Source organism: Lampetra fluviatilis, chromosome 6 (assembly GCF_964198595.1).
Source record: "Lampetra fluviatilis chromosome 6, kcLamFluv1.1, whole genome shotgun sequence".
In the NCBI taxonomy this organism is placed as follows: domain Eukaryota; kingdom Metazoa; phylum Chordata; class Hyperoartia; order Petromyzontiformes; family Petromyzontidae; genus Lampetra; species Lampetra fluviatilis.
Window position 1 is genome coordinate 496,485 of NC_136280.1, and position 139,492 is coordinate 635,976.

The 139,492-nt window shown below is 55.4% G+C and overlaps 7 protein-coding genes across 12 annotated transcripts in view; 4 read left to right on the forward strand and 3 right to left on the reverse strand.

Moving 5' to 3' along the window:
- Positions 1-1,160: 1,160 nt before the first annotated feature.
- Positions 1,161-15,398, reverse strand: LOC144932981 (annexin A2-like). The gene is made up of 13 exons (XM_078857387.1): positions 15,379-15,398; positions 11,649-11,729; positions 11,212-11,308; positions 9,696-9,790; positions 9,299-9,412; positions 4,799-4,889; positions 4,417-4,496; positions 4,228-4,284; positions 3,492-3,585; positions 3,274-3,369; positions 2,911-2,969; positions 2,390-2,509; positions 1,161-1,964 (listed from the first exon to the last, which is right to left on the reverse strand). Exons 2-13 carry the CDS (start codon positions 11,706-11,708, stop codon positions 1,902-1,904), a joined length of 1,026 nt encoding a protein of 341 aa, XP_078713513.1. The 5' UTR covers positions 11,709-11,729; positions 15,379-15,398; the 3' UTR covers positions 1,161-1,901.
- Positions 15,399-22,075: 6,677 nt separating this feature from the next.
- On the forward strand, positions 22,076-50,831 carry LOC144932982 (large neutral amino acids transporter small subunit 4-like). Of its 3 annotated transcripts, none has more exons than XM_078857388.1 (15): positions 22,076-23,557; positions 24,625-24,844; positions 29,105-29,369; positions 30,545-30,600; positions 31,365-31,441; positions 35,677-35,769; positions 36,199-36,332; positions 37,452-37,624; positions 39,636-39,794; positions 40,482-40,493; positions 43,784-43,940; positions 44,714-44,858; positions 47,285-47,358; positions 47,726-47,849; positions 48,479-50,831. In XM_078857388.1, the coding sequence occupies exons 1-15, from the start codon at positions 22,946-22,948 to the stop codon at positions 48,659-48,661; spliced, it is 2,484 nt and encodes an 827-aa protein (XP_078713514.1). In that variant the 5' UTR covers positions 22,076-22,945; the 3' UTR covers positions 48,662-50,831. The 3 variants fall into 3 exon arrangements, with proteins under 3 accessions (XP_078713514.1, XP_078713517.1, XP_078713516.1); XM_078857391.1 differs by having other exon boundaries at positions 23,515-23,557; positions 24,654-24,844; XM_078857390.1 differs by lacking the exon at positions 22,076-23,557 and having other exon boundaries at positions 24,311-24,844.
- A 1,356-nt stretch (positions 50,832-52,187) lies between these two features.
- TTC28 (tetratricopeptide repeat domain 28) lies at positions 52,188-88,766 on the forward strand. 3 transcript variants are annotated; one of them, XM_078857397.1, is made up of 24 exons: positions 52,188-52,628; positions 54,941-55,255; positions 67,986-68,133; positions 68,936-69,208; positions 69,384-69,514; positions 69,983-70,250; positions 70,443-70,682; positions 73,204-74,551; positions 75,087-75,276; positions 76,404-76,740; positions 77,121-77,230; positions 77,402-77,540; positions 77,882-78,166; positions 78,726-78,885; positions 79,486-79,587; positions 80,268-80,526; positions 80,763-80,927; positions 81,212-82,019; positions 82,493-82,617; positions 82,791-83,022; positions 83,349-83,425; positions 84,918-85,098; positions 85,558-85,665; positions 85,984-88,766. In XM_078857397.1, the coding sequence occupies exons 1-24, from the start codon at positions 52,572-52,574 to the stop codon at positions 87,786-87,788; spliced, it is 7,863 nt and encodes a 2,620-aa protein (XP_078713523.1). In that variant the 5' UTR covers positions 52,188-52,571; the 3' UTR covers positions 87,789-88,766. The 3 variants fall into 3 exon arrangements, with proteins under 3 accessions (XP_078713523.1, XP_078713525.1, XP_078713526.1); XM_078857399.1 differs by having other exon boundaries at positions 79,489-79,587; XM_078857400.1 differs by lacking the exons at positions 52,188-52,628; positions 54,941-55,255 and adding an exon at positions 62,788-63,192.
- Positions 88,767-90,844: 2,078 nt separating this feature from the next.
- Positions 90,845-99,204, forward strand: LOC144932985 (phosphatidylinositol transfer protein beta isoform-like). The gene is made up of 11 exons (XM_078857395.1): positions 90,845-90,920; positions 91,470-91,500; positions 92,607-92,755; positions 93,729-93,820; positions 94,141-94,148; positions 94,268-94,342; positions 95,440-95,523; positions 96,274-96,351; positions 96,886-96,996; positions 97,561-97,683; positions 98,037-99,204. The coding sequence occupies exons 1-11, from the start codon at positions 90,901-90,903 to the stop codon at positions 98,085-98,087; spliced, it is 822 nt and encodes a 273-aa protein (XP_078713521.1). The 5' UTR covers positions 90,845-90,900; the 3' UTR covers positions 98,088-99,204.
- A 54-nt stretch (positions 99,205-99,258) lies between these two features.
- PGAM5 (PGAM family member 5, mitochondrial serine/threonine protein phosphatase) lies at positions 99,259-105,485 on the reverse strand. Its single transcript, XM_078857392.1, has 6 exons — positions 104,967-105,485; positions 103,234-103,424; positions 102,622-102,747; positions 101,956-102,041; positions 100,659-100,789; positions 99,259-99,951 (listed from the first exon to the last, which is right to left on the reverse strand). The coding sequence occupies exons 1-6, from the start codon at positions 105,458-105,460 to the stop codon at positions 99,804-99,806; spliced, it is 1,176 nt and encodes a 391-aa protein (XP_078713518.1). The 5' UTR covers positions 105,461-105,485; the 3' UTR covers positions 99,259-99,803.
- Positions 105,486-106,530: 1,045 nt separating this feature from the next.
- On the forward strand, positions 106,531-113,201 carry TMED2 (transmembrane p24 trafficking protein 2). Of its 2 annotated transcripts, none has more exons than XM_078857394.1 (4): positions 106,531-106,782; positions 109,203-109,395; positions 110,935-111,042; positions 111,690-113,201. In XM_078857394.1, exons 1-4 carry the CDS (start codon positions 106,576-106,578, stop codon positions 111,737-111,739), a joined length of 558 nt encoding a protein of 185 aa, XP_078713520.1. In that variant the 5' UTR covers positions 106,531-106,575; the 3' UTR covers positions 111,740-113,201. The 2 variants fall into 2 exon arrangements, with proteins under 2 accessions (XP_078713520.1, XP_078713519.1); XM_078857393.1 differs by having other exon boundaries at positions 106,532-106,782; positions 111,671-113,201.
- Positions 113,202-138,520: 25,319 nt separating this feature from the next.
- LOC144932986 (uncharacterized) overlaps positions 138,521-139,492 on the reverse strand; it is a 9,881-nt gene continuing 8,909 nt past the window's right edge. The window contains exon 3 of the mRNA XM_078857396.1: positions 138,521-138,914. Coding sequence (XP_078713522.1) covers positions 138,521-138,914 — 394 coding nt within the window. The remainder of the gene's footprint in view (positions 138,915-139,492) is intronic.

Below are 139,492 nucleotides of genomic sequence, written 5' to 3' on the forward strand. Positions count from 1 at the left end.
CGAGGGACGGACTCGCGTGACCCGGTGGAGGTGCGGGAGTTGGGCTCTGGGTTAGTGGCGTCACGTGGTGGCCACGGGCCCTGCTGCGAGCCATGGAATGGGCTCCACCACCCCGACAGAGTCCGAGCGCCCCATGCACCCCTCTCTCTTCTCGTAGCCCGGGGTCGGGGCCCCTTCGCCCCATGGGACCCGGAGCAGTTGCAGCGCCCGCAACCCGATGGCTGCGCCGCTCGTCAGGGCTGCAGCTTGCGTCAGCGTGCGAGTTGTGGGGGTTTCAGGGTTCGGATAGAGGAAGGATCGTATACGATTACATTTGGGCGAAGGGTATAGTTCATATATGGCGAGGTGGAGACACGTGCCTGTCAGTGCGGATGTCGGGCTGGGGGTTAGATCTGGAGTTGGGGGTTAGGTTGAGGTTAGGGGCTAGATGCCAGTGCGGCCTGCCGCGGTGGCGAGATGTTGACTCCCTCGCCTGGTATGCAGGAGATCGTGGGTTCGATCCCGACCCGGACGCCTGCTGTATATTTGGAGTTTGCATGTTCTCCCTGTGGTTGTTACATGGATTTTTATCCGGGTCCTCCGGGTTTTCCCTCTTTTTAGAAACACGTGTTTAGAGTATTTGGCTGCTATGCATTTACACATGAACCACTTCGTTGTGCTAGCAAAAAGAGCTACATAGCTCAGTGGGCCTTCCCTGCTAAAGTAAAAAGTATTTTAAACACAGACCCCGTGGATCGGTACCGGTCCGTGGCCTGTTGGGAACCGGGCCGCACAGCAGCAGGAGGCGAGCGGTGAGTCCGCGCGTGGCCCGCCCCCATTGTTTTATTATTGACCACTTACGTCCGCGCCTTTTTCCCACACGGCGCACTCGTCTCAGTCTCAGTGTTGGTGAGCCCTCAAGCTCTAACCCCTAGTAGCCACAATGAGTACAAAACAAACGTCGACGGAGAGCTTCTTTGAAAAGGTGGAAAGACCCAATGATGACCCCCCCCCCCGTCCGTCCGTGAAAAAAATGTCTTCCACGAAACGGGTCCCTGGTGCCAACGAGGTTGGGGAGCGCTGCCCTCACCTCCTTGCTCTGTCCCCCCACCAATCCCCCTCGACTCGCCGGGCCGCTGGTCCCGTCCAGTGGAGACATCACGAGACTGGAGCGAGGAGGAGGAGGTTACAGGATTTATTGAGGCACTATCGAGTCTGCGCGACGGGGCAGTTGCCAGCGACAAGAGGTTCCGCGAAGCGGTGACGCGAGTTGCGAGTGACGACTGCTATTGTAACCGGGCGCGTCACGTGGTACGTGCTCTCCTCTGGTCCGCGGACAACGCTCCCGTCTCCGTGGAGCGGCGAGCGAGACGGCGCCGTGGCCTGGTTCGCGACGTCGCGCGGGGACGGCGTGGCGATTGTGAGCGAACCCGCGCGTCGGTCACCCGGTGGCAGTCGACCCAGAGGGTGCCAACCGGACGGTGGGCGCCCTCCAGACCCCAAGTCGCAACCTCGCGACCTCACGACCCCGGTTCGCGTCTTGGCAAAGGAAGCAGTGGAACTCTACGGTGACTCCGCGTGGCATCACCGCCCGGCCAGTCCGCGCGGTGATGCCACGCGGTGAGTCCGCGCGGTGACGAGGACGGCATCGCTGGGATAATCGGCGAAAAAAAAAAGCACCCGGCGACTTGGAGCCCCGACCCACGTGGTCTCCACGGTGCAGAGCGGCGGTGGTGATGGCAATGATGGCGATGATGATGGTGTCGATGGCGAGTCTAAGAACACAATTGAATATTGACATGGGCGCGACTCGGAGCCCCGTGTATGTATGCGTGCGGGAGGGGGGTGGGGGGAATCTTGATCCGTGCATCTCCTCTTCGAACCCCCATGGCCGCCCCCGCAGCTTGGACCCCCGTGGAGGATCACAGGTCATCCCCGCCGCACATGGCCAACAGGATCTTCTGGTAGTCGCCCTTGGTCTTCGCCTGCCCCGACACAGACACACGCTCGCCCATCAGGGGGGGGGGGTCACTCGCCCATCAGGGGGGGGGGGGGAGGGGTCACTCGCCCATCAGTCTGGAACAACTCCGTGGAGCTGTGGTGGTGCAGGACAGCATGAGGCCTCAGATTCGTCAACACTGCAGCTAACCAGTGACAATATCCGTGCACTGTGTGTGTGTAATAGGCGACATTTTACGAAAGTACCACTCACTCCACAGAGCAGATAGGAGGCGTCACTACTGCGCCAGCAGCTGCTTCACCATTGGGGGCATTGCACTGAGAGACAGTCGCTTCCTTCCCTGCTCCGGAGACTGCCCATTGCCACAATCGTGGCCCGTCAGGGCTCACCGCGAGGTCGCGTTGTAAGGTGGGGGGGGGGGGGGCTATCGGGCTACTGAGAGGGACTCACGGTGAGGAAGGAGTACAGCGACTTCCCATACTTGTCCTTGAACAGCTTGCGGATGTCCATCATGTCGACCTCGCAGCGCGACACCATCACACGCGTCAGCACCTTCTCCTTGAGTCCGCCCTGCCACGCACACACGGGGTCACGATTGTCACCTGGGGTCACTCCTGCATGGGGGGGGGGGGGGGTGGTCTCTTGCACGTCAAGAGTCACGTGGGGAGCCAACACCAGTGACGATCCTCTGAACTGGTCCTGGGCCTACCCTAGGTCGACTCAGACTCAACTGAGTACCCGGTGCAGTGTGTAAATACTACCACGAGGGAGACAAAGGCGGCCGGGTATAGTGCTGGTCACCCAGCCCCTTGTGTGCAGTGCTGGCCTCATTAGGTGCTCGCTAACAGCACTTGCCGCAAGAGTCTGTTAAGGCTACACGGGGGATCTTTGTCTTTGTGCGTGAGCGTGTCTGTGTGCCTGGCCACTGGAGGCACGCGATGACCCCCGAGACGCCCCCCGCCCTCCCTCACCTTCAAGGACTCATAGAGTTTGTCCGCGAAGAAGCCGGGCGGGCTCTGGATGTACTTCACTGCAACAACAACATCAACATCATCACGCACCGCTCGGGTCACTGGGTTAGGGTCGGTGGCAAGGCGAGTGTCGGTGTGTGGGTGGGTGAGGGTTGGCAAGGTGAGTGTGCTGCTGTGTGTGTGGGTGAGGGTGAGGGTTGGCAAGGTGAGTGTGCTGCTGTGTGTGTGGGTGAGGGTGAGGGTTGGCAAGGTGAGTGTGCTGCTGTGTGGGTGGGTGAGGGTGAGGGTTGGCAAGGTGAGTGTGCTGCTGTGTGGGTGGCTGGAGGCTCCCTTGCGTGCCTGGCTTCCACGGCGCCCACTCACCCAGCGCCTGGAACGTGTCCCTGACGTCTCCCTTCACCTCCTTGTTGATGGTGCCCTCCATGTCGATCTCGCTGAAGTTCTTGTAGACAATAAACACTGCACACGTACACACGGGGTTGGGGGTAGGGGGGAGGTGGTCAGAGGACGTATCACAAGGCGTGGGGGGGGACGGACCCAATCCACGCGCAAGGTCGCGGTGACCGCTGGCGGCCACGCACCTCTGTTGAGGTGGGGAAGGCTCCGCGAGGTGAAGATGCTGATGAACTTGGGGACGTCGGTGCCCTTCCTCTGCAGGCCGCCCGCGAACAGATCCTGCGCAGGTGGGGGGGGGGGGGGTTCCACTCAATCACTCGCGCGCCCGGCACGGCCCTCGCAGGCCTCGCGACGCCAAGCGGCCAGCAACGCACAGCACGCAACGGGTAACGCGTAACGCGTGCTCCATCCCGGGTATTGATAGCGGCAGGGGATGTCCACCTTGGTAGAGCGGCAGCATTGACCACGTGTCCGCAGTTAAAGAGGCCTTGGCAGGGAACGGCGGCCTTGGCAGGGAACGGCGAACCCGGGTGTGCTGTGGTGGTGGTGTGGGGGTGTGGTGGTGTCGTGCTGTGGTGCTGTGGCGCTGTGGCGGTGTGGCGCTGTGTGGCGGTGTGGTGCTGTGGTGCTGTGTGGCGGTGTGGCGCTGTGTGGCGCTGTGTGGCGGTGTGGTGCTGTGGTGCTGTGGCGGTGTGGTGCTGTGGTGGTGTGGCTGTGTGGTGCTGTGGTGCTGTGGCTGTGTGGTGGTGTGGTGCTGTGGTGGTGTGGCGCTGTGTGGTGCTGTGTGGTGCTGTGGCTGTGTGGCGCTGTGTGGCGCTGTGTGGCGCTGTGTGGCGCTGTGTGGCGCTGTGTGGCGCTGTGTGGCGCTGTGTGGCGCTGTGTGGCGCTGTGTGGCGCTGTGTTGCGCCGTGCGAGTCTCACCCGCGCGTCCTGCTCCACGAGCTCCTCGTCGATGTTGCTGCTCTCATCTCGGTTCCCCTGGAGAGGAGGGGGGAGGGGGTAGAAGAGCACAGATCAGGAGGGAACGATGGGGAGCAGGGGGCCTCTTGGGGGGACCCCCAGCAGCTGGAGGGTTGTTGGCGGCAGGGCTGCGTTGCCGAGGCTTCCCACCTTGGCGAGCGCCAGCAGCAGCTTCTGGAAGTCTCCGGACGTGTCCGAGCTGATGTCCTTCTCGAGCTCAACCTTGTTCACTTCGTGAGCGGACGCGGCGGGGGGACAACGAGGGAGAGCGCGAGATCAGAACCGACTCGGGGCATATTTATTTATCACGGTTATCGAGAGGCCAGAAACTCAAAGCGCCAAGCGGCCAGCAACAAAGAGCACCGACGTCGTGAGTGCAGACCGGGAAATGTTGCTCAGAGAAGCCAGGGAGCGAGATGATGCGAGGGGACTCCGAAAGGGAAACCGAATATTGGAACGGGGAGCGTGCGGAGGGTCCCAGTACGACCGCGAGTCCGCGACAAACCGGCGCAGGGCAACACTCGGCACCCACCGGCCTTGTAGACCTTGCCGATCTCGCGCAGCTGCGCATTGGAGCGGGACACGAGGATCTCGATGAGCGTCTCCTCGTCCGTGCCAAGGCCCTGGAGACAGAGGGGGGGGGGGGGTGCGGGGGATGAGGTTAACGACGTCATTCAATTACGAAGGTGAAGGGGCAGCCCTGCAATGTATCGCTGCTCTCGTCACTGCTGCGAGTGCGAGGAGGGATTGAGAGGGGAGGAGGGATTGAGGGCAGGCAGGGGAGAGGGCAGGAATGTTTCTCTACAGCTTGAGCAACGCTCCACCCCCACTCGCGTCCACCCCCACCCTCGTCCACCCCCACCCTCGTCCACCCCCACCCTCGTCCCAACCACTAAATCTGGACGGGACCGGAGTGGAATTTCACAGAGCGGGACCCCCCCGCCCATCCGACCCCCCCCCCCCCCGGGCTTCCTCCGCGAGCTGTCGGGCCGCCGCAGCTGCCCAGGCAGTGATCTCACTGCCAGGAAACGGAGCGAGGCCGCGTACAGTGGCGTCAACACAGATGTGAAACATCTACAGCAGCTACAGCAGCAGCTACAGCAGCAGCTACAGCAGCAGCTACAGCAGCAGCTACAGCAGCAGCTACAGCAGCAGCTGCAGCAGCTACAGCAGCTACAGCAGCTACAGCTACAGGCAGTACTACAGCAGCAGCTACAGCAGCTACTACAGCAGCTACAGCAGCTACAGCTACAGCAGCAGCTACAGCTACAGGCAGTACTACAGCAGCGTCTGATCTGCGTCCCTACGCAGGCGGGCATCGTGCGAGGTGCTTCGACTCTTCCCTTCCTGCCCCCCCCCCGGCCCACTCCCCCCACCTCCCCCCCCCCCGACTGGCGATTCGATTAACGGTCGACTTGTGAGCGGGGTCTGTTGCTTTTAACATTGCGGTGAATGTTTGCAACTTGGAGGAAACCATCGACAGAGCAAATCGATTCCCACCCCGCTATTTGGCACCACTTTGCGGTGAACGTTAGCCAGACGTCGGGGATGGACTTGCTCTCGGCATAGGAATGTCGAGGGTCAGCAGCGGACAGAGAGTGACCGACTTGGAGGCGGTCTCGTGTTTAGGTAGAACATGAAGCGCATCGGCCCTGCCGCGATGAGCGCTGTGAGATGGCGCGCTCGGGCAGCTTTGCTCGTGACGCGGGGAGAGAGAGGCGGGGGGGGGCTCTGTTCCGTGGCGCGGGGAGAGAGAGACGGGGTGGGGGGGGCTCTGTTCCGTGGCGCGGGGAGAGAGAGACGGGGTGGGGGGGGCTCTGTTCCGTGGCGCGGGGAGAGAGAGACGGGGTGGGGGGGGCTCTGTTCCGTGGCGCGGGGAGAGAGAGGCGGGGGGGGGCTCTGTTCCGTGACGCGGGGAGAGAGAGACGGGGTGGGGGGGGCTCTGTTCCGTGGCGCGAGGAGAGAGAGACGGGGTGGGGGGGGCTCTGTTCCGTGGCGCGAGGAGAGAGAGACGGGGTGGGGGGGGCTCTGTTCCGTGGCGCGGGGAGAGAGAGACGGGGTGGGGGGGGCTCTGTTCCGTGGCGCGGGGAGAGAGAGACGGGGTGGGGGGGGCTCTGTTCCGTGGCGCGAGGAGAGAGAGACGGGGTGGGGGGGGCTCTGTTCCGTGGCGCGGGGAGAGAGAGACGGGGTGGGGGGGGGCTCTGTTCCGTGGCGCGGGGAGAGAGAGACGGGGTGGGGGGGGCTCTGTTCCGTGGCGCGAGGAGAGAGAGACGGGGTGGGGGGGGCTCTGTTCCGTGGCGCGGGGAGAGAGAGACGGGGTGGGGGGGGCTCTGTTCCGTGGCGCGGGGAGCCCGGGCTGAGCCAGGCGCTGGACTGGGTCGGGTCCAGAATAAGCGGTGGCGGGGTTGGGGGTGTGGAAGTTGGGGCGAGGTGGTGGAGCGAGCGGTGGGGCGAGCGGTGGGGCGAGCGGGCACACCCATTCACTGTCGAAAGGTTCGTAAACCCTTTTACGCGCACGCACATCCACACGCGCGCTCTCTCTCGACTCGCACCCACAAATACAGTCAAAGGCCCTCCGTATAGCCTCCAGCAGACTGTTGGGGCAGGTGCTGTTAAGCGAGCGCCTACAAAGGCCGCACGGCACAACAACACGCCCAGCCGCCTTTGTCTCCCCAGTGCCTGTGTGTATGCATCGCACCAGGTACTCGTTGAAGACCGAGGGAGATCGAGGACCGTTTAAAATATTCGACACTGATGTTGGAATCCAACTCGGGTCGCCGGGTTCGTAGTGCAGTGCGCTAACCGCTGTGCCACGGCTCCCGTACACACACACACGGCTCCCACACACACACACGGCTCCCACACACACACGCGGAGTCGCGTTCGCAGTCTTTCGTCGAGACATCCCAGACGCGGACCCCCCCCCACACCCGCCCAACCCCTACGCGCGGCACACCCATTCACAAAGACAAACATCCCCGTGTAGCCCACACGACGCTGTTCGGGCAAGTGCGGTCACGGCCGGACCGGCACACGTGACCAGCACCGCGTACGGCCACCTTCGTCTCCCCAGTGACGACGTTCACCAGGTACTCGTTTAGGGTTCAGTCGACCCCAGGACCCGTTCAGATATTCGCAGGCGGGAGTCGAACCCAGGTCTTCTTCTTCGTCACACACACGCGCGCCACACACTCAACTAGTAAGTGGTGACGTCACCACGGCGTTTGTGCCAGGCTGGGTGCACCTTGAGGCCACGAGGCGTCGGAGGCTCGCTGGCAGGAGGTGACGGGACAGGTGTTGTGCGCCACCCACGCACACACTGAACACGGAATGTCGCAGTCTCTCTGATCTTACACAGTCTGACTGATGGTGCAGTCTGACTGATGCTGCAGTCTGATTGATGCTACAGTCTGATTGATGGCACAGTGTGATTGATGGCACAGTGTGATTGATGCTGCAATCTGATTGATGGTACAGTCTGATTGATGCTACAGTCTGATTGATGCTGCAGTCTGATTGATGGTACAGTCTGATTGATGGTACAGTCTGATTGATGCTACAGTCTGATTGATGCTACAGTCTGATTGATGGTACAGTCTGATTGATGGCACAGTGTGATTGATGCTGCAATCTGATTGATGGTACAGTCTGATTGATGCTACAGTCTGATTGATGCTGCAGTCTGATTGATGCTACAGTCTGATTGATGCTGCAGTCTGATTGATGCTACAGTCTGATTGATGGCACAGTCTGATTGATGGTACAGTCTGATTGATGCTACAGTCTGATTGATGCTGCAGTCTGATTGATGCTACAGTCTGATTGATGCTACAGTCTGATTGATGGCACAGTCTGATTGATGGTACAGTCTGATTGATGGTACAGTCTGATTGATGCTACAGTCTGATTGATGCTGCAGTCTGATTGATGCTACAGTCTGATTGATGCTACAGTCTGATTGATGCTACAGTCTGATTGATGCTACAGTCTGATTGATGCTACAGTCTGATTGATGCTGCAGTCTGATTGATGCTACAGTCTGATTGATGCTACAGTGCGATTGATGGTACAGTGTGCTCCCACGGTATTCACATCCTATGGTCTTCGCCAGTGACCGCAAGGCGCTGGCAGCGACTCGCGGGACGCGCTGCGATGGGAGAGACTGCCCGGGCCGGTTTCACAGCTCGTCCTGTAAGCGTCGACAGGCCAGCGGACGGCAGCACCGCAATGGATCGTTGCATCCATCTGTGCGGAGCACTGAGGGTCGTCGCTCTCCGCCCCTACTTCTTGTGCGTGCTGGGTTCTCTCCAGGGGTTATCGGGCTCCCTCCCACACGAAGCCAACCTCTCAACAATGGTGGAGCTCATGGCCAACATCCCAATCCTCCTGATAACGAGGCTTGTGACTCCGAGAGGCGAGTCTGGGCGAGTGAAGGGGGCACGGCGATGCCGCCGCTGCTGCTGCTGCTGCTGCCGTGAGGAGGCCTCGTGGAGGGCGCGGCTGCTGGGATCGAGGAGTCACCGCACAGGGCGACATCGCACCGACGGTCCCACGGCGCTGCCAAGCGGGCGTGACGCGATCCACCCAGAGCCGCGACTCCAGCAGAGACGACGGCTCCTGATCCACCTCCACTCTCCTCCACTCTCCTCCACTCACCTCCACTCACCTCCACGTACTCACCCTCGCCATTAACTCCTCAGCCCGTCCACTCACCCCCTCGACTCTCTCTCACTACACCTCACCCTGCTCCACCACTCAAATCCTCGCCGCCTGCACCCCCCCCACTCACCACCTTTCATCTCCTTACCCCCCCCCGCTCACCACCTCATCCGCTCACCTCCACCCAAACCCCTCGCCCTCCTCGCCCCCCCCCCAGCCACTCCCTCTACCCCTCACACCCGCACCCCACGACTCACCCCCTCCACTCACCTCTCCACTCGCCCCCTCCATCCCAATCCATCCTCCACTCACCCTTTAACATCTCACTCCCCCCCACCCTCCTCACCCTCCTCACCCTCCTCACCCTCCTCACCTTCATGGACCAGTTGAGTTCGTCAGCGTCGAACTCGGCGGGGCTCTTGAGGAGTCCGAGCACCACGGACTCGAGGCGTCCCGACAGCGCCGCCTTGAGGGCACTCGGCAGGTCCTGGGGGCGGGGCACGGGGGGACGGGGATGCGGTGGGGGAGAGGGGGGGGCCCGTGAGGGGTCAGGAACTCCCCGTGAAGAGGTGGAGGGGGCTCCTCGTCGGGCTCCGCGTCGCTCCTCGCCCGAGGCCACGGCGCCTCCACTCCCCGTCCCAGCTTGGGCCCCGTATTTGGATTTTGAAGAAGAGGATCTCACTACCCCCCCCCTTCTCACCCCCCTCCTCACCCCCCTCCTCCTCACCCCTCCTCACCCCCCCCCCCCCCTCCTCACCTCCCCCCCTCACCTTGCCGTAGAGCTGCTGGTAGGACTGCGCGATGGCGCGCCGCTGCACGTTGCTGCGGTCGGTGAGGACGTCGATGATCTTCAGCTCGTCCACTCCTGTCGGGCGCGGGGGAGGGGCGAGTGCTGGGTGAGCAGTGGCGAGTGGCGGTGTGAGTGAGTGGAGGTGAGTGAGTGGCGGTGTGAGTGAGTGAGTGGCGGTGTGAGTGAGTGGCTGTGTGAGTGAGTGGGTGGCGGTGTAAGTGAGTGGAGGTGTGAGTGAGTGGCGGTGTGGGTGAGTGGAGGTGCGAGTGAGTGGCAGTATGAGTGAGTGGCGGTGTGAGTGAGTGAGTGAGTGGCTGTGTGAGTGAGTGAGTGGCTGTGTGAGTGAGTGGTGGTGTGGGTAAGTGGCGGTGTGGGTGAGTGAGTGGCGGTGTGGGGGAGTCAGTGGCGGTGAGAGTGAGTGGCTGTGTGAGTGAGTGAGTGGCGGTGTGAGTGGCTGTGTGAGTGAGTGAGTGGTGGTGTGGGTGAGTGGCGGTGTGAGTGAGTGAGTGAGTGGCGGTGTGAGTGAGTGAGTGGCGGAGTGAGTGAGTGGCGGTGTGGGTGAGTGGCGGTGTGAGAGCGGTGTGAGTGAGTGAGTGGAGGTGAGTGAGTGGCGGTGTGAGTGAGTGAGTGGCGGTGTGAGTGAGTGGCTGTGTGAGTGAGTGGGTGGCGGTGTAAGTGAGTGGAGGTGTGAGTGAGTGGCGGTGTGGGTGAGTGGAGGTGCGAGTGAGTGGCAGTATGAGTGAGTGGCGGTGTGAGTGAGTGAGTGGCTGTGTGAGTGAGTGAGTGGCTGTGTGAGTGAGTGGCGGTGTGAGTGAGTGGTGGTGTGGGTAAGTGGCGGTGTGGGTGAGTGAGTGGCGGTGTGGGTGAGTCAGTGGCGGTGAGAGTGAGTGGCTGTGTGAGTGAGTGAGTGGCGGTGTGAGTGGCTGTGTGAGTGAGTGAGTGGTGGTGTGGGTGAGTGGCGGTGTGAGTGAGTGAGTGGCGGTGTGAGTGAGTGAGTGGCGGAGTGAGTGAGTGGCGGTGTGGGTGAGTGGCGGTGTGAGTGAGTGAGTGGCGGTGTGAGTGGCTGTGTGAGTGAGTGAGTGGCAGTGTGAGTGAGTGAGTGGCGGTGTGGGTGAGTGAGTGGCGGTGTGGGTGAGTGAGTGGTGGTGTGGGTGAGTGGCGGTGTGAGTGAGTGAGTGGCGGTGTGAGTGAGTGAGTGGCGGTGTGGGTGATTGAGTGGCGGTGTGGGTGAGTGGCGGTGTGAGTGAGTGAGTGGCGGTGTGAGTGAGTGAGTGGCGGTGTGGGTGAGTGAGTGGCGGTGTGGGTGAGTGGCGGTGTGAGTGAGTGAGTGGCGGTGTGAGTGAGTGGCGGTGTGAGTGGCTGTGTGGGTGAGTGAGTGAGTGAGTGAGTGGGTGAGTGAGTGAGTGGCGGTGTGAGTGAGTGAGTGGGGGTGTGGGTGAGTGAGTGAGTGTGTGGGTGGGGGCGAGCTGTGGCGAGCTGTGGCGAGTGGTGCGCACCCTTGGTCTTGATGGCGGCTTCGATGGCCTCGGCATCGGATTTGGCGTTGGAGTTGGGCTGGGTCTTCTCCACCCCGCGGAACGAGGTGAAGGGAATCTGCGGCGTGGCGGTGGGAGAGGGGTACACTATGAACGGGTTGCCCGCGATTAGCCCCGCACCTCCGATGGGCACGGTCGGCTACGTAGGGTGCGAAAGAAGTTCAGAGGCACAGTAGATCGGCAGTTCGCGTGTGGCCGGTGGGTTAAAGTGTGGGGGTACTTCCCACACGTCTGGCCAGCGTGGGAAGAGTAGGCCAAATACCCTCGGCAGCTCCCTCTCGCGGAGGCCACTTCCCCAGCAGTAGCGCGAGCGAGCAATTGCAGGGCTGCGCCTTTTACCCGACGAGGGAAGCAGTCCCCCCCCCCCGTCCCGGGGGGACCCCTGAGAGGGGACTCACCGGAAGCTCGGTGTCCCCCTCGCCGCGGTTCATGTGCTTCATCAGCTCGTGGACCATCATCTTGGCAGCGTGCAGTGGGACCTGAGCAGCCGCGCACAGGGACACGGCGACACGAGTCGGACACCGGTGCGGAGGAGAAGGCGCGGAGGGGGGGGGGGACAGGAGCGCCCCCCCCCCAGCCGCACCCCAAGTGTGGCAGCACTCATCCCCACTCGGCCACAGGGGTCCGGACGAGGTCTGGGACCAATCGCGCGATTATGAAACGACTCGGCGCCTGGCAGGAGGAGGAATAACACGAACGCGAATCCGCGTCTCGTCCGAGCCAAACAGCACGGGGGGCACGTGACGAGCCCCCCCCCTACCCATCCCGCCCGGGGCGCCGCGGGGCTCGCGAGGGAGGAGAAGCCAAGAGGGGGAGGGGGGGAGAGGAGGAGGGGATTGGGGTAGGGGGGGTAGGGGGAGGGGTAGGGGGGTAGGGGGAGGGGTGGGGGGTCTTCACTGAGGTCTGGGATGCAGCCAGGGGATGGGGAGAGAGAGACACACTTGGATACGTGGAGAGAGAGAGACTTAGATACGTGGAGAGAGAGAGAGAGACACACTTCGATACGTGTGGAGACCCACACTCGGATACATCGAGACACGCAGTGATACGTGTAGAGAGACACAGATCTACATATAGATGCACACGCGCTTGCACAGAGGCAGATCGATGTGTGATCACAGAGCCACAGACAGCATTTCTAATGAGCTCGCACACAAAAGACACGAAAACAGAGAAACAGCAATAGCCGAGACGCATTAACCCACGCACGCTCCGTAATACACGGATCATTCAGACGCCCGGATACATGACACCCACTCACACACACACAAACTCATAAATAAACACTGCGCTCTGACACTTAGGGATACAAAACACGGTGATATGAGACGCACACACACACGGACACATACACACACACGGACACACACACACGGACACGTCGAGAGACACAGAGACGGAGTGAGTGTCTTGTATATATCACAGAGGCATTTGGAACACTGCGTCAAAATAATAACAAAACGATGTTACCAGGTGAAGCAACACTTTACCTGGCGATCTGGCCACACATTGTAATAGGTCATCGAGTGACGTTACCTTCATTTGTGATCATTTATAGGAGCAGTCAAACAATCCGAACGCCTCTTCTCCATGTGGAGGGCAACACCGGAGGAACCCGGGACAAGAACCGACGCGTCCACCACGTGGAGAGAGAACGACGCAACGACACCGCGCACAGGCGTCGGGAGGGTCCCCGAACGAACCCATCACCTCCTGCGTCGCAGGCGAGGAAGCGAACATCTCCTCGCCATCGCAGCGTCTAAAAAGATAGACCCCCTCCCACAGACTACCCCCGCAGACTTCCCCCGCAGACTACCCCCACAGACTACCCCCACAGACTACCCCCACAGACTACCCCCACAGACTACCCCCGCGATCCCCCGGGGCTACTCGGGCCGACCCCGTTCCGCGGGATGTGGACTCGGAGCAGCTCACGCGCTCGCAGTTCCCCGTCTCCAAACCGCCCCCTCGTCCCATGTGAGCGACTAAGGGGGTCTGCGTCCCCCTTGCCCAGACCCCTGTGAGCCTCTAAGGGGGTCTCCTCCCCCTTTCCCAGACCCCTGTTTGCCGGGATATCGACTGCCCGCACCCCGAGCACGCGATGCGCCGCAGCGGTTCCAGGCGACATCGTCGCCAGCAACTGGCGACGATGTCGCTCCGTCGCCTGACGACACGTCACCGCTCTGCTGTGCAGGATCGTTGCCCGAAACGTCACCGATCATATATTTTATTTTAAGGCCACACGAGGTGTTAGTGACAAGGGACGCGTCGTTGTTTGTGCGCCACTGCCAATGCAGCAGCAGCAGCAGCAGCCACAGTTCCGTGTTGTTGTAAAATGAACTCCAATTGTCTCGAGCCCACACTTCGTGCCCTCTGGGTCAGAAGTGTTTCGGCTCGAGACGACCTCATCCAGCAGTGGATAGAGCAGTGTCTCGGCTCGAGAATAACTCTGGGGGGAGGGGGGGTTAGGCGGGACGTGCAGCTACCAGACCAGGAGGCCGTAGCTGACTCGAGTAGTCGAATGGCGACGCTGGCGAGTCGCGTTGGTAACAGTCGCAGGTGACGACTGTTACTGCTCGTGACGACTGTTACTGCTCTCATAACATCGCGCTCAACGCCCTGGGCCAGGCTACGATGAGGGAATGGAAACGGGTGGGGGTGGAGTGTGGTGGGGGGGTGGAGTGGTGGGTGGAGTGGGGGTGGTGGCGCTCTTCTGCCAGTCTCCCAGCCGCACCTGCAACACAAAACTGGTTTCCGAACCCGAACGCGCAAAACGCGGAGCGGATCCCTCCGCCGGTGAGGATGACCGAAACGCGCGCCCGGTAAGAGATCTCCTGTCGTGTGTGGTCACGCGAAGCCGGACTGCGGATGAGACACCTAATGTTGAACCAATGCTGATGCAAACTCTGCACTCCCCGCAGGCCGCGTGGCTGACGGGATGTGTGCAATCCGCTCTGCACTCTGCTCCCTTGTTCCACACACGCAGCGGCCACGCTTCGAGCATTTAAAAAAAACACGGCACGGATCGACTCCGCGGAGCCGGAGTCTCAACTCCCCCCCAATCCCCTCATCTTCCCAACTCCCATCGACCACTCCCAGCCCTCCCCAAAACTCAACCGTCATCCCTCTACCCCCCCCCCGTACTCCGCTCCCTCCCTCCATCCGCCCCACCGAGACTGAACAGAGACGCAGAATGGATTCTTGAATCGTAACCGCGACTCAAGCGTCGGCCCTCCACCCCGAGCCTTGCACCCGTACCACATGCTCGAGTACTGTGGTGAAGATGGAGTGTGTACTGTGGAGTGTGTACTGTGGTGAAGATGGAGTGTGTACTGTGGAGTGTGTACTGTTGTGAAGGTGGAGTGTGTACTGTGGAGTAGGTGGAGTGTGTACTGTGGCGTGTGTACTGTGGTGAAGATGGAGTGTGTACTGTGGAGTGTGTACTGTGGTGAAGATGGAGTGTGTACTGTGGAGTGTGTACTGTGGTGAAGGTGGAGTGTGTACTGTGGAGTGTGTACTGTGGTGAAGGTGGAGTGTGTACTGTGGCGTGTGTACTGTGGTGAAGATGGAGTGTGTACTGTGGAGTGTGTACTGTGGTGAAGATGGAGTGTGTACTGTGGAGTGTGTACTGTGGTGAAGGTGGAGTGTGTACTGTGGAGTAGGTGGAGTGTGTACTGTGGCGTGTGTACTGTGGTGAAGATGGAGTGTGTACTGTGGAGTGTGTACTGTGGTGAAGGTGGAGTGTGTACTGTAGTGTGTGTACTGTGGTGTTTGTAGTGTGTGTACTGTGGTGAAGATGGTTTCTGTTACCGGGTCTGTGCCGTGTCACGAGGCGTGTACCGACGGTTGTGAAAGCACTCCGAACGAGCGCTCACCTTTCCACGGCTCACGCAGAGTATCAACAAAGACGCAAAGCTCCCCCGAGTAGCCCACGGTTCCTGTCGGGGCAAGTTCTGTGAACGAGCCCCGCGCGCCCCTCTCCTACACCCTCCCCCCCTGCACCCCCCCCCCTGCACCTCCCCCCCTGCACCTCCCCCCCTGCACCGCGCCCCCCTCTCCACATTCCGCGCCTCTTGCTACACCACCGCGACCTCCCACGCCCGGCTGCAGCTCCACGCTTCGACTCACCCCACCGCAGCGCACACCCAGCCCGCAGTGCCACGCCCGCCGCTGCCGCTGGGCGCAGGGAGCGGTGGGGGGGGGTCTGCGTTCTGTTTGCGCGCAGCGCTCGGCACTTTAAGCGCAGCGTCGGCCCTTAGCCAGACACCTCAACTCAGTTTGCGAGCTTCTGTTATCCCTGCCCCCCGATCGCGTGGGTCCCTGTCTCCGCCTCGGGTCAGGGCGGGCGGTCTGGGAGCCGGGACCCCGAGAAACTCCCTGGAACCCCCTGGACCCGCCTCGCTCCGGGGGCGGCAGGGCGCACGCGCGACTCACCGAGCAGTGGCGCAGAAAGAGACGGCGATCACCAGAGTCAGCCTCGTCGCGCGCCTCTCCGCGCTGTTATATGAGCCCTGCCTGGCCCTGCCCAGCCGGCAGATCGACACGCCCTTGTGCCCGCTCCCACATGAGGAGGGCTTTGTCTCACTTGCCAATTTCAGCGGCTGCAAAAACCCGGAACATGGATTTCTGGAACTCTTGCATCGTGGATTCCCTGCGCCGAGTGAGCTCTGGAGACTTTACACGCGGGGCGCTGCTGCAGAGGAAACTCGGCAGGGCGCGGAGCGGGAATGTAGTGATCTGGTCCGGGTTGTGCTAACAACGTTCTGTGTTGGTGGACCTGGGAGAGGGGGAGGGATGTTTGAGTCATGAGACCCCTGGGGAGCGGGCGAGGCTCGCGGAGCCACACGAATACAGTGGAACATAAAGGAGGGGCGGCGCTGGTGGTGTTGAGACTGATGGGTGATGGTGTAGAGTTCCTGAGCAGTGGTGGATAGTTAACGTGTTAGTTGGGTAAGTTTGGGGGGTATTGTGACCACCTTCCCGCCGGCCCTGGATACGCGCAGAAGGGACTCGAGTGCGTCTCGAATGTCACGGGTCCCACCCCCAGGGTCACACGCCCAGGCTCACATCCCCAGGGTCACACCCCAGGGTCCCACCCCCGGGGTCCGCTCTCGAGCCTCTCCTCCCCTGGACTCAGGAGGCGCGATCCCACAAGGGACACCGAATCCCTGGCTGGTGAACCCCGTCCCGCTCCATCCACTGCCACACCCAAATCCCCACCCCGACGTTTATCCCCGACACTGCCTCCGTCTAACGCAGTGCGAGTGCCTCTCTCGCTGTCTCCGTCTCTCGTTGTGTCTCTCTGCGTTTCTCCGAGTTCCACTGCCTCGCCCCCACCTCTCAAGCGGCGCCATTCCCGTTCCTCCACCACCTCTCTCCCCACCGTTCCTCCTCCACCTCCTCTCTCCCCACCGTTCCTCCTGATCCCAGGGCTAGTCATAACCCTAGCGCTTACCCTAACGCCAACCCAAACCCTCTCTCCAACTCAATCCCAATCATATTCCTGACCCTTTCCCAAACGTCAATGATATCCAGAGCCAGATCTGTACGCCCATTGTCAGCGGTCATCGTCAACATCCGATGTGCCACTCACGTCGCCCCCCCCCCCCCCAGTGACTGCCCCCCCCCCACGGGAACCAGAGAGCAGCTGCACGAGTCGACTCACGGCTACGCCTACTTCGGGCCACGTAATCGGAGCGATTATAATCGATTTTTATCCGTATATCGATTAATCGTTACATGCCCCCATCCTCTGCGTCTACCGCGCCTCGCACCCTTCTCGTGCCCCCCCCCCTCGTGGGGACCCCCCCCCCCCTTCTGCCCCCTCCCCCCCTTCCCCCCACCTCATAGAAGGGCAGAGCGTACTGTTTCACTTGATGGCTCTGTTCTAAGAGATGCATGGAGATAATTTGCAATGATAATTTCACAGCTATTCATCAAATACACTGCTGGATGAGGACCTCTCCACGCCGCGTCGGTCATGCCGATTGTTTCACTTCACAGCGCTGGCCGGTGAGGGTTGGTGGTGCGGTGTGCGCCCAGAACCGGTTCATGTATCACTCGCAGCTGATGTTGCTTAGCAGTGACCTGGACGTGACCCCCGGTGATTGAGTTCAAGTTCGCAGTGCGCTAACCACTGCGCCACCACTCCACCTGTATACTTGTAGTTTGCGTGCCTCTCTCCCCGTGGTCGTGTGGATTTGTCTCCGGGTCTTCCCGTTTTTCCCTCCCCAGTTAGAATGAACATCACGCGTTTAGAGTATTTGGCTGCTGCTATACATTTCCACTTGATGGTGACGATAAGCCACTTCGTTGAGCTAGCATGTCTAGGCAGGTCGCTTCTGAAGAAGAGCTACACAGCTCAGTGGGACTTACCTGGCGAAATAAAAACTGTTTTTAGTTTAAAATACGAAGATATGAACGGACCTGCCACTGAACGATGGGGGGATTAGCAGCTGCTTCTGTGTGGCCGCGTGCACGCAATTACCTCTTGATGGGCCCCAGTGAACCGAGACGAGGATAATGAAAGGGTGGTGAAAGAGGTGGAGGGGCCGGGGTGGGGTGAGAGTGACTGCCTGGGGCTAATCTCTCACCAGATGTTCCAGGTCGACGACACGTGACTAGCAACTGTCACAACCCTTGAGGTATACAGGATGCGGTGTGCCGGATGCGGACACATGCTCTGGTCGCCGACTAAAAGAACAACAACAGCAGCAGCAGTACTGGTGGGAGGCTCGGGGCAAATCTCTGGATCTCTATGCAAGTGTGTGGGTTTTTTAGCGAGTCTATGAGTCTCTGTGCGAGTCTATGGGTTTTTGTGCGAGTCTATGGATCTCTGTGTGAGTCTATGGGTCTCTGTGCGAGTCTATGGGTTTCTGTGTGACTCTATGGGTCTGTGTCTATGGGTCTGTGTGAGTATGGGTTTCTGTGTGAGTCTGTGGGTCTGAGTCTATGAGTATCTGTGCAAGTCTATGGGTCTGTGTGCGAGTCTATGGGTTTATGTGAGTCTACGGGTTTGAGTTTATGGGTTTCTGTGAGTCTATGGGCGTGTGTGAGCCTATGGGTCTTTGTACGAGTATGTGAGGTTCTATGTGAGTCTATGGGTGTCTGTGTGAGTCTATGGGTTTTTGTGCGTGTCTATGGGTTTCTTTGCGAGTCTATGGGTCTCTGTGCGAGTCTATGGTTTTTTGTGCGAGTCTATGGGTTTATGTGCGAGTCTATGGGTCTCTGTGCGAGTCTATGGGTCTCTGTGCGAGTCTATGGTTTTTTGTGCGAGTCTATGGGTTTATGTGCGAGTCCATGGGCCTCTGTGCGAGTATATGGGTCTCTGTGCGAGTCTATGGGTTTCTGTGTGACTCTATGGGTCTGTGTCTATGGGTCTGTGTAAGTATATGGGTCTGTGCGAGTATGGGGTTCTGTGTGAGTCTGTGGGTCTGAATCTATGAGTATCTGTGCAAGTCCATGGGTCTGTGTGTGAGTCTATGGGTTTCTGTGATTCTATGGGTTTGAGTTTATGGGTTTCTGTGAGTCTATGGGCATGTGTGAGTCTATGGGTCTCTGTGCGAGTCTATGGGTCTCTGTGCGAGTATGGGTCTGAGTCTATGGGTTTCTGTATGAGTCTATGGGTCTCTGTGTCTCAGTATGTATGTTGAACCTCTTTCGCACCGTACGTAGCCAAACGTGCTAATCGGAGGTGCGAGTCATCAACAACAATCATCGTTCACGATGCGGGAGACTGCCGGGCAGCAGAGGTCGCAATCGGGTGCCCGATACCCGTACCCTACCCAATAGCCGGGTATCGGGTAGGGTACGGGTACCCGTTTGCGACCCTGGTGCCGCCGGGTACGGGTAAGGAATCAAACCCCGTTTGCGACCTCTGCCGGGCAGATTGTCGTGGTCGCTGCGCGTCTCCTACGCAGCAGCTGCGACACCTGGCGGAGGCCAGAGCGCGGTGGTAGCGAGGAGGTATGGTGTGGTGGTGGTGGTAACGAGGTTTGGTGTGGTGGTGATGGTGGTGGCGGTGGTGGTGGTAGCGAGGTGTGGTGGTGGTGTTAACGAGTTGTGGTGGTGGTAACGAGGTGTGGTGGTGGCGGTGGTGGTGGTGGTAACGAGGTGTGGTGGTGGTGGTAGCGAAGTGTGGTGGTGGTAGCGAGGAGGTGCGTTGGTGGTGGTGGAGGCATCATCGGCTGTGTCCGCGATGTCGTCTCCATGTTTAATAGCAGCAGAAGCAGCGACTCTATCATTATCATCAGCAGCAGGGGCAGCAGGGGCAGCAGGGGCAGCAGAGGCAGCAGAGGCAGCAGGGGCAGGAGGGGCAGCAGGGGCAGCAGGGGCAGCAGGGGTCGCGCGACTCCAGCTTCTGCCGTGGGCGGCATCGAGGAGTCGCGGGAGCGAGGGCCCAGCGGGGCCACGAGCTGGCCCCGCTGGGGATGTCGCCACGCAGCCTCCACCCGGATCGCGCGCGGAGTCGGGGGGCGGGGCCGGGGGGCGGAGCTTGAGCCCCACAGCCCTCCCCCACTTCAGACCCCCCTCCTCCCCCCTCCTCCTCCCCCTCCTCCTCCCCCCTACTCCTCCCCCCTACTCCTTCCCAATTTGCCTACTTTCCCAGAATGGGTCGTCTTGTTATACATCGAGACCCAGAGATTCATAGAGACCCACACACACTCGTAGACACACATAGAGACCCAGAGAGTCTCATACAGATACAGACGCAGGGATACATATAGACGCATCGAGACCCATACACAGACTTGCTAAGATACATAGAGACCCAGAGATAAATAGATACTCATAGAGATTCTCAGACCTATCCACTCACAGACTCATAGGGATACATAGAGACCCGTACAGACACGCACAGACTCGTCGAGATGCATGAAGACTTATGGAGATACATATAAACTCCTAGAGATACATAGATACGAATCGTGGTACGTAGCGACTCGTCGAGATGCATTGCGAGAAGGCACGTGCCGTGCGACTGTGGCCATGCCCGCAGCAGGAGGAGGAGGGGCGCAGCAGGACCGCGGCGAGCGGAACTCGACTGTGGCCTCGAACTCCTGAACATCATCACGCTGCTGATGATGCTGATGATGATGATGCTGCTGCTGCTGCTGCTGATGATGATGCCGCTGCTGATGATGCCGCCGCTGCTGATGCTGCCGTTGATGATGATGCGGCTGCTGCTGATGATGCGGCTGATGATGATGATGCTGCTGATGATGATGCGGCTGATGATGATGCTGCTGCCATGACGCTGGCGAGGAGAGCGGAGGCTTCTCCCCGCGTCCACCTCCTCGCCCCCCCCCCCCGGTCCGCGTGGCCCCCCGCGGCCCAGACCGCTGCCGCCCTCTGCTGGGTGGAGCGAGAAGCGCGCGGATCGACACCGGTGACGAAGACGCGGACATTGAACAAAACATAAACAGACACTCGGCGACGTTTCGGGCCATGACCCTTCTTCAGAGCACACACACGTACAGGGGCCAAAGTGATATGAAGAAGGGCCATTGCCCGAAACGTTGCCCATTGCAATGCTCTGTTTCCCTTTTCGGGTCACACACACGGCGTGATTGAGGAATGCGCTGCGTGGCTTTGTTGACTGCTTGTCCACCTCCTGCTAACGCAGCAGGGGCAGCAGCAGGGGCAGCAGCTCCGGGTTGTTTGCCCGCCCGGTGCACGGGGCCGGGAGTTCGTCTCTCTCGAGACCCATAGACTCATCGCCATAGACTCACACCCATAGACTAAACATACACACACCTCCATAGACTCACACCCATAGACTCAACATACACACACCTCCATAGACTCAACATACACACACCTCCATAGACTCACACCCATAGACTCAACATACACACACCTCCATAGACTCACACCCATAGACTCAACATACACACACCTCAATAGACTCACCCATAGACTCAACATACACACACCTCCATAGACTCACACCCATAGACTCAACATGCACACACCCCCATAGACTCACACCCATAGACTCAACATACACACACCTCCATAGACTCAACATACACACATCTCTATAGACTCGCACCCATAGACTCAACATACACACACCTCCATAGACTCAACATACACACACCTCCATAGACTCACACCCATAGACTCAACATGCACACACCCCCATAGACTCACAGCCATAGACTCAACATACACACACCTCCATAGACTCACACCCATAGACTCACACCCATAGACTCAACATACACACACCTCAATAGACTCACCCATAGACTCAACATACACACACCTCCATAGACTCACACCCATAGACTCAACATGCACACACCCCCATAGACTCAAACCCATAGACTCAACATACACACACCTCCATAGACTCACACCCATAGACTCAACATACACACACACCCCCATAGACTCACCCATAGACTCAACATACACACACCTCCATAGACTCACACCTATAGACTCAACATACACACACCTCCATAGACTCACACCATAGACTCAACATACACACACCCCCATAGACTCACACGCATAGACTCAACATACACACACCTCCATAGACTCGCACCCATAGACTCAACATACACACACCTCGATAGACTCAACATACACACACCTCCATAGACTCACACCCATAGACTCAACATGCACACACCCCCATAGACTCACAGCCATAGACTCAACATACACACACCTCCATAGACTCACACCCATTGACTCACACCCATAGACTCAACATACACACACCTCAATAGACTCACCCATAGACTCAACATACACACACCTCCATAGACTCACACCCATAGACTCAACATGCACACACCCCCATAGACTCACACCCATAGACTCAACATACACACACCTCCATAGACTCACACCCATAGACTCAACATACACACACCCCCATAGACTCACCCATAGACTCAACATACACACACCTCCATAGACTCACACACATAGACTCAACATGCACACACCCCCATAGACTCACAGCCATAGACTCAACATACACACACCTCCATAGACTCACACCCATAGACTCACACCCATAGACTCAACATACACACACCTCAATAGACTCACCCATAGACTCAACATACACACACCTCCATAGACTCACACCATAGACTCAACATACACACACCCCCATAGACTCATACGCATAGACTCAACATGCACACACCCTGGACTCTAACTCGGGCGCCGCAAAGGTGAGAGTCGTCGTTCTTACCGCTATTCGCGTCGTCAGCACCACCACCACCATCGGTCATCGGTCAGTATCTATCCACTGCTGCGTGAAGGCCTCACCAATCCTCAGCCACCTCTCACGCGGTCCTGCGATGCAACAATTCGACCCGGCACCTGCGCGATTACCAAATTCGTGGTTCCATCTCCCCACTGGACGTCGTCTCGGGCGCGTTCTGTCCTTGGGCTGCCACTCCATCGTTAGTCTCGACCAGTGGCCATCGCCCCTTCTAGTAAACATAATCTATCCACTGCTGGATGAAAATCGGTGTGGTGATGTCTCTAACCTGCGTGTGTCCCTCTCTCTGTCCCTCAGTGGAATTCCCAACGCGCGCCTCTCCGTGCGTTTTTGCGCATGTCCCCGTGTGTGTTTAGTCGTATTGGCAACGTTTATAATCAGGGTCCTCGTCTACAACAGCCGGCAATTCACCGGAATTGGTTCGAGCGAGCATGACTGCTGATGAGACACAGGTTGTCGAAACCCGTCCAAAAATGTGGCGTCTTAAGACAAGATTCGAAGGTGCCATATAGCTTTATTCAATTGTCGTGGCTGCCAACAACCGCGTACGTACGCTCTGCTCGATCGAGTTGGCCTTGTAGGGGTGACGTGCGGCCACTCCCCTCCTCCTGCACCCCTTCCCCTCCTCCCACCCAACTCCCACCTCCCACACAACCCCCACCTCCCACCCTCCCGTTCAACCTAATACGGCTCTTTGCGAGGAGCGTTGCAGTCAAAACTTCTCGGCGCGGAGTCGACGGGAGCGGAGAGTCCTCAAGAAATCCGCGACGCCGTCTCTCTCCCTCCGTCTCTACATTTGTTTCTGCCACTCGCCTGGCTGTCTCCATCTCTCGCTGTCTCTATCTCTCGCTGTCTCCATCTCTCGCTTTCTCCATCTCCCGCTGTCTCCGCCTCTCGGTGCTTCTCTCCCCGCCGCTGTCTCCCTGTCTCGTTGTCTCTCTGCGTCTTCTCTCTGTCTCTCGGAGTCTCTCGTTTTTAGTTTTTGTAGCTCGTGTCTCTGGCTGCTCCTCGCCCCACCTCGCGGTGCTGGAGAGGGGTCTTCGTGCGATCCAGGTGAGTTCCAACGAGGTCTCGTGGCCCCCCCACCCGACACCCCCCTTGCCCCCGGGGAGGATCCCGGTGGGGATCGTCCACTGAATGAACCCCCGTCCAGGGCCCCTCGCGGGCCCACGCCGCGCCTGCCTTGGCGAGACGGAGTCGCCGGGCCCCCAATTGGCACCGAGCGCGTCGCGCCGCGTGGCTCGCGATCATCAAAGCCGCGCAAGACGCCGCCTCGAGTTCACTGGCGCAGTTTTCCACGAAGAGCGCCGGCTCCGGCCAATTAGCGAGCCGCGCGCCCCACGGCCTGCCGCGTGCGCGCTAATTAAAGGGTCCACGTGGCCTGCCGCGCGCGCTAATTGTGGTACAACTGAGCACGGTCTCGCGCTAATGGTAATAATTAGGGCCGCGTCGCGCGCCGACTCAAGGATACTTGACGATTGGCTCGAACAATTGGCGCAATGAGTGCCCGTGGCTCGGCGTGGAGAGGTGGGGGTGCAGGGTAGGGGGCACACGCATCCTCCCGGTACCATCGCTGTGGTGGCACAAATGCGTGTTTTGTGTGAACTCGGGAACCGCCTCTTACCTAAGAGTTCGCGCCGTGGCGGTGAAGCGCGATCGTGCGCGCGTGCGTGCGCTTGGCGCGTGCGCGTGCGTGCGCTTGGCGCTACGCTGCGTGCCGCGCGCGTGCGCGTGCGTGCGCTTGGCGCTACGCTGCGTGCGAACCCGGCGGTCAGAATTCGATTTCCGTTCACGGTCAACACCGATTTTCTGAACCGAGTCCTGGGTCTCCCCTAAGTCGACTCAGCCTCAAATTGGTAGCTGGTACACTGTGTAATCATCGCCACCAAGGAGACAAAGGCGGCCGGGCGTAGTGCCGGCGACCCACCCCCTCGTGTGCCGTCTTGTCATTCATAAGTGATCGGTGACAGCACTTGCCCCAACAGTCTGTAAGTCTAAACGGGGGGTCTTTGTCTTTGTATATGTGCGTGCGTATCAATATCTGCGTGTATCTGTGCGCCCCCTCAATTGCGCTCCAACCCGTCTTGCGCCCACCTCCTTCCCCGACTACTCCGTGCCAGGCCGAGCACCCCCTGCTGCTCGTCGTTAGAGGGCATTCGAGAGGGCAGCTGGCAGCCATGCCCCCCAGCCTTGCCCGGGCGCACAGCAGGCGCTGGTGGATGGCCGTGAGCGCCGTGCTGGAGAATCTGCTGCTGAGCGCCGTGCTGCTGGGCTGGGGGTCCTTGCTCATCATGCTCAAGTCGGAGGGCTTCTACTCGCACCTGTGCAGCGACAGCCCAGGTGCGTGGGGGCCCAGGTGTACGGGGGTCCAGGTGTATGAGAGTCCAAGGGCGTAGGGACACAGGTGTGTGTGGGGTCCAGGGGCGTGGAGACCCGACCCTGGCTGCCGGATCCCGTCTCATCTTGTCCCAACCCGTGTCTCTTGTGTCCCCGTGTGCCTTCTTCACATATCACTGAACCACGGCCGGTGCGCTCCACACTTCAGCTCGGGCACATGTTTGCTTGTCTATCTGTGTTGTGTCTCGCCGTGTCTCGCTGTGTCTCCGCGTCTCCCTGTGTCTCCGAGTCTCGCTGTGGCCCTTCTTGTACCTCGGTGTCTTGGAAGGAAACCATCTGTGAGAGGCGAGAGGCCATTCCGGGGTGCATGGTGATGTGAGAGAGAGGGCGGCATACTTCAGCGGAATCCGCCCGCACGCGCTCACGCACACGTGCGCGCTCACACACACGTGCGCTCACACACACGTGCACTCACACACATAACCACAACGAACACACACACAATGTACCTTCCCCTAACAGTAGACACACCGACACGTGCACAAACACAGCGGACACTCACGCACAGTAGACACACACAAAGACAAAGATCCCCCCCCCCGTATAGCATTAACAGACTGTTGGGGCAAGTGCTGTTAGCGAGCACCCTTGAAGGTCGGCACAGCACACGAGGGGGTGGGTGGTCATCTCACACACACGTGTACACACACACAAGTGTACACACACAAGTGTACACACACATGTACACACACACGTGTACACGTGGCTGTACCGAGCGGCTATAGGGAGCGGGGTTTATGGGCGAGGTGGGGGCGGCGGGGGAGACCCCCCCCACCCCCTAACCTAGGGGGTGGCAACCTGCGGCTCTTTAAAGAGCCGCACGCGTTTTCAGATTTTGTTGCCGAATTCTTGACAAGAGAAAGAGCTCGTCTTATTAGTTTGTTTGTCGCCTCCTGCCCTGACTCGTCCCAGGGCCTGCGAGTGACTCAAGTTCGAGTTCACCTCCACGACCTCGACACCTCTTCGCCCCTCCCTCCCCCCACGGGAACCCCGGCAGGTTCTGCAAACACGAGGCCCTGACGCCTCCACTCGGAGACGCGAGGAGGAGGAGGGGGGGGCGGTGTTTGTTCTAGGTGGGGGGGTCTAGCGACCTTCACGGGATCCAGCGCCGCGTTCGATCTCACGACGCCCCCTCCCTCCCCCAGCCCCCCTCCCTCCCCCAGCCCCCCCTCCCTCCCCCAGCCCCCCCCCCCTACTCTAGCCCCCCCCCCAACTGGTGGCCAGAAGCCCCAGACTCATGTGCAGTGTCGTGACGTATGATGGTGAGTGACCCCAGTGAGTGACCCCAGTGATGGTGACCCCACTGATGGTGAGTGACCCCAGTGATGGTGACCCCACTGATGGTGAGTGACCTCAGTGATGGTGAGTGACCCCAGTGATGGTGACCCCACTGATGGTGAGTGACCTCAGTGATGGTGATTCCTGTGATGGTGAGTGACCTCAGGGATGGTGAGTGACCCCCGTGATGGTGACCCCACTGATGGTGAGTGACCTCAGGGATGGTGAGTGACCCCAGTGATGGTGACCCCACTGATGGTGAGTGACCTCAGTGATGGTGAGTGACCCCAGTGATGGTGACCCCACTGATGGTGAGTGACCTCAGTGATGGTGATTCCTGTGATGGTGAGTGACCTCAGGGATGGTGAGTGACCCCAGTGATGGTGACTCCACTGATGGTGAGTGACCCCAGTGAGTACAGAGAGGCGAGGGGATGAGTCCACCTGACGTGCTTGGTGTAGGAAGACTGCTCCGTACCCCCCCCCCAGGACAAAGGAGCCCCCCCCCACCGCAACTCTACGAGTCAGGATCTTGCCCCCCCCCCCCCCCCCCCACTTTCAGTGCCGCCTGCAACCTCTCCCTGTGAGCTATGAGCTAATGTCTCCCCGGTCCCCCCCATCCTCCCCTGCCCGCCCCCCACTCGCACCCCCTGTATGAACGCATCTTCCCAAGGGCCGTAACCGCAACAGCGCCCCCCATCTCCACCCCCGGCCCCCCGGCCCACTGCCAGACACAATGCCGCCCCCTCCCCAGTGCCCTCCTACCGCTCCCGCCAGGGTGCAAGAGACAATGCCGCCCCCCACTGCCCTAGCCCCCTGGGACAAGACACAAAGACACAATGCTGGGCCGCGCCCTGACAGCCCCTCCCCCTCAAGGCGGGCTACGAGTAGGAGAGGTCACCTTAAACACCCCACACTCACTACACTCACCACTCACCACACTCAACACCACGCACCACCACGCACCACTCTCACCAGCACCCCACACTCACCACACTCACCAGCACCCAACACACACCACATTCACCAGAACCCCACACTCACCACACTCACCAGCACCCCACACTGACCACACTCACCAGCACCCAACACACACCACATTCACCAGAACCCCACACTCACCACACTCACCAGGCACCCCACACTCACCACACTCACCAGCACCCAACACACACCACACTCACCAGCACCCCACACTCACCACACTCACCAGGCACCCCACACTCACCACACTCACCAGCACCCCACACTCACCACACTCACCAGCACTCCACACTCACCAGCACACACACACCACCACACACTCACACAGAGACCCATACACTCACATAGAGACACACAGACTCACACAGAGACCCATAGACTCACACAGAGACCCACAGACTCACATGGAGACCCACAGACTCACACAGAGACCCACAGACTCACATAGAGACCCATAGACTCAAACAGAGACACACAGACTCACATAGAGACCCACAAACTCACAGAGATCCACAGACTCACATAGAGACCCATAGACTCACATAGAGACCCACAGACTCACATGGAGACCCACAGACTCACACAGAGACCCATAGACTCAAATAGAGACCCACAGACTCACATGGAGACCCACAGACTCACACAGAGACCCACAGACTCACATAGAGACCCATAGACTCAAACAGAGACACACAGACTCACATAGAGACCCATAGACTCACAGAGACCCACAGACTCACATAGAGACCCATAGACTCACATAGAGACCCACAGACTCACATAGAGACTCATAGACTCACATAGAGACCCATAGACTCACATAGAGACCCACAGACTCACACAGAGACCCACAGACTCACACAGAGACACACAGACTCACACAGAGACCCACAGACTCACACAGAGACCCACAGACTCGCACAGAGACCCACAGACTCACACAGAGACCCACAGACTCACACAGAGACCCACAGACTCGCACAGAGACGCACAGACTGACACAGAGACCCACAGACACGCACAGAGACCCACAGACTCACACAGAGACCCACAGACTCACATAAAGACCCACAGACTCACACAGAGACCCACAGACTCACATAGAGACCCACAGACTCACATAGAGACCCACAGACTCACATAGAGACCCACAGACTCACACAAGAGACCCACAGACTCACATAGAGACCCACAGACTCACATAGAGACCCACAGACTCACATAGAGACCCACAGACTCACACAGAGACCCACAGACTCACACAGAGACACACAGACTCACACAGAGACCCACAGACTCACACAGAGACCCACAGACTCGCACAGAGACCCACAGACTCACACAGAGACCCACAGACTCACACAGAGACCCACAGACTCGCACAGAGACGCACAGACTGACACAGAGACCCACAGACACGCACAGAGACCCACAGACTCACACAGAGACCCACAGACTCACATAAAGACCCACAGACTCACACAGAGACCCACAGACTCACATAGAGACCCACAGACTCACATAGAGACCCACAGACTCACATAGAGACCCACAGACTCACACAAGAGACCCACAGACTCACATAGAGACCCACAGACTCACATAGAGACCCACAGACTCACATAGAGACCCACAGACTCACACAAGAGACCCGCCAACAAGTCCACGAGGCAGCTCGCAGTGCCCCCCCCCACCCACTTCCTGCGCCACCCCACGCAGGAGCTTCGCTCTTAACCCAATTAGTTTACATGCATTCATTAGTTACTTCATTTGTCGATTGATTGGGCAAAGACAGCACTTGGCGGGAGTCTCCGTGAGTCTTGAGACTGAGCGCGCCTCTCCTGGATGATGCGCGTGGGGACGGTGACCGCCGCCGCCGTGTGACTCTGCAGCCTCGGGCTCTCTTCAACTTTCGTTCGACGACTTTGTTTGCATTTCTTAGCGAACCACAGCAACGCCTCCTCCTCCTCCTCCTCGCCCTCCTCGCCGTCGTCGGCGGTGCTGGCCCTGCTGGCCGGGAACGCGAGCGCGCCTCCTCCTCCTCCCCCGCTCTCCGCGCACGCCCGGGGGTGGGCGGTGTGCCGCGATCAGGACGAGGTCCTGAACCTCGCCTTCACCGTGGGCTCCTTCCTGCTCAGCGCCGTCACGCTGCCCCTCGGCATCGTCATGGACAGATACGGCCCGCGCAAGATCCGCCTCGTGGGCAGGTGAGGGTGCGGGCTGGGGAGGGTGCGGGCTGGGGAGGGTGCGGGCTGGGGAGGGTGCGGGCTGGGCAGGGTGCGGGCTGGGGAGGGTGCGAGCTGGGGAGGGTGCGGGCTGGGGAGGGTGCGGGCTGGGCAGGGTGCGGGCTGGGGAGGGTGCGGGCTGGGGAGGGTGCGGGCTGGGGAGGGTGCGGGCTGGGCAGGGTGCGGGCTGGGGAGGGTGCGGGCTGGGGAGGGTGCGGGCTGGGCAGGGTGCGGGCTGGGGAGGGTGCGGGCTGGGGAGGGTGCGGGCTGGGGAGGGTGCGGGCTGGGGAGGGTGCGGGCTGGGCAGGGTGCGGGCTGGGGAGGGTGCGGGCTGGGGAGGGTGCGGGCTGGGGAGGGTGCGGGCTGGGCAGGGTGCGGGCTGGGGAGGGTGCGGGCTGGGGAGGGTGCGGGCTGGGGGGGGAGGGTGCGGGCTGGGGAGGGTGCGGGCTGGGCAGGGTGGGGCTGGGGAGGGTGCGGGCTGGGGAGGGTGCGGGCTGGGGAGGGTGCGGGCTGGGGAGGGTGCGGGCTGGGGAGGGTGCGGGCTGGGCAGGGTGCGGGCTGGGGAGGGTGCGGGCTGGGGAGGGTGCGGGCTGGGGAGGGTGCGGGCTGGGCAGGGTGCGGGCTGGGGAGGGTGCGGGCTGGGGAGGGTGCGGGCTGGGCAGGGTGCGGGCTGGGGAGGGTGCGGGCTAGGGAGGGTGCGGGCTGGGGAGGGTGCGGGCTGGGCAGGGTGTGGGCTGGGGAGGGTGCGGGCTGGGGAGGGTGCGGGCTGGGGAGGATGCGGGCTGGGAGGGTGCGGGCTGGGGAGCTAATACAGCTCAGTGGGCCTTACCTGGTAAATAAAAACATTGATTAGTTGATGGTTCAGTTTTGCTTTGCACCCGGGACACCAGAGCAGAATCACGGCACCCGCACCACCCCTCCGTAGACACTCGCAGTCCCCTAGCCCCGCCGTCGGGACGATGGTGAACAAACAGCCCAGGAAATGTCAAGTGCATGTTTTTTTCGTGGTCCCCTCTGGAGTTGTTTGGCTCTCGACAAAGATCTCGCGAGCCCCCGGCAGAGAGCCAGGGACGGGGTCTGTCCACACAAGCGGCTGCGTGGCTGTCGTGCCCCGCATTGGTCACTCGCACCCCCTGCCGCCCCCTCACCCCCCGCAGCTCAAGCTTCATGCTCTCGTGTCTTCTCATCGCGTATGGAGCGAGCAACCCCAAGAGTGAGTCCCCTAAGCCACCACAACCCCACGGGGATTCATACCTGACCCCTGACCCCCAGGACCCACATCCCCCCCCCCCCCCCCATCTGCCCAGACCACCGCGGTCCTGTCCTCGACCCCCAAACCCCGGAACCCATCCCCCGCTCCCCCCCTCACCCCTCACACCCCCCCCCCTCCCCGTGAGCCCCACGCAGCCCCGTACTGGACCGAGGCGGCCCTCGCTCTGATGCTGCTGCCGCTGCGTCGCGGCGGCGTGCGGGTGGATCGGGATACAGCGATCGCGTCACAGCCAGGGGCACACATACAACTATCCTTGTTAACAATTATAATTGTTATTAGTGCGTGCGCGTGTGTGCGCGCGTGTGCAATGATCCTCACCCGGATTCAACCCCAACCCGAGCTCCAAGTAGAGGCCACACCTCTAACCCAAGCACTGATTCTGACCTCTACGCCACATTCTAACTCCGACCTAGAACTAACCCCAGCCCTGACCCTGATGCTAGCCCTGACCCTGATTCTAGCCCTGACCCTGATCCCAGCCCTGACCCTGACCCCAGCCTGACCCTGACGCTAGAACTAACCCCAGCCCTGACCCCAGCCTGACCCTAGACCTGACCCCAGCCCTTACCCTGATCCCAGCCTGACCCTGACCCCAGCTCTGACCCCAGCTCTGACCCTGACCCCAGCCTGACCCTGACCCCAGCCTGACCATGACGCTAGACCTGACCCCAGCCCTGACCCCAGCCCTGACCCTGTCTCCCCAGCTCTGTCCGTGCTCATCTTCGTGGCGCTGTCGCTGAACGGATTTGGCGGCATGTGCATCGTCTTCTCCTCGCTCACGGTGCGTCGTCTCCAGCGACCCCAACTAGATCCCCGCGCACGGCCAACACCAGTGACGATTATCTGAACCGGTTTTGCGCCTCGCCTCGGTCGACTCAACCTTACATGCTTACCTTGGGTGATGTGCCAATGTCGCCCCAAGGGAGACATAGGCGGCTGGGGGTCACGCTGACCACCAAACCCCTTGTGTGTCGTGCTGGCCTTAATAGGTGCTCGCTAGCGGCACTTTAGCCCAACAGTCTGTGGTGAGTTTGCAGTGGGTGAGGTGGTGCCTGTGGTGAGTGTGCATTGGGTGAGTGTGGTGCCTATGGTGAGGGTGCAGTGGGTGAGTGTGGTGCCTGTGGTGAGTGTGCATGTGGGTGAGTGTGGTGCCTGTGGTGAGTGTGCAGTGGGTGAGGTGGTGCCTGTGGTGAGTGTGCAGTGGGTGAGTGTGGTGCCTGTGGTGAGTGTGCAGTGGGTGAGTATGGTGCCTATGGTGAGGGTGCAGTGGGTGAGTGTGGTGTCTGTGGTGAGTGTGCAGTGGGTGAGTATGGTGTCTGTGGTGAGTGTGCAGTGGGTGAGTGTGGTGTCTGTGGTGAGTGTGCAGTGGGTGAGTGTGGTGTCTGTGGTGAGTGTGCAGTGGGTGAGTGTGGTGTCTGTGGTGAGTGTGCAGTGGGTGAGGTGGTGTCTGTGGTGAGTGTGCAGTGGGTGAGTATGGTGCCTATGGTGAGGGTGCAGTGGGTGAGTGTGGTGTCTGTGGTGAGTGTGCAGTGGGTGAGGTGGTGCCTGTGGTGAGTGTGCAGTGGGTGAGTATGGTGCCTATGGTGAGGGTGCAGTGGGTGAGTGTGGTGTCTGTTGTGAGTGTGCAGTGGGTGAAGTGGTGCCTGTGGTGAGTGTGCAGTGGGTGAGTATGGTGCCTGTGGTGAGTGTGCATGTGGGTGAGTATGGTGTCTGTGGTGAGTGTGCAGTGGGTGAGTATGGTGCCTATGGTGAGGGTGCAGTGGGTGAGTGTGGTGTCTGTGGTGAGTGTGCAGTGGGTGAGTGTGGTGTCTGTGGTGAGTGTGCAGTGGGTGAGTGTGGTGTCTGTGGTGAGTGTGCAGTGGGTGAGTGTGGTGTCTGTGGTGAGTGTGCAGTGGGTGAGTGTGGTGTCTGTGGTGAGTGTGCAGTGGGTGAGTGTGGTGTCTGTGGTGAGTGTGCAGTGGGTGAGGTGGTGTCACGCGCGCAGGTGAGGCGAGGTTTGAGGCAGCGCCACATGAAGGGGTTGGGAGGGGGGCTGTGTGTGTAGGGGATGTGTGTGTGTAGGGGATGTGTGTGTGTGTAGGGGCTGTGTGTGTGTGTTGGGGCTGTGTGTTGGGGCTGTGTGTAGGGGTTGTGTGTGTAGGGGCTCTGTGTGTAGGGGCTGTGTGTGTAGGGGTTGTTGTGTGTAGGGGCTGTGTATGTGTAGGGGCTGTGTGTGTAGGGGCTGTGTGTGTAGGGGCTGTGTGTGTGTAGGGGCTGTGTGTGTAGGGGCTGTGTGTGTTGGGGCTGTGTGTGTGTGTAGGGGCTGTGTGTGTAGGGGCTGTGTGTGTTGGGGCTGAGTGTGTGTGTGTAGGGGTTGTGTGTGTTGGTGCTGTGTGTGTGTAGGGGTTGTGTGCGTACGGGCTGTGTGTGTAGGGGCTGTGTGTGTAGGGGTTGTGTGTGTAGGGGCTGTGTGTGTAGGGGCTGTGTGTGTGTGTGTAGGGATGTGTGTGTGTAGGGGCTGTGTGTGTGTGTAGGGGCTGTGTGTAGGGGCTGTGTGTGTGTGTGTAGGGATGTGTGTGTGTAGGGGCTGTGTGTGTGTGTGTGTAGGGGCTGTGTGTGTAGGGGCTGTGTGTGTAGGGGCTGTGTGTGTAGGGGCTGTGTGTGTGTGTAGGGGCTGTGTGTGTAGGGGCTGTGTGTGTGTGTAGGGTTGTGTGTGTGTAGGGGCTGTGTGTGTGGGGGCTGTGTGTGTAGGGGCTGTGTGTGTGTGTTTAGGGGTTGTGTATGTAGGGGCTGTGTGTGTGTAGGGGTTGTGTGTGTGTTGGGGCTGTGTGTGTAGGGGCTGTGTGTGTGTGTAGGGGCTGTATGTGTGTTGGGGCCGGTGTGTGTGTGTGTGTTGGGGCTGTGTGTGTGTAAGGGTTGTGTGTGTAGGGGCTGTGTGTGTGTGTGTGTTGGGGCTGTGTGTGTGTAGGGGTTGTGTGTGTAGGGGCTGTGTGTGTGTGTAGGGGCTGTGTGTGTGTTGGGGCTGTGTGTGTGTGTGTGTTGGGGCTGTGTGTGTGTGTTGGGGCTGTGTGGGCAGCACAGGGCCCCGGCTCGCATGGCCAGGTCAGAGGGGGGCGTTGCCGCGAGCCCGGCCCGCGATTGGCCCTCGACCTCGACCCCCGCCGGCTGCCCCACGCCGGGGCCCGCGCCGTGACGCGCCCAACACGACGACAAAACACAACTCACAACAAGCGAAGGCCAAGTTGGTGACCCCGCACGAACGACCCCCACTCCACCACTCCAGCCCCGCCCCCCCACCGCCCCTACCTGAGCAGGGTCACCTTCCCAGTGCCCACGAGTCCCAGGCACCCCCCCCCCCACCACCCCCACGCTGCCGCCGTGGTCACGCGTGCGCACGAACACACGCGGGGCATGCGAGAATGTAGCGTGGGATGGTGTGTGTAGGAGTGTGTGTTTTTGGAGGTGTGTCTGTGTGCCTGCGTGTGTGTAGGGGTATGTGTTTGTGTGTGTGTGTGGAGCGGTGGTGTTGAGATTAGCGCGCTGCGCTACGAACCTGGCGACCCGGGTTCGATTCCCACTCACGGCCAACACCAGTGACGATTATTTGAACCGGTCCTAGGTCGACTAGGGGAGGTCCTGGGGAGACAAAGGCGGCCGGGCGTGGTCCTGGCCACCCACCCCCTCGTGTGCCGTGCTGGCCTTCATAGGTGCTCGCGAATAGCACTTGCCCCAACAGTCTGTTCAGGCTATATGGGGGATCTTTGTCTGTCTGTGTGTCTGTCTGTGTGTCTGTCTGTGTGTCTGTCTGTGTGTCTGTCTGTGTGTCTGTCTATGGATCTGTGTTTCAGTGATGACGTGGGACAGCTGTCAAACGGTCTTTGGTCGTCTCCAAGCCGATTCGTGATCGCCCGTGACAAGGCAGCTATGAGCTGCAAAGACAAAGATCCCCCGTATAGCCTGACCAGACTGTTGGGGCAAGTGCACAGCACACGAGGGGGTGGGTGTCCAGCACCACCCCCGGTCGCCTTTGTCTCCCCAGTGGCGATGTTTAAACACCGCACCAGATACTTATTTGAGGCTGAGTCGACCTAGGGGAGGCCCAGGACCGGTTTAAAATGTTCTTCACTGTCGCCGGGTTCGTTGCGCGTCCTATGAGTCGACCCCTGAAGCGTCACCTGGTTTGAAAGGAGGAGCGGTGGGGGGGGGCAGGTAACGTGAAGCAAACTCCCTCGGAATCCGCGGTGAGAGGCCCGTGCACGAGGCGAGGTTGAACGACAACAAGTCGCGACTTGACCCGTTCAGAAGCGGCTGGTGAGGGGTGGGGTGAGGCCTTGCACAGGGAGCTGCAGCTGCGTGTCGCGCACTGCGCTACGAACCCGGCGACACGAGTTCGATTCCCGCTGACGACCAACACCAGCGACGATTAACGGTTAAGGGCCTCCGCTATGTCGACTCAGCTCCAAATCAGTACCTGGTGTAGTTTGTAATCCTCACCACTGGGGAAACAAAGGCGGCCGGGCGTGGTGTTGGCCACCCACACCCTCGTGTTCCGTGCCGGCCTTCATAGGTGCTTGCTAACAGCACTTGCCCCAACAGTCTGTTAAAGCTACACGGGGCATCTTTGTCTCTGTGTGTGTATGTTGCGCGGTGTGTGTACAAAGTTTGCACAAAATCAGCAATGTGGTGCAGCCCCTCCTGGCTCTGACAGTCCTCGTTCTCCACGCCACCGGTGGCATCAGCACGTGCTGTGAGGACGTCAACGCCAAGAGTGGGACATTAGAGTCGTGCGACCCCAACTGTGGCCCATGAAATAACACAAATAAAGACACCTCGAGACACACACACACAGATATATAGAGATGCACTAAAGACGAGCAGCAGCAGGACCTCGAGCTCTTGAACCACAGCGCTGCTGTAGCTGCTGCTGCTGTTGCTGCTGCTGCTGCTGCTGTTGCCATATTTTGGACTGTGGCTGTGTGTGTGTGTGCGTGCTGCTGTACGCGGTGTGTGATGACACGTGTCCCCTTCCCACCCCAGCTGCCCAACTTGTTTGGGAACCTGCGCTCCACATTCATCGCGCTCATGGTGGGCTCCTACGCCTCCGCCGCCGTCACCTTCCCTGCGGTCAAGGTCAGCTTGGGCAGCGAGTGGGGGCAAGGCGCCCCCACCCCCCTCCATGATGTCAACTACTCCCATAACTCTAAGAGCCATATCTAACGCTGACCACAACTCTATCAGCATCGTCAGTTCTAACCGTGATTCTAACCACACCTCTATACCTATCATTACGCCTAACGCGATCACGTTCATGAACCGCAGCACTAACCACACCTCTATCCCTATCACTAACCCTAATGCGATCACGATCATTCATCTTAGTCCTCATTATACACCCCATAGCCCTAAACCAAACACTAACACCAAACTCACCACGCTACCCATACCCCCTAATTCCAATGCAGCGGCATCCATCCTCAGCATCTCCCGGCCTTTTTTCCCTCTTGAGCGTGTCCTCACCTGCCCAGGTGACACACAGCCCCCCTCCGCCCCCCCCCCCAGGTGCTGTATGACGCGGGCGTGCCCTTCGTGTGGCTGCTGCTGGGCTGGGCACTGCTGGCGGTGCTCGTCTTCGCCAACTGCTTCATGCACTGGCCCCTGGAGCCGTTCCCCGCTCCGGAGGAGATGGACTACGCGTGCGTTACTTGGTCACCCCACGGAGAGAAAGGCCTTGCCGAGTCTCGTGGTTATCTTTCAGGAGGGTCCTGCCACGTTATCGTAGCAGCGGGGGGGGGGGGGGCTATAATGATGTTGTACGGTACTCTGCACAAACTACTCCACACAGCGACGAGCATCGCCCCCTGCTGGCACCAGACAAATGCCCCGGGGCACTCTTGCCACTGAGACTCTCACCTGGGCTCTTCAGTCCTCACCTGGTTAAACTAAACCAACTTCAGCTATCACCTGGTTAAACTAAACCAACTTGAGTCATCACCTGGTTAAACTAAACCAACTTGAGTCATCACCTGGTTAAACTAAACCAACTTGAGTCATCATCTGGTTAAACTAAACCAACTTGAGTCATCACCTGGTTAAACTAAACCAACTTGAGTCATCACCTGGTTAAACTAAACCAACTCCTCTGGATTCTAATGGCGGAAATCGTGGGAATTTGTTTTAATTTAAGCAAATTTGGACCGTCATGCCGACACACTACGTTCCGCCCCGCCCCCACTACGCCCCGCCCCCACTACGCCCTCGGTGTTATTCGGGGCGGCTGCTGGATTCGAACCGTGAACCTCTGAAAGCAAGCGAGGAGCGCGCGTCAGGGTCCACATTCGGGCTACGCATAGCGATCACCGCCCCCCACACCCAAAACCAACCCTGGGCAGGACCCTCCTGACAAAGAGCCCTGAGACCCGGCGAGGTTCTCGTGGGTGCGCTCGCGGGGTGTGAACGGCGAATCACCGTGTGACGTTCGCCGACGTCGGTGGCGCCAACGTCAGCTGCGGCCCAGGCACCGCGGCCCACGACTGCGACTCTGGTCACGAACAGTCAACGTAGGACATCTGCAAGCGTTCACTGCGTCGGCAGGAAGCCAATTATGGGTCAAGGTTCTGGTTATCGAGTTGGGGAGAGGCGGCGTTGTGTGGGAGGGCTCTGAGCCACTTCCCCACCCCGCCGCACTCAGGTGCGCTCTGCATCCACAGCCTCTCTGGATCGAGTCCCCTTGTGATTCGAGTCTACGAGTCGGCTCAATGTAAGCCGAGGTCTCCGTGCCGTGTTTGTATTCCTCCGTGGGCCCCGCGCGCCAGGCTGAGGATGAAGCTATCGTGGCTGGGCCTCGACCACAGGGTGACAGGGCCCCGCTTCTCCTCCTACCTCTCCTCTGTGGGCCAGCGCCTGAGCGCGACCCCCGGGGCCGACGCAACAACCAAGGGCCGAGCGGATGGTTACCTGGAGGTCCCTAACGCGCCCGCTGGCAACGGTACGTGGGCAGCGCTGAGGTTGGGGGACGGAGGGATGGGGAGGAGGTGGGATGGAGGGGAGGGATGGGGGGGGAGGAGGGATAGGGATGAGGTTGGATGGGAGGAGGGATGGGGGGAGCAGGGATGGGGATGAGGTGGGATGGGAGGAGGGATGGAGGGATGGAGGGGAGGAGGGATGGGGAGGGGAGGAGGGATGGAGGGGAGGAGGGATGGGGAGGAGGAGGGATGGGGAGGAGGGATGGGGAGGAGGAGGGATGGGGGGGAGGAGGGATGGAGGGGAGGAGGGATGGGGAGGAGGAGGGATGGAGGGGAGGAGGGATGGAGGGGAGGAGGGATGGGGAGGAGGGATGGGGGGGAGGAGGGATGGAGGGGAGGAGGGATGGGGAGGAGGAGGGATGGAGGGGAGGAGGGATGGAGGGGAGGAGGGATGGAGGGGAGGAGGGATGGGGAGGAGGAGGGATGGAGGGGAGGAGGGATGGGGAGGAGGAGGGATGGGAGGAGGAGGGATGGGGAGGAGGAGGGATGGAGTGGAGGAGGGATGGGGAGGAGGAGGGATGGGGGGAGAAGGGATGGAGGGGAGGAGGGATGGGGAGGAGGAGGGATGGGGAGGAGGAGGGATGGAGGGGAGGAGGGATGGGGAGGAGGAGGGATGGAGGGGAGGAGGGATGGGGAGGAGGAGGGATGGGGGGGAGGAGGGATGGAGGGGAGGAGGGATGGGGAGGAGGAGGGATGGAGGGGAGGAGGGATGGGGAAGAGGAGGGATGGGAGGAGGAGGGATGGAGGGGAGAAGGGATGGAGGGGAGGAGGGATGGGGAGGAGGAGGGATGGGAGGAGGAGGGATGGGGAGGAGGAGGGATGGAGGGGAGGAGGGATGGGGAGGAGGAGGGATGGAGGGGAGGAGGGATGGGGAGGAGGAGGGATGGAGGGGAGGAGGGATGGGGAGGAGGAGGGATGGAGGGGAGGAGGGATGGGGAGGAGGAGGGATGGGCGGGGAGGAGGGATGGGGAGGAGGAGGGATGGGAGGAGGAGGGATGGGAGGAGGAGGGATGGAGGGGAGAAGGGATGGAGTGGAGGAGGGATGGGGAGGAGGAGGGATGGGAGGAGGAGGGATGGGGAGGGATGGGGAGGAGGAGGGATGGGCGGGAGGAGGGATGGGGAGGAGGAGGGATGGGAGGAGGAGGGATGGGAGGAGGAGGGATGGAGGGGAGAAGGGATGGAGGGGAGGAGGGATGGGGAGGAGGAGGGATGGAGGGGAGGAGGGATGGGAGGAGGAGGGATGCGGTGGGGAATTCATTTCAGCGGGGTCCGTCCGGCTCGTTGAGCCGACGAATATGTCCTCACCCGACACCACCAAGTCCAGGGTACATCTCGCTGTGGCTACGAGACTCGCAGGCACGCGCCACTTCCTCCTCCCGTGTGCAAGCGCCCCGCCGGAAAACATTCGCCGAGGAATTAAAGCTGCGTTTGGAACTATCGCACGTGACCTTAGAAGCACCCGTTCCGTGGTAGGAGAGGGCAACTGAGAAAGGGCAGCGGACCGAAACGTCGGGCGTTTCTCAGCGGGACCACGTCCTTGCCGATTGCGGCGTTGCGCAACGTCGCAGCGCCGTGTGGCACAACGCGCGCGCTGATAGCGGCAGCAGCAGCAGCGGCAGCAGCAGCGGCAGCAGCGGCAGCAGCTGCGGCAGCAGCAGCAGCAACAGCAGCGGCAGCAGCAGCAGCTGCCGCCCCTTGCCAGCGGCTGTGTCAAGGTCCCGCCGGGAGGGCACCGCGGGCGACCCTGCCGCGACGTCCGTCACGGGGCTCGGTGGGGGCTCGCGGGGCGCTGTCCACCGCCGCCGTCCCCTATGCTGACCCACGACCCTCGCATTGTGCCCGTCCTCCCCTCCTGTCACGTCCCGCCCTGTGCCCACACCCCCGCCCTGACCTCGTTATCTCTCGGACCCCTCCAAACCTTGACCCCCTGACCCCCGTGTCCCCCTGTGTACCCCCGACCTCCGCGCCCCGTAGGGCCGCCGCCGCCGCCGCCGTTCACCCGCAGCGTGTGCACGCCCATCCTGCTCTGGAGCCTGGTCACCATGAGCGTCACGCAGCTGCGTCTCATCTTCTACCTGGGCGCCATGAACTCCATGCTCGAGTTCCTGGCCGAGGGCGACGATCCCGCGGCAGGTGCCGGGTGCACGCCACACTCGCCATATAGCACTAGCCATATAGTGCTAGCCATGTAGAACTAGCCATATAGTACTAGTCATATAGTACTAGCCATATAGTACTAGCCATATAGTACTAGCCATATAGTACTAGCTATACAGCACTAGCCATATAGTACTAGCCATGTAGTACTCGCCCTAGACATATAGTACTCGCCCTATATATGCAGCAGTCGCTATTCCACTACGGCAATTGTGTGCGTACCAATTGTGTGCGTACCAATTGTGTGCGCGTGTGTCCGTGTGTCCGTGTGCGCGTGTCTCTGTGTCCGTGTGTGTCTGTGCGTGTGTGTCTGTGTGCATGTGTCTGTGTGTGTGCATGCCTCTGTGTGCGCGTGTCTCTGTGTGTCTGTGTGCGTGTGTGTCTGTGTGCACGTGTCTCTGTGTGCGCGTGTCTCTGTGTGTCTGTGTGCACGTGTCTCTGTGTCCGTGTGTGTCTGTGCGTGTGTGTCTGTGTGCATGTGTCTGTGTGTGCGCATGTCTCTGTGTACGCGTGTCTCTGTGTGTCTGTGTGCGTGTGTGTCTGTGTGCGCGTGTCTCTGTGTGCGCGTGTCTCTGTGTGTCTGTGTGCGTGTGTCTCCGTGTGCGCGGGGCGCTGGTTTCCGTGCCGTCTCCTCGATGGCAACCCACACGAGCCCGCCAGCAGTGATGGACACGGGTGAGTGTGGGGGGGTGTGGGTGTGTGTGGGTGTGGGTGTGTGAACGTACAAGTGGGTGAGTGTACACATGGGTGGGCATGGGTGAGAGTGGATAACAGAGTTGGCGTCTGAGTTTGCGTGAGTAGGGGTGAGCGTGCGGTGAGGAGCGTGGTGAGTAAGTGTGGTGAGTAAGTGTGGTGAGTAAGTGCGGTGAGTAAGTGCGGTGAGTAAGTGTGGTGAGTAAGTGTGGTGAGTAAGCGTGGTGAGTAAGCGTGGTGAGTAAGCGTGGTGAGTAAGCGTGGTGAGTAAGTGTGGTGAGTAAGTGTGGTGAGTAAGTGTGGTGAGTAAGCGTGGTGAGTAAGCGTGGTGAGTAAGCGTGGTGAGTAAGCGTGGTGAGTAAGCGTGGTGAGTAAGCGTGGTGAGTAAGCGTGGTGAGTAAGCGTGGTGAGTAAGCGTGGTGAGTAAGCGTGGTGAGTAAGCGTGGTGAGTAAGTGTGGTGAGTAAGCGTGGTGAGTAAGCGGTTTCCTCTTGTCGATGTGGCGCTGCGTCGATTGTTCGATTGTTCGAAGCCGCTCGCGTAAACAGCAGACGCCTGGACGCGTCCCAGCGCCTCGCTCTCCCCACCCGCCCGCAAGCACAGACAAATATCCCCCGGGTAGCCTCCACAGCCTAGTGGGGCAAGTACTCTTAGCGGGCACCTATACATTCCGGAAATGACGCACGATGGGGGTGGGTGACAAGCACCACGCCCGAACACGCCTTTGTCTCCCCAGTGCTGATGTTTCACGCACACTGCTCCATACTGATTTAAGGCTGAGTCGAACTAGGAGGGGCCCGCAACCGCTTCAAGTAAACGCACTGTTATTGGTCGTGAGCGTGACTCGAACTCGGGTCACTGGGCTTGAAGCGCAGCGCGCTAACCACTGCGCCACCGCCCCCTCCACAAACAAAGATCCCCCGTATAGCCTTAACAGACTGTTGGGGCAAGTGCCGTTAGCGAGCACCTACACACGAGGGGGTGGGTGGCCAGCACCACGCCCGGTCGCCTTTGTTTCCCCAGTGGCGATGTTTACACACTGCTACACCAGATACTCATTTGAGGCTGAGTCGACCTAGGGGAGGCCCAGGACCGTTTCAGATAATCGTCACTGGCGTTGGCCGTGAGCGGGAATCGAACCCGGGTCGCCAGGTTTCGTAGCGCAGCGCGCTAACTGCTGCACTACCGCGTCCCACACACTGACACACAAACACTGAAACACACACACACGCACTGACGCACACTGACACACTCTCACACACGCACTGACGCTCACTGACACACTCTTACACACGCACTGACACACACTGACACACAAACACTGAAACACACACACACGCAATGACACACACTGACACACTCTCACACACGCACTGACGCTCACTGACACACTCTCACACACGCACTGACGCTCACTGACACACAAACACTGAAACACACACACGCACTGACGCACACTGACACACTCCCACACGCACGCAGGCACACGCGCCCGAGGCTCGCGTTGCACAAACACTTCAGGGCGAACAAAAAGACGCCGGGCGAACACCGCGAGCATCAAGGATCCGAAAAGAGGAGCTAGAAGCAACAAGAGAGGCCGAGTGGAGGACGAGTGGGTGGGTGAGTGGCGATGCAGATGAGAGGTCGAGAGAGAGAGAGGCGGAGATGAAGACGCAGAGAGGCAACAAGAAGCCGGCAGCAGAGGCGGAGAGTGAGACAGCAGAGGGAGGAAGAGAGGTAGCAAACAAAGGCAAAGATCCCCCGTGTAGCCTTTTACAGACTTTTGCGACAAGTGCTGTAAGCGAGTACCGACTAAGGTCGGAAAGGAACGCGAGACGGTGGTGTGGCCGACATCCACCACGGCCGGCGTGCACTTGGTCACAACACCGCTCCAGGTAACTATTTAAGGCTGAGTCTACCTATGGGAGGCCCACCACCAGTTCAGATATTAGTCGCTCATGTTGGGCGTGAGCGGGGAATTGAACTCGGGTGGCCAGATGGTGGCACAATGCTCGCTCGCCCCGAGGCTACCGCTCCCCACAGGGAGAGAAAAACCACGCGCCCAGAAACAGGCCCTCAATAAACACCCCCCCCCCCCCCCGTTACACACCGGCACGCCCGAGAACACACGCGCCAGTGTGTACACACACACACAAAGATCCCCCGCGGAGCGTTTTACCAGACTAGTGACCGGTACCACGCCCGGTCGTCTGTCGCCCCAGTGGCGATGTCTACACATCACACCAAGTGCTCGTATGAAGCTGAGCTGACCTAGGGGAAGCCCAGGACCGGTGACGTGGTTCATAGCGCAACGTTCTCACCGCTACACTACCGCTCCCCGGACTTTTGGGGCAAGTGCTGTTCGCACAACAGCGGTGGCGTTTCATTTACCACTCACGGTCACCGAAATCAGTAAGAGATGTCATCAGAACCGGTCCGGAGCCTCCCGTAGGTAGAATCAACCTTAAATGAGTACCCGGTGCACTGGGGAGACAAAGGCGGTCGGGCGTGTTATTTTTTCCGCCACACCCCCACCCTCTTTCGCGTCGTACCGGCATTCCTGCATAGGTGTTACTCACGAAGAGCACGTGCCTTCTGAAAAGTCTATACGGGGTAGCTTTGTATTTGTTACCACCACATACCAGAGAACGTGTGTGGGTGTGTGTGTGTGGGGGTGTGTGTGTGTGTGGGTGTGTGTGTGTGGGGGTGTGTGTGGGGGTGTGTGTGGGTGTGTGGGGGTGTGTGTGGGGGTGTGTGTGGGGGTGTGTGTGTTCAGCTCTCACGCGCGCGCGCATACCGGAGACTATGAATGGACGCGCGCGGTGCAGCAGTCATCCTACCACGGCCCCCCCCCCCCCCGGCTATGCATGTATAACTTCTTTCGCACCGTACGTAGCCAACCGTGCAGCCCAACTGAAGCGCTAAGCACCAGGCTGAGCCCTGCTTAGCTTCCCAAGATCTCGCCAGGTCGGACGCGTTCAGGGTAATTCGATCGAGGACGTCTTGTGATATTCGGATGATGCCGTCGCGATGACGGTGATGGCGATGATGTCTGATAACGGTGATGGCACTGATGGTGATGATGGCGATGATGTCTGATAACGGTGATGGCACTGATGGTGATGATGGCGATGATGTCTGATAACGGTGATGGCACTGATGGTGATGATGGCGATGATGTCTGATAACGGTGATGGCACTGATGGTGATGATGGCGATGATGTCTGATAACGGTGATGGCACTGATGGTGATGGTGATGGCGATGGCCGCAGTCGGCTGGTTCGCCTCCATGTTCGGGATGCTGCAGCTGCTCTGTCTGCTCACGGCGCCCATCATCGGCTACGTCATGGACTGGAAACTCGACGAGTGCCGAGGGGGGGAGCAGGAGCCCCCCGCGGCGGGGCCCCAGCACCAGCCCCTGCGGAACGGGTACGAGAGTCGGTGGGGGGGGGGGGGGAAGTGGGGGAAGTGGGGGGAGGAGGGGGGGGGGTCGCGTTTGCCCGGGACACGCTACGCTAGTCTCGGGACTACTCGGGACTGTTTCTCAAGGGGGGGGGGGGGGGGGTTCCTGGCTTAGGAGGGAGCCGCCGTGGCGTCAGGGTCGGCGCGTCGGACTTGCAATCCAGAGGTCGAGTCGATCTCCAGGCGCGGCAGATGAAGCAATAGAGCGGGGGGAGGGGGGGGGGTACATGTGTCTTTGTCGATATTCCATCTCGTGGTTGAATAAACGATTTATTTTCGCCGCGCTAACGCGGCCTAGCGGTCGCGTTTGTGGCAGACGTTCGCGATTCGGCTCCGGCAGGCCGCCCTGATTAATACTGCGGGTGGACCGGGAGTAGAAACACGGGGTCGCCGCCTGCTTCCCGGTGGACGTCAAAGATCCCGTGACGTCATTCGCAAGAGGAGGCCATTGTGTGCCGGCGTTATTGTCAACAATTTACCAAATTTGAACGCAAATTACCTGCATCCTACTTAATTGGGATTATACAGAGCAATACTCAGAGCTGGTGCTACGACAACTCGGGGAGGCTGTGTAGGGTGAACACGCGCAGTGACATCAACCTCGACTTGGCCTGGCCACGCGGGAGGGTAGCGGCACTGGCAGTGGAATTCCAACCCCGCGCCGCACGAGGAAACGGGACCCCCGTGACGCGCGCGCCCCCTTCCCCACGCCTCCCTACCCCTCTCTGTCGCCCGTCCAGGGATGTCCCCGTGACCCCCAGGAAGGGGAAGTTCAGAGACAGGACGATCCAGAAAATCGACAATGCCACGCGCGCCTTCCTCTTCTGCAATATCCTCCTGGTCGGCTTCGGCATCGTCTGCCTCATCAGCAACCTTCAGCTGCAGGTGAGCCAAGGGGATGGAGGGGGGGGGCGACCCCGCTAAGGGGACCTGACCCCGCTAAGGGGACCTGACCCCGCTAAGGGGACCTGACCCCGCTAAGGGGACCTGACCCCGCTAAGGGGACCTGACCCCCAGTGCCTTCTCCAGTCATGGCAGAGGAGTGCCGGGGTCGAGGACTGTGACCGTGGGAAGAGACGTTCCAGTACACTGTGGGTGCTGTGCGTGCTGAGTGTACTGAGTGTATTGTGTGTGGTGAGTGTACTGTGTGTAGTGAGTGTACTGTGTGTAGTGAGTGTACTGTGTGGGGTGAGTGAGTGTGCTGTGGGTGCTGTGCGTGCTGAGTGTAGTGAGTGTACTGTGTGTAGTGAGTGTACTGTGTGGGGTGAGTGTACTGTGTGTAGTGAGTGTACTGTGTGGGGTGAGTGTACTGTGTGTAGTGAGTGTACTGTGTGTAGTGAGTGTACTGTGTGTAGTGAGTGTACTGAGTGTAGTGAGTGTACTGAGTGTAGTGAGTGTACTGTGTGTAGTGAGTGTACTGTGTGGGGTGAGTGAGTGTACTGTGTGGGGTGAGTGAGTGTACTGTGGGTGCTGTGCGTGCTGTGTGGGGTGAGTGTACTGTGTGGGGTGAGTGTACTGTGTGTAGTGAGTGTACTGTGTGTAGTGAGTGTACTGTGTGGGGTGAGTGTACTGTGTGTAGTGAGTGTACTGTGTGTAGTGAGTGTACTGTGTGGGGTGAGTGAGTGTACTGTGGGTGCTGTGCGTGCTGTGTGTAGTGAGTGTACTGTGTGTAGTGAGTGTACTGTGTGGGGTGAGTGTACTGTGTGTAGTGAGTGTACTGTGTGTAGTGAGTGAGTGTACTGTGGGTGCTGTGCGTGCTGTGTGTAGTGAGTGTACTGAGTGTAGTGAGTGTACTGTGTGTAGTGAGTGTACTGTGTGGGGTGAGTGTACTGAGTGTAGTGAGTGTACTGTGTGTAGTGAGTGTACTGTCTGGGGTGAGTAAGTGTACTGTGGGTGCTGTGCGTGCTGTGTGTAGTGAGTGTACTGTGTGTAGTGAGTGTACTGTGTGGGGTGAGTGTACTGTGGGTGCTGTGTGTAGTGAGTGTACTGTGTGGGGTGAGTGTACTGTGGATGCTGTGTGTAGTGAGTGTACTGTGTGGGGTGAGTGTACTGTGTGTGGTGAGTGAGTGTACTGTGGGTGCTGTGTGTGCTGTGTGTAGTGAGTGTACTGTGTGGGGTGAGTGTACTGTGTGTGGTGAGTGAGTGTACTGTGGGTGCTGTGTGTGCTGTGTGTAGTGAGTGTACTGTGTGTAGTGAGTGTACTGTGTGGGGTGAGTGTACTGTGTGTAGTGAGTGTACTGTGTGGGGTGAGTGAGTGTACTGTGGGTGCTGTGCGTGCTGAGTGTAGTGAGTGTACTGTGTGTAGTGAGTGTACTGTGTGTGGTGAGTGAGTGTACTGTGGGTGCTGTGTGTGCTGTGTGTAGTGAGTGTACTGTGTGTAGTGAGTGTACTGTGTGTGGTGAGTGAGTGTACTGTGTGGGGTGAGTGAGTGTACTGTGGGTGCTGTGTGTGCTGTGTGTAGTGAGTGTACTGTGTGTAGTGAGTGTACTGTGTGTAGTGAGTGTACTGTGTGTAGTGAGTGTACTGTGTGTAGTGAGTGTACTGTGTGGGGTGAGTGAGTGTGCTGTGGGTGCTGTGTGTGCTGTGTGTAGTGAGTGTACTGAGTGTAGTGAGTGTACTGTGTGTAGTGAGTGTACTGTGTGGGGTGAGTGAGTGTGCTGTGGGTGCTGTGTGTGCTGTGTGTAGTGAGTGTACTGTGTGTAGTGAGTGTACTGTGTGTAGTGAGTGTACTGTGTGGGGTGAGTGAGTGTGCTGTGGGTGCTGTGCGTGCTGTGTGTAGTGAGTGTACTGTGTGGGGTGAGTGTACTGTGGGTGCTGTGTGTAGTGAGTGTACTGTGTTAGGATGATTGTACTGTGGTGCTGTGTGTAGTGAGTGTACTGTGTGGGGTGAGTGTACTGTGTGTAGTGAGTGTACTGTCTGGGGTGAGTAAGTGTACTGTGGGTGCTGTGCGTGCTGTGTGTAGTGAGTGTACTGTGTGTAGTGAGTGTACTGTGTGGGGTGAGTGTACTGTGGGTGCTGTGTGTAGTGAGTGTACTGTGTGGGGTGAGTGTACTGTGGATGCTGTGTGTAGTGAGTGTACTGTGTGGGGTGAGTGTACTGAGTGTAGTGAGTGTACTGTGTGTAGTGAGTGTACTGTGTGGGGTGAGTGAGTGTACTGTGGGTGCTGTGCGTGCTGTGTGTAGTGAGTGTACTGTGTGGGGTGAGTGAGTGTACTGTGTGTGGTGAGTGTACTGTGTGGGGTGAGTGAGTGTACTGTGTGGGGTGAGTGTACTGAGTGTACTGTGGGTGCTGTGCGTGCTGTGTGGGGCAGTACTTGACCTTCGTGCTCCACACCGTGGTTCGCGGATTCATCCACTCTGCTTGCGGGGGTCTCTACGCCGCCGTGTGAGTACCAATCCCTCACCCGCGTGAGTCCCAATCCCACACCGTGAGTGAGTGCCAATCCCTCACCAATGCTTTCCACGTGAGTACATCTGTGTGATCGTTTATATGCATGCCTCTGTGCATCTGTATGAGTACCTCTGTGAGTATTTACTTGAGAACCCGTGTGTTTACCTGTGTGATAACCTGATTGAGTATCTTTGTGGGTACCTGAGTGTGTGTCTGTACCCCACCTGTGTTGGTACCTGTGTGGGTACCTGTGTGGGTACCTGTGTGGGTACCTGTGTGAGTACCTGAGTGTGTGTGTGTGTCTATACCCTACCTGTGTGAGTACCTGTGTGGGTACCTGTGTGTGTGTGTGTGTCTGCAGGTACCCGTCGTCTCACTTCGGGAGTCTCACGGGGCTGCAGTCCCTGGCGAGCGCCGTGTTCGCGCTGCTGCAGCAGCCGCTCTTCATGGCCGTGCAGGGCCCCCTCGGCGGAGACCCCTACTGGGTCACACACTCACCACACACTCACTCACCACCACACACTCACCACTACACTCACTTAGCACACACTCACCACCACACACTCACCACACACTCACCACTACACTCACCACTACACTCACTAACCACCAAACACTCACCAATACACTCACTCACCACACACTCACTCACCCATCACTCAAACACACTCACACCATACGCACCACTGCACTCACCACTCACTCACAACACACTCACTCACTCACCACACACTCACTCACCACACACTCACTCACCCCACACTCAAACACACTCACCCCATACTCACCCCATACTCACCCCAAATATCCCCCGTATCGCCTGTAACAGACTGTAGGGGCAAGTGCTGTTAGCGAGTAGCACCTATGAAGGCCGGCACGGCACACGAGGGGGTGGATGGCCAGCACTGCACCCGGCCCGCCTTTGTCTCCCCAGTGGCGATGTTTACACACCGCACCAGGCCCTCATTTGAGGCTGAGTCGACCTAGGGGAGGCCCAGGATCGGTACAGATAATCGTCAGTCCATCATTCACCCCACACTCACTAACATGCCTCCCTCCACCTCGCCCCTTCAAGCCAGCTGACCGTCACGCTCATCCCGCTCCCCTCCTTCAGGTGAACGTGGGGTTGCTGGCGCTGTCCCTGCTGGGCTTCTGCCTCCCCGCGTACCTCTTCTCCTTCAGCCGTGGACTCAAGAAGAAGCAGAGACTCATGGCCCCGGACTCGGGGTCCCCGGTCCCCCTCACAGAGATCCCCTCATGGCATGGGACCAAAGGGGCGGATGATCCTCATGCGTGATTGCCACCACCACCACCACCATGATCAATGTCATCACGACCATCATCACCATTATAATCACTGTCATCGCCATCACCACCACCATTATCACTGCCATCATCATCACCATCTTCATCAGCCCAAACATTCCAGTGGATGATGTGCATGATATCTCATAGATGTTTCATTCACCTTCCATTCATCAATCACTCACCTCTCATTTCACATTTCATTCAATGCCATTCACATTTCAATCATCGTTCAAATTTTGAATGACGTGTCATTCACCTTTCATTCGTCAATCATTTACCTAATTTACCACATTTCATTCGCTGTCATTCATCAGTCATTCATCACCGGCCATTCATCAGTCTTTCAAGCGCCCTCCACCTGGCACCTCTGAGTGCCCCTCGCCACCAGTCTCACGGGGCGAGGAGCTGGTGCTGCGCTTGCGAGCGGTGGCGGCGTCTGGACCAGGCGGTCGCCTCCGGATCGGTGGCTCCTCAACGCTGCAGCGGCACTTATTCACATTCCCTCCGCCTAGGAATTAGAGCTCCCTCCTATACTTTCCAGTTGAGCTACACGCGCCTATATATACGCACAACGGCATTGTTAGCGTAACACGGTATATACACATGGTGTAATGCGTGCCGTGGCGTCACGCGGAACTTGCAGTTCAGATGTCGCCGCTCCGATCTCCCGGTGCGGAAGTTGAAACATTGGGACAGTGTCAAGGGGCCCAGGGCCCATGACCATCGAGACCCATGGCCCATCACCCAGAAGGGTGTGGGAGTCTTGGCTGAGGGTGTATGATGTGTGGTTTAACACGTTAGTTCACAGCCAATATTACGAATCATGGCTGATTTTCCGGCTGACGCGTCATAACGATCTCACCATATTCCCGTCGTGAACTCTCCATCACCCCACCCGGTGCGTTAAAGCGCGTGTACACGTGACAATGTCATAGCTTGGCTGTGTCGGGTGGAGGAGGGTTCACGACACAAGGTAATTGCGTGGCCCACCCTCTAAACTAGGCACGCAACCATGTTTTTCCCGATCCCACCTCACGTGTTTGCGTCTCGTGTTCGTTGACGCATAGTTTGTGTTATTTTCTATATTTCTGTCGAGGAAATGAGGCATTTGCATAGGTATCACTTTTCACGGCTGTTAAATACGTAGTCGATTCGATATTGCACCGCGAGCTTACGAATCGGTTTTAATCGATTAAGTATTAGACGCACAAACTCCTCCTCCCGAGTGTTTCAGAGAGATGATATTGTACATGAATAGGGGGAGCACAGAGGCCGATAACAGATGGGAAGAACGCAAACCAGATGCAGGTGGTGATGATATTGATAAGAGCAGTCTTTGAAACAACTTAACTGTGTACAGCAAGAGCTGACCTTGGTGGTTGCAACAACTGTAGCATCTAGTGCAAGGAAGTGAGTAATGGTGAGGTGTGGTGGCATCACCGGCATTGGCGGTGAAGCCACGTTCATCTTGCTCCAGCGAATCACAAACCAGGACGAAGCTGGTGATTGTTCTGTTGTTGGGGACAGTCGCTCGACATGTGGTGGAGGCAATGTGGAGGAGGCTGGGGTGAGTCGAGTTTATTTATGACAACGGCCATGGTCTTGGATACCCACTCTGGGACTCCATCTCAAAACTTCTCATCCGTGGTCCCATCATTGGGAGCTCGACGAGGAGGCCAGACTCCAGCAGACTCCTCCAGTCTCCAGCAGAGGGCGGTAGCGAGCCACAAAGCTGGCACGCAGGCAGGCCCCCGCCACCAGACCATCCACAGTTGATTTCCCTGCCATCACAAGGTAGATATACTCTTCTGGAGAGCTCAGGTCAACGTGTCCATCAAGGGTTGACGTATCCACCCAAGTTTTTTTTTGTTTTTTATCAACGACAGGTCCATGGCGACGGCTGTCAATAGTTGCCTCCATCACCGGCGTGACCCCGAGTAAATGTTGAGGTTGAGACCCACTTTCTCAAAGCGCTTCTCTGATGCCCCTGAGGGCTTCGGAGCATTGCTCTCGAAAGCGACGAGGACATCGAGTGGAGGGCGAGTCGACCCGAGCCCCGCGGCTTGGGAACAAAATCAAAGTGTTTGCGTGCGGTGAGTGGCGGGGTCAGGGGTTGTGACTTGACCTCCACGGGAGTGTTATTCATAAAGATGTATTTAATATGCCGCCCGTGTCCCCGTGTCGTGCTGGCCACTGTGGCAGATACCTTCACAACCAGACGAGTGCTGCACTCGAGGCAAATGGCCGGTTGCATGAGACACATTGAGTGGCATCTCCACTGCGTTCGTCACTGACATGAGTCCAGGCGAAGAGGGACGCGTCACTTGAGGAGTGTGATGGAAGAAGAGGCTTCCTCAAGCCGCACCTCCACCAGCCCTCACCTCACCCTCGCCAGACACATTCACCTCACCCTAGTAGTCAGCTCACCCTAGCATCCACCTCACCCTCGCGTCCACCTCACCCTCTCATCCACCTCCCCCTAGCGTCCACCTCACCCTCTCATCCACCTCACCCTCACATCCACCTCACCCTCTCATCCACCTCACCCTCGCGTCCACCCCACGGGGCCCTCAGGACTCCACGCGCCCCTGAAGGTGCCGATGGGAGGAGAGTAACGGACCAGGACCCCCACTTTGTTCCCCTCACGGTTTAACCCACTCGGATCGATCTGTTATCAGATTATAAGGGACGCCTGAAGGCCCTCTCGAGGTATAACAAGATCGATAAGCATACACACCGCGTCCCCTTCACATACCCGTCTCTCCACATACAAAGATAAATATCAAAGTAATTCTAACACAACCCATGATCACAAGGGCCTTCTGGGAGTGCATCATTTCAGCAATATTGATTCAGCACAAGCAAACTCCTGAACCGGTTTTGACGTTCAGTTTCTCACCAGCAGAGCCAGGCTTCGCTTGAATCAATTCTGGTGAACTTGTCGGATGTTGTTTGGCAAGAGACCTCTCCCCCCCCCCTCTCCCCTCTCTCTGTCAGATGATGGGTCCTGGGTCAATGTCACGAATACCGAACGGCGCTTCTCAGATCCCAGTGGGGTTGGAATGACGGGCCCGGCGACAGCTGCAAGTCCCGCTCTGGGTGATCGCGGTCCCACCCGCCACCCCGTGCCGGGTAACGGTCCCCTTGCTCCTCGGGCAGGGAGCACGGGGGGGTGGTGGTGGTGGGGTGGTGGTGGTTTTAAGTTTTAATTTCAAGTTTCATTTATTAGGTATAGCCCTGTGAGCCATTCGGCTCTTGAATCGGGTGCAACCGGTGGTGGTGGTGTAGTGGTGGTGTGGTGGTGGTGGTGTGGTGGTGGTGGTGTGGTGGTGGTGTGGTGGTGGTGTGGTGGTGGTGTGGTGGTGTGGTGGTGGTGGTGTGGTGGTGGTGGTGTGGTGGTGTTGTGGTGGTGTGGTGGTGTTGTGTTGGTGGTGGTGTGGTGGTGTTGTGGTGGTGGTGTGGTGGTGGTGTGGTGGTGGTGTTGTGGTGGTGTGGTGGTGTGGTGGTGCGGTGGTGGTGGTGGTGTGGTGGTGGGCCGGGCCCCGTGGCCGCGGCTCCCATTCCTCCCGGCGGGTGGCGCTCGGCTCCGGGAGCGGAGGCCGCGCGGCTGCAGCATGAACATGGCGCCACGTCTCGCACAAGTTGGCGCTCGCGGCTCGACAACACTTTTCTCGCCGCCGCCGCCGCAGCAGCAGCAGCCGCAGCAGCCGCTCGCATAAACTTTGGCCGCTTGCTGTGGCCGCGTCGAGGCTTGGGGATGAGTCCGGCGAGGTGGGGCCGAGTCGGCCCGGCCGCGAGCTGAGAGGAGGGGGAGGAGGAGAGCGGCGAGAGGAGGAGGAGGCGGAGACGGGGAGAGCGGCAGAGGGACGAGGGCACGACGCGGCGCCTTTCTCCACCCCATGGAACGCCTCAAGTTGCGAGCTCCGGCCGCCGCCGCCGCCGCTGAGGAGGAGGAGGTAGGTTTGGGTCTCGGGTACCGGGGAACCCCTCGGAAGCCCTGGGGGGGGACCCCAAGGGGCCCCCTCTCGGCCGCGCACCGGGGGTCCCTTGTCCCCCTCGTCTCGCAAGATCTACCGCGACGGGGGAACAATGGGGGCGCGGGTTGAGGGACCGTGCCTGCTCCATAACAAAGAGCCAGGGGCCAAGTGCATGGAGGTGGTGGTAGTGGGGATGATGACGACGATGGTGGTGGTGATGGGTGAGTGCTCATTGTTCGCGAACTCGTGTTGGATGGGGGTGGCGTGGGTGGGGGGGGGCGCAATCAGGAGATGGAACTCCAAGTGAGGGTGAGGGCACAAGTGTTGAGTGATTCAGTTCTCCTTGTTTTATTGTTTCATGATCACGACAGACGTGGCCTGGGCGGGGGGTGGGGGGGGGGTCGTGTGGCCTCCGTGTGACTCGAGGGGTTCCCTGTGGGCACTCCTGCACGTGTGCACGTCTTGACGTGGTGTGCCGCGCGCGATCCGCTGAGAGCGCCGCGGGGTCTCTATCCCCCAGACCCCCGGTCCCCGCTTCACCGAGTGAGAGAGAGAGAAACATTATATATAATATATACTATATATATAATTATTATATATATAATATTATATATATAATAATATATAAATACCCCTCCGGAAATCACTGGAATACAGGAACGCATTTGTTTGCGGCGCCTTCTCGTCGCCCCCGCGGGCCTCTCCGGCACGACGCCTGCGCGCGATCCTAAATATAGCGCGCCCCCCCCTCTCTCCTGCCCCCCCCTCTCTCCTGCCCCCCCTTCTCTCCTGCCCCCCCTCTCTCCTGCCCCCCCTCTTTCCTGCCCCCCCCCCCTTTCTCTACTGGCAGGGGGGCAGGGTCCCCTCGCCTGCACTGGTAGAGAACCTGGCTCCAGAGGGCCCCTCACACAGACCCCCACACACAGACCCCCTCGCATAGACCCCTCACACAGACCCCCTCACACAGACCCCCTCACACAGACCCCTCACACAGACCCCTCACACAGACCCCCTCACACAGACCCCCTCAGCTGCTGGAGCCTCACTGGAGGCAGCGGTGTGGTGTGGTTGGCACGGGCCCTGGTTCAAGTTGTTAAATGGGGACACGTCTGTCCAGTTGCCCTCCCTTCCCCTTGCTGCTTCGTGGCCCAGCACCCCTGTGGTCCATTACACTTGGCCCAGTTGCACCGTCACCTCCATTGGCGGGGCCCTGTTGTCATTTTCGTGACACATTCGAAAGTACTAATGTGTATTCCTCTTTCATTTAAAACGATGTAAATTAAATTACATATAAGGTGTGTTGTGCAACTGGACATTGGGTTTCAGAACCACTTACCAGGACCTGGGACCCAACTCTGATCCTCTGCCGGTGGGGTCCAGGGTCCCAGGGCTACTCACTGACCATGAGCCAGGCTTCATGTCACCACCATTGGCTGGGCCCCATATGAGCCAACGGTAGCCTCGTACAAGAGACCTCGGAAGTTTATAGTTCTCCGAAACCTGATGATTGGTATCGGCGATCTAGGAGGTTGATAGATGTGCACACGTCTCACACACGTAGGTGCTGGACACCTGCCAGAGGCTCGGTGCACGAGTGCATTGTTTGAAATTAATAATGAAACTTTATTCCAAGTTTAAGAAATACTGCGAGTATAATTTATGGCCTACAAATAAACATCGTGGAATGCTCTTTGGCGTGAGCGAGGCAGCTGCACTTAAAGCGCGCCCTGGTCGGGAGGCGGCAGAGTTGGGGGTCAGGGTTCCACTTGGCCCAGTTGCTCATTCTGAGTTGTGCTGTCTTTCTTGGCTACACCTGCTCACTGTGTCTGGCTGTTCCTGTACCTTGTGTCCAGCTGTGACGACAGTGTGTGTGTGAGGATTCTCAAAGGCTGTGCCCATCTGTGTCTGCAGTTTGCTTTTGGCTGTTGCTGAATGCTGTTTCTAGCTGTGGAGGTTGTGTTTGGCCCTGCTGCTTATATCTAACTGTGCCTGCAGATTGTTCACAACTGTACTTGCAAGCCGCCTGGCTCTACCTTGCAGCTTTTGCTCGGCTGTAGTTGCGCGTTGTTGTTGGTACCTGCTCGTGTTGTTGGGTTGCTGCTGAAGGCTTTGCCTGGCTGTATCTTCAGGCTGCGTCTGGTCGTGTTAGCAGCCTCTGTCTGGCCGTACGTAAAGCTTGTGCTCGGCTGTATTTGTAGGTTTTGATTGTGCATGCTCGCTGTGTTTGGCTGTATCCGCAGGCTGTGTCTGCCTGTACGTGACAAGCCGTGCCACGCTCTTTGTCGTTCCAGGACTGCGACCCCCCAGATGCTGAAAGCGGCGCCGGCGGCGATGCCGACGTTGCTGCGCCGTGCACGAGCAGCACGGGAACGACGGTGCCTGGCGGGAAGGGAGCGCTGGCGGAGCGGGTGCGAGCGGCGGGCGTCGCGTGCCAGGCCGGTGACTTTGCCGGTGCCGTGCGGCTCTACGGGGAGGCGGTGGCCATGAGCCCCCAGAACTGTGCCCTCTATTGCAACCGCGCGGCTGCGCTGGCGCGGATGGGTCAGCACCAGCGTGCGCTGCAGGACGCCGAGACGGCGCAGCGCATCAACCCGCGTTTCCCAAAGGTGAGCGACGGCGGTGGCGACGGGCAGTCATCTCGGTCAGTCAATCCATGGCACCTGGATCTGTCCCGTGACCTCTCCTGCCAGTAGGCGTTCGACACTTCACGTGGCCTTAACGTGCACATAGCCTGGCACAAGCACCGTGGTGATGTCACCGCCACTTAGTGGCGAATGGCGGTTGTTGTTGTTGTTGGTGGGACAGTGCTCATGATGTGGTTCGTGTTTCGAGAAGTGGGTGACCAATGGAGGCTCCGTGGCGACTAACCGGTCTGTCTTTGCACTTCGGCTGATCAGTGTTTGCGTTGATAGATATGAGTGTATTCACTTGTGGAATCATGTATTAAAATCTATTCTCATGCTCATGATATACACAATCAAATTGTGCGTGGGACAGTTGATATTTTCAATTTATTTCGAATGAATATTTGTGTCACAGAAGTCCCTACAGATTCTACATTCACCACAGTGGTGAAAAACTGTGATTTATTTAATCAAATTGTGACTTTTTTTGAGAATTGATTGAAATGTGAGGACGGTGAATCGTTATATGCCTGTCAAACAGTTTTAATTGCAATGGGATGTTTGCGGCAGATGCAAAGTCTCTCAATAATCATTTACAGCATTTTGCCAATAGACTGCAGGATAAAAGCCTCTCCGCGCTGTCAGTCATGGGGGTTAAAGTGGTCAATGTATGTATGTTGAACTTCTTTCGCACTGTACGTAGCCAACCGTGCTAATCAGAGGTGCGGTGCAGGATGGTGAATGGGGGGGTTGGGCCCACAAATGTGTTTGGATGTAATTCGTCACTCAAGTCAGCCATGTCTGTGAATCCAACTCAAGTCATCGGGTTTATTGCTTACCACTGCTCCGCCACTCCACCCTGCTTTCTCATGAGGAGGACCAAAAATAAAGAGTGGTTTTCCACTTAATTGAGCATCTGCAGTGCTCACTTTCTTTGTACAGCCCTGATTTATGGAGAAAATTCCACATTTTTATGACAGAAGTAAGCCACGGAAAAGGATATCCACTCTTGAATTTACACAAAGTGGTACACATTTTGTCTACCCCAGAGGGATACAGGGCTGAGTTGACCCCCAAGCGAGATTCGAACTTGGAACCTTGTGATGTCGGGATGTGTGCTCCCACCGCTGTATCACCTGGCTATTTAAAAGTGGGTCTTGGTCACCATTAACGAATCGGAATGTGGGCCTCACTGTCAAGCTCTGTACGCACAGTTCCTTCAGCCTCGCTTCTGTGTTGAACTCTGACCTTACTGGAGAGAATTGCACCGAATTGTCATGGGACGCACTCTGCCGCGTGGACATATGTGTGCAGACAGCGGCACTCTCCTGCACATGTTCACTACATTTGCTGGATATGGTGTGCCGGTTGTATAAATATTTTTTTACGGGTCGCCAACCCGGACAGACGCGGCTGAAATTAATCCCAGGCCGTAGCCAAATGTGAAGCGGGGTTCTGTCCCGTGGCCACGAGACTCGGCAAGCGGAAGCCGGCGGCGGTTAACGGTGTTCCACTCAGGGTGCCGTTGCTTTTTCTTGACAATGGCGGTTGTGGTGTTGCCTCTGTTGCGACGGTGCTCGTGGTGCCAACAGAGACCGGTACTCTGGTTGCCCATCACTCCACGTCCTGCCATTACTGGGCATTCCCATTGCGTTGCCGGGTATTCCCGGGCTGTTACTGAGGCCAGGTAACTGTGGCTGAAAATATCTCTTACAGCCTTGGCTCTCTCCCTCTGCTTGTACGCGCAGACGCTCAGGACACTTACCCGCGCTCAACGAACACACACATCCGTCTCTGTCTGTGCTCCGTGGGAATGCCCTTTTGCCAAACAATGCCCCGAGTAAGTGCGGTGATTTATTTGGTGAGCAGCGTTTATGTGGCTCGCTATTTCCGTGCACATTGTTGTTGTGGTGCCATTTTTTTACACGACGGATGGGATTGTGCTCTGTCGGAAGCGGAGTTTTCGCGAGCCAGGGAGTAGGAGAGGCAGTTGAGACCGACACTCCTCACGCATGGAACCTTCACCCAGCCCCAACTCCACCGTCAGGCTCCCTGTGCCCTCTGTGCGAAAGGCACGAGGCTACTCTAGTGTATCCTGCGCGTGTGCGAGCGTGTGGGTCGGCAGCCGAGCAGACGTGAGCAAGCAGCACGCTTGACTTGACGTTTCCATCTGTTGGTTTTTTTCTTGATAATTGTTGGGTGGTATTTTATTAACATTATTGCGATAGAGGTGAGGAGTAGTGGTGCAGTGCTAAGCATGCTGCACTTTGAACCCGGCAAGGAGTTAACACCAGTGGCAAGTGATATCTGAATCAGTCCTGCTATACCAACCTGCACCTCGCCAGACAATAGTCAAACAACCCCCACGATCGACATGGCATTGGAAGGCCTTCATTCAGCAGTGCATTGACACAGGGTCTTTAAATCATTATTACATTGTTTTTATTACTTTGTGGTGGTTGGCTTTTCACATTAAATTAAAACAGTTTATTTTCTTTTGAGGCCCATGCCAGTGCTGTGATGGGTGATTGCACCATGCGAACGGGAGACTTGGGATGAATAGAGAGACCTGCGATGAGATGGGGAGACCTGAGACAAAGATTTGGGCAAAAAACCAACAGCGTTCGGCGCGGGGTCGGTGCAGGAGGAGTGCACGTGGCGAGGGTTCAGGAGCAGTGTGCAGCGGTGGGTCTTCGGCGTGGGGGGGCGGCAGTTGGTCCGGGGCACGGGGCAGGCGTGAGCATGAGAGATCAGGGGAGAACAAGCCGTGACTTGAAAGGAATTCTGCGCTTGACCCACCCGGTAGGCAAGGTGTTCCCCGGGGAGGGAGCCGGGAGACGCGGGGCGCCAAGAGATGGGGGGGGTGCATTGCCGGCGTTGAGTGTTTAAGCAGCGCTTCACGGCTCACCTCCTCTCTCCTGGCGATGGTGGATGTGAGGCTTCTTTGGCTCACAGGCCAGCCTGCTCGCTTGCGCCGCGGCTTAAGAGGAAGCCCTGGGAACCGTCTTGGCCTTTAGCCCGGCCCTGAGCTTGCGTTCCAGCCTCCTGGGGTGCGCCGCGGGGGTTTGGCTGGGAGGAGGCCGCAGGTGCTGGTGAGCTGCGCTCGCTGTGATCCGCGGCACGAAATCAGAGAGGCGCAGCCAGGAGGAGGGAAATGGGGCGGTTAGTCATCGACCAGCGGTGCCTCCCAGCCCATGCGGGCCATGGACCACTGATCTTTCACAGTGCTGTGGGAAATGGTCTGCAAAACTGTCGCAGACACGACGATGTTTTCACAAGACACTTTATTATTATTGATTTACTCACCATTGTGCGTTTACTTAGATCGGTGATTAAAAAGCAAGTGAGACTTTTCATGCCGTTGTAATTAACGTTATACAGCACTGTTATGCACAAATAGCACCGTTTTATAAGAACGGTGCTATTTGTGCATGGTGCTCTGCGATAAATGTCGTTGAGGGCCAACATGAAACCTCTTAGGGTTTTCACGCGCATCATTGTAAATAAGTAATGAATAGTACTTGACGTGTATATGTATATTTTACTGTAGATGTGTCTAACATTACATTCATCATCCTCATCATGAGGCACGATCAATCCACTGCTGGATGAAGACCTGCTCCCCAAGCCGTCGCCATCAATCGGGGTCCTGCGATGCACCCATTCATCTGGCAGCGTGCGAGCACCGTCTGATTTTAAGCAAACTTATTTTGTAAACAATCAACGTTGGTACCCCGAGCGATCGACTTCGTCTCGTAGTGGAATCGATTTTCCCGAAAGTTTATCTGGGGGCGCTGCTGGCTCTGATTATGGGTTCCTCAGCAATTTCTAATGTACAGCTCCCTCCTCGCCTGTGCACAGAGGCGAGGACGTTTCAGCGCGAGCACGTGTTTGCATTAACGCGGCGCTTGCGTCCTTCTCCAAGAGCGAGATGCTCGTCGCTTTATGGTCGTCCTGTTTCTTTACGTGAGCTGTGGGAGCGGTGGTTCTTTCGACTCGCAAGGAATGTTGCACTTGACTTGGTGCGAGCTGCCGAGTGCGAGGAGGATGCGCGGTTTGACTGTGTGTGGGGTGGATGGGTTGGTGGTAGTGTGGGCCGATATTGCCTATTGCAAGCTGGGTGGTGTGTTGTTGGTACAGGCTGGGAGGATTGTTCGTAGTGCAGGATGTGTTGGCAAATGTAATTCAGAGTGGGTGGGGGCTGGTAGTGCAGGATGTATACGTGTGTCTTCCTGACTGGCAGCGCTGTTGGTAGTGCAGCTCGGTGTGGTGGTGGCGGTGGCTACGTGTGTGATGGACGTGAGCCGTGGCGTGGGGGCAGACGGCATCGCAGCTCCGTCTCTCGTTGTGTTTGGTTCCTGGGATCACCGTGTCACCGTGTATCCCTGGCGCTTCTCCCCTCTCCCCCGCTGCGTTTCGCCTCTGATCTCGGCTGCGCTCAAACACCTCGACTGATCCTGGGAGCCAACCGCTTTGTTTTATTCACCACGTGGGAATGGATGAACGCGCCACGGGGGAGACGCGGCCGGTTTGGTTTCGCGCGGAATCACACGTCGTGCACTGTATGTACAGTATACATACTGTATGTACAGTGCACATATTGCAGAAGGTTTTAATGAAGGGCACGGGTGGGTTTGGAGCGGTGTGGGGCACGGCCGGAGGGCATCGCGAACATTGGCAGGGATGAGGGAAGGTGGTGGAGGGGCATGCGCGCTGGGTGCACTGCCAGGCTCGGTGGTGGTGGCGGCGTGGGGGTTTCCCGTCACAAGGGGACCGCTTCCTCCGCCTGTGGTTCCAGAGGAAGGGGGCGGGGAGGGAGAGTGGAGATGTGAGAGAGTCGGGAGAGTGGGGGGGGCAACGCGGGAGAAGAAGAGCGCGAGGAATAGAGGAGGAGCAGGGGGAGAGGGTGGACGGGGGTCGGGGAGGGAGAAGGAGGAGGGGGGAGCTGGGGAGGGAGGCAGCGGGAGGAACAGAGCGGGAGGGAGGAGGGTGGGGGGGAGGAGGAGTGTGGGGGGGAGAAGTGTGGGGAGGAGGAGGAGGGTGGGGGGGAGGAGGAGGAGGGTGGGGGGGAGGAGGAGGAGGAGGGTGGGGGGGAGGAGGAGTGTGGGGGGAGAAGTGTGGGGAGGAGGAGTGTGGGGGGAGAAGTGTGGGGAGGAGGAGGAGGGTGGGGGGGAGGAGGAGGAGGGTGGGGGGGGAGGAGGAGGGTGGGGGGGAGGAGGAGGAGGAGGGTGGGGGGGAGGAGGAGGAGGGTGGGGGGGAGGAGGAGGAGGAGGGTGGGGGGGAGGAGGAGGAGGAGGGTGGGGGGGAGGAGGAGGAGGAGGGTGGGGGGGAGGAGGAGGAGGGTGGGGGGGAGGAGGAGGAGGGTGGGGGGGAGGAGGAGGAGGGTGGGGGGGAGGAGGAGGAGGGTGGGGGGGAGGAGGCGGAGGGTGTGGGGGAGGAGGAGGAGGGTGGGGGGGAGGAGGAGGAGGGTGGGGGGGGAGGAGGAGGAGGGTGGGGGGGGAGGAGGAGGAGGGTGGGGGGGAGGAGGAGGAGGGTGGGGGGAGAGGAGGAGTGTGGGGGGAGAAGTGTGGGGAGGAGGAGGAGGGTGGGGGGGAGGAGGAGGAGGGTGGGGGGGAGGAGGAGGAGGGTGGGGGGGAGGAGGAGGAGGGTGGGGGGGAGGAGGAGGAGGGTGGGGGGGAGGAGGAGGAGGGTGGGGGGGAGGAAGGGGAGGGTGGGGGGGAGGAGGAGGAGGGTGGGGGGGAGGAGGAGGAGGGTGGGGGGGAGGAGGAGGAGGGTGGGGGGGGAGGAGGAGGAGGGTGGGGGGGAGGAGGAGGAGGGTGGGGGGGAGGAGGAGGAGGGTGGGGGGGAAGGCGGAGGAGGGTGGGGGGGAAGGCGGCCCACAGATCACGGCGGATTCGTGCGACGAGGAGGCTGAATGAAGAAGAGGATGAGGAGGAGGCGAGTGGATTATTTTGGCTGCTCGGCACCCGCGAGGGGAACCGCGAGGGGACCCGCGAGGGGACCCGCGAGGGGACCCGGCTCCCGGTGAGAGTGCGTGGAGAGAGGATACGGCCAGCACAACGTAGCAGCACAACACAGAGCAGCAACACAACGTAGCAGCAGCAGCACAACGTAGCAGCAGCAGCACAACGTAGCAGCAGCAGCACAACGTAGCAGCAGCAGCACAACGTAGCAGCAGCAGCACAACGTAGCAGCAGCAGCACAACGTAGCAGCAGCAGCACAACGTAGCAGCAGCAGCAGCACAACGTAGCACGTGCTGCCCCGCACAGGGCCACACCGTGTATATATACAGTACTTGCACACAATGGGGCAGCAGTCCACAATCACAATGCTGCAGGGCAGTACAGCGAGCACACAGCCTCACACACAGCACACACAGCACACAGCCTCACACACAGCACACAGCCTCACACACAGCACACAGCCTCACACACAGCACACACAAGGCACAGCATCGCCTAGGGCAAGAGCAGCTGTCCAAGGCACAGCGGCGGTACACGCAGCACAATAACAAAAGCGCACATCTCGGACTGCAATAGCGCACGCAGTGCAGCAATAGCACGCGCACTATATATCACACAGCATCGTGCCAATGGCACACACACTGCATAGCAATATCCCCACCTACGATTGGCACGGTCGGCTACGTGCTGTGCGAAGGAAGTTCTACAAACATAGATATCACACGCAGCACAGTACCAACAGCGCATAGCAGAGCAGTAACGTCACGCTACGCGCACACGCCCGGAGTGAGTGTTAAGTGAACCTCGCAGGGTCGCGGTGCGGGGGGGGGTGCGGGGGGGGTGCGGGGGGGGCCCTGCGCCCGCTAATGGTGACGGTGATCGCACGGGAAGGGACGCGCCCTGCCCCCTTCCGTGCGGGGGGGGCGGGGGGGGGGTAGGGGCGGGGGGGTAGGGGGGGGTGTAGGGGCGGGGGGTAGGGGGGGTGTAGGGGCGTGGGGGTGTAGGGGCGGGGGGGGTCCCTTCGGGGGGGGGGGGGGGCGCGTCACGCGTCACGCATCGTGGGCGTCATTGTCCAGATGGGTTCCGAGCACGCGGTGATGAGTTTAGCAGCGGCACAAGAAGGAACGAGACGTGTGCATATCATCATCAGCAGCAGCAGTCGGAGCGTTAGAAAATAATGAAAGAGAAATGATCATCGTCAGCTGTAGCGTCAGAAGGAAGCTGAGCATCATCAGGAGCAGACGAGAGTCATCGGCAGCAGCAGCAGCAGCAATAACAGCAGCAGCAGCAGCCGAACATTGTAAGCAGCGTTACCATCGGCAACAACAAAAGAACACATTTGAGCAGCAACATCGGCAGCGAAAGACATCATCAGTAGCGGTGGCAACAGAAGACCATCATCAGCAGCATCATCAGCAGGCAGCAGGGGAGAGGCAGGCAGCTGAAGACGGGGGGACACGGGGACGCATCGAGACGCAAGGATCGTAGAGCAGGAGGGGGAGGAGGGGGCACGGCGGGCGGGCGGGTGGGAGGCGCGCAGTCGCCCGCTCTCCTCCGCGGCTCCCCGACTCTGCTCCCGCGTCCCGTCCCACCCTGGGCCCTTCTTGGTGGCTTCGTGGGAGTCGCGGGGAGATGTGGAAGAGGTAGTCTAGGAGGAGGAGGGAGAAGGAAGAGGAGGAAGAGGCGCGGATCGCGAACAAAGAGCGGCGGGGATGTGACTCGGCGCAGCTCCATTGATGCGGGGAGAGGTCGGCTCTGGGGCCCCGGGGACCCCGGCAGCACAGACCCCGTGAACCCCTCTTCGCACCCCTGACGACCCCCTCCCCGCGGTGACGAGGGGAAGGACGAGGAGGAGGAGGGGGGGGCCAGCGAGGAGGTGCGGCGAGTGGCACCGCCCGTGCGCGCTCAGCCGTCACTCCTCACTCACCATGATGAAATGGCAGCCGAGGAAGAAGGTGAGCGAGGGGTGAGCGGACACGGGTGAGCGTGGGGTGAGCGAGGGGGTGAGCGAGCGGTGAGGCCGAGTGACGCGGGCACGAGTTAGGGGTGAGACGGGATGGCACGTGGGCGAGTAAGCGGATTGTAGAACACGGACGAGCGAGGGGGAGTGCGGTGGGGGTAGTTGGAGGGTCATTTCGGGTTGAGTGGGTGAGCGAACACGGTGGTGAGCAGACGGGAAGCGAGCGTGGGGTTAAAGGGTTGGTCTGAGGGTGGCAGGGGTCCGGGTGCAGGTGTGGTGGTGAGCCGAGGTGGGACAAACGTGAGATGCGTGTGTGTGTGTCGGGGTGATACAACCTGGGCGAGTCTGTGTGTGTACTACAGGGGTCCTCTGCGGGGTTTCTGTAGACCCCCTCCCGACGGGGGTCCCGTTGTAAGCCGATGTAATCACGGCCAGGCCTTTGTTCCATTGTTGTTGTTGTGGCTGTGATGATCGCGGCGCCACGTGGGGTATCCCCCCCCCGCCCCCTGCTTCCCCGCGCCAGCACGCGTCTGTGCTGCCCACCACGTGCAGCACACGTGCCGTGATGGCCACAGCACAGCACGCGTGCAGCACACGTGCTGTGCTGCCCACAGCACGGCACGGGTGCAGCACACGTGGGCCTCTGCGAACAGTTGGCGGTGATGCAGAGGAGTAAGGGTCTGCCGTGTACTGCCCTGGAAGGTTATGAAGGACACGTGGTATCTTTTACAGATACGACTGGGGTGGGAGACGGGACAGACTTTAAACGCAATGCCCCCCCCTCCCATAAACTAGAATGGAGAAATCAGAATGGAATGAATGCTGCTATAGACTGACACTGTAGACACCTCCTTGGACATATCCTGTTTACCATTATAATCTAGGGGCATTCGGTTTTTTGCCCTGTAATTCGTTTTAGTCTTCGCTGGGGAGGCGGCTGGACTAGTGTATGAGGCGATCACTTGGTCCTCCACTGTGCTGGAACAATGGCTGTACTGTAGTCGTGTACTGTTGGTAGATAACAAGGGTTATGTATTGTGCTTCGAGATCAATTGGGTGTCTGTCCCGTATTGAGTGATGTGCTGTGCTGGACATTTATGGAGTCCTCTTCTGCATTGGTAGATGCCTGGAGCCATGTCGCGTGTTGAGTAGTGAATGGTGTTGTGTATGCGCAGCATTAAGCGATCATTGGGTCTCCTTCTGCTGTGGTAGAATATGACTGGAAGCCATGTGCTGTGTTAAAATAGGTCTGGGATCATGGGTTGTGGTAGATTCGTGGGGCAGTGTATCGTGTTGGAATGTGAATGTAGTCGTGGACTTCTGGGTAGATAACAGGGGCTGTGTCCTGTGTTGTGATAACTTGGGTCCCTGTATCGTGTTGGGATCTGACTGGAGTGTCGTGTACTGTGTTGAGAGAACATTTGGGCTGTGAAATGTACCGTGTTGGTGTTGCGAGATTCAGTTTAGTGATGCCTTTTTGTTCTCTAGTGTGTTAGAAATTGACTTGAGTTCCACACTGCATTTTCGAGGAAGTGTATTAGCGGGTGGGCCCAGCACGGGGGTGCAGGGTGGGCCGTGCGGGTGGGCCCCGCACGGGGGTGCAGGGTGGGCCATGCGGGTGGGGCCCGCACGGGCGTGCAGGGTGGGCCGTGCGGGTGGGCCCCCGTACTGCAGGAGCCGTCGCTGCGTGAACACTCGTTGAATGGGCTGCGCCGTCTCGGCCGTCTCCGAGTAGCCCGGATTAGCCTGCAAATATTTGCCACCGTCGCACGGGTCAATAAACGCGCAGCCTCATTCACTCCGCTCCGCACACTCCGCTCAGCCTCCGCGTCGCCGGGGAGTGGGAAGCGAGGGAGGTGCAGAACGGGAGAGAGCCACGTTCACGTCCAAATGTTGATTTTAATTTTAATTGGGCCTGGCCACACAGTGAGTGCTTTCTCTGCTGATTCCTTATTAGCTGCACAAACAAAGGTGGTGTCTTGTACTGCCTGTGGGTGATGCTCACCGGGAGCCGATGCAGTGCCGTAGGTACCGAGCGTGCAGGCTGCGCGATGGCACCGGGGACCATGAACAATCGTGGAAGTTTGATTCTTAGTACCAGGGCATTGAATTTCTTGTACCAGGGCCCACGCTGTCCACACCACACCTTTGTGTAGAAGTGCCCGTGGGTGAATGGGACCGGGAGCGATGTGATGAGGTGTGGACGTGAGCTGGACGTGGCCACTCGTGATTAACACCTTCTATGGGCTCAACCTTTCTGCCTACCTTTCATCTCACTCAGCTCCCTTCCACGTGCTCTCATACCTCCTCTCGTCTCACTCAACTCTCACACACTCTCAGCTCCAGCCCGCAATCAATCTTCGCTAAGTGGATGGTCATTCAGTCTCCTCTGCTGCCCTCTTGGTCTGCAACTCCCTTGTCTCATTTATCCGTGCTGTAGACTCCCTGCCTCCGAAGACCTTTCTCTTCTCCTCTGCCTGTTTCGCCCTGTAAGATAAACATGCCCGCTGTTTCTGCACAGGGTCTTGAGATGCCATCACATTCAGACGTTTGTGTAAATGCTCATGATGTCGGGCCTGCGACGATTGCTCTTCCGAGGCGGAGAAGCTGCGTGTGGCCGCTACGGGGGTCACACAAAGGAGCCACCGCTCGCTAGGCGCCACGAGCAGCAGCTGGGGCCCGGCCTCCGCTTGTCCCCAGAGGGGCAGCAGGGTGCGGGCCGAACCAGGCCCGTCCCGTGTCCCGGTTGGCGTCGAGCCGTGTGGGTAACGGGCGCTTGAAGCCACTAATCCTGATTGTGCAGGACGGCTCTCGGTGACAGACACAGGAGGCCGGGCCAAGCCTCGCCACCTGATCCCCTAAGCCTCTACCTCCTCCCCCAATACCACTTCACACCATCCCCCCCCCACCGCCACAACCACCCTGTCAAAGGGTGCGTGACTTTCAGCCCATCTGCAGTGAGAAGAGGCGGGAGGGCGAGTGAGGGTGTGAGGATTGGAGAAGGGGGGAGGGTGTGAGAGCAGTTTGGTGGCAGTGGTCCCGAGCACGCATTAATCACCATCGTCCTCCCGTGCCTCCCCGCGGATCAACCTTTTTGTCTTAACGCCGCCACCGCTGTGTTTACACACAACTCCTGCCAGCGCGGGCTGGGCAGCAGTGGGAACAACTGCCATGGCGTCCAGTCACCTACGTGGACAGGGAGTGAGAGAGAGCAAGAGGTGGAGGGAGGGAGGTGGTGCAGGGATGAGCAGGCTGAGCGGAGGAAAGAAGAGATAACGATGGAGTGAGGGAGGAGGCGGAGGAGGCAGACACCCTCAGCGTTCTGGTGCCAGCAGCCCCCACGTCTTAATTCCGTCTCGGTTTAATTACGCCTGTCAGAGGGATTTTTACGCTAGCAATTGTGTCTGGAGTTAAGATCTGCAGCTCATTTAGATAAACGTGTGCTCGGCGTCTCCTCCAAATGCCCGCGAGCCGGAAGTAGGCGTGCGGAGCGGGGACGGAGCACCCCGTGGTGCGAGACGATGATGGGCGCCTTGTCGCGCGCTAATTACAGCGTTGGGCAGAGATGCGCGCCTCCCCGCACCGACTGCACGGGCGTCACCGGCCGCACCTGCGTTCGGCCACACGAGCCTCGTGCAGCGGCGAGCGGCCTTCGAGCGTGCAGGTGGTGCAATTGCGCCAGGGACCCAGGGACCGCAGCGGCCCGGCCCAGGCGCCGGGCTACGAAGAGGGGGGATTGACCTGGGGGCCCCGTTTCATATCCTTGCACCAGCAGGAGCCATGCTAAGCATGCTGCACGCCTGGGACCGGTTCAGACATCATTCGCCACTGGTCTCTGGTGCTAACTGCTGTGCCACCACTCCACCCCAACTAAATGCAAATTATATGCAAATTTTCTATTTGGGCTAAATCAAATCGCGACCCTGAATCGTGCCGAATGATCAAATAGCCTGCGGGGGCTGGTGGACGGTTCCTCGTCCAACAAACCCGGCTCGGTCGCCTGCTCCGCATGGCGCCGTTTCTCAGCTGTGTGCGGCGCACACACACCGTGGCGCCGTTCCACCGCCAGTCTCCTCGTGACGGCTTTATTCGGCGCACGCCACGCTCCGCCAGGACGGCGCGTTCCGCCCGCACGCGCGGCAGGGCGTCGCACCTCTGCCGGGGTGCTCCGTGCGCACGCGGTGTGAAATCCGGCGCCGTGGAGCGTTGCTTAGCACCGACTGCATCGCTGTGCCTCGCCGGAGCGAGTCGGCGTGCCGCAAGGCGCGATGGTGGCGCCAGTTGCGGTGATGGGGTCTGTGATGTCAGTCCAAATGTACGTACGTTGTATGTATGTTGAACTTCTTTTGCACTGTACATAGCCAACCGTGCTAATCGGAGGTGTGGGAAAAGGACAAAAAACTCAACGTAAAAAGCAGTTCCTCTTAAAATCTTGCTCGTCCCTTTTAGGGCGATGTTGGAGAGTGGTGATGGTGAGAGATAATCGAGAGGAGGAGGAGGTTGTAATGCACACCTCATGGTTGTACTGCACACATCACCGATGTGTTTCAGCACGTACCGTGTGCTATCCGGTGTGAGGTCCAACATTTTTTTGCACGTGCTGGGAGCTTCTTTAGGACCGACTCTAACTCTTCAGTTCTTGCAGTAGCTCCCGGCATGTGTCGGACATCGCTCCCTTCGATGCTCGATACAACGCAGAAGACACGTCGGGGAGCTATTTCTTGTGTTGCGCCGCCTGATGGGACGTTTAATTTGACACGAGGGCAACGGTAACTGTGCGGCGTGCAGGCCTACTTCCGGCAGGGCCTGGCGCTGCAGTACCTGGGCCGGCACGCCGACGCCCTGGCCGCTTTCGCATCCGGCCTGGCCCAGGATGCCAAGAGCCTGCAGCTGCTCGTCGGGATGGTGGAGGCCGCCATGAAGTCGCCGCTCAGAGGTGCGTACCCGCACGGCGGCTCCACTTGGGCCCCAGCTGACCTCACCACGTGACCCGCATGGTGGCCTCAGGGGGCCGCCACAGCACGCCTTAATTTGACCTGCGCACAGGCAGGTGCAGGCCTCTCGCTGAGGCTAAAGTAACACGGGTGAATTGCTGGTTCCTGATAGGTACACGAGGCCAAATGTAGCAAGCAAGCTAGCTGGCACGCCATGCTGGCTAGCTGGCACTCCACGTTCCGTGAGTAGTCTTGTCAGCGTTTGATAAATGCAGTGGCATTTAGCTCCTGATTCCCATCTTGACAAAATCACGAAATCGCATTGCCCTTGGCGTTTTGGATCGGATGTCTCCCGCTATCGGTGGTGGGAGACATCGGTGCAGTTTGGGTTGAAAAGGACATTTTCTTGTGCGTGCAGATTCCCATAATCGTGGTCGTGTGTGTGTGTGTGTTTTTATGGAAATCTGTACTCAGTGGGTCCAATTCATGGATGCTAACATCAGTAGCTGTGTGTAAACGTCAGCACTAAGGAATGCACCGTGCATACCTTGCCGTAGTTGATGTTGCGTGACCAGGTGAGAAGTTCAGAGTCCCATGAGCCAGGGTGACCAGGGTCACCACAATGACAAAAATGAATCAAAACAACCCAGCAAGGAAATTATGCAAATAGGTGCTTACTAACAGCGCTTGCCCCAACAGTCTGTTAATGCTACACGGGATAACTTTTTTTTGTGTGTGCGTGCATGCGTGTGTGCGTGCATGCGTGTGTGCGTCGTGTCTGTACCGCTCGCCCGCGCGTCTCAGGCTCACTGGGCCCGACGTACGAGCGGCTGCAGAAGATGCGTCTGGACAAGAGCCCCTTCGTGGTGGTGTCGGTGATCGGCCAGGAGCTGCTGGCGAGCGGCGAGCACCGCGCCTCTGTCGTGGTGCTCGAGGCGGCGCTCAGCATCGGCTCGTGCAGCCTCAAGCTGCGCGGCTCCGTCTTCTCGGCGCTGAGCTCGGCCTACTGGGCGCTGGGGCAGCCGCACAAGGCCATCGCCTACATGCAGCAGGACCTACAGGTTGCCAAGGCCCTCGGTGAGACTCCGGCCGTCGCTGCTGCTGCTGCTGCCTCCGCTGACATGTTTTTCCGATGTTTGTTTGTGTGTATCGCGTCTTTGTGTAGCATCACTGCTTTACTCGACGCTGTATTGCACGCGTACCATATGCTGCACCGTGTGCTGTGTACCGTGTGCTGTGTCCCGTCTGGCAGGTGACCCTGCGGGTGAGTGCCGGGCGCTGGCCAACCTCGGGGCTGCCCACTTCTCCCAGGGGAACTACAAGGAGGCCCTCAACAGCCACCGCCTGCAGCTGGTGGTCGCCATGAAGCAGAAGAACCGAGAGGTGAGGCCACAGGCCTGGCCCCCGCCTGCCGTCGGAGGCTCTTGATCCCCTGAGGATGCCCTGGCCATCGGCAGCTCTGTCTCTGTTGCCCCGGCAGCAGAGACAGAGCTGCCGTCCTTTATGTTGGTGCTGGGCCCCAGCCGCTCCCTCCCTCCCTCCACCTCTACCACAGTTTAGTTTTTGTTTTCGATTTTTGTAAAGCGTCTTGAGATGCGACTGTACGGTCGGCGCGACGTGTGTGAGTCACTTAACACACTGTACAGCCTTGCAGACGAGATGTTCCATCTCAAGGGATTATCTAGGAAGAGCATTGTATTCAATACAATATAAAATATATTAATATAAATTGATGTTGTTGGTGTAGCGGGCCGACGTGTCGTATCCCTGCGGGACTGCGCACATAGCTGCACGTAGCCACTCGTAGCTCAGTATGCGGCTCTCTCGCTCTTTCCTACCGTGCTCCGGCAGGGAGCCGCGGGGGCGCTGGCGAGCCTGGGCCACGTATACGCGGCGCTGGGCGACCACCCCAACTCGCTGGCGAGCCACAAGCAGTGCGCGCTGCTGGCGCAGCAAGCGGGCGACCGCCTGGGCGAGGCGCGGCAGCTGGGCAGCATGGGCGCCGTCTACCTGGCCATGGGCGACTCGGACAGCGCCCTCGAGTGCCACGCGCGCCACTTGCGGCTGGCGCAGGAGCTGGAGCACCCGCACGAGGAGGCGCGCGCGCACAGCAACCTCGGTGCGTGCTGCTAGACCCGACTCTGTGCTTAACTCCGCATCGCGCTTTAGCTCGTGTCGTGCTCGCTGCGCCTGGCTTTCCCTTTTCACGTGCATGCGTGTGTGCATGTGTGCGTGCGTTTGTGCTGGCACAAGCGTCGTGGTGACGTCACCGCCACTTAGTTGTTGTGCGTGCGTTTTCCCGTCGCGGCAGGCGGCACGTGCCACGTGCGCCGAGACTTCTCGCGGGCACTGGAGCACCACGCCCGCGTGCTGGAGCTGGCGCAGGAGCTCGGCGACCGCGCCGGCGAGGCCCGGGCCTACGCGGGGCTGGGCCACGCCTGCCGCTGCCTGGGCGACCTGCCGCGCGCCAAGCAGCACCACCAGCGCCAGCTGGACGTCGCCATCGGCCTGCGGCACAAGGCCATGGAGGGTCGCGCCTGCTCCAACCTCGGTAGTTTGCCCGCGCGGTGCCGGCCCGCGCCCGGAGCTGCTCGCGTTCGATCGCGCGCGGAAATGCGCCGTCGATTTGGACGGCGCTACGCCACCATCTCTGCGCCATTCGGCCTGGCGGTTGGGCCACGCGTTAAGCCGGCGGTGCGGCAAGAGGCCCCGTGCGGCCGGATGCTCGCGCCAGGCAGTGCCTCGTCCGGGAAGCGCCGGTCTTATCGCCAGGAAGGAATTTCAAGTTCTTTAACAGAGGGCGTAACGCTTTATTCGGTGTCTGTGAAAATAGACCTGGTGTGTGTGCGTGTGTGGGCGTGTATGTGTTTGTCTTCGGTGTGTGTTTTGGTCTTTGTGGGAAGCGCTAGTTTCTTGTTTAGCAGACTACGCTGCGAACCCTGTGACCCGCGTTCGATTGCTGCTGATGGTCAACATTAGTCACGAATATCTGAACCGGTTCTGGGCCTCCCCTAGATCGACTTGGCCTCAGATGAGTACCTTGTGTAGTGTTTAATCATCAGCACTGGGGACACAAAGGTGACGAGGTGTGATACGACCAACACCACCCCCTTGTGTGCCTTGCTGGCCTTCATAGGTGTACGCTAACAGCAGTTGCCCCAAAAGGGTTATATGAGAGGTCTTTGTACAATATACGTGCGAGTGTTTGTGCGCACGCCAGCCCCCGGTGACACCTCTCTCTCCCTCCCTCCCCGCTCGGGAGACAATAGCGGCGCACATCACCACCCCTCAGAACCCCGGCGTCGCGGGCGTGGGGGTCGCGACCCTGGCTCGCGTCGCCAGCGCGGCACGTCCGCTGGCCGCCGTGCGGACTTTCGCTCGCTCCTCGGTTTACCAAGCGGCCTACGTGATTATGCAGTGTCTTGAGTAATTCGTACCCCGAAGCCAGCGTTTTAGCGTTACAATATTGGATTAAGGATTAGGATAAAAGTAGGCCCAGGAGTGAGCCTGCTCCTAGAGTGCTATTGGATTAGCGACTCGGGATTAAGGATTAGAACGGGGCTTGGAAATTCGCTGTTAGCATTTTCTTGCCACGCACGGCGGACGTTGAATAATTTTGCGATTTGTGGTGCAGGCGCCCTAAGCCGCCGCCCCCCGCGCAGCAAGCGTCCCCATTGGCTGCTGTAGCCGTGTGTATTTTATTATTTCATCCAGCAGAGGCACAGAGGAGCCCTGGGCCACGACTATCTGCACTGCAGCTCACGATTGCAACCGTGCTCCTCCGTGCGCACGTGTACACAGATAGCTCGTTGTGTTGATCCGCTGCTGGATGAGGGCTTCCCCATGACACGTGGGCCGTCAGGGTTATTTGACCGTACTTCACGACGGTGAGAAGGTCGCGGGAGTGCAGGACGACGATTTTGCTGCACTGCCCTCTGCTGCCGACGATGCCTACTGCACTGGTTTTGTGCACCGTGATCTCGCCCATCCAATAACTTTCCAGGTTGAATTCTGCTTAGCTTCCGAGATCTGATGAAATCGGCACATTCCGGTTGAGCCTGGTTCGTGCGTCGCGCTGACGTGTCGCCCCCCCCACCCACCCTCCACTCCGGCCGTGGATCCCGCGCAAATGTGTGGCCAGTGCTAGTTTACAGATGAAGCCTGTCCAGTGAATGTCATGATATTTAGTGAATAATTATAATCATGGGAAATCGAGTGTTGATCAATGAGCACAGGGCCAATCGCCAATCCACTGTAGTTCGAGAATGGGTGAATAGAAGCCCTGGAGCTTGAGGCTTAGGGCCGTAGTTAAGGGTGGGGGCTGGGGGAAAGGGGGGGGGGGTGTAGGGGTGGAGCCGTGACCCCTCCACGCCCTCGCCGGGCGCCGCGTTTCCTCCGCGCGGGACAATAGAGCCCCCCCCCCACTACCCCCACCCAGCAAGAGGGAAATCCTCCGCTTGGCTCCACACAGGAGCACGAACATACGGCCACAGGCAGACACGCAGACACACGGACACACATGCTAACAAACACGCAGGCACATACTGAATACATCCCCCTGAAATGTCTGTACACGCACATTTTGAAGCAAACATATCGATAAAGCAATCAGTGTCATCCGATGAGAAGATTAATATTTTCGAAACCCATCCAGGGCAGTGCAACCATGATCACAGTGCTACCTGTGAGATCCTTTCAATTAATATTTGACCCGTGTTCCACAGAGTCGGGGGGGGCAGCACCTTTCCACCCACCCCACTACAGAGAGCAGTGATCATCGAACGACAATGAAACCAATATATATATATTTTCGATTTTTGTGCAGTCATTGGTGAAAGGGCTGAGAACATCAACTCAATGCACCTGAGTACCCGGTTTAATGATAGGCGGCCGAAACCGAGATTTGAACCCAGGATCTCAGTGGTTCGAACTCGGCCCTGTGACCTCTGAGCCACTGGATCACGAGTCGAGTGGTTCCACAGCGACGGGTCTGACCACTCCGATCTCCGGTACCCCGTCTGTGCCGCCACCCTCTCACTTCCCACCGTTCCCCCGGCTTCCCCGCCCTCCAGGGATAATCCACCAAATGATGGGCGACTACCAGACGGCGCTGAAGCTGCACAAGGCGCACCTGCTGATCGCCAAGCGCGTGGGCGACTACGCAGGGCAGGGCCGCGCCTACGGCAACATGGGCAATGCGTTCAGCGCGCTGGGGCTGCACGAGCGCGCCGTGGCCTACCATCAGCTGGAGCTGCGCATCTCCACAGAGGTGGGCGAGCGCGCGTCGCAGGCCTCCACGCACGGGAACCTGGCGGTGGTGTACCAGGCGCTGGGCGCGCACGACAAGGCGCTGGCGCACTACTCGCGCCACCTGTGCCTGGCGCGCGAGCTGGGCGACGGGGCGGCGCAAGCACGCGCCCTCAGCAACCTCGCCAACTTCCACGCGTCGCGCGGCGACTTCGCTCGCGCCGTGCCCTACTACGAGCAGTACCTGCGCGTGGCGGCGGGAGAGCTGCAGGACCTGGAGGGCGAGGCGCGCGCCAGCCACAACCTCGGCTACGCGCACTACCGCCTCGGCGAGCACCGGCAAGCGGCGCGTTGCTACCGCCAGCACCTGGGCCTGGCCGCCGACCTGCGCGACAAGCCGGGCCGGGCGCGCGCGCTGTGCAATCTGGGGTTGGCGCACGCCGCGCTGGGCGAGGTGGCGCAGGCCGAGGACTGCCAGCGCCGCTTCCTGGAGCTGGCGACGGAGCTGGGGGACGAGCGGGCGCGGTTCCGCGCGCTGGGGAACCTGGCCGACGTGCTGCTGTGCCGCGGAGACGCGGACGGCGCCGCCGAGCTCTACCAGAAGCAGCTGGAGGCGGCGCGGGCGGCGCGCGACCGCGGCCTGGAGGCGGCGGCGCATGCGGGGCTGGGCGCGGCGCACGGATCGGTGCGGCGCTACGACAAGTCGTTGGCGTGCCACACGCAGGAGCTGGAGGCGTGCCAGGAGATGGGGGACGTGGCCGGGGAGTGCCGCGCGCAGGGGCACCTGGGCGCCGTCTACACGGCGCTGGGGCGCTACACCGTCGCCTTCAAGTGCTTCGACGAGCAGCTGGAGCTGGCGCAGCGCCTGAAGGACGCCGGCGTGGAGGCGCGGGCCTACGGCAACCTGGGCATCACCAAGATGAACATGGGGCTGTTTGAAGACGCCGTCGGATACTTTGAGCAGCAGCTGGGCTCCCTGCAGCAGCTGCCCGAGGGCTCGGAGGCGCTGGCGGAGCGCGGGCGCGCGTACGGGAACCTCGGCGACTGCTACGAGGCGCTCGGGGACTTCGAGGAGGCGGCTAAGTACCAGGAGCAGGCGCTGGGGGCGGCGTGCGGCGCCGGCCGCACCCAGGAGCAGGCGAGGGCCTACCGGGGCCTGGCCAATGCGCACAGGTGATGCCCGCACTTCACTACGATAATAACAATAATCTATGTTCATAGTTAAATTTATTTCGCACCATACATAGCCAATCGTGCTAATTGCGAGGATCGGAAAACAATCGACGGCTTGTGGGCGAGCAGGGCTTCATCCAGCAATGGGTTGATGAAGGATGGTGTAGTGTCTGTGATGATATGCTCGGCTAAGGGTTATAGGGGTTATGGCGAGGTTATACAAAGGGTTAGGACAACACAGCTATGACTACATTTTCATCGCAGATGTCGCCGTCCACTGGAGAATAGTTCACCGTCACAAAATAAATTCCCTTCAGGAGCTAAAACCCTCTCTGCACCTGACCAGGGTGCAGGAAAAAAAGTGAGGTTGACGGGTAGCGGGCTCGGCAAGTGAGGTGGCGGGCGCGGGCACCTAGTTCCGTGGAACAAACGGGAATTTCTACGGCGTACGGTTGATTTTTCTCCAGTGGACAGCGAAATCGACCGGCAACGTGGTTCAGAACCTGATAAGAGCCGTGGGCTCGCTCTCTCGCAGGGCGATGGGGAACCTGCAGCAAGCGCTCGTGTGTCTGGAGAAGCGGCTGGTGGCGGCGCACGAGGCTGGCGACGCGGGAGGCTGTGCCCAGGCCTACGGGGAGCTGGGCGCGCTGCACGCCACGCTGGCGCGCTGGGACGCGGCGCTGTCCTGCCTGCAGCGCCAGCTCAGCGCAGCGCGACAAGCGCAGGCAGGAACCCCGCCGCCGGCCACCGCGCCGCCCGCACAGAGAACCAACCACACCCGCACCCACATCACCACCACCGCTACTACCGGCACCATCGCCTTCACTGCCACCACCACAACCGTCGCCACTACTACACACTAAATCAAAGTACTCTCTCGACCAGACTGCCTCATCCAAACTGTGTTTAACCGCCACATTGCAGGTCACAGCAGCATTCACCCACTCATCCACTCACCCACTCGCTCACACTTACACTCACTCATCCACTCACCCACCCATCCACACTTACACTCACTCATCTACTCACCCACCCATCCACACTTACACTCACTCATCCACTCACTCATTCACTTACCTACCCGCTCACACTTACACTCACCCATCCACTCACCCACCCATCCACACTTACACTCACTCATCCACTCACTCATTCACTTACCTACCCGCTCACACTTACACTCACCCATCCACTCACCCACTCGCTCACACTTACACTCATTCATCCACTCACCCATCCACTCACTCATCCACTCACTCATCCACTCACACTTACTCACTCATCCACTCACTCATTCACTTACCTACCCACTTACACTCGCTCATCCACTCACCCACCCACTCACACTTACTCACTCACCACACTGCAAGTCACAATGCTTCTTCTGCTTCTCCCCTCCCACTGCTCGACTGCTCAATACAAGAAGAGTAGAAACTCTTTACTACTCCTTTAATGGTGCTCTTTGTTGCTGCCCATTTCAAACACGCGTTTGTCCTCGGAGGAATTGAATTGGCGACAAAATAACGATGTCACGCTTAGTGACACCATCAATAGCAGAGGCACGTACATGCTGTGTGATGTCATCACATTGACTGAGAAGGCTTACCCATTGTCGCTGGGTTTTATCGGAAAGTTTCTGAAAACCCTTTCACCAATGTGGCTGGTTTTCTTTCGGGCAAGTCCCTAACACCAACACAACTCTACACTAAAATTAAAGTTATTTGGGTTCATCTTTATGAGAGGTATCGTGAACCCGTTGTTACGGACAGAGGGCCACAGTGAACGCATCGAGGGCTTCGGCTGGAGATGTGGTCTTCACCGGCCCCCCCCCCCCCCTCCTCGTTTGCGTTAGGACGCGGCCATGGAGCTGGAGGCGAGCTCGGCGCTGGGCTCGGTGTGCCGCCGCATGGGCGACCACACGGCCTCCCTGTCGCACCACGAGCGCGAGCTGGCGCTGGCGGAGCGCGCCGGCGACCCGCGGGCGCGGGCTCGGGCGCACGGCAACCTGGGCCTGACGTGCGAGGCGCTGGGCGACGCGCGGAGGGCCGTGGGCCACCACGAGCGCCAGCTGAGCACGGCGGCGCAGGCGCACGACGGGGGCGCCGACAGGGCGCAGGCCTACCTGGGGCTGGGCCGCACGCACCACGCTCTGCGGCAACACGCGCAGGCCGTCAGCTACCTGAAGGAAGGTGAGCGCCGCCAGACGTCACGACGCGCTCGCGGTTGTCGTGCCGGCGTGCCTCCGCTGCGTCTCGCCGCTTCCCGCGTCTACGCGCGGCGATGCTGTGAAGCTGTGAATAGACGAGGGGCAGGTGTGGGTGTGTCTGGGTGTGTGTAGTTAGGGGGGTGTACTTATGGATTTGTGTGTGTATGTAGTGGAGATGTGTGTGGGTAGGAAGGGGTGCATGTTGGCACGGGTAAAATTTTAAGTGGATGTACAGTTGGGAAGGTGTGTGTTTTGTGTGCAGTTGAGAATATGAACGTGTGTGTAGATGGGAGAGTGTGTGGTCGTGCGTGCGTGTGCAAGTGACTGAGCGGAGAATGTGAAACCAACGGGGATTTCGCACAGGACTGAAGCTGGTGGAGCAGCTGTCGCGGCGCGAGGAGGAGGCCCGGATCCGGCACTGCCTGGGGCTGGCGCTGTGGGCCGGGGGAAACCTGGAGGAGGCACAACACCAGGTGAGTGTCACACTCACCACACGTACTCATCACAGCCGCAACCACAAACCGCAACTACAAACCGCATGCACCATTCCATCCCATTGACCCAAATACCGTACCTGCATACCCCTCCACCCACCGCGCCCTCGCCACCGCACCTACCGCCCGCACGGCACGTGCCCCCCACAGCTGTACGCGGCGTGCACGCTGCTCGAGGAGCTGTGCCGGGGCGCATCGTTTCCGAGCGGCGGCGGCGACACGCAGCTCTCGCTGTCCCAGCTGCATGCGTCCAGCTGCCAGGCGCTGCAGCGCGTGCTCGTCACACTCGGTGAGGACCACGTGGACCCCCCCCCCCTCCCCAACCTACCTCGTTCAAGAGGCTCCGAGAATTCTCTCGCAGGCGCTGTCCATTTTGTGAGCCGAGCCACGTTCCGTGCCGAGCCCCGCGTCTGCGGTTCTGCGCCTCGGATTCAAGAATGTTGTGTGCCGCGCGTTCAACATCGCACGTGATGCACGCGGCGTGACAAGTCGTGTTTTTGTGCCGTGGGTGTTGCGCTCTACCACCGTGCGCAGTCGAGTGCAGTGTGCGCCGTTGCGTTGCGCCGTGCGTTTTTCTGCCGTGCGCGTTGTGCCGAATCTCACGGCCGCTCTGCGTCGTGCGTCGCCCAGGCCGTCCCGGGGAGGCGCTGGTGGCGGCCGAGCGAGCGCGGTCGCTCGCAGAGCGCCAGGGACAGGGGTCGGGGGGACCCCGCTCGGCAGCCCCCTCGTCCGCTTCCCCCGGGACCCCTAGGTCCCCCGGGACCCCCGAGCGGGGCGAGCGGCCCGGGTCGCCGGTGCCACCGCCGCCCTCCCTGGAGCGGCTGCTGGAGGCCGTGGGGACGCAGCGCGGCCTCGTGCTCTACTTCTCCATCGCCGCCGGCTTCCTCTACAGCTGGCTGCTCGCACCCAACGAAGGTGAGGAGCCTCGCTGCTGCTGCTGCTGCTGCAGCTTATCAGTGCTCACCAGTCCTCACCATACCTCATCGGTCTTCACCAGTCCTCACCACTAGACCTCGGGTCAATTACAGCAGCAAAATTGCATTTCATACCAATTGTAATTGACCCCGGGACTATTGACCATTCCTCACCGCACATTACCGTGACTTAACCGGCCAGTCTGTCACGTTCGACACGGTGCCGCTGCGAATTCCCTCCGAGGGGAAAGCGCGGCACCGAAGCGTGATGCTGGCGTTTGTAATCGAGCCGTGCGGCGCGTGGAGCGCGAAGCGTTGGCGGTGTCTCGTTAGGGAGCGGTGCTCGGCTCCGGGTGCTCTGCCCCGCACCCTCCCTCCTCAAACCCTCGCTCCCCCACCCTCCCAAATCTCTAGCAGCTGTGGGAGCGATTACACGTTTGTCTTCTAGACTTTAGCCGCGGAGGCCTGCGCAGGTGCCGAAGCGAAACACGCACGTCGCTGGCTTTGGGTGTATAACGGCGCCCGCCGCCGCCACCTCCCCGTCTGTTTGCGTTTCGCAGGCGTGCGGAGGTTCCACGCCAGCCGGCTCGTGAAGGAGGCGGAGGGGGAGGCCCTGGGTCCGGCCGATGCCGGCGGCCTCCAGAGCCAGTGCGGCGTCGCACTGGAGGGTCACGTGACTGCCGCGCGAGTCGCGCTCGGAGCGGAGGCGGGGGCGGCCAGGTGCGGGGAGAGCACGCGTGGAGAACGCCACGCACGGCACACGCACGCCGCACACGCGCGCGCACACAGACACCGCACACACCACATACAAGCTGAACACACTCGTAGGAGGAGCTCCGTGGTTTCTCGCATTCGGGGTGGGGGTGGCGGGAGATGCCGGCAGGACGGTTGTGCGCAGGTGTTTGGCGTTAGCCGTGAAGCGTTCCGCTCGCTGCGGGGGCCACGACGCCACCCGAGCCTCCCTGTATGATGGGCGTGCGCGTGTGCGAGAGTGCGAGAGCGTTTGCGTGTGTTTGTGAGAGCGTCCTTGTGTCTTTATGGGGTGTGTGTGTGTGTGTATGATTGTTTGTGTTTGTTATGTGTGCATCTTTATATGCTTCTGCACGTGTGCGCTGGTGGCGAGTGGTGGTACAGCGGTTAGCGACCCGGGCTCAATTACCCACCCACGGCTAATGATATGCATCTGAAATGGTCCTGGGCCTCCCCAAGATCGACACTGGAGAGACAAAGGTAGCTTTGTTTTGCTTAACAGTACTTGCCACAACGCTCTGCAAAAGGCTACACGGGGCATCTGTGTCCGTGTGTGTGTGCGTGGCGAAGCAGGTCTGGGGGTGACAGCGAGAGTGCAAGCGAGGTCGGGGACACCCCAGACGAGGAGTCGGGCCCCCCACGGTCTCTCGCGCAGGACTCCACCCTCAGCAGGTGGTTGTCACCCCCCCCCCCTCCCCCCCCGGTGCGGTGTTTTTAACACGCAGGCTCGCGTGGTGACAGCGTGTCCTCCAGGTCATCGCCACTGATGCCACCACCCATCGCCATTGCTTCCGTCCTTCACCACCACCACGTGGCTCTCCGTCTTAACCTTGTTAAGGACCCCCCTTCCAGTCTCATCACCACCTTCGCCTGCCTGAAGGTCTTCCCCTTGGTCAGGGACCTCTGAGGGCCATTTCATTGGGGTGCCGTGGTGGCGAGATGTGAACTCCCTCGCCTGGTATGCAGGAGCTCATGGGTTTTATCCTGACCTTAACGCCTATATATTGTAGTTTGCGTGTTCTCCCCGTGGTTGCGTGGATTTTTCTCGGTCTTCTGCTTTTTCCCTCCACATTTAGAATCAACAAGCATTTAGAGTATTTGTCTGCTATAAATTTACAGGCGATAAGCCACTTCGTTGCCCGGGCAGCCTCTTCTCCTCCATCCCCCATATGCGCCCCACCCCTCACCAACCGGCCGTGATGTCCTCCCATGAGTCCGAACCAACCAGCGTCCGCACGCGACTCTACAGCCGCCACCCGCATGCGCGCGAGACCTGCCGCTTGCGCGCACGGTCGCCGAGACCGTCGGCAACGTTCGCCCTGACCTTCGCCCCGACCCCCGACCCTTCGCAGGCGGGGCCGGGTCGGCACGAGGGCGAGCGCTGCAAGCAGGAGCCTGAGCCCCCGAACTTCGGCCACGCCGCCCTCCAGTCCCCCCGGGCCGCCCTCGCCCCCCGACGCTTCCGCCGGCCCCAGCAGCCCCGCGCTGAGCCCCCCGAGCGGCACGAGGAGCCGCTCGGTCGGGCGGGCGGCAACGGCGGCAGGGAGCAAGCGTGGCGACAAGGACCCGCTGGGGTTCCTCTACGACCTTCTCGTCGCCCCCATGGAAGGGGTGAGCAGGGGGGCGGCCGCGCCAATCTCGATAACGAACCTCAAAATTGTACCGATCACTCGACCGATCACATGACGCGAAAATAGTTGTAATAAAACAAGCACCTCCGTTTCCACATGTGTGCCGGTGGACGGGAGGTGACGGGCGGCGCTTGCCGCGTCCCGTGCGCGGCCTGCGCCCACGTGATTGCGGGTCGCCCTGGCTAAGGTGGCCCTCCCCGACCCCGCGTGCGTCAGATGCTGGGCACGGAGGAGCCCCGGGAGCTCGTGCTGGTGCTGGACGCGGAGCTGTTCCTGGTGCCGTTTGCGCTCCTCCGTTCGGACGCGTGCGCCGAGTTCCTGTGCGAGCGCTTCAGCCTGCGCGCCGTGCCCTCGCTCGGAGCCCTCACCCACCGCCCCCAGGTGCGCCACCACCGCCACCACCACGCTAGTGGCAGCGCTATCCCTGCGTGACCCTATCCCTTATTGCATCCAGCAGCAGTAACTGTAACGCAGTCCGAACCCTAACCGTTATCCTTATCCTCGACTTAAACAAAACAGATGTGACCCTGCGTTAGCAGCGGTGCACTGGGTATAAAGAAGAGCCCTTAGCCCGAGCATCGTCTGCCACGTCGTTTCCCTTTGAGGGCAGCGCGATTGACGAGTTGAGTTTCTCTAACCGTCTGCGTTTTCCGCTACGTGACCAGGGCTCCGCCGCAGCGTCGGTCTCGGCGCTGGTCGTTGGCGACCCGTGGCTGCCGAGCTCGGCGCGCGCTCGCTGGCGCTGGCCGCCGCTGCCGTCGGCGCGGGACCAGGCCTCGGTCGTAGCGCACGCGGCCGGGTGCCGGCCCCTCGTGGGCCACGCCGCCACCAAGTCCGCCGTGCTGGACGCGGCGTGCGCCGCGGAGTGCCTGCACTTCTGCACGCACGTCTCCTGGAAGCTCTCCGCGCTGGTGCTCGGCCCCCGGGCATGCCAAGAGTCCGGTGCCACCGCCGTCGCCGGTCCCGACGGAGGCCAGAGGAGCGGCGCCCGCGCGGCCGGCGCCGGGAACGCGTCGGGAGCCGCGGCAGGAGCCAGCGGACCGGACTCGGCCGAGGGAGAAGCGGGCAACGTTGACGGTGCTCACGAGGCCCCCGTGCCGGGCACCGTCTACGGGGGGGGGTCCCTGGATGAGCTGGCGCCGGACGCCCTCCCCGCCGGGGAGTTCCTCCTCACTGCCAGCGAGGTGGCGTCGCTGCGTTTGCCGGCGCGGCTCGTGGTGCTCGGCTGGCCGCGCGAGTGCTGCGCTCCGCTGGTTCCCGGCGGCTTCGTGGGCCTGGCCAAGGCTTTCCTGGCGGCCGGGTGCCGGTGTGTGCTGGCCAGCCTGTGGCCCACGCCGGCCGCGGCTGCCCGAGTCCTGATGCAGGCCTTCTACTCTGCGCTCATGGAGGGCGTGCGGGCGAGCGTGGCGCTGAAGGACGCCATGCGGGCCGTGCAGGCACACGCGCAGTTCTCGCACCCGTCCAACTGGGCCGGTGAGCTCCCTCCTCTGCCTGCTCCACCCGCCGCGAGTCACGCTAGCGCCGCGTGGGGTTCAGGGATGGACGTGCTGGTGACTCGCGACCAGAACGTCGGTCACATGGGGGCCCCAATGGCAGTTCCGGTCATGTGTCAGCTGGTGGATGCAAACTCTGGTCATCCTCAGAGCAGCGGCTTTTAGCTAACCGTCGAACAAAGACGGTCAGTGCATCGCGCGCTTTCAGATGCGCTTCTGCGGCCGTCTGGAATGCTCTTCCTTCCTTTCTTACAAACTCCTGTTTGTGTTTAGTTTGGTTTCCTTCCCCCGCACCTCTGATTAGCATGGTCAACTATGTGCGGTGCGAAAGACGTTTAACTTACATGTACAAGGAGGTGTGTTGGTTGTGGTGGTGAAAATTTATTTGGTTTTATCGTATTTACCGTTGCGTCACCTCCTCCATCCCTCCCTGTGCCCCATCCCACGGAGCAGGGTTTGTCCTCATCGGTCGGGACGTGCGCCTCAACTCCCCGTCGGCGCTGGTGAGGAGGGCGCTGCTGCAGATCTTACAGTGGCCGGACCGCGCGCGCGACGCCCTGCGGGTCCTGCTGCATCTGGTGGGAGCAGCTGCCTGCACCACCACTCCACTCTCCCAACACACTCGCAAAGACAACGATCCCCCACCTATCCTGAACAGACCATTGGACGGGCGCCACCGTCCGGCATCGTGGCGCTGCCGCAGTGCCGCGTGCCGTAATTGGGGCGTTTCTCTCCGTGCCCGCCGGCGCAGGTGGAGAAGTCCTTGCAGAGGATACAGCGCGGCCAGGCCAACTCGATGTACACGTCGCAGCAGAGCGTGGAGAACAAGGTGCACGGTGTGGCTGGCTGGCAGGGCCTGCTCACCGCCATCGGCTTCCGCCTCGAGCCGCCGGCCAACGGCCTCCCCGCGGCCGTCTTCTTCCCGCTGGCCGACCCCGCGCACCGCCTGCAGCACTGCAGTACCACCATGCAGGCGCTGCTCGGTACGGGAGAGCGCCTGGGGTTGGGTGGGGTGGCGGGGGGGGGGGGGCGGCCGCTGAGGGCAGGATGGCGCAGGAAGTGAGGGGGCAGAGGATGGACAAGGAGGAGCCCAGAGGGACCGCGAGGGATGGGCAGGGGGAGCGTTCGGTAGATACGGGCTGAGTGGGCTCAAGATGGATTGGGTGGGAGGGTCTGTGAGGGAATGGATGGGAGAGCTCAAGTGGAATTGGCTGATGGGAGGGATCAGCAGGCATCAGGCTAGGCTAGGACGGACCGTGCAGCAGTGCACGCGTGTGACGAGGTCTCCTGCTCCCTCCTCACCCCGCAGGTCTCCCTCACCCCGCGTTCTACGCCCTCTCCAAGCTCATCCGGACGGAGGAGGTGGGGGAGCAGCTGGTGCAGCTGGTGAGTGACCGCGGGCCTCGCCGACGACAGGCCCACGTCGGGCGTCGCGGCCTCGATGTTCCCGCTCGGCTCCGGACGCCGCACGGTGAAACGGAGCGGGAGAGTGTAGACAAGGGTGGTACAAGCAGCGCTGCTGACGGCGCTAAACGGCTGCACGGCTTTTGTTCAAGGGCGGCTCGACCAGCAGAGACCAGCGGCAGCAACAAGTACAGAGAGAGAAAGAGCGTGGCGCTCAAATGCAATTAGGGGTTTTGTCATTCGGCATGATGTCTGACGGAATAGTTCGGTTCAGTTCCCGCGGTACGTCCTGAGAAAGACGCGCAGTGGCTTAGAAGAGAGTTCTTGAGAGTACAGAGATGATGCCAAGATGGATCCTGGATAGAATATGCTAAAGAAGGTCAGGGCAGTGAGACATTGTAGAGGGAGACGGAGGGTGAGGAAGAGGAGTGGGACTTGTGGCTGAAGGAAAAGGGGGGGGGAGGTGGTGGTGGGCTGGGCTGTCACGACCCCGTCTCCGTCCCTGGTCCGGATTCCACCCCTCGCCATGGCCGAGCGATGCGGCCCAAGCTGCGACCACGAGCTGCGTCCGCCGATCCTGAAACCCGCTGCGCTGTCTTGTGTCGTCCCCTCGGTCCCGTCACACCCTCCCCCGCACCTACCACCACCACCACCCCCTCCACTACCCTCACGCTGTCAAGGCGGCTGTAGCTATCGTTGCACTGGTGAGTCTGTTGTCTCTCCCCAGCATACCCGTGTAGATGAGCCCCTCCCACCGCCGCCCCGGCTTAGCCCTCCCAGACCTCCCCCCACACCCTCGGAGACCTCGACCCGCGCGTAAACGAGGGGGTGCGGTCCTCTCGCGTAGATCTCGGCGACCCTGCGGTAAAACGCAGACGCCGGCGATGGGTCTGGAGGGGCTGCCCCACGAGTCCTCCCCACCCTCCCGCTCCCCGTTCGCCTCCCGGCTCTAACAGAGGTTGTGACCCAGCCCTCTTGCCCGGGACGTCCCATGTGGTAACCGGGGCCGCATGCAGCAGCGTGGGCCCACACTTCGTTCACCTGCATACCTGTGCGCTGTGCACCTGGACGGCGTGTCACCTCTGCACATGCTGGTTACCCGTGGCCGTGTCACCGCTTCACCTTCGTAACTAACACCGTTGCGTCTCCCTGCATGCCGCTTGCTTAGATGGGCTATCAGTAGCGTTAGAACGCGTTCGCTAGCGGGCTCTGTCGGAGGTGCGGGCGCTGACCCCGCCGTTACCGGTGCCGCGGTCTGCGCCAGCTCTTCGGTCGTGTGGCGACGAAGGTTGCCGTAGCGCCGGCCCTGGGTGGGGCCCGGAACCGGCTCGGAACGTGGCACCCTGCCAGAGAAGCGCCCGTTAAACTTGAGGCAATGTTTGGGAGGTGCCGAACGGTTGAGGACGGAACAAACGAAGTGTTGGGCCCTCCCGTGAGGCCGCAGCCGAGACGTGCTCCGCTTGTCCCCTCGCAGATTCGGCACACGCTCAAGCAGCTCTCGGACGGAGCAGAGCAGGACGGCGGCGGTGGAGACGGCACCGGCAAGACAGGGGGTGGCGCCGACACTCCGGCGGGGGGCACGGCGGCTCAACCCGCCAGGGTCGCCGTGAAGCTGTGGCAGACGCCGGGGTGCCACGAGCTGCTCGCTGCACTCGGTACGGCAACACCGGTCACGTGGCAGGGTGCCGTGATCGTGCATGCTGTGTGGGTCACTGGGTGTGTGGGTCACTGGATGTGTGGGGTCACTGTGGGTGTGTGTGTGGGTCACTATGAGCTATGTGGGTTACCTTGGGCAAGTGAATGACTTGCCTTATTGTTGTTAAGCATTGGGAATTCTACACCAAGCGTTAATTAATTATTTAATAAAAACCAAGAGACGTGACAACATTCGCCAAGACTGACAGTGGTAAACAGCTTGGGCACCCTTCCAATGGGACACCAAAGGGTTATGGCAGTTATTCTGAGGTTGGGGGGGAGCAGAGGAGGGAGTGTCGCTTGTGTGAACGCTGCTCTCATGTGCACACGCTTGCTGTATGTATGTTGAACTTCTTTTGCACCGTATGTCGCCAACTGTGCTAATCGGAGGTGTGTGGGTCACTGTGGGGCCCGAGTAGGCTTCGACCTGTGCGAGGTCGGCAAGGAGGAGGTGCTGCTGAGGACGAGTGGCCAGGCATCACGCCGGTGTCTGCAGTTCTCGCTGCACTCGCTGCTCGCCTTGTTTGGTGAGCGACCGCGCCCGCTCACTCGCCCGCTCACTCACTCGCCCGCTCACGCACCCGCCCGTTCGCCCGCTCACTCACCCGCTCACCCGTGTCTGACACGCGCCGATTGTCGGTGCGGAATTCTAAACAATTATAGCTGAGAGTGTGGATAGCAGGCAATTGAAGGGACCTCAGGAGTCGTTCTGTGGTGTTCTCTAACACAGGAGGATGTCACACTGCTTTTTGCCAGAGTTCCCAATGGAAATATTTTCATCTCATCACAACATAGATTGGGAAAGAGTTATGAAAAAAAATAACAATCCCCCCTTTACTCTGCAGACTGCTCGGAGGCAGCCAAGCACTCGAACCTGGAGGGCGCCAGCTCTTTGGAGAGTCTCGTGTCGTCAGAACAGACGGGCATGGGGCCCCTGTCACTGCGAGGGTGCGATCCGGACGACCCGGGCCCCCCATACGGCTACGGCCACATGCTGCCGGCCTCCGACACCATCTCCGTCTACAGCCTGAGCTCCATTGCCTCGGCCCCCAGCTGCTCCTCCTTCTGCGGGGACGACGCGGGCGGCAGCGGCCGGGCGCTGCCACCGCGCTCGCTGTTTGGCCACGGCAGGCCCAAGTCGCTGTGCTCGCACCCGCTGCTGTCCCCGAGGCTGTCCCACGGGCGCGCGTTCGCGGACGCGTCGGCCAACGGCGAGCAGGACTGCGACGCCTTCTCGGAGATGAGCAGCGAGATGCTGGACTCGCTGCCCGGCAGCCCCGGCTCGCCACTCTCCCCCGCGTCGTACGTGCCCGGCACGGGCTCGCTGCAGCGTGGCAGCTGCAGGCGCGAGCACGGCTTCGCCAGCGCGCCCATGTCGCCCCGGAACGGCTTCGCGCCCAGCGCCAACTCCCCATTCCGCCGCGTGCAGGGGGCCGCCCTTGGGGGTACTCTAGGGGGTACTCTGGGGGGCGGCCGCCGGAAGCTGTCGGTGGGAAACTCGTTGGACGCGGGGGATTCGGACGCGTCCGGCACGGAGATGAGCGGCGCCGGTTCGGGCTCCCGTGAGCCCAGGCAGCAGCAGCAGCAACACAAGCGGATGAACCCTGGCGAGCTGGCGCAGAAGATCCTGGCCGAGACGCAGACGCACATGGTGGCTGTGGGGCGGCTGCAGAGGAGTGCCGCAAGCCTCCCGGGCCCCACCAGCCCCCGCAGCAAGAGCCTGTCGGCGCCCCGGGGCCCCTCGAGCATCGTGACGTCGGAGACGAGCGCCTTCTCCAAGCTGGGCGGCTCCGCCACCTTGCGGAACCTGTCGTCGGGCGCCTCCCTGCCGAGGAGTCCCGCCAAACCGAAGCCCCCCGAGCGCGTGTCGTCGCTGCAGAAAATCAACAGCCTGACGCAGCTCAATAAGAACCTGTCGTCCATGTTCGCTCATTTCCACGGCACGGCTGAAAGGAATCCGCCAGTTCCCACGCGGGGGGCCGGCGGACCGGCGGGGACCGACGGGCGCCTGGCCGAGTTGCACCGGATGAAACTGAAGTATCCGAGCTCCCCGTACAGCGCCCACATCTCCAACTCGCCCAAAAACGTGTCGCCCGGCGCGGGCTCAGGGGCGCGGCCCTCGCCCTGCAGCTCCGACGCGACGCCGTCGCCGTCCCACTCGGCGCCGGGCTCGCTGTGCGTGAGCCCCGCCAAGGCCGTGCCGCCGCCGCTCGGCCTCGTGGACAACAAGGTGCAGGCCGTGCACAACCTCAAGACGTTCCACTCGAGCTCGTGGCCCTGCCAGCAGCCGGGCCCCTGCCCGCCCGGTGTCGACGCGAAGGCGCGGAGACTGGCCGCGGGAGCCGCCCGGCACGCCGGGCCCACGGGAGCCGAGGAGCCCCCCGCGTCCCCGCCGCACGACGCGCCCCGCCGCATCCCCAACTCCAAGAGCGACACGCAGCTCCTCGCGGGACTCGCGGCGCGGGGCGCTCCGCCCTCCGGCCCCGAGGAGGTCGGGGGCACCCCCGCGGATACCAAAAAGTGCTCGCTGAAACCCCCTCTGGTGGGACGGTCGGGCCCCTTCAAGACGCTCACGGGCTCGGGTATGCCGTTCCGGCGTGGACAGAACGCGCTGCCGGGGAAGCGGTTCTTCCCCGCGTCCAAATGCTGAGGCGGCGCGGAGGAGGAGGCCACGGTTTGGTGGAGGTGTCGGGCCCTCGTGCCGCACGGGGTCTCTCCACGTGAGGAGCTTGGTAACGGGACGGACGGCGCATTGCTCCGCTGTTCACTTCCACGGTGCTGCGCTGCCAGCAGAGGGGAGGGCCGCGGTTTCATGCCTCTTGGCGTCGTCGCTGAGCGATGCGTGGCTTGTTTATGCCAAAATGAACTCTGCTGTCAACATGTCTGAACGGTCATGGTTTTTAAAAGGCCCTAAATACTTCGTTGTGTCTAGGAGACTCCCCTGAGGTTGGTACACATCCTGTTATGGTAGTATATACATCCTCATAGGCACAATTATGCCCCCACCCGTGGGCATCTGCGTTTCCATACACAGTCCTTGGGTGCAGACCAGAAACCACTTACAGTGCCAAAACTTTAATGGTGCAGATCTTAACAAAAAAAAATATTACATGATGACCTTTTCAAATGACGCGGTTGTCAAATTATAATTTGGTTTTATTGGCCATTAAATTAAATTGGTGCCATTAAAGTTGTGCCACTTCACGTGGCACGGACCGACGTCTTCTCTTCCCCATGGATTAATGGCAGCACCAGAAGCAATCCGCGCTACAATTTTATAAAAGTGAATTACCAATAACAATGTGCCGAAATTATGCCTGCCATCGTAGACGGGACGTCATGCCAGCACAATCATCGTCCCTCGTCCCCCGTCCCCCATTCGGAGTGAGAATAACGATCGGTCGCACCGAGGGCTCCGCACCAGCGCGCCGTGTCTGAGTGGTGGCGCCAGCTCGGGTCCAGTTGGCGCGACGTGGCGGACCCTTCGGCTCCACTCCGCGCTCCTCCTCCCCCTCTTCTCTTTGTATTTATGAATTTCAAGCGGACTCCGCTGGCGCGCCTCAATCAGTATTTAATTTGTTTACGTGTACTATACGTCTTTTATATATATAAAATAATGTACACACGATGCGCCGTCTGGAGAGAGCTTTTGTCGATGGTCACCGCGGCATCAAAGACGCGGGGAGCAACTCGTGCGCTCGGCGGCGAAGCAACGAACATCGGCAGCACTCCGAACGTAGACGACGTCCCGGCGGCACCTGCCGTGTGTTTGCACGGCATATGACTCCAGTGAATTGCAAGCGATGTGGATTTCTTGCTGTTCGTTTCCCAGTTACACTCGCTGGCCTACTCTGCAGTCAACAGCGATGACATAATCAACATTAACACTCTTTTTCCACATTGTCACAACCCGCAGTGTTTAGCAGACTCTCGCTTCTGGTGTCGACAGCCCTCGTCACGCGCGGCTCACCCCCCACCCCTCCTCCTTCCCCGTCTTGATACACACTCGGGCAGCTGCTAGATTAGTAGCCCCATGAGTCACTCATCTCGCATGAACTCGGCGAGTGGCCCAGACATCAACGCAATTAGCCAAGCGCGTGGGGCTGCACACGATCAAACTATTACACGATTTATTTTACCAGTTGAAACCCACTTCGCTATATCGCTCTTTTTTCAAAAGCGACCTGGCCACAAATGATAGCTCAATGAAGTGGGCATTTATTTCAGCCAAATACCCTCAACGCATTTTTCTAAATGTGGAGGAAAAAACCGGAGGACCCGGAGAAAAATCCACACGATCACCGGGAGAGTAACACGCAAACTGCAAATATAGAGCAGCAGCAGGCGTCAGGGTCCAGATCGAACCCATTGCTGCATACCAGGCGAGGGAGTTAACATCTCGCAACACGAAACCTTCACCAACTGCCCCGTACCTCTGCTCTTAGGCCTTCTCTTACCCCCTTGATCACCAGACTCGTGGAGACCGCTCCAGTGTCTGTTTCGGTTATGGGCTCCAACCTCATTCTGCACACATCCCAGCCAGTGCAACCGTTTTTGCATTTTTATATCGACGACAGACTTAGGTTTAGTGTGTTGACGCCGCCTCGATGGACGTACCACGCTCGGGAAGCGTGCTTTGTGTGTTCATAGTCTAGTTCAAGTAGATCTAAACGGGTCCTCGAAGTCAAAAAGTGCTTTTATGTTCAGAACTTGAACGTCTTCCCCATGGCAAATCTCACGCCGTACGGGTCATTGAACCACTTCACGCTGGGCAGTGCGGGTGGTGTCTGTCTATATAATTCCGAGTTTCCGTCCGTCTGTCACGCTCTGGGATAGATGCATGAAACAACAAATCCCTTGCCGAGAACGACGATACGAGGGGAGACACATGGGGTACTGTAAACAACACGTGGGATTTTGCTGCGCTGCCCCCGGCTGGCCCACCACAAGTCATAAATAATACAAGCTGCAAGCAGAACTACATGCACTTATTATTAACGTAATCGAAAGTGATTATATCGTACTCTGGTTCTTTCGGTAAAGTCACGTAGGTAGAAAAATAACATCACGACGTTTCGATCGCAACACGTCTTCAGTATGGATCCCTGCAGTCACGAAAGCTGCAAATCAAGATTGATGATTTTTTTTCATTCAGACGCTGTCTTCCCGACAGACCTGTTCTTCACCTGAGGACGGCTGCTTGCGTTGTGGCCGAAACGTCGTGAGAATTATTTTATTATGTTTTATTTTTATTATTTTATTAATTCCCTTCTACGTGACTTTACCGAAAGAACCAAGAAGAAGATTGATATCGAATTGTCCCGATGCATAGACTCGCTCCACCATGCGAATTTCCACCACTGGTTCAAAGCTGCAAACAGGACATGAGCGCCGCCTCGACGCTCCACTGAGCGGGGGCATCACTGAAGACTCCTTGACTGCTGTGGCGCACTGGCCCCGGCCACAAGAACGTGGACATTGCGTGACAGGTAAACAACCACGTGTTGCACCGACCGCTAAAAGCCGCGCCCACTTCCGCCGGTCTCGCGCCACTTCCGGCGGCTGTGCTGGAGGGGGGCGGGGCGAGATCAACACCCGCACCGTCCCATTGGCCGGGCTCACTGCCCACGTGGTCCCACGTCTCCACCAACCGCCGCTCGCCCCGTGGCCCCGCCCACACTCGTCCCACAATCGTTCGCGCGCGGGGGGGCGTAACCTGGAGGCTGCGTCACTTCCGGCGTGACGTCACGGGCCGGCTCGCCATGGTGCTCGTCAAGGAATTGTGAGTCCCGCTCAATGGCGGCGAGGAGGAGGTGGAGGGAGGTGGAGGTGGTGGTGGTGGATAGACCTGGGGGCCGACGAGGGGACCCCGGCACCTACCCCCTTTGAGGGACAGGGGTCCCTTCCACGACCCGTGGGTTTCCCCACCCCCTCTCACCCCCTCTCACCCCGTCCGGTCTCCCGCTGTCTCCCCACGCGTCTCCCCTCAGCTCCATCTGCCCCCTCGCTCCCCGGCAGCCGCCTTCGTCTCTCCCCGTCAGGTCCCCGCGGGGTCTATCGGGGCCATTATGGATTCGGTCCCCGCGGTCCCCGCGGTGCCTCTGCAGAGTCTCCCGTCTCGGCTCCCCGCAGTCCCCTTAGCCGCTCTCCTCCCCAAGGCCCCCCCCCCCCTGCCCCCCCCCCCCCCCCCCGAGGTTGACCCTCACCCCGCTGCCTCCCCGAGTTCCCTCGGCTCCCTCCCGCACGCCCGCACCACTGCACCACACTGAAGCGGTGTCCGTCCCACCGCTCCCTCTAACTTCTCGCCTCCTCTGCCTCCTCCCCCCCGTAGCCGGGTGCTGCTGCCATGCTCCGTGGAGGAGGTAAGTTCGCCGCGGGTTCCTCCGCGTGTCTGACAGCTGCTGGACGGGTTCCGCGGCTTCTCACGGGGGGGAGGGGGGGGGGGTGACAGGTCCCTTATCGGTGTTCGATCGGGAACGAACGATCCCTGGGGGGCCTGCGAGGTAGGGTGTCGAGGTTTCAGAGAGGGGCCGCCGCACCACCGACTGCGCTGTCGCTCAGTGGCATAAAATAAAATGTTTCGCTCCGGATGACCGCTGCAAAGTATGATCTGTGTTTTGATTTAGTGTGCTGATCTTAAGTGTGCATTTAAAATGTTGATACTCCGACTGATGCTCCTGCTGTTGTGGAGTGACTCATGCAGCCAGCTATGGCTGCAGGGTTTGGTGGTGGTACATGTTGTTTATGTCGTTTATTGTGAAAATTCCGTCACAGTTCCTATGATCACTGTTACATTTTACGGCTTTATTTTGGTGATTTCGAAAAGTTTTTTGGTTTGGCCATGTTTGTTGTAGTACGGAGTTAGACTGATGGCCTTAATCTCAGTTGTCTTGTGGCTGCTGTTGTTTGACTTGCATCCCACTGGGATTTTTGCACAGTGTTGGTGTACGGTGCTTTTTCTGCAATTTTTTGCTGTCTTTTCTTGGATTTCTGTTTCCACATAGTCACTTTAAGATGTTTTCTTGTTCTTGTTTTTGTTGCGGTTGCACCTGATTCAAGAGCCGATTGGCTCACAGGGCTATACCAAATAAATGCAACTGAAACTAAAAAACTGAAGCTGTTGGTCCCAGAGTCGGAGTGGCTCTGAGCACTGCCGGGGATTGCACGCCAGTGCTCGAGGCAGCACAGCCGGGTCACTGCCCTCGCCTCGGGGTGCAGCCGTAGCGTGCGGTGTGCGGATACGAGACGGCCACACGGACTCAACGCCTATTTAACGCGAAGCAGACCCGCGGTGTGCGAGAGTTTTGCTCGGGGCAGGGAGTAGCAAAATGCGTCTGGCGGCGAGTCTCTTCATTCACAGACAAGCACGTGACCATGTCCCTTTCAGAAGGCCTCGCCCCTGAATGTGACCTGACCCCTGCTGCCCTTTCGCGTGACTCCCCCCCCCTGCCCTTTCGCGTGACCCCAGTACCAAGTGGGGCAGCTCTTCTCGGTGGCGGAGGCGAGCAAGAACGAGACGGGCGGGGGCGAAGGCATCGAGGTGCTGCGCAACGAGCCCTACGAGAAGGAGGGCGGCGAGAAGGGGCAGTACACGCACAAGATCTACCACGTGCACAGGTGCGCCGCGACCCCTCCACCGCGGGGCATCCGGGGGGGCGTGGGGGGCAATCGCCCCCCCCTCCCCACGCCCTTTGAGACCGGGAAATTTTGATATTTTTTCCGATCGAAGTTGTTTTTATTTATACAATGGATTATTTTCTAGAAAACAAGGTGAAGATCGAATATCACCACAGAAAATGCATGGAGTGTGTGTGTTTATATTAATGTCGCGCGAAGGTGGGCAGCGTCGACTGTTTATAATTACAGCTTACAGGGGAGCATGTTTCTGCACTGCTGTCTGCTGCCCACCACGTCGCCCCCCACCCACCCATCCTGTAACAACACCCTGTGTGTGTGTGCATGGCGGTACACCATGGGGAGCGGTGGTGTAGTGGTTAGCGCTACGCTGCGCTACAAACCAGGCGACCCGAGTTCGATTCCTGCTCACGGCCAACACCAGTGACGATTATCCGAACTGGTCCTGGGCCTCTCCTGGGTCGACTCAGCCTCAAATGAGTACCTGGTGCGGTGTGTTGACATCGCCACTGACCACCGACCCCCTCGTGTGCTGTGCCGGCCTTCATAGGTGCTCGCTAACAGCACTTGCCCCCCAACAGTCTGTTCAGGCTGTAGGGGGGATATTTCCCTTTTTTTGGTCGTTCACCATCCAAGCACTATCCAGGCTGCAACCTGCTTAGCTTCTAAGATATGATGAGATTGGGCGCGTCCAAGGTAAATTGTTCATTAGGCACGGTGCTGTAATAATGGCACAATTGAAACATTCCGTGAGATTTCCAATCTAAATCGGTGTAAACTACGAGGATTTTTGACTCTGGATGTTCCATTGTACTCTGTAGATCCCACCACAAACAGCCAATCGCATCTCAGTAAAGCCCAGTAATCGTGCTTGCTGATGTTCCTTTACATTCCTGGCGAAGGTCCTGATGTTGGGTGTGTGTGTGCCCGTGTGTGTGCGTTTGGTGGCCTGCAGTAAGGTTCCCAATTTCGTGAGGATATTTGCCCCCGAGGGGTCCCTCGTGTTTCACGAGAAGGCGTGGAACGCGTACCCCTATTGTCGAACCAGTGAGTTCCCCTGCACCATTCTCTCTTCATCACATCGCCACGCACCACACGTACACCATCTTCACGTCATCATCACGTCACGCATCACACCATCGTTAGATTCACTTTCACACATTCTCCATCGACGCTTCGCACATCGCATTACAAGTCATATCACACATTCACCATTATCACATCATCATCACACATTGCATCACCACAGCACATTACGCATCATCATCACATCGCACATTGTGAAATTTGATATTGGTCACGAGGTCCCAAATATAATGCTTCTCTCTTTATTCTCTTCCCCACTTTGATCAATATAACGTCCCAAGTTGTGACGGTAAGAGAAAATTCCACTCAACATATCACGCTTCACTTAACCAAATCCATTTCCTATACGCCACATTTTTTTCCCATCTGACTGCACGTTCGTGACATTGCCTGCGTGCGTTTTCACAGAACGAGTACATGAAGGATGACTTCTTTGTGAAAATCGAGACCTGGCACAAACCTGACATGGGGACGCAGGAGAACGTGAGTGTTTTGGTTCCCGGTTTGCAGTCACTGCCGTTACAGGCCTGCTCGCCGGTCGCACCGCTGCTGCACGCTGCCTGTAGACGTGGCTCGCCAGCGTGCTTTCGGTTTGGCAACGTGCGTGCGTTCGATGGGGCGAATGTTTGCTAAAATCGAGCCGTTTGCTCGTTTACAAACACTTTTTGTCTCGTACAAGTCATCCGGAGAGATACGGTGGTTTCTAGCCCCCACGTTTGCTAGGCTACGCTAGGTCTGGCATTGTTTCCCCCTTGCTTCTCCACCAGCGCCAAAGCAAACAAGGGGCACCTGGTGTGGCATCCTCTCTGGGTGGGTCTCGTCTGTGGGTTGAGTATTTACGTAATAATGCACTTGGCCCTGTGGCAAGAGCCAAAGTCACAATGCCTGGGAGTGGATCTCCGCGTTTAGGTGGATTAAAACAAATATTTTGTGCATGGAGTTGGTGATTGCGTCGACAGGTTCCTTATTTGGGGAGCGTTTTGGAAAAAAACTTGATAATCCACATGATCCACATTGGCCAGACAGTGGTAGGGCTTTGTTGAGAGCAGGCAGATCAAGTGAATGGAATTATTAAGTTCATTATGCGACCATCTGTTGGGGGCAGAATGGGATGGAGGGACGGGTAATACAAATAACTCACATTGGCCAAAGAAGCCAGCGTGGGTTTATACTCTGTGTGTGCATGTGTTGTCACGACATTTCCAGGACACTTCTGAGTCTCGCACAATGTCGAGTCGCAGACTACTTGTAATCACGTATTTTTACTTGACTCATGATGTCGTTAGTGACAACGCAGGCCGGTGTAAAGCACAATAGCGCAGTGTTGGCTTCCCGGTTCGTTTTGTTCGGCGCACAGAGTTGGCTGGCAGTGATTGAGTGTTCACGCTGAGCTTGGTGAGCGAGCCAGCGGACCCCTTCTGGAATAGCCCCACGGTGAATATCCGAAACGCTGCGGGCAAGCGACCGGAGCGGGCGACGGCATCACCGTGTGCGCCGCTGTCGGGAACCGGTGACCGCGGATCGGCGCGTAAACGTGCGCGCGTACCCTCTCGTGTGTGCACCCGGCCTGGTGCGTCCAGGTGCACGGGCTGGACGAACCGACCTGGAAGCAGGTGGAGGTGATGCACATCGACATCGGCGACCGGAACCAGGTGCTGTCCTCGGTGAGTCCGGCACAGCCCTCCCACCTCCAACACCAACATCAGCCAGCCATGGTCAATCCACCTCCAACATCAACATCAGCCAGCCATGGTCAATCCACCGCTGAGTGCAGGGCACACCCCAAGCCATCTGGTTATTGCTAGAGGCATATATTGACCATTAAATGTGCGCTCTCTGCTTCACGGCAGACGTTAAACTTCCCCCAACTTCATTCGAACAGAGTGGGCCATTGTGTGCCAGCGTCATTGTTTATCGTTGTCAAGTAAGAAAATTACTTAAATTACTGAAATGGGTTCACACACAGCAACATCGCCCCCGACTATGAAACTACTGCAGACTGCGTCTGTGAATCGCCGCACTTTTCTGTGCGATCATCGCTCCGTGCTATGAGAATGATCGCACCAATTCCAAATGTCAGCAATCCATCTAACAGCTTCACTCAAGCTGATTCCATCGCTCCATCTCTGCGGTGAACGTAATCTCCGGAGTGACCGCTCCTTTGTTTTGCAGTGCATATGCCAGTTGTGAGGAATGTAAGCGCACCTTCTCTTGCAAATTGTTCGGTATCTTGCATGAACGTCGTCTACGATGAAGCCGTGTGTGGTAGCGTCAAGAGTGAAAAGTCCACCACTTGAAGATTTTTACAAACCACCTACAGTGGGTCTGGGTGTCTTTTTGTCTGCTTGAGTGAATCATATTTATTTTGTCTAGCGCTGTGTGCATGTGACATTGTGCGTGTGTGCGCTGTTCAGGATTACAAGACAGAGGAGGACCCTGCATTGTTCAAGTCCACAAAGACCAGCAGAGGACCTCTGGGTCCCAACTGGAAGGTGCGACATTCTTGCTCGGAACGCGTGCTCGTTGTAGCTCCTTGTTTATTCCCTTTCAAGTTAAATGTTTAGTCTTGTTAAGAGTTTACGCTTAGCGTGACGCCAGTTGCCGAGCACAGAACCAAAACGCCAATTGGCCAGCGACAAAACGGTACTCGTGAAGGTGTAAGAGATAAGATTGTATGTGTATCTTCTTGGATTTAGAAAGGTTATAAGGATTGCTGAAAGAGAGACGATAATGGGAGGGAATTCCAGAGTGGAGTAGTGCAAGGGAAGAAGCACAGAGAGAAATGTTGTGTCCTACAGTGTGGTGGTGGTGGTGGTTGGACACAGTACAGGTGAGATGAAGCGGTTAGTCTGGTAGACCGAGCCCTCAACACGCTTGGCATCATCGTCGAGTGTCGTTCGTGGCAATGCACGGTAGTAGCAATCGAAGAGTGGCGAGGAGGTGGCCGACTGCCGGTGAGCGACGATGCAGCGCGCTTGCGCTCACCGTCCCCGTCGGCGGTATGTCTGCGTGCTTCTGGATGCCAGGCGGAGCTGGAGAACCGCGAGGACTGCCCGCACATGTGCGCCTACAAGCTGGTCACGGTCAAGTTCAAGTGGTGGGGGCTGCAGACTAAGATGGAGAGCTTCATCCAGAAGGTGCGTCTGCCCTTGCCACCAGTCTGCACCGTTAAAGGCAAATGCGCCAAAAAAAACCTTGTAGGTATGTGCCCAGTCCATCATCCTTCCAGGGTCGATAAAATATATACCACTTGTGGGGAAATCAAGCGGTTTCCCTATGGATGCACTCGCCCCCGCCATAGGAATGTAGAATGTCCACAACTGTGTTCGAGACTGTAAACAAAACATGAGCACCACATCAATACTCAATTGAGCAGGAAATCACTTTGACTGTTTTATGCACCCAAGCTTTGTATTAGGTACCATTTGCGAGCACAGCCCTGTTGTTAATCCACTGCTAGATGAGGGCCTTCCACACTGTGTTAGGGTTGGTGAAGGTGGGGAGCATCTAAATACAGTACAACAATTTGTTTTGCTGCACTGCTCTTTGTCAAGGGAGATGTGCTGGAGTCGTGGATCTTGGGGCTTGAGCCATGTGTACGAAGAAAAACAAAGATCCCCCGGTATAGCGAGCACTCGTACACACGTGCGTGCATGTCCACTCAAGCTGCGTCGCTCTTTCCCTGCACCCTGACCCCGCAGCAAGAGCGGCGCATCTTCACCAACTTCCACCGGCAGCTCTTTTGCTGGATCGACCGCTGGGTTGGCCTCACCATGGAGGACATTCGGCGCATGGAGGAGGAAACCAAGCGGGAGCTGGACGAGGTGAGTGGGGCTGTGAGGGCACGGAGTCACGAGGTCGCGGTTACCAAGAGCCAAGACTGAAAATGCTTTCTCGGCAAAGGTGGCGGAGCCGGACAGGAAATGGCCACAGGGTCAGGCTGCAGTCTTGGCGAACGCCGCGTGCGTGCGTTTACGGCGGAGGGAATTCACTTGCCGCCTCGCGTGATGGGCTGGCCGTTATCTTTTAAAGCCAGCAAGTTGGATTCAGATCTTCGGCTTTGAGTTAAAGCTGCCGCTCTATTTGTACCTGGAAAACAGAGGTCTGGCGGCAGCGAACGTTTGACCGCTTGTGCGTTGACGCATGCTGACATGAATTTGCTTGTACGTGTGTACAGTTACGCGAGAAGGGGAACGTGCGTGGCACCACGGCGGCTGCGGACGAGTAGGCCGTGCCGGCGCCGCCCTCAAGCCGCTGCTGGCATCGCTGACCCCGACCCCAGCCGCTCGGCCTGCACGCCAGCAGCGCTTCCCGAGTCAGCGTTTTACTCCGTTTCATTTCTCTCACAAGTCTCGCTGTCGACCCGCACTTACGGACCAATTGTCAAAAGTGACATCATGTCGAGTGATATTTTTTTTACATGTAGCCTTGTTGAGTTGTGCGTGGTCGGTCATTAGATATCTAAAACGTGGCCGGACAGTCACGTTTGTAAAGTGCTTACAGTAGCATTTGTTGTTTTCCAGTCCTTACTCGATGCAGTTTTATAAGTTATTCCTACATGGGAACGTTGCCAACCGGCAGCAGATGTCATGAGTGCAGCCAGGAAACCTGCAGAAACCACCACATTCTCGAGCAGCTTGGGGGGGCGGGGGAGGGGCCAGACTGTGGTGCTGGGGTTTAATCTCTGCACTGGGCACACCTCCCCATTGCCACGGTAATATGCGCTGTGGTGGATCCCACCAGACGCAAGGACACAGCCCATTTGGCAATCGGGGCCTGGCCAGGTGCCCCCTGCTGCCTTGGCGATGGATCACGTGCAATGTACCTTGAACGTGGGTGGGTTGAGGTGCACCTCTGTGGACAGCTTGGTGTAACCCCGGGGGGAGGGGCTCCGGTTATTGCAGTGTTGTGTTCATCGTCGCTCTGCGTGTGTAGACGCGCACGCTCCTCTTCTGTTGGTGGTTGGGCTTAAGTTTTTTTTACGCAAGCTCTGGCGAGGGTGCTTTTCCGAGGCCGTGCCAGGCTTGGGTTCTGCTCGGGGTGGGGACGGGGGGGGGGGGCTGCTCTCACGTGGCGAATCATTGTGAATTTTTAATCATTTTATTATCTGGTATCGAGAGAGAGACTACACATGCTTCGTGTACAACGGGCATAGAGCGCTTGTAATTAAACTGCAGATGTGAACCTCTGTGGTGGCCGTACGCCGGTGCAGCAGTCTCCTGTCAGACGTATTGTGCAGTGAACGCGTAGCCGGTTTAGATCCTCTGTGTGACTACTGGTGCATTTTAACCCCGTGCGCTAAACAACGCAATTTTATAATTCGTATTAAAACCGTATCCCTTGTCTCCTACTGTGGTTTAATTGCTTCTTAATCTAGAAAATAAACGCAAGCCCTTATTAATCTGCAGCGCGTGTGCCAATCTCGTCCCTGCTGACCCTGGCATGCCCCAACGAGGGATTCAGTCTCCGTGATGCCTCTGGCAGGTTTTCCTCCAAAGTTTCCGTTTTTTCCCCAAATAATTTGACGACACTGCAACAGCAGCGGTGCACGAACACAACAAAACTCAACACGTTCCTCATTAACACTGTGGCGTTAGAAACAAAACAGAATAGGCGACGTTTTGGGCAATGACCTTCATTGCAGTCCACCCATCATATCATCTTACAGCAACCTTGAGCTCATTTTCCTCCCGCAGTTCCTCGCACGACCAATTTCTCCAGGTGCTTCCCAGTCTTTTCTATTTACACGCCCAGAACCTCGTTTGTGTGGACAATACAAAACGATTTTATTGGACACGTGCACAGACTCGAGACGAGCGTCCGGTGAGTGACACCCCTAAAAAACTAAATCAAGACCTCCAGAAGCGGGAGAGAGCGTGGTGCCGCGGCGGGCAGGATAACCGACTCATCGGCCACCGTTGGCGAGCCGGCTTGTGGGTCGCTGTCAGTGTGTCAGCTTGGTGGCCGGTATGAAGCCCGAGTCCCCGAGCGACCGGAGTCCGACCCGGCCGCTGGGCCGCACAGCCAGCCAAGTGATGCTGCCGTTGTCGAGCGACATCCGGAGCCAGCCCTCGGGCGGGAACTGCAGCGCCCTGCACTCACCGGCACACAACACCACCGCCAGCATGACTCTCACCACCTCCACAATACCACCTCCACAACACCACCACAACACCACCGCAACACAACACTACCTACACAACACCACCGCAACACGACTGCCAGCATGACTCTCACCACCTCCACAATACCACCTCCACAACACCACCACAATACCACCTACACAACACTACCTACACAACACCACCGCAACACCACTGCCAGCATGACTCTCCCCACCTCCACAACACCACCACAATACCACCTATACAACACCACCAGCCAGCGTGGATCTCACCACCTGTAGTTCTCGCCACATCCAACGGGCATAGTGGGTACATTTTGTCCTTCCCCCGCACCTCCAATTGGCACGGTTGGCTACACCTACACACGGTGTTATAGAAGTTCAACATACATCACATGCCATGGCCAGCCTTGCTTTATGCTTAGATTGTGGAATTAATCTATATCAATGCCATTATCCAAGCACGATGGCACAGGTCCATTCCCGTGCTTTCTCCGCACGGCCCAACGTGGAATGACTCCCAGGACCCGCACGGAGCGGGTAGGACCCCCCCCCCCCCCTCCACAAGCGGATTGACAAAAAAACGCCGCACATTAAGAGGCGGCTGTAAACGCGTCTGTAGGCGTTGTCACGGCGAGGCTGTCACGGCGAGGCTGCCCCGTCGCGCTCGCTCACCTGCAGACGAAGTAGCGGATGACGTTGGCGTGGCACACGATGATCTCGTACGAATCCGCCTGCTGCTCGGGCTCTGCTCTGTGGATGAACTGGCGAAACGCCGCCTCGATCCGCGCCCCGTCCGTGAAGTACTGCGGAGACATGCGACCACGTTGCCCATCGCCTCCTCCGCACACTACTCGTGGGTGAATTATGACCGTTTTATCTGTCAACAAAACTGACACCTTTTTTTACAAGGAGTCATGTTTGCATTGACCACAATACCTCCGGTCGGAATGCGAACAAAAAACACAACTCTGATAATGTATGCACTGTCCTTGAAGTTGATTGGTCCACACCCGAGACAGCTTTCCTTAGAGCCGAGTCTCACATGGTGTTGGACCAGATGACGCCAAAAGGCGCACAACTCAAAGACAATGCACCATCAGAGTATGAGAGCTCGGGGTAAGCATTTACACTATTGGAACCTCATTTGCCAATAGCAAAATATGATCATTGGTTTAGGGTAAAAAAACAATTATCATATTTTGCTACTGGCAAAGGAGGTTCCAATGGTGAATTATTACCGTTTGATGCAAGTGTTGAAAAATTGTCTTTGGTGTCATTTCTACCGTCGTCTTGTCTGTGTTATACGTCTCATCCACTCCATTCGCCTAAAGGTAAGTTGCATATACTTTAAAAACATTGGTGATCATCAGTTCCTGTTCGAGAATTGGCTTTGAGTCGTTGCAACCAGAGTGACCACACTGCTGGACAACATCTGGAGAATGAATCCCAAACGCCCGAAACGTGAACGGAGGAGCAGTGCTGGAGTTGAGCAGGGTCGGGGAGGCGCGGCCACTCGGCCTCCTCTTGAAGAGGCCACCAGGATTCTCCCCGTTACTCTCCACGTCTGTCTCGACACGTTTCTGTCCGTGTATCTACATTTCTTTCCCGGTTTCTCTTTGCATTCCTCTCAGTGTCTGTCACTCTCCTCGGCTCTTGTTCTATCTCCGTCACTGTGTCCTTCTGTGTCCGTGGCCTTCACTAGGGCCTCTCATCCCCCCTCTACACAGGGGCCCCATTTAGTTTGGAGCCTTGCCAACGCGCGCTCGTGTAGGAGGTATAAATGGAATCTATCTGGCGATGGTAGGCGCCATCAACTGGCTTCTCGAAACTCGGCGGCATCATCATCATCGTGAGCCGTGGCCAAAGCATCGAAAACAACTCGATCCGTTGCTTTTCAAACCGCGTGCAAAACAAGAAGACGAGGAGGTAAGCTGCCGGCTCGTCCCGTCCAGGACTGGCGAGGGCTCACCTGGAAGTCGGGCTTGGGGCGCATGGGGGGCTCGGGCGGGATGGGCATGCCCTCCCTGAGCAGGTCGCTACTGCTCAGGGCCACGTCTGTTGACACACAACACAGCTGGCTCAGGGACATTGGGGTGGGGGGGGCAAAGGTCGCTGGTACAAGCCCCAACCATCTGCCGTGCTGCCTGTTACTTAGCAGGCGTGAGAGATTCACTTCAATTAGAGGGGAAATGTGGGGATGTTTTGTACCAAACTCATTATTAGCAAACAACAAGCAGACCCAACGTGACGAATAGTCGACAGGGACGACAGCACTAAGATGGTGCACTTAGCACAACATCAATGAGGAAAATCTCCCTCGTGGTTGGGGGGGTTCTGTTTACTTGGACTGTTGATTTATATACATTATTGACATTTTATTGCGAGCAAAGTCTTTACAGCAGGAGGTGAACAATTTGCACACACGCAATTGCATCAAGTGTTCGGTTTGCATGTTCTAAAGCATGGATGTGGCCGGCTAATTGATCTGAGTGGCTTTACGATGGTCAAATATGCTTTGTACTGTATATGTAAAATGTGCTACACGTTGGGTCCGTGCGAACCCAAATGCTGACGTGGGATTCCACGGCTAGCACACGGGGGGCGCGCGGCGTCACACGGCGTCACGGTGGCTCACCGGGCAGGTGCGTGCTGATGATCTGCGCCGTCTCGGTGGCGCGTCTCATGCTGGAGTGCACCATGCGGGTGTAGGGGAAGCCCAGGCTGGCAAGCCGCTGCCCCGTCAGCTCGGCCTGCTCACGCCCTGCTCGCCACAACCAAGACAAAGATGCCCCTGGTATAGCCTTCACAAACTGTTGGGGCAAGTGCTGTTAGCGAGCATGTGGCTTTTGACATCCAACTCGGAGATTATCGTGCTGCCTCACCTCTACCCTAACCCTATCACTAACCCTACCACTAACCCTACATCTAAAACCATACCTGTCCCCATAACTCTACCCCCAACTCTAACTCAGGGGTCGGCAACCAAAATAAGAGACGTTTATTTTGAATTCCGTAAAAAAAATCTCAATATATCCAGAGCCACAATGCATGTGCATATAAGAGACGGTCCTTAACATTCAGCGTCACGAAGCAGTCCTTAAAGAGCCTCAGGTTGCCGACTCCTCCTCTAACCAACCTGCATCTCCTAACCCCAATTCCATCCACAAATCCCTAACCTACAAACCCCATCTCTAATCCTGCCTCTACCACGACACCGACCGTTGACCCCCGGACCCTGGCAGCTCACCGGTGTCGGTGAGGAAGCGCTGCTCGTCGGTGGGCCCGGCGAGGTTGTACTGCGAGTGGCGCACGAGGAGAATGTGGCGCGTGGCGCCATGGCCCCTCTGCTTCTCCTTCTCGTTTTGCACCGGCTCCTGAACACCATTCACGCTGCTCTCCTTCCCCTTGGCCTTCGCCGCCAGGAACGTGGATTGGCGCCTAAAACGGGAGGGGGGGGGCGGCGTTTGAGAGAGCAGGTCACACCGTGTCGGGGTCCAAACCCATCACGGACTAATCATCGGCCGTGATCAATCCACCGCTGGATGAAGGCCTCAAGTCGCCGCCATCTCTCGCGGTCCTGCGCACACAGCAACCCGCCTGGCCGCAGCACATGCGCCGATTCCACCGCTCCCATCTCACACAAACCAAAGCCATTTGCAGGTCTTCGCTGTATAATTAACAGCAGCCAAATAACAACTGAAGGCGGGGGGGGGTAGCGTTGCTTGACCAAACTTCACTCCAGTAAGTCCTTTGTACATTTTTAAGCCAGAGCCTCAAAACTGCAGTTCTGGAGGGTTCCTGCATTGGGAGCTTTGGCCAATTGAGCCTCATGGCAGGACCCCGGGGTCCCGAATAAACGGAAGTCAAAATCGTAGTTTATTTGTGGCGACTCCGTCCCACACAAACGCCGCGACCCGCCTGGCGCGGATCGATCCGTTGCCGTGTTGTGTCCAAGTGCAGCGGCGAGGACGAATGCCGTAGTCAGAAACAAAACTGTGAAACTTTGATTAGCGCATCGTGTCGAGCTCGTCGAGAGGAACAGATCACCGTGTCGTTTGCCTTCAGCAGACATAAAATTACGTCGCAACGCAGTTCATGTGAGAGTCGGGGGGCTGATGGGACCCCGGGGTCCCGCCATGAGGTTCAATTCCAAAAAGAACGTGTTGTGATGCTGGCGGGGGGGGGCGGTGTTAATGGTTACCCCGAGTCCACACATTTCATTCCGCTCTGCCCGCCCGCTCTGTGCCCAATGGCAGGCGGTGGACTCAGTCCGCATCCCGTGGGATCATAGAGCTTCATTTCCCTGTACCCCTCCCCCCATTCCTGCCGCTTGGCCTCTCCCCACTTCGAGAACTTTCTTCAAGCCCCCCCCGACCCACCGCCCGTGACTCATTCACGTCACCATGGAAACCGGCTTCCTGCTCGGCGCGCCGCCTCGCGCCCCCACGGGGCCGCGTCCTCCGCGACCCCCAGCGCACGAGCGGCAGCCCAACGAGGGGGGGGGGGCTTCATCCAGCAGTGGATTGGTGATGACTGACGATGATGGCATTTCATTTAGAGGCCTGTGGTTTAACTTCGATCGCCGAAACGCAGCAGCAGCTAGCGGTCCCATACAAGGGCCAACGCAAGAGGGGGGACTGCTGTTCCCCGCTGATAGAGCGGCGACCGAACCCCCCTGAACGCGCCCAATCTGGGAAGGCGCCTGCCTGACGGACGCCGGGTGGGCGAGCGCCTATGCCCACCAGCCTTCACAGACACGCACTGACCAGCGTGGCGAGGAATGGCCAACCAAACCTACACGAGCCCCACGGCGTGGTGGGGAGGGTGGGGCCTGATCCAGCAGTGGACCGACCAACAGTACACGCGAGGGCGACCTGGGGGCATAGCGGCCGAGTCGGATAAGGGTTCAAGTGAGATGGGGTCAAATCGAGGTGAGGCAGTGTTGGCTTGGCCGTCCAAGGGGCCCAGCGCGGCGTTTACCGGTCCCAGTTGTGGTCCCAGGAGGCCAAAGTCGACACCGCGGGGGTCTTGTCCGCGGCGGACTTGACGGGCGGCGCGTCCACGTTGATGCTGGGCGGGTGGTCGAGGGTGGATCTGTGCACGAGTACCGCCGCGGCAGACGCGGCCAGGCCGCACGCCAGGCCGATCGCTCTCCTCCTCGCCATGGCTCCGAGGGGTCCGGTGTGGTGCACGGGAAGAGCAGGGAGGAGACCCCGGGACTCGGGGGGGGGGGCCCAAGGGGATGATGAGTGGACCTGGAGACAACAGGAGCGAGCGGCTGCGCACGTGCGTCTGGCTCTGCGCTGCGCGCCGCTATTCGCGCATTGGCGTCCGCAGATTCGCGCGGCCACGCCAGCAGCAGACTCTTGGTTTAGACCAGGGGTCGGCAACCTACGGCTCCGGAGCCGCATGCGGCTCTTTACGGGCTGCTTCTTGACAATATGTACGTATGTACAGTATGTACTCAGATGCATTGCGGCTCTTGAAATACTGAATTTTGTACCGAATTGGAAAGAAATGGCTCTTCTTGTTATTTTGGTTGCCGACCCCTGGTTTAGACCGCAGTGTAAATCCGATGCGCTACGAAGCTCTTTATATCAGTTCGTCCAGTAGGGGCGGGTCAGTGAGTTACGATAACAAACAATACAAACAAGGATAGGGAAGCTAAGCAAATCGCTCAAATTAAATATATTAAATAGATCGGCCGTGATCAATACACTGCTGGATTCATGTTAAGTTTATCGAGTACATCTTGATTTAAAGCTTTCGTGACTGCAGGGATTCATCTTCTTGGTTCTTTCGGTAAAGTCACGTAGAAAGAACCAAGAAGATGAGTACATTTTGTTTATGTGGTAATGAATGTCGCTATCGTAGTAAATGTATTTCCTGGGTCAGCAAAGCGCGTTGTGGGAAGTCAATGGGGGTGTTTTCTAGACTGGCCCCGTCATTAAGTGCGGTAAGCACCTCCGATTAGCAATGGTTGGCTACGTACGGTGCAAAAGAAGTTCAACCATACATACAGTACACTGGGGTTTGTCACGAATCGTCACCGTTAAAGAGTCGCGAATCGGCGTGACGTGGGCGCGTGGACAACTTCAATGCGGAACCTGAATCAGCTGAAGCAGCCGCTGCTAACGGGCGGCCATCTTGCTCAGGGATAACGCGCGTGCAATGGTGGCGCGCGTGTAACGTCGCCGTCTCTTCCCCCATCCAATATGGCCGACCGAACCTCTCACGCGACTTTACTCACCCAACATGACCGACAACGAAACACTTCCGGGTGTATTTCTTTCCCCCCCTTCTCAGCTTGACCGACAGTGACCGCCGGTGAGAACGACGCGATCGCTCCGACGCCTCTGCTCACCCAAAAACGAAGCCTATGTGGGGTCGGGGGAACAAGCGCCGCCTTCTCACCCTTCTCTCCTTCCCTACGAAACATGGCCGACTCGGAGCCAACTCGCCTCACCCCCCAGAGCCGCCCAGTCGCGTGTCAACAGCGGGCGTGCTCGTCGGCGATTGGCCCGCACCGCCCGGACGCACGGGCCAATGGGAGCGCGCCGTCTCCGGGCCTGGCTGCTGTAGAGGAGCAATGGCGCCGCTCGTGCCCAGGCCGCTGTCGCTGTTCGCGCTGCTCGCGCTGCTGCTGCTGGGCGCCGCGCCGCGCTCGGGCCTCGCCTTCTTCATCAGCGTGGACGCGCACGCCGAGGAGTGCTTCTTCGAGAAGGTCACGTCCGGCACGAAGATGGGGCTCATCTTCGAGGTGGCCGAGGGCGGCTTCCTGGACATCGACGTGGAGGTGAGCGGCGTCGGCGGGCGCGACGGACACGTCACCTCCTAGGCCGCGGCGGAGCCGGGGGGACACCGCCCCCCCCCCCACCCACAGGGACCCCCCCCCCCCCCACAGGGGACACCACCACCCCACAGGGGACCCCCCCCACAGGGGACACCACCACCCCCGCAGGGGACCCCCCCACCCCACAGGGGACCCCCCCCCCCCACAGGGGTCTCGCTGCCCGCCCCGGTTGGGGGAGCCTCCTCGTCCCCGCGGTGAGGCGGCGGGTCCCGAGAAAGCCCCCAGCAAATGGAAGCGTTAGAGTGGAGGCTTTAGTCGGTGGTTCTCGCTGCCGCCTCACTCGCTGGATCACGGGCGGCCACACCAGGTGGTGGTGGCGGCTCCGGCGGTGGAGCGAGGAGGCGCTCGCAGGCCCCCCCCCCCCGACCGCTGCGAGTGTAAATCCGCCGTGTCGGGGTTGGTGGGGGGTTGACACCGTCTCCACCATCTCTTCGGTTATCAACGAGGACCACTTTGTGGGAAAGTCGAGCAGTGTGGAATTCCCACCACCAGCTCAGGCCTGTGAATAAGAGCTGAGCACCGCCTCAGTGCTCATTTGAGCAACCGGTATTAACTCTTTTTCTTTACCATATGTCCGGGTTCTTTGTACCTCCGAGATGGTAACCCTCGCGGTGACTCAAAGGGGGCTCTCTCGAGTTCATAGGTCCCCCTTGATCCCCTCGGATCACCTGGACATGCTTGGGGGTCCCCCTGTTTCACAGTGACCACACGGGGCTTCCGACGGCTCCCTTCACCGCACCTGTTGCTCTCGAGGGTCTGCCTCGTGCCCCCGTCGTCCAGTAGCAGTCCCCGAAGGTTCCCCTCTTCAAAGATGATCCCGTTGATATTATTTGGGTCATTCGGTAAAGTCGCGTCGATCGGTTCAAAGAAAATAACAGAAAACGACGACGATTCGATCGCAACACAAGCGGTCGTCATCACCAATGGCGTCGCTTGCGTTGCGATCGAAACGTCGTTTTTTGTAATTTTATTTGAACCTATCTACGTGACTTTACCGAAATACCCAAAGAATATGAATTCCTGCAGTCACGAAAGCTTCAAGTCAAGATGATCCCTTTTAGTTCTCCCTTGTCGATTGAAAACTAATTTCTTTAGAAATGTTTTGTGTGTATTTCGTTTTTTGTCCTTCCCCCGCACCTCCCGATTGGCACGGTTGGCTACGTGCGGTGCGAAAGAAGTTCAACATGCAAAGAGTGCTCTTTTTATGTCCTATTTCCGGGTCCTCATGCCCCTCGGAGCGAGGGACGCGTCCTTGAAGTCCTCGCCGCAGCCCTTTGTGGTCTCCAGGTGGTCCCTTTGCCAGTCTGGGTCTCTAAACCCAGACCCCTTGACTGCCATGCGTCCTCATTCGGGTGCCCTCTCCAGTTCTTCTCGACAGCCCCACCCTCCACAGTCAGCTTCTCCCGGATCTTACGACAACTCGAGCCCCGGGGTATTCAATAAATCAATACGTGGGCCAAGAGCTAGAGAGGTAGGGTTATATGTGCTGGTTGAGGTAGTGTTGTTTCTAATTCTTGAGTAGAGATAGGGCTAGCGGGAGTGTTAGAGTGAGGTAGATGAGGTTGGGGGGTGGCAGTAGAAATTAGGGTAGGGTCGGTGTAGCGATAGAGTTGAGGGTAGCGGTCGGGTTTGGACTAGACACACGATAGGGGTTTGGACTAGAAGTCTGGGGTTTACATGACCATGCTAGACTATAATTCTGAGAAAAAACTGTAATCACCTGAAGTGAATACATTTCAGTGGTTTAAATTTAATTTTCGTGAGCAATTAAAGTGAATTAAAGTGATGAAATGAAGAGGCAAACGAGAGCAGGTTGCAGTGATTTTGTAAAATATATATATTGGAGAATTAAAATAAATGTACCAATGTGCCTTAAGAAGGTTTAGTCAGGGCAGATTATCTCCATGCTCCTGGGAATTACGCCAATATAAAAAATATTGCATCGATTAATTATTGATTTCAAAAGTGGTGGAATTGATAATGGAATCCCATAGTTGCATTCATAGTTGAACCGATTGGCGTGCAAGAACATTGAAACCCCATGATGTGTCCATGTATGCTGAACTTCTTACGCACCCTACGCAGCCAAACATGCTAATTGGAGATATGGGGGAATTGCAAACTAAACACAAAAAGCAGTTTCAATGATTTGTAACATGAGAATCATTACAGCCCTTTGTCAGGCCACTGCTGGCTGAGGGTCTCACAGTGCCGTCCTTGACGTTTCTGCGTATTTATTGACCATACCTGACCACATCGCTCAGTCTTGGAGTCAAAGCAAGAATCACATCGTGTTTTTTGCATTTATGGGTAACGCTTAAAAAATGTAAGATTCATGACCCGACTTTATGCGATGTGTGCAGATCACAGGGCCCGATGGACGGGAGATCTACCGTGGGGACCGTGAATCCAACGGGAAGTACACCTTCGCGGCCCACATGGACGGCGTCTACAAGTTCTGCTTCGGCAACAAGATGTCCACCATGACGCCCAAGATGGTCATGTTCACCATCGACATGGGCGAGACTCCCAAGGGCCAGGACATGGAGACCGAGGGTGAGAGGCGTTGCGGTGACCCCTCGGGGTCAGCTGGAGATCACCCGCTTAGTGCCTCTGCAGCCAGTGATGACCGTGCTGGGCGTACGCAAACTAAGCGAAAGTTGAGCAGCGCAAGCAGCTGAAGGTGCCCAGGTGCATGAGAAGAATAAATGGGGTGCAGCAATTATCAGCTGCAACTCGGGTCTTTAAAAAAAAAAAAAGTCCAATACCATATTCTCCAGATTATAAGACGTTCTGTAAAATAAGCCGCCGGTGTCAGTAAAGTTATACAATCAGGCCACACCTACCGTGATTTAGTACGCAACCACGATTTAGCTTTAAAATGGTGAAAAAGTATCTTGAATTTGAAAGACTGCAGCAATAAGATTTAAAGTAATTTGAATTAGTTTCATAGCTTAATTACGCCCCACAGCTGTGATAGTATTACATTACATAGCTTATCCATTATTTCATCTTTGTGGTCATGTGACACATACAAAATGTATACTTTCTTGTCATGGCCTGCAGTGGGCTGTTAGCGGCACCGCTCTCCGTTTGTCCGACGCCTGCTCTCGCCCCCCCCCCCCGTTGAGTTTTCACACCGTCTCGCACCTCTCGTCTGTTCCTGCTGCTCCCTCTTACTTCACCTTTCTCTTTCCGTGTCTCCAGGTCGGGATACGTGGGAGGGTATGTGTCTCCCCGTGGCGCTGCGCGCGCGTGTGTGTGCCCCTTGGCAGTGTTCATTGTGTGACCGAGCCTCTAGTCTCTAGTGGCTGCCTTGTAGACTAACTGGTGAGGCTGCCTGAGGTGTTGTTTTGCTCATAGGTAACATAACTTTGGGAAAAAAAAATTCCCAATTAATACCAGACATAACAATGTCCACGGCGCTAACTTTAGTAATACATTGCATGCTAACACGTGGAATTACAAGAATGCCCTGTTGCAGTGACACTTCCGGCAGTACTTGAGGCATCATATAGTGCTCATTGTTAGCCAGTACCTATAGACACACTCACACCGTCACTCACGATTATCCGGCATATAACGGTGGAGGGACGTCCCGGATAAAGAATAAACAAGGATAATGCAAAACAATTCAATGTAAGATATAACACGAAGGTATTTTTAACTAGTGTTCAATGGGAGTGATGAATTCGAAGTTGTGTTTAGAGGCTATTTTACATGCATTGTTTTGCGCTGTTTTTGTTTTATCCCCCGTCCCCCACTGAGTGCTTCTTAGAGGAAGAGGTTTACTGGTGGATGTTTGTGGTCATCTAGGCACTGAGTTGCTGATCCACGATGAGTGAGGAGCAGCTCATAATTTGAATCAGTGTGCCCATATTTATATATTTATTTTTAACACGCGTGGTTAAGCCACAATCAAGATAATCCGGCCACAGATAATTGTGCGTGGGCTGTATTTAGTGCTTGAAAAACAAGAGGCTGGTTTGACCTTCATCTTGAGCTTGTGGGATTGCGTTGGTGGCATTTATATAGACACGCTGACGGGCGTGGCTTCGTGACCCACGTGTGTAACGGCCTGCGTGCGTGTCGCAGCTCATCAGAACAAGTTGGAGGAGATGATTAACGAACTCGCCACGGCCATGACGGCCGTCAAGCATGAGCAGGAGTACATGGAGGTCCGCGAGCGGATCCATCGGTCGGGTGAGTGGATGCCCTGACACGCCGACATTCTCGCCATGAACACTCACGTTCAGGGGTTAGTGGCAAAAACATGGGACATTTGCATCGATGTTTTGGAATTGGTTTATTGGAGAGTGGCGACTCCACTCATTGCCCACTTGAGTTGGCGGTCGACGGTCGAAGTGGACTGCGACCCTCAAAGGAATGGTGCCGCCCCGTGGACCCAACAAATTACTCGAGACACTTCATGGTCAAATAATGCACATGTTCTACGTGGTGTCTCCCTCCCTAATCCTGCAGTGGATTGATTAAAGAGCCATACATGTATCACCTGGCCAGAGACTCGGTGGTAGAGTGAGCCGCTCGCAGTTAAAATCTTGTTTGGCAGTTGACTCGGCCCATAATCCCTACGGGGTAGTTAAAATATGTACCACTTTGTGGGAAAGTGAAGTGGTTGTGCTTAGGATAAACTCACCTCCGCCATAGGAATGTGGAATTTCCACCTCTGGTTCAGGGCTGTAAAAGAGATGCGAGAATCACCTCTTCATTTGAACCGGCCATCCCTTTGTACGTACACACGATTTACGTGCGAGAGTGACGCGGTGTGCGCGTGCCTGTGTGTATGTGTGCTCCGTGTGTGTGCATGCAGTGAATGACAACACCAACAGTCGCGTGGTGCTCTGGGCCTTCTTCGAGGCGCTGGTCCTGGTTGCCATGACGCTGGGCCAGATCTACTACCTGAAGCGCTTCTTCGAAGTGCGGCGGGTGGTGTGAGCGGCATCATCGGCGCAGAATCTCCCCCCCCCCACGCGCCGTCACCTTGGTCCGTAAACACTGTCTCGTCAGCAGCCAGACGCAATCCTCACACAGGGTTGATAACCACAGCACCCACAAGTCATTATTTATGTGTTTTATTAACAGGTTCCGGTTGCCATAGAGGCTTAGGTTTAGGAGCTTGTGTGCAGGGTGCGACGATCTAAATTCCCCCATACACGTTTTCTGCTTGAAGTGGGTTTTTTTTTTGTATGTGGCAGGGGCCATCAAAGTTTAGTGAATGAGGTCACCGTGACTCTGGTCAAGAGCTTATCGTTTCATCCCATTTTTTTCCGAATCTCAATACTGCGCCAGTTCGAATCACGTTACAGTGCACTTACGTTGCCATTGGCTATACTGAAAACCTCATATGTAACGGGTATGGCGTGAACGTACCGTTCATATCCTACATGTGCTCTCCGTGCCCTAAATTTAAGACACCAAGACACCTCGGCGGGGGTTGTGCAAACACAGCTCAACAAGATCTCACTGCCATCTTCATTAACGCTGCACTACGACCTACGCAGTCGGATAAAATAATTTCGACCGACTTGGAGAACACCGTTATGGGGCCATCCATTTAGTACGTACGCAAAAATCTGTCCGCTTGACCCCTCCCCCCCCTCTCCCTGTACGCATGCGTACTTTTTACACCCCCCCCATCTGCGTACGTACGCTTGAATCACCCCCCCCCCACCGAATCCTATAGAACGGTCGATATTTAATCCACGCAGAAACGATCAAGGATTAATAATATTGACGTGCTTAAGCCAACAGTCCACCACCGGCAGCATCAAGGAATTAAGTCGCGTACCTTTAAAAGGTTTGTCTGGTGTCCGCTAGATTCAAATGCCGACTGAACCCAGCCGAACAGGTGATATATTCTAGGAATTGTCAACACGTGCAAAGTCAGGCTTCAGCCTGACACGGTTATCGAGGCTTCGATAACCAGTAGACCCCCCCATACGCAAGTGTATGCATTTGGGTTAACCCCCTCCATGCGCACGTACTAAATGGATGGCCCCTTACAATGTGACCCACACACTGGATCGTCGGAGATGGTTGATGTGTTACCTTTGAAATATTCTGTTAATGACGGTGGAGGTGAGAGTTGATTTCAGTCCCGTTCTGCATCTCTTGGCCGCCCCTACCACCACCTCGTCCCTCCCGTGCCCTCCCCTTGTCAGAAGACGCTTTATTTTCAATTTCTGTTTGGACTGCGATTTGTTGCGGAGCTAAAGTACGGGGAGTTGCGAAGTCGCGTTAGTCTGGTGGGGTTTTTACTAAAGAGAACACGGTTTTGTTAATTGCCGCAGAAATGTGCTTGGACTGTTGAATGAACAGTAGAATAAAGATGAGAAAACCTCCACGGTCAAATGGCATTGCGTCTTCTCTGCCGCTCATGATGTGGGGGGTGTGGAGATGTCCAAAATTCATAACCATTCATAATTGGCCATCCACTGCTGGGTGAAGACTTCCCCAAGTCATTGTCAGTGTTGCAATGCACAAATCCGTCAACCTCCCGCATTTCAGTTTTCATGTATTTGGTATAGCCCTGTGAGCCATTCGGCTCTTGAATCGGGTGCAACCGCAACAAACAAAAAACAAAAACATGAATAAGAAGACATCTTAAAGTGACTATGTGACTAAGTGCAAACAGAAAATCCAAGAAAAGACAGCAAAATATTCCACAAAGCACCGTACACCAACACTGCAAAAATTCCAGTGGGAGTCAAACAACAACAACCACAAGACAACTTAGATTAAGGCCATCAGTCTAACTCCGTAATACAACAAACAAACATGGCCAAACAAAAAAAGTTTTCGAAATCACCAAAATAAAGCCATAAAAGCAATGAAACAGTGATCATAGGAACTGACCGAAATTTCACAATAAACGACATAAACATGTACCACCACCAAACCCTGCAGCCATAGCTGGCTGCATGAGTCACTCCACAACAGCAGGAGCATCAGTCGGAGTATCAAAAATGTTCAATGCACCTTTAAGATCAGCACACTATCAAAACACAGATCATACTTTGCAGCGATCATCCGGAGCGAAACATTGTATTTTATTTTAGGCCACTGAATAGCAGTGGCAGCTAGGGGTGTACAACTCCTCTAGAGCAGTTTTGAGTGAAGATCTCATAGGTAGTGATTCAAGTTGCAGTTTATTGGCAATAGCATATGAGCTGACCTCATTACGCCATCTCCCTTGGTTGATGCTCTCTCCTGTACGTTTTCTCCTTGGGCTGCCACTCCGTCATCGGAGAACCATGAGCATGAGTTCGCCTCTGAAAAGTAATCTCTTACACTTTAAAGGTTGCATTAACACGTAAACGTTCCATTAAAACGACAAGTTCCGATTTGAGCAAAACATTGAATGACTCCTGTTTTAATTGTGTACAACAGTGTACAGACATGCTTCACAGTTTATAGATATTTAAATCAACTTTCTAGAAGCTATTTTTTTCCAAATAGCTTTGTGGTGTACAATCAACGCACACCTCGGCCACGAATGTCACTGCAAGACACCCTTGCAGTGACGGCCACGACTGAGAAACTCGGTCTTCTTGACAGCTCATGTTCCCCTCTAGTCCCCGATTAGTGCGACTGGTACTGGCCGTGTTTGATCAACACAGTTTGGTTGTTTGTAGGTAGCGTGTCTTGTGGCTGTGGGCTGGAGGTTCTCCACCTCTGCCATATAACATGCTCACCATCGTGATGTCAATGGATGTTTTACGTTGTAGGCATTTCAATATTTACGCTCCTTTGTATACCATGTCACGATGTGTACAGAGATGCGTGGAGGAGCGGTGGCGCAGCAGTGAGTGCGCTGTTCTATCAGGCTGGGTAGCCCAGTTCGATTCCCTTGCTACGGCTTACATTGGTGGAGAGTGATTTTATTATATATCCGAACCAGCCCTAGGCCACCCTCCCTGCTATCGAACCACACTGATTAGCATGGTAAGGTGGTATGGTTAAATAACAAGGTGCGGGAGCCCGTCCACCCAGCAGTAGGTTGGAAAATCGGAATGTACGTCTCGCAGCAAAGATGAAAAACGTCAGAATTGTGACCTGTCATGAGAGGTCCCATCCACGAGAGGGCACTACCCGCCTCTTTAAACCTCTGCACAGTGACAGGAAAGTGGGGAGGCAGCGGGTGAACGTGTGTCTACAATGTTAGTGTTGGGTAATGGTGTGTATTGAAATAAGGCTGATTTGAACTCGGGCACTGGGATGGACTCTCAGTGGAGTCTGATCTGGAAGTTGCTACATGCGAATACATCTGTATTGTCTCCTCTAAGTATCCGATTTATATTTCTGCACGGCCCTTGTCTTGCAAATCAGAATCGAGCCACGTTTGACAGTGACCTCACACCAGATTGCCCCACGGTTTTACACCGCTTCCACGAAATACATCCAACAAAATCAAAGCCACGAACATCACCCGTCAATAGCAGTGTTATTTCGAAGCATCAAACCTCAGGGCATCTGTATGTCAGAACGCCCGACTACAAACATTCTCCGTAGCAGCGCGTAAAAGGATGCGAGCACGTGCAAAGCCTCCACCCCCCCCATCCCGAGTGCCGTGGAACATCTCCCCGACGTAGGCTACAGCCCCTCGAAAACCTGGGGACGCACTCTCAAATACAAAGAGGCAGACTTCAAAAGAAGATGGGACCCATTCCTGCATAACCCACGCCGAGGATCCTGGGGCCCAGTGTCACCTGGACACGTCCACCTCCTTCAGCAAGAACCCTATTAGACAAGCCGCAGCCCCGAGCACTCCCGCATGTTAGACACTCTCCCTCCTGACCCCACCCCATGAACTCCTCCTCTTGTCCAAACCCTCACATGTCAACTTAGAGAAAAGTGCAGGCAACCCTGAAGAATCCCAACGGTGAGGTCTGTAAAAGAAACACGCGCACCACCTGTCACGCCACGCAGCGTGTTTAATGTTGGACTGTACCATGTTTCAGAAATGTGAATAAAATATATCTTAAAAACTTATGTTTATGCTCTTAGATGTTGAGTGCGTAAAACTATAAAAATCGACATACTAACCTGTGTCGTTTTTGTCCAGAATTTTTTCACTTTATTTTTTAATAAAAAGTTAATTCCTCCATTGTGTCGAGGCTTTGTAGGCTGTATATGAAAGGAAAATGCGAACGTGTCACGATAAAAAATAATTCACCCGAAAAAAATCGACATACTAACCTGTGTCGTTTTTGGTCGGTGTTTTTTCACTTCATATTTCAATAAAAGGTGGATTATTTCATTGTGTCTCGGCTCTGTAGGCTGTATATGAAAGGAAAATGCGAACGTGTCACGATAAAAAAAAATTCACCCGAAAAAAATCGACATACTAACTTGTGTCGTTTTTGGTCGGTGTTTTTTCACTTCATATTTCAATAAAAGTGGATTATTTCATTGTGTCTCGGCTCTGTAGGCTGTATATGAAAGGAAAATGCGAACGTGTCACGATAAAAAAAAATTCACCCGAAAAAAATCGACATACTAACTTGTGTCGTTTTTGGTCGGTGTTTTTTCACTTCATATTTCAATAAAAGTGGATTATTTCATTGTGTCTCGGCTCTGTAGGCTGTATATGAAAGGAAAATGCGAACGTGTCACGATAAAAAAAAATTCACCCGAAAAAAATCGACATACTAACCTGTGTCGTTTTTGGTCGGTGTTTTTTCACTTCATATTTCAATAAAAAGTGGATTATTTCATTGTGTCTCGGCTCTGTAGGCTGTATATGAAAGGAAAATGCGAACGTGTCACGATAAAAAAAAATTCACCCGATAAAAATCGACATACTAACCTGTGTCGTTTTTGGTCGGTGTTTTTTCACTTCATATTTCAATAAAAAGTGGATTATTTCATTGTGTCTCGGCTCTGTAGGCTGTATATGAAAGGAAAATGCGAACGTGTCACGATAAAAAAAAATTCACCCGAAAAAAATCGACATACTAACTGTGTCGTTTTTGGTCGGTGTTTTTTCACTTCATATTTCAATAAAAAGTGGATTATTTCATTGTGTCTCGGCTCTGAAGGCTGTATATGAAAGGAAAATGCGAACGTGTCACGATGAAAAAAATTCACCCGAAAAAAATCGACATACTAACCTGTGTCGTTTTTGGTCGGTGTTTTTTCACTTCATATTTCAATAAAAAGTGGATTATTTCATTGTGTCTCGGCTATGTAGGCTGTATATGAAAGGAAAATGCGAACGTGTCACGATAAAAATAAAATTCACCCGAAAAAAATCGACATACTAACCTGTGTCGTTTTTGGTCGGTGTTTTTTCACTTCATATTTCAATAAAAAGTGGATTATTTCATTGTCTCGGCTATGTAGGCTGTATATGAAAGGAAAATGCGAACGTGTCACGATAAAAAAAAATTCACCCGAAAAAAATCGACATACTAACCTGCGTCGTTTTTGGTCAGTGTTTTTTCACTTCATATTTCAATAAAAAGTGGATTATTTCATTGTGTCTCGGCTCTGCAGGCTGTATATGAAAGGAAAATGCGAACGTGTCACGATAAAAAAAAATTCACCCGAAAAAAATCGACATACTAACCTGCGTCGTTTTTGGTCGGTGTTTTTTCACTTCATATTTCAATAAAAAGTGGATTATTTCATTGTGTCTCGGCTCTGTAGGCTGTATATGAAAGGAAAATGCGAACGTGTCACGATGAAAAAAATTCACCCGAAAAAAATCGACATACTAACCTGTGTCGTTTTTGGTCGTGTTTTTTCCCTTCATATTTCAATAAAAAGTGGATTATTTCATTGTGTCTCGGCTCTGTAGGCTGTATATGAAAGGAAAATGCGAACGTGTCACGATAAAAAAAACTTTACCCGAAACAAATCGACATACTAACCTGTGTCGTTTTTTGGTCGGTGTTTTTTCACTTCATATTTCAATAAAAAGCGGATTATTTCATTGTGTCTCGGCTCTGTAGGCTGTATATGAAAGAAAAATGCGAACGTGACACGATAAAAAAATATATTCACCCGAAAAAAATCGACATACTAACCTGTGTCGTTTTTGGTCGGTGTTTTTTCACTTCATATTTCAATAAAAAGTGGATTATTTCATTGTGTCTCGGCTCTGTAGGATGTATATGAAAGGAAAATGCGAACGTGTCACGATGAAAAAAAATTCACCCGAAAAAAATCGACATACTAACCTGTGTCGTTTTTGGTCGGTGTTTTTTCACTTCATATTTCAATAAAAAGTGGATTATTTAATTGTGTCTCGGCTATGTAGGCTGTATATGAAAGGAAAATGCGAACGTGTCACGATAAAAATAAAATTCACCCGAAAAAAATCGACATACTAACCTGTGTCGTTTTTGGTCGGTGTTTTTTCACTTCATATTTCAATAAAAAGTGGATTATTTCATTGTGTCTCGGCTATGTAGGCTGTATATGAAAGGAAAATGCGAACGTGTCACGATAAAAAAAAATTCACCCGAAAAAAATCGACATACTAACCTGCGTCGTTTTTGGTCAGTGTTTTTTCACTTCATATTTCAATAAAAAGTGGATTATTTCATTGTGTCTCGGCTCTGTAGGCTGTATATGAAAGGAAAATGCGAACGTGTCACGATAAAAAAAAATTCACCCGAAAAAAATCGACATACTAACCTGTGTCGTTTTTGGTCGGTGTTTTTTCACTTCATATTCCAATAAAAAGTGGATTATTTCATTGTGTCTCGGCTCTGTAGGCTGTATATGAAGGAAAAATGCGAACGTGTCACGATAAAAAAATTATATTCACCCGAAAAAAATCGACATACTAACCTGTGTCGTTTTTGGTCGGTGTTTTTTCACTTCATATTTCAATAAAAAGTGGATTATTTCATTGTGTCTCGGCTCTGTAGGCTGTATATGAAAGGAAAATGCGAACGTGTCACGATGAAAAAAAATTCACCCGAAAAAAATCGACATACTAACCTGTGTCGTTTTTGGTCGGTGTTTTTTCACTTCATATTTCAATAAAAAGTGGATTATTTAATTGTGTCTCGGCTATGTAGGCTGTATATGAAAGGAAAATGCGAACGTGTCACGATAAAAATAAAATTCACCCGAAAAAAATCGACATACTAACCTGTGTCGTTTTTGGTCGGTGTTTTTTCACTTCATATTTCAATAAAAAGTGGATTATTTCATTGTGTCTCGGCTATGTAGGCTGTATATGAAAGGAAAATGCGAACGTGTCACGATAAAAAAAAATTCACCCGAAAAAAATCGACATACTAACCTGCGTCGTTTTTGGTCAGTGTTTTTTCACTTCATATTTCAATAAAAAGTGGATTATTTCATTGTGTCTCGGCTCTGTAGGCTGTATATGAAAGGAAAATGCGAACGTGTCACGATAAAAAAAAATTCACCCGAAAAAAATCGACATACTAACCTGTGTCGTTTTTGGTCGGTGTTTTTTCACTTCATATTTCAATAAAAAGTGGATTATTTCATTGTGTCTCGGCTCTGTAGGCTGTATATGAAAGGAAATTGCGAACGTGTCACGATAAAAAAAAATTCACCCGAAAAAAATCGACATACTAACCTGTGTCGTTTTTGGTCGGTGTTTTTTCACTTCATATTCCAATAAAAAGTGGATTATTTCATTGTGTCTCGGCTCTGTAGGCTGTATATGAAGGAAAAATGCGAACGTGTCACGATAAAAAAATTATATTCACCCGAAAAAAATCGACATACTAACCTGTGTCGTTTTTGGTCGGTGTTTTTTCACTTCATATTTCAATAAAAAGTGGATTATTTCATTGTGTCTCGGCTCTGTAGGCTGTATATGAAAGGAAAATGCGAACGTGTCACGATGAAAAAAAATTCACCCGAAAAAAATCGACATACTAACCTGTGTCGTTTTTGGTCGGTGTTTTTTCACTTCATATTTCAATAAAAAGTGGATTATTTAATTGTGTCTCGGCTATGTAGGCTGTATATGAAAGGAAAATGCGAACGTGTCACGATAAAAATAAAATTCACCCGAAAAAAATCGACATACTAACCTGTGTCGTTTTTGGTCGGTGTTTTTTCACTTCATATTTCAATAAAAAGTGGATTATTTAATTGTGTCTCGGCTATGTAGGCTGTATATGAAAGAAAAATGCGAACGTGTCACGATAAAAAAAAATTCACCCGAAAAAAATCGACATACTAACCTGCGTCGTTTTTGGTCAGTGTTTTTTCACTTCATATTTCAATAAAAAGTGGATTATTTCATTGTGTCTCGGCTCTGTAGGCTGTATATGAAAGGAAAATGCGAACGTGTCACGATAAAAAAAAATTCACCCGAAAAAAATCGACATACTAACCTGTGTCGTTTTTGGTCGGTGTTTTTTCACTTCATATTTCAATAAAAAGTGGATTATTTCATTGTGTCTCGGCTCTGTAGGCTGTATATGAAAGGAAATTGCGAACGTGTCACGATAAAAAAAAATTCACCCGAAAAAAATCGACATACTAACCTGTGTCGTTTTTGGTCGGTGTTTTTTCACTTCATATTTCAATAAAAAGTGGATTATTTCATTGTGTCTCGGCTCTGTAGGCTGTATATGAAAGGAAAATGCGAACGTGTCACGATAAAAAAAAAAATTCACCCGAAAAAAATCGACATACTAACCTGTGTCGTTTTTGGTCAGTGTTTTTTCACTTCATATTTCAATAAAAAGTGGATTATTTCATTGTGTCTCGGCTCTGTAGGCTGTATATGAAAGGAAAATGCGAACGTGTCACGATGAAAAAAATTCACCCGAAAAAAATCGACATACTAACCTGTGTCGTTTTTGGACGGTGTTTTTTCACTTCATATTTCAATAAAAAGTGGATTATTTGATTGTGTCTCGGCTCTGTAGGCTGTATATGAAAGGAAAATGCGAACGTGTCACGATAAAAAATAATTCACCCGAAAAAAATCGACATACTAACCTGTGTCGTTTTTGGTCGGTGTTTTTACACTTCATATTTCAATAAAAAGTGGATTATTTCATTGTGTCTCGGCTCTGTAGGCTGTATATGAAAGGAAAATGCGAACGTGTCACGATAAAAAAAAAAAAATTCACCCGAAAAAAATCGACATACTAACCTGTGTCGTTTTTTGGTCGGTGTTTTTTCACTTCATATTTCAATAAAAAGTGGATTATTTCATTGTGTCTCGGCTCTGTAGGCTGTATATGAAAGAAAAATGCGAACGTGTCACGATAAAAAAAATATTCACCCGAAAAAAATCGACATACTAACCTGTGTCGTTTTTGGTCGGTGTTTTTTCACTTCATATTTCAATAAAAAGTGGATTATTTCATTGTGTCTCGGCTCTGTAGGCTGTATATGAAAGGAAAATGCGAACGTGTCACGATGAAAAAAAATTCACCCGAAAAAAATCGACATACTAACCTGTGTCGTTTTTGGTCGGTGTTTTTTCACTTCATATTTCAATAAAAAGTGGATTATTTCATTGTGTCTCGGCTATGTAGGCTGTATATGAAAGGAAAATGCGAACGTGTCACGATAAAAATAAAATTCACGGGAAAAAAATCGACATACTAACCTGTGTCGTTTTTGGTCGGTGTTTTTTCACTTCATATTTCAATAAAAAGTGGATTATTTCATTGTGTCTCGGCTATGTAGGCTGTATATGAAAGGAAAATGCGAACGTGTCACGATAAAAAAAAATTCACCCGAAAAAAATCGACATACTAACCTGCGTCGTTTTTGGTCAGTGTTTTTTCACTTCATATTTCAATAAAAAGTGGATTATTTCATTGTGTCTCGGCTCTGTAGGCTGTATATGAAAGGAAAATGCGAACGTGTCACGATAAAAAAAAATTCACCCGAAAAAAATCGACATACTAACCTGTGTCGTTTTTGGTCGGTGTTTTTTCACTTCATATTTCAATAAAAAGTGGATTATTTCATTGTGTCTCGGCTCTGTAGGCTGTATATGAAAGGAAAATGCGAACGTGTCACGATGAAAAAAATTCACCCGAAAAAAATCGACATACTAAACTGTGTCGTTTTTGGTCGTGTTTTTTCCCTTCATATTTCAATAAAAAGTGGATTATTTCATTGTGTCTCGGCTCTGTAGGCTGTATATGAAAGGAAAATGCGAACGTGTCACGATAAAAAAAAACTTTACCCGAAACAAATCGACATACTAACCTGTGTCGTTTTTGGTCGGTGTTTTTTCACTTCATATTTCAATAAAAAGTGGATTATTTCATTGTGTCTCGGCTCTGTAGGCTGTATATGAAAGGAAAATGCGAACGTGTCACGATGAAAAAAAATTCACCCGAAAAAAATCGACATACTAACCTGTGTCGTTTTTGGTCGGTGTTTTTTCACTTCATATTCCAATAAAAAGTGGATTATTTAATTGTGTCTCGGCTCTGTAGGCTGTATATGAAGGAAAAATGCGAACGTGTCACGATAAAAAAATTATATTCACCCGAAACAAATCGACATACTAACCTGTGTCGTTTTTGGTCGGTGTTTTTTCACTTCATATTTCAATAAAAAGTGGATTATTTCATTGTGTCTCGGCTCTGTAGGCTGTATATGAAAGGAAAATGCGAACGTGTCACGATGAAAAAAAATTCACCCGAAAAAAATCGACATACTAACCTGTGTCGTTTTTGGTCGGTGTTTTTTCACTTCATATTTCAATAAAAAGTGGATTATTTAATTGTGTCTCGGCTATGTAGGCTGTATATGAAAGGAAAATGCGAACGTGTCACGATAAAAATAAAATTCACCCGAAAAAAATCGACATACTAACCTGTGTCGTTTTTGGTCGGTGTTTTTTCACTTCATATTTCAATAAAAAGTGGATTATTTAATTGTGTCTCGGCTATGTAGGCTGTATATGAAAGAAAAATGCGAACGTGTCACGATAAAAAAAAATTCACCCGAAAAAAATCGACATACTAACCTGCGTCGTTTTTGGTCAGTGTTTTTTCACTTCATATTTCAATAAAAAGTGGATTATTTCATTGTGTCTCGGCTCTGTAGGCTGTATATGAAAGGAAAATGCGAACGTGTCACGATAAAAAAAAATTCACCCGAAAAAAATCGACATACTAACCTGTGTCGTTTTTGGTCGGTGTTTTTTCACTTCATATTTCAATAAAAAGTGGATTATTTCATTGTGTCTCAGCTCTGTAGGCTGTATATGAAAGGAAATTGCGAACGTGTCACGATAAAAAAAAATTCACCCGAAAAAAATCGACATACTAACCTGTGTCGTTTTTGGTCGGTGTTTTTTCACTTCATATTTCAATAAAAAGTGGATTATTTCATTGTGTCTCGGCTCTGTAGGCTGTATATGAAAGGAAAATGCGAACGTGTCACGATAAAAAAAAAAATTCACCCGAAAAAAATCGACATACTAACCTGTGTCGTTTTTGGTCAGTGTTTTTTCACTTCATATTTCAATAAAAAGTGGATTATTTCATTGTGTCTCGGCTCTGTAGGCTGTATATGAAAGGAAAATGCGAACGTGTCACGATGAAAAAAATTCACCCGAAAAAAATCGACATACTAACCTGTGTCGTTTTTGGACGGTGTTTTTTCACTTCATATTTCAATAAAAAGTGGATTATTTGATTGTGTCTCGGCTCTGTAGGCTGTATATGAAAGGAAAATGCGAACGTGTCACGATAAAAAATAATTCACCCGAAAAAAATCGACATACTAACCTGTGTCGTTTTTGGTCGGTGTTTTTACACTTCATATTTCAATAAAAAGTGGATTATTTCATTGTGTCTCGGCTCTGTAGGCTGTATATGAAAGGAAAATGCGAACGTGTCACGATAAAAAAAAAAAATTCACCCGAAAAAAATCGACATACTAACCTGTGTCGTTTTTTGGTCGGTGTTTTTTCACTTCATATTTCAATAAAAAGTGGATTATTTCATTGTGTCTCGGCTCTGTAGGCTGTATATGAAAGAAAAATGCGAACGTGTCACGATAAAAAAAATATTCACCCGAAAAAAATCGACATACTAACCTGTGTCGTTTTTGGTCGGTGTTTTTTCACTTCATATTTCAATAAAAAGTGGATTATTTCATTGTGTCTCGGCTCTGTAGGCTGTATATGAAAGGAAAATGCGAACGTGTCACGATAAAAATAAAATTCACGGGAAAAAAATCGACATACTAACCTGTGTCGTTTTTGGTCGGTGTTTTTTCACTTCATATTTCAATAAAAAGTGGATTATTTCATTGTGTCTCGGCTATGTAGGCTGTATATGAAAGGAAAATGCGAACGTGTCACGATAAAAAAAAATTCACCCGAAAAAAATCGACATACTAACCTGCGTCGTTTTTGGTCAGTGTTTTTTCACTTCATATTTCAATAAAAAGTGGATTATTTCATTGTGTCTCGGCTCTGTAGGCTGTATATGAAAGGAAAATGCGAACGTGTCACGATAAAAAAAAATTCACCCGAAAAAAATCGACATACTAACCTGTGTCGTTTTTGGTCGGTGTTTTTTCACTTCATATTTCAATAAAAAGTGGATTATTTCATTGTGTCTCGGCTCTGTAGGCTGTATATGAAAGGAAAATGCGAACGTGTCACGATGAAAAAAATTCACCCGAAAAAAATCGACATACTAAACTGTGTCGTTTTTGGTCGTGTTTTTTCCCTTCATATTTCAATAAAAAGTGGATTATTTTATTGTGTCTCGGCTCTGTAGGCTGTATATGAAAGGAAAATGCGAACGTGTCACGATAAAAAAAAACTTTACCCGAAACAAATCGACATACTAACCTGTGTCGTTTTTGGTCGGTGTTTTTTCACTTCATATTTCAATAAAAAGTGGATTATTTCATTGTGTCTCGGCTCTGTAGGCTGTATATGAAAGGAAAATGCGAACGTGTCACGATAAAAATAAAATTCACCCGAAAAAAATCGACATACTAACCTGTGTCGTTTTTGGTCGGTGTTTTTTCACTTCATATTTCAATAAAAAGTGGATTATTTAATTGTGTCTCGGCTATGTAGGCTGTATATGAAAGAAAAATGCGAACGTGTCACGATAAAAAAAAATTCACCCGAAAAAAATCGACATACTAACCTGCGTCGTTTTTGGTCAGTGTTTTTTCACTTCATATTTCAATAAAAAGTGGATTATTTCATTGTGTCTCGGCTCTGTAGGCTGTATATGAAAGGAAAATGCGAACGTGTCACGATAAAAAAAAATTCACCCGAAAAAAATCGACATACTAACCTGTGTCGTTTTTGGTCGGTGTTTTTTCACTTCATATTTCAATAAAAAGTGGATTATTTCATTGTGTCTCGGCTCTGTAGGCTGTATATGAAAGGAAATTGCGAACGTGTCACGATAAAAAAAAATTCACCCGAAAAAAATCGACATACTAACCTGTGTCGTTTTTGGTCGGTGTTTTTTCACTTCATATTTCAATAAAAAGTGGATTATTTCATTGTGTCTCGGCTCTGTAGGCTGTATATGAAAGGAAAATGCGAACGTGTCACGATAAAAAAAAAAATTCACCCGAAAAAAATCGACATACTAACCTGTGTCGTTTTTGGTCAGTGTTTTTTCACTTCATATTTCAATAAAAAGTGGATTATTTCATTGTGTCTCGGCTCTGTAGGCTGTATATGAAAGGAAAATGCGAACGTGTCACGATGAAAAAAATTCACCCGAAAAAAATCGACATACTAACCTGTGTCGTTTTTGGACGGTGTTTTTTCACTTCATATTTCAATAAAAAGTGGATTATTTGATTGTGTCTCGGCTCTGTAGGCTGTATATGAAAGGAAAATGCGAACGTGTCACGATAAAAAATAATTCACCCGAAAAAAATCGACATACTAACCTGTGTCGTTTTTGGTCGGTGTTTTTACACTTCATATTTCAATAAAAAGTGGATTATTTCATTGTGTCTCGGCTCTGTAGGCTGTATATGAAAGAAAAATGCGAACGTGTCACGATAAAAAAAATATTCACCCGAAAAAAATCGACATACTAACCTGTGTCGTTTTTGGTCGGTGTTTTTTCACTTCATATTTCAATAAAAAGTGGATTATTTCATTGTGTCTCGGCTCTGTAGGCTGTATATGAAAGGAAAATGCGAACGTGTCACGATGAAAAAAAATTCACCCGAAAAAAATCGACATACTAACCTGTGTCGTTTTTGGTCGGTGTTTTTTCACTTCATATTTCAATAAAAAGTGGATTATTTCATTGTGTCTCGGCTATGTAGGCTGTATATGAAAGGAAAATGCGAACGTGTCACGATAAAAATAAAATTCACGGGAAAAAAATCGACATACTAACCTGTGTCGTTTTTGGTCGGTGTTTTTTCACTTCATATTTCAATAAAAAGTGGATTATTTCATTGTGTCTCGGCTATGTAGGCTGTATATGAAAGGAAAATGCGAACGTGTCACGATAAAAAAAAATTCACCCGAAAAAAATCGACATACTAACCTGCGTCGTTTTTGGTCAGTGTTTTTTCACTTCATATTTCAATAAAAAGTGGATTATTTCATTGTGTCTCGGCTCTGTAGGCTGTATATGAAAGGAAAATGCGAACGTGTCACGATAAAAAAAAATTCACCCGAAAAAAATCGACATACTAACCTGTGTCGTTTTTGGTCGGTGTTTTTTCACTTCATATTTCAATAAAAAGTGGATTATTTCATTGTGTCTCGGCTCTGTAGGCTGTATATGAAAGGAAAATGCGAACGTGTCACGATGAAAAAAATTCACCCGAAAAAAATCGACATACTAAACTGTGTCGTTTTTGGTCGTGTTTTTTCCCTTCATATTTCAATAAAAAGTGGATTATTTCATTGTGTCTCGGCTCTGTAGGCTGTATATGAAAGGAAAATGCGAACGTGTCACGATAAAAAAAAACTTTACCCGAAACAAATCGACATACTAACCTGTGTCGTTTTTGGTCGGTGTTTTTTCACTTCATATTTCAATAAAAAGTGGATTATTTCATTGTGTCTCGGCTCTGTAGGCTGTATATGAAAGGAAAATGCGAACGTGTCACGATAAAAAAAAACTTTACCCGAAACAAATCGACATACTAACCTGTGTCGTTTTTGGTCGGTGTTTTATCACTTCATATTTCAATAAAAAGTGGATTATTTCATTGTGTCTTGGCTCTGTAGGCTGTATATGAAGGGAAAATGCGAACGTGTCACGATGAAAAAAAATTCACCCGAGAAAAATCGACATACTAACCTGTGTCGTTTTTGGTCGGTGTTTTTTCACTTCATATTTCAATAAAAAGTGGATTATTTCATTGTGTCTCGGCTCTGTAGGCTGTATATGAAAGGAAAATGCGAACGTGTCACGATAAAAAAAAACTCACCCGAAAAAAATCGACATACTAACCTGTCGTTTTTGGTCGGTGTTTTTTCACTTCATATTTCAATAAAAAGTGGATTATTTCATTGTGTCTCGGCTGTGTAGGCTGTATATGAAAGGAAAATGCGAACGTGTCACGAAAAAAAAATTCACCCGAAAAAAATCGACATACTAACCTGTGTCGTTTTTCTTCGGTGTTTTTTCAATTCATATTTCAATAAAAAGTGGATGATTTCATTGTGTCTCGGCTCTGTAGGCTGTATATAAAAGGAAAATGCGAACGTGTCACGATAAAAAAAAAATTCACCCGAAAAAAATCGACATACTAACCTGTGTCGTTTTTGGTCGGTGTTTTTTCACTTCATATTTCAATAAAAAGTGGATTATTTCATTGTGTCTCGGCTCTGTAGGCTGTATATGAAAGGAAAATGCGAACGTGTCACGATAAAAAAAAACTTTACCCGAAACAAATCGACATACTAACCTGTGTCGTTTTTGGTCGGTGTTTTTTCACTTCATATTTCAATAAAAAGTGGATTATTTCATTGTGTCTCGGCTCTGTAGGCTGTATATGAAAGGAAAATGCGAACGTGTCACGAAAAAAAAAACTTTACCCGAAACAAATCGACATACTAACCTGTGTCGTTTTTGGTCGGTGTTTTATCACTTCATATTTCAATAAAAAGTGGATTATTTCATTGTGTCTCGGCTCTGTAGGCTGTATATGAAGGGAAAATGCGAACCTGTCACGATGAAAAAAAATTCACCCGAAAAAAATCGACATACTAACCTGTGTCGTTTTTGGTCGGTGTTTTTTCACTTCATATTTCTATAAAAAGTGGATTATTTCATTGTGTCTCGGCTCTGTAGGCTGTATATGAAAGGAAAATGCGAACGTGTCACGATTAAAAAAAATTCACCTGAAAAAAATCGACATACTAACCTGTGTCGTTTTTGGTCGGTGTTTTTTCACTTCATATTTCAATAAAAAGTGGATTATTTCATTGTGTCTCGGCTATGTAGGCTTTATATGAAAGGAAAATGCGAACGTGTCACGATAAAAATAAAATTCACCCGAAAAAAATCGACATACTAACCTGTGTCGTTTTTGGTCGGTGTTTTTTCACTTCATATTTCAATAAAAAGTGGATTATTTCATTGTGTCTCGGCTATGTAGGTTGTATATGAAAGGAAAATGCGAACGTGTCACGATAAAAAAAAATTCACCCGAAAAAAATCGACATACTAACCTGCGTCGTTTTTGGTCAGTGTTTTTTCACTTCATATTTCAATAAAAAGTGGATTATTTCATTGTGTCTCGGCTCTGTAGGCTGTATATGAAAGGAAAATGCGAACGTGTCACGATAAAAAAAAATTCACCCGAAAAAAATCGACATACTAACCTGTGTCGTTTTTGGTCGGTGTTTTTTCACTTCATATTTCAATAAAAAGTGGATTATTTCATTGTGTCTCGGCTCTGTAGGCTGTATATGAAAGGAAATTGCGAACGTGTCACGATAAAAAAAATTCACCCGAAAAAAATCGACATACTAACCTGTGTCGTTTTTCGTCGGTGTTTTTTCAATTCATATTTCAATAAAATGTGGATTATTTCATTGTGTCTCAGCTCTGTAGGCTGTATATGAAAGGAAAATGCGAACGTGTCACGATAAAAAAAATTCACCCGAAAAAAATCGACATACTAACCTGTGTCGTTTTTGGTCGGTGTTTTTTCACTTCATATTTCAATAAAAAGTGGATTATTTCATTGTGTCTCGGCTCTGTAGGCTGTATATGAAAGGAAAATGCGAACGTGTCACGATGAAAAAAATTCACCCGAAAAAAATCGACATACTAACCTGTGTCGTTTTTAGTCGGTGTTTTTTCCCTTCATATTTCAATAAAAAGTGGACTTTCATTGTGTCTCGGCTCTGTAGGCTGTATATGAAAGGAAAATGCAAACGTGTCACGATAAAAAAAAACTTTACCCGAAACAAATCGACATACTAACCTGTGTCGTTTTTGGTCGGTGTTTTTTCACTTCATATTTCAATAAAAAGTGGATTATTTCATTGTGTCTCGGCTCTGTAGGCTGTATATGAAAGGAAAATGCGAACGTGTCACGATAAAAAAAAACTTTACCCGAAACAAATCGACATACTAACCTGTGTCGTTTTTGGTCGGTGTTTTTTCACTTCATATTTATATAAAAAGTGGATTATTTCATTGTGTCTCGGCTCTGTAGGCTGTATATGAAAGGAAAATGCGAACGTGTCACGATAAAAAAAAAACTTTACCCGAAACAAATCGACATACTAACCTGTGTCGTTTTTGGTCGGTGTTTTTTCACTTCATATTTATATAAAAAGTGGATTATTTCATTGTGTCTCGGCTCTGTAGGCTGTATATGAAAGGAAAATGCGAACGTGTCACGATGAAAAAAAATTCACCTGAAAAAAATCGACATACTAACCTGTGTCGTTTTTGGTCGGTGTTTTTTCACTTCATATTTCAATAAAAAGTGGATTATTTCATTGTGTCTCGGCTATGTAGGCTGTATATGAAAGGAAAATGCGAACGTGTCACGATAAAAATAAAATTCACCCGAAAAAAATCGACATACTAACCTGTGTCGTTTTTGGTCGGTGTTTTTTCACTTCATATTTCAATAAAAAGTGGATTATTTCATTGTGTCTCGGCTATGTAGGTTGTATATGAAAGGAAAATGCGAACGTGTCACGATAAAAAAAAATTCACCCGAAAAAAATCGACATACTAACCTGCGTCGTTTTTGGTCAGTGTTTTTTCACTTCATATTTCAATAAAAAGTGGATTATTTCATTGTGTCTCGGCTCTGTAGGCTGTATATGAAAGGAAAATGCGAACGTGTCACGATAAAAAAAAATTCACCCGAAAAAAATCGACATACTAACCTGTGTCGTTTTTGGTCGGTGTTTTTTCACTTCATATTTCAATAAAAAGTGGATTATTTCATTGTGTCTCGGCTCTGTAGGCTGTATATGAAAGGAAAATGCGAACGTGTCACGATGAAAAAAATTCACCCGAAAAAAATCGACATACTAACCTGTGTCGTTTTTAGTCGGTGTTTTTTCCCTTCATATTTCAATAAAAAGTGGACTATTTCATTGTGTCTCGGCTCTGTAGGCTGTATATGAAAGGAAAATGCGAACGTGTCACGATAAAAAAAACTTTACCCGAAACAAATCGACATACTAACCTGTGTCGTTTTTGGTCGGTGTTTTTTCACTTCATATTTCAATAAAAAGTGGATTATTTCATTGTGTCTCGGCTCTGTAGGCTGTATATGAAAGGAAAATGCGAACGTGTCACGATAAAAAAAAACTTTACCCGAAACAAATCGACATACTAACCTGTGTCGTTTTTGGTCGGTGTTTTATCACTTCATATTTCAATAAAAAGTGGATTATTTCATTGTGTCTCGGCTCTGTAGGCTGTATATGAAGGGAAAATGCGAACGTGTCACGATGAAAAAAAATTCACCCGAAAAAAATCGACATACTAACCTGTGTCGTTTTTGGTCGGTGTTTTTTCACTTCATATTTCAATAAAAAGTGGATTATTTCATTGTGTCTCGGCTCTGTAGGCTGTATATGAAAGGAAAATGCGAACGTGTCACGATAAAAAAAAACTCACCCGAAACAAATCGACATACTAACCTGTCGTTTTTGGTCGGTGTTTTTTCACTTCATATTTCAATAAAAAGTGGATTATTTCATTGTGTCTCGGCTGTGTAGGCTGTATATGAAAGGAAAATGCGAACGTGTCACGATAAAAAAAAACTTTACCCGAAACAAATCGACATACTAACCTGTGTCGTTTTTGGTCGGTGTTTTTTCACTTCATATTTCAATAAAAAGTGGATTATTTCATTGTGTCTCGGCTCTGTAGGCTGTATATGAAAGGAAAATGCGAACGTGTCACGAAAAAAAAAACTTTACCCGAAAAAAATCGACATACTAACCTGTGTCGTTTTTGGTCGGTGTTTTTTCACTTCATATTTCAATAAAAAATGGATTATTTTATTGTGTCTCGGCTCTGTAGGCTGTATATGAAAGGAAAATGCGAACGTGTCACGATGAAAAAAAATAAATTCACCCGAAAAAAATCGACATACAAACCTGTGTCGTTTTTGGTCGGTGTTTTTTCACTTCATATTTCAATAAAAAGTGGATTCTTTCATTGTGTCTCGGCTCTGTAGGCTGTACATGAAAGGAAAATGCGAACGTGTCACGATAAAAAAAAATTCACCCGAAAAAAATCGACATACTAACCTGTCGTTTTTGGTCGGTGTTTTTTCACTTCATATTGCAATAAAAAGTGGATTATTTCATTGTGTCTCGGCTCTGTAGGCTGTATATGAAAGGACAATGCGAACGTGTCACGGTAAAAAAAATTCACCCGAAAAAAATCGACATACTAACCTGTCGTTTTTGGTCGGTGTATTTTCACTTCATATTCCAATAAAAAGTGGATTATTTCATTGTGTCTTGGCTCTGTAGGCTGTATATGAAAGGAAAATGCGAACGTGTCACGGTAAAAAAAAATTTACCCGAAAAAAATCTACATACTAATCTGTGTCGTTTTTGGCCAACAAAAATGTCCACTTCATTTTTCAGCAAAAAGTTAATTCCTCCATTGTGTCTGTGCTCGATAGGCTGCACATGAAAGAAACATGAGAACATTTTTACATTACAATAATTTCATCCGAAGAAATCCTCGCTTTCTGAACTCTCATGCAAACGACCATCGTGTGCTCGTGGCGTTACTGGGCAAAAAATCCGTCTCTTTGGAAACGAAAATCAATCAATAAAACTTGATGTGTTATAGCCTCCTTTACAATAGAATTGTCAGAGTGCTTCGTAGGTGGACACATAAAAAAAAACATACACTGTATAACATTACATCAATAAGAATGTAAATAACACAACGCAATAAAAGCTATACACATCAGTAAAAAAACGGATTATATTTATCAAGCCACTCCCCGAGCGAGTAAACAAGTCCCATAAACCAAACATCAAATAGTGGCGTCAGGCTGACAGACAGATCCACCGATAAGGATTTGCGCCAGACCGAAGAGATGGGTCTTCAGCTACTGTCGAAATGTGCACAGACTACCAGCACGTCCCTTACATCCATGGGGGGGTGGTGGTTCCACAATCTGGGAGCCGGACAATGGACTCATGGACTCAATGCCCTTTCAAGGGAACGCATCCACACCGAGGAACAGCGAGACGGCGCTGTGTGTTCCATCTGAGACTTCTGGAACATATCTCTCCAAAAGATCAGAGAGATCAACATGACTTGTGCCATCCAAGGCCTGATTTCTGTTCATATCAGGATTTTAAATGTGATCGGAAAGCGGAGAGCATGCGGAAAATACATATCATGAGGAGGCTAACGAAGTCCAAATTAAAGGCCACTTCAAAGGAAGCAATGTGCAGCAATATTTCACTATTGTGCCTCCCATGTTATTACCTCTGGTAACGAAGTGTGTGATCACGAAGTAACCGAGGTATTACTGTACTAACCTATGTAGGTTTGGCCGAAAAAAAACTATTTTACTTTTCAATAAAAAGCGAATTCTCCCCCATTGTGTTGAGACTCGGGAGGCTGCGGAAAATGATAAAATGTCGCGTTACATTTCCTCACCAATATTGATGCGTGATGATCTTTAATGAGTGATATAATGTGTGATGAGTGATGTCTAATGGAGATGTGTAATGAGTGATGTATGATGAGTGATGATGTGTGGTGAGTGATTGTGTATAATGATGTGTGATGATGTTATTGTTGTGGGTGTTGAAACTGCAATGTGGTAATGGTGAGTGACACTGTTGATGGTGAACGTTGATGATAAGTGTTGGTGGTTGAAGAGTCAAATGTGTTGATTTGAGAGTGACTGAGATGTTAGGCATTAATTGTGATGGTAAATATTGGTGATGGCTAAGTGTGAGTGAAGTGGGATGGTAGGTGTGATGGTGTCTTTGCGTGGTGGCTGTGATGGCGTGCGTCTGCGTGGTGACGATTATCTGAACCGGTCTTGGGCCTCCCCTAGGTTGACTCAGCCTCAACTGAGTACCTGGTGCAGTGTGTAAACATCGCCACTGGGCAGACAAAGGTGGCTGGGCGTGGTGCTGGCCACCCACCCCCTCGTGTGCTGTGCCGGCCTTCATAGGTGCTCGCTAACAGCACCTACCCCAACAGTCTAAGGCTACATGGGGGATCTTTGTATTTGTGTGTGCGTGGTGGGTGAATGTTACTGGGTGATGGAATTGATGGCGAGTGTTAACGATCTTTAGAGTTGAATGGGCGTAGTGGTGAGTGATGGTGACGATAGGTGTTCGTGGTGAGTGAACGGATGGTTGTGGCGATGGGTACTCATAAGTGAATAGGTGATATTGTAAATGGTGATGGGTATTCGTGGTGAGTGAACGGGTGATGGTGGTGAGTGATGGTGATTACGGATATTCGTTGTGGCTGAGCGCGTGATGGTGATGATGAATGCATGATGATGATGCGTGTTCGTGATGGTGAAGATGAACGTGTGATGGTGATGGTGATGATGGGTGTTCGTGATTATGAACGTGTGATGGTGGTGATGATGATGATGGGTGTTCGTGATGGTGATGATGAACGTGTGATGGTGACGATGATGATGGGTGTTCGTGATGGTGATGATGAACGTGTGATGGTGATGATGATGAACGTGTGATGGTGATGATGAACGTGTGATGGTGATGATGATGAACGTGTGATGGTGATGATGATGGGTGTTCGTGACGGTGAAGATGAACGCGTGGTGATGGTGATGATGATGATGATGGGTGTTCGTGATGGTGATGATGATGATGGGTGTTCGTGATGGGCCATCTGTGAGATCCTCGATCGCCTGCGCCTTTCCGGCGTGGCCGCAATCCGCGAGTGACGGACGAGGGCCGCAGCTGCCCGCCACCTGCAGAGGCCGCGGCACAGCTGGCGGCGTCCCGCGACACCTGTGCCGGCTATGCGCGGGGGAGGGGGAGCTGCTCATGATGTCGCGGCTTACGATGATGCTGATGATGATGATGCTCCTGCTGCTTTTGAAGATGCCGCTGTATGATGATGATGATGCTCCTGTTGCTTATGATGATGCTGCTGTATGATGACGATGTATGATGATGCTGTATGATGATGATGCTGCTGCTGTATGATGCTGTATGATGATGATGCTGTATGATGATGTATGATGATGTATGATGATGTATGATGATGCTGTATGATGATGTATGATGATGTATGATGATGCTGTATGATGATGTATGATGATGATGTATGATGATGATGTATGATGATGATGTATGATGATGATGATGTATGATGATGCTGTATGATGATGTATGATGATGATGTATGATGATGATGCTGTATGATGATGTATGATGTATGATGATGAATGATGATGCTGTATGATGCCGATGTATGATGATGCTGTATGATGATGATGCCCAACTCCCTCCTGCTGAACTCTGCAAAGCGCTCTTCTGTAGCAAAGATCATCAGCCCCCCCCCCTCCTCTGGTCGCTACTCAGGGCCCCCCGGCCCCCCGGGCCCCGGCCCTGCCCGCGGCTCCGTCCCAAGGGGCCGCCTGAGCTGTCGACCACTGCGGGGAGCGTCTCCCCTCAGCGTGTTGTACTGTATGCCTACAACACCGGGTCGACAGATCAGTCGGTGTTCGTAGGATAGCAATCGATACACGCGCTCACGTGCCCAACGGCTTCTCTCGAGGGTTGCCAGCCAAGTCCATGGGCCCGGCCCGGGGTCCAAACCGGCCCCTGCGCCTCTGCGGGTAGCCGCGTGCGTCACGGCTCGAGGAGCGGTGGCGCAGTGGCGAACGCCGATGCCTTTCCGAGGTCAACGTTTAAACAAGTACAGTGCTGTACCCGGTGCGGTGTGTAAACATCGCCACTGGGGAGACAAAGGTGGCCGGGAGTGGTGCTGACCACCCCAAGCCGTGTCGGCCTTCGTAGGTGCTGGCAAACAGCACTTGCCCCTACTGCCCGTGAAGGTTGCACGGGGGATCTTTGTCTGTGTCGCCGTGGTGGTGCTCCCCACTTGGTCCGCGCCGTCTCTCTCCTCGCCGGCTCCTCGTGGCCTCGAGCTCCGCGCGCGAGGCTCGTCGGGGCCGACTGGCCCGGCACACCACGCCCAGGATACCTCTCGGCGTGCATGGGGCTGTGGCCCTTCCATGGTCGACGTTGAGAGAGGTGTGGGAGGGAGGTGATGGTTAGGCGGGGAGAAGCTGAGGGGGGGTGGTGGGGATGTCTGTGCTCAGCTGTGGGGGCCCCGTGGGTGTGTGGGTGGTAGTGGGGGGGAGCGAGAGAGCTGGGGGGGGGGGTTCAGGAAAAGCCCCCGCAATGCCGACCCCTCCCCCACGCGCACCCAGGTAAAAATGTCTTCCAGATGTCGGCGAATTCCAGAGATTTCTCGGCCTCAGCATTTTCGACCACAAAAAGCCACCACCACCACCAGATTTAGGCCAATAACTCCCTCCCCGAGCAGCGGTCGTAGTTCGCTGAGGAATTTCTCTCGTAGATCACACGAACACAGCTCTCCGTTTGAATGAAAGTGTGTGCGTGTGGTAGTGGTGTGTGGTAGTGGTGTGTGGGTGGTGTGCGTATGTGTGTGGTAGTGGTCCGTGTGTTGGAGGTGTGTTGTAGTGGTGTGTGGGTGGTGTGCGTATGTGTGTGGCTGGCATGCTTCATGGTACTGTGTGCACTGAAAGTGTGAAGACGTTGTGTTAACTCTGACATGTTGTTCGGCACGATGTCCAACGTTCTGCCTTCATGTGCTGGGAGCGCCTCAACACAATTTGACTTGGCGAGTCGTGTTCACAGACCAAGCACTCAGATCCATTGTCGTGATTTCCAACACAAAGGGAGCCAAACATACGAGGTCCTCCAGCGACCCGTGGCTCCACACACCCAAAACAACTGCTGGGAGCTTCATCAGGAAGTGGACTGAATCTCCCAGAACGCGGCGCGAAACGTCGGACATCGTGCTGAACTCGCGGCGGAACCACCGAGAACCCGTCGGAGGGCCACGTACGGCGGCGGCAACCGCGAAAACCGACGCAGCAGCGCCTCAACTATTTCTTTCTTTCTCAGAATAGTTTATTTTAACGATTGTTATTGTTGTCACCGCCTGAATTGTCGCGCTTGACATCGTCACGCGGCGATGGCGGACACCGCCCTCGCGCTGGTGCCTCCATCACCACCCGTCACCGTAGCGACGCCCGTCACCATAGCGACGCCCGTCCCCGTAGCGATGGCCATCCCCGTAGCGACGCCCGTCACCGTAGCGACGGCCATCCCCGTAGCGACGCCCGTCACCGTAGCGACGCCCGTCCCCGTAGCGACAGCCATCCCCGTAGCGACGCCCGTCGCCGTAGCGACGGCCATCCCCGTAGCGACGCCCGTCACCATAGCGACGCCCGTCCCCATAGCGACGCCCGTCACCGTAGCAACGCCCGACCCCGTAGCGACGCCCGTCCCCGTAGCGACGGCCGTTCCCATAGCGACGCCCGTCCCCGTAGCGACGCTTGGCTAACCGCACCCTGCAGTGAGCATGATGGCGTTGGTTGTCTTGGAAAGGCCTTTTGTGAATGTGAAAAGGCCTTTCAAGCGTGCTTCTCGGTTCTGACGGTGATTCTGAACGTGTGTTGTAGTTGTGTGATGCGTGATGACTCAAGTAATAGATGATGATGATGATGACGGATGAGCAGTGTGGTCTCCTCGGCACACGCGTTGTCCGTGACTCATGACATCTTCTGCTTCCACTTTGATCCACGTTTGTTTTTGGTGGTAGTTTTTATGCCAACATTCTTTGTCAGTCACGAACCACCACCCGACCAGATTGTCACGCTTACAAAGTTATCTACATTGTTACTTGAATTCAGCCATGACGTGTCTCAAGCCAGCGGTGAGGAGCTGGAGATGTATCGGTCAGAATTTGACCGCAGTACATTGATTGGCACGTGCATGAATGATGTCTTTGTAAATGTAACAATCTCGTCGGGTGGGGAGGGTTCATGACAAAGAACTTTGCCATTAAGACCACGATCGCCTTGCGCACGTACACGAGTGAACATACGCAGGTCTGTGTGAACGTATCACGTGTTGCGTGCGTACGTATTTGCGCGTGAACACGTGTTCGTTCATACGTGAATGCATCCGTGCACACGTGTGGGCGTTTGCATCTGTGTCTGCGCGAGTGCGCGCGCGCTATCGCACAGGAGCGAACTCTTTGTGCGGCGCCCCGTGGCCGTGACGCCCTGGCCACCCCGACACGCTCCCCATCTCAGCGCCATCTCTGCAGACACCGGCGCCGCGATGCCCGTTCCGGCACGGACGCCGCCGCCGCCGCCGCTCCTGGTGCCGGCTCGACAGAAGTCCGGGCGACAATCGTCGTGACGTATGCCAGGGCGGTGGGCAGCCATCCGTGTGATGGTAGCGGGTGGTGGCGGCGGCAGGGTACCAGCGTGCCGCCGTTTTGCGGTTCCGTGGTTTCACGCTGCTGGGGTTGTGGGAATCCAGCGAGCGCGAGTTCTGTGGGTAACGTGGCTATCAAGATCCTGGTGTACTGTGGAGCCAGAATGCCGGAGTATCAGGTGTTGAGACGAGGGATTGATTTCAGTCAGGTCTGTCCGGTTGGGCGACACCACGCCGCATCCAGTGTGCCTCTTCTCGCTAGCACCGTGGCTCCTGTTGGTCACGTGCCACCTACCCCAGTTCACCGGCGACCCGGAAAATCCACAGCGAGAGATGAAGCGCCGGCTGGGCGGCGTCACGCCCGCACCGGGCACACCCGGAACGTGCAACTCCAGACGGCACGGAACGGGAACGCCGCCACCTCCCGCGCCGCCACCACTCGTGCCGCTGCCCGTGACGTTTTGCCGACAGATTTACGACTGAGACGAAAAACCGGTGCGGTTTTCATAAACGTAAATAATAATAGGCATAATCAAATTCACGAAAAAACTCTGAAACCAATGCCACGCCAGTTGTCAAGTCCGAGTCTGGTTGGAGACGCAGCGGAGTCACGTGGGCACCCACGGCCGTGCCCCGCGGCGACATCCTGCATTCAGTCGAGTCGACCTCCGACGCGAAAAGACGGGGGGATTCGCGAGTGCCGGCCGGACGCCGGGAACCAGCGCCGCCTTACCACACCAAGGTCCGGTCAGCCGGTGCCGATGGGCCAAGTTTGGCACCGCGCTACGTGCCGGCGCGCCCGTCCTCCCGGTACACGATGCCCACGCTGGGCGGCGCCAGGCTCTGGAGTCGCACGCAGCTCGTGTACCGCGTGCCGGCGCCCCGCGCCGCCGGTGCCGCCGACGACGCTCCCGAGGCCACCGCCGCGGCGTCGCCGCCGCTCGTCACGGTGGTGCGGAAGAGGTGGCGCGCGTGCCGGGGGAAGGCGAAGGCGGTGGCGGTGTGGCGCCGCTCGCGCTGCCGCGGCTCCAGGCGCAGCTCGGAGGTGAAGGAGCGGCGCGTGGTGCTGGGCCGCGCCACCACCGTCTGCCGGCACGAGGCCACGGCGAGCGCCGGCTCGCACTCCACGCCGTCGCGGTAGCGCCGCCCGCACGCGAAGCGAACCTCCGAGCAGCACCTGCGGGCGGCGCGCACAACACGGGGAAGGCAACGGGGTGCACGGGGCGTGGCACGGAGCCCGGTGAAGGAGGGGAGCCCTGGAAGGGCGTGGAGAGGGCTGAAGACGAGAGCTCAAAATGGGACACGGAGGGAGCTCGGCCCCGAGCCGCGCCGGTGGGCAGAGAGAGAGGACTCGAGGCGACGGTCGCCCCCCAAGCGGTCTCCAGGCTCGGCCCTGCTTAGCCTGCGGTCTAAATCGGTTCGTCCGCGCCGTGCCAGGCCGGCCACACGCGTCGCGGCCGCCCGCGGTTGTGCTCGCTGCCGAAACGGGCTCAATAAAAATACCGGCTCTCGTGTTTTATGGCAGCTCGCTGGCGCTGAGTAGGGGGGTAGGGGGGTGGGTAGGGGGGTAGGGGGTGGGGGGTAAGGGGGTAGGGGGGTAGGGGGGTAGGGGGGTCTCTCGGCCTGCTCGTGTGAACGCCGAGTCGCAGCCGGGGCCGGTGTCGGTTTGCATAGCGCTGGTGGCGGTGGAGAGAGGTGAACGTGGCCAACACGTGCCACGTTACGGCTCCCCCGCCACACGCGGTGAGCCCACCG

Excerpts from the sequence above, each read along its gene's own strand:
- TTC28 (XM_078857397.1), top strand. The coding sequence starts at position 52,572 with ATGGAACGCCTCAAGTTGCGAGCTCCGGCCGCCGCCGCCGCCGCTGAG. Across the intron at positions 70,251-70,442 it reads GCGCGCGCACAGCAACCTCG|GCGGCACGTGCCACGTGCGC; the intron begins GTGCGTGCTGCT and ends CCGTCGCGGCAG. Across the intron at positions 82,618-82,790 it reads TGCGGGTCCTGCTGCATCTG|GTGGAGAAGTCCTTGCAGAG; the intron begins GTGGGAGCAGCT and ends CCGCCGGCGCAG.
- TMED2 (XM_078857393.1), top strand. The coding sequence starts at position 106,576 with ATGGCGCCGCTCGTGCCCAGGCCGCTGTCGCTGTTCGCGCTGCTCGCG. Across the intron at positions 109,396-110,934 it reads CCAGGACATGGAGACCGAGG|CTCATCAGAACAAGTTGGAG; the intron begins GTGAGAGGCGTT and ends TGCGTGTCGCAG. Across the intron at positions 111,043-111,670 it reads CGAGCGGATCCATCGGTCGG|TGAATGACAACACCAACAGT; the intron begins GTGAGTGGATGC and ends GTGTGCATGCAG.
- PGAM5 (XM_078857392.1), bottom strand. The coding sequence starts at position 105,460 with ATGCATCTGAGTACATACTGTACATACGTACATATTGTCAAGAAGCAG. Across the intron at positions 103,425-104,966 it reads TGGGACCACAACTGGGACCG|GCGCCAATCCACGTTCCTGG; the intron begins GTAAACGCCGCG and ends CTCCCGTTTTAG. Across the intron at positions 99,952-100,658 it reads ATCCGCTACTTCGTCTGCAG|GGCGCTGCAGTTCCCGCCCG; the intron begins GTGAGCGAGCGC and ends CGGTGAGTGCAG.
- LOC144932982 (XM_078857388.1), top strand. The coding sequence starts at position 22,946 with ATGAGACACAGGTTGTCGAAACCCGTCCAAAAATGTGGCGTCTTAAGA. Across the intron at positions 44,859-47,284 it reads TCAGCAACCTTCAGCTGCAG|TACTTGACCTTCGTGCTCCA; the intron begins GTGAGCCAAGGG and ends TGTGTGGGGCAG. Across the intron at positions 47,359-47,725 it reads GGGGGTCTCTACGCCGCCGT|GTACCCGTCGTCTCACTTCG; the intron begins GTGAGTACCAAT and ends GTGTGTCTGCAG.
- LOC144932985 (XM_078857395.1), top strand. The coding sequence starts at position 90,901 with ATGGTGCTCGTCAAGGAATT. Across the intron at positions 96,997-97,560 it reads TGGAGAGCTTCATCCAGAAG|CAAGAGCGGCGCATCTTCAC; the intron begins GTGCGTCTGCCC and ends CTGACCCCGCAG. Across the intron at positions 97,684-98,036 it reads CCAAGCGGGAGCTGGACGAG|TTACGCGAGAAGGGGAACGT; the intron begins GTGAGTGGGGCT and ends ACGTGTGTACAG.
- LOC144932981 (XM_078857387.1), bottom strand. The coding sequence starts at position 11,708 with ATGATGGTCCACGAGCTGATGAAGCACATGAACCGCGGCGAGGGGGAC. Across the intron at positions 11,309-11,648 it reads AGGGGGACACCGAGCTTCCG|ATTCCCTTCACCTCGTTCCG; the intron begins GTGAGTCCCCTC and ends GCCACGCCGCAG. Across the intron at positions 2,970-3,273 it reads GGACACGTTCCAGGCGCTGG|TGAAGTACATCCAGAGCCCG; the intron begins GTGAGTGGGCGC and ends TTGTTGTTGCAG.